General features: G+C 36.1%; 5 protein-coding genes and 4 pseudogenes across 5 annotated transcripts; 2 read left to right on the top strand and 7 right to left on the bottom strand.

The window, feature by feature from the left end:
* Window positions 1–15,253: 15,253 nt before the first annotated feature.
* On the bottom strand, window positions 15,254–15,766 carry LOC112820770 (keratin-associated protein 13-1-like). The gene has a single exon (XM_025867745.2). The coding sequence runs from the start codon at window positions 15,764–15,766 to the stop codon at window positions 15,254–15,256; it is 513 nt and encodes a 170-aa protein (XP_025723530.1).
* A 5,246-nt stretch (window positions 15,767–21,012) lies between these two features.
* Window positions 21,013–21,537, top strand: LOC112820761 (keratin-associated protein 13-1-like). Its single transcript, XM_025867732.2, has one exon. The coding sequence runs from the start codon at window positions 21,013–21,015 to the stop codon at window positions 21,535–21,537; it is 525 nt and encodes a 174-aa protein (XP_025723517.1).
* A 6,944-nt stretch (window positions 21,538–28,481) lies between these two features.
* On the bottom strand, window positions 28,482–49,747 carry LOC112820753 (keratin-associated protein 14-like). Its single transcript, XM_025867723.2, has 2 exons — window positions 49,710–49,747; window positions 28,482–29,001 (listed from the first exon to the last, which is right to left on the bottom strand). The coding sequence occupies exon 2, from the start codon at window positions 28,983–28,985 to the stop codon at window positions 28,482–28,484; it is 504 nt and encodes a 167-aa protein (XP_025723508.1). The 5' UTR covers window positions 28,986–29,001; window positions 49,710–49,747.
* On the top strand, window positions 32,461–32,913 carry KRTAP15-1 (keratin associated protein 15-1). Its single transcript, XM_025867710.2, has one exon. The coding sequence runs from the start codon at window positions 32,461–32,463 to the stop codon at window positions 32,911–32,913; it is 453 nt and encodes a 150-aa protein (XP_025723495.1).
* Window positions 49,748–64,376: 14,629 nt separating the features above from the next.
* LOC112833841 (keratin-associated protein 19-7-like) lies at window positions 64,377–64,569 on the bottom strand (annotated as a pseudogene).
* A 3,218-nt stretch (window positions 64,570–67,787) lies between these two features.
* LOC112820739 (NADH dehydrogenase [ubiquinone] iron-sulfur protein 4, mitochondrial pseudogene) lies at window positions 67,788–68,421 on the bottom strand (annotated as a pseudogene).
* A 1,863-nt stretch (window positions 68,422–70,284) lies between these two features.
* LOC112822332 (keratin-associated protein 19-4-like) lies at window positions 70,285–70,470 on the bottom strand (annotated as a pseudogene).
* A 6,442-nt stretch (window positions 70,471–76,912) lies between these two features.
* LOC112833835 (keratin-associated protein 19-7-like) lies at window positions 76,913–77,104 on the bottom strand (annotated as a pseudogene).
* A 10,930-nt stretch (window positions 77,105–88,034) lies between these two features.
* LOC112823399 (keratin-associated protein 19-7-like) lies at window positions 88,035–88,226 on the bottom strand. The gene has a single exon (XM_025871131.1). It carries the CDS (start codon window positions 88,224–88,226, stop codon window positions 88,035–88,037), a length of 192 nt encoding a protein of 63 aa, XP_025726916.1.
* Between the last annotated feature and the right edge of the window lie 13,671 nt (window positions 88,227–101,897).

The following is a 101,897-nucleotide window of genomic DNA, read 5'->3' as shown; positions in this document are numbered from 1 at the left end:
TATCCTGGCATCAACATATGTTGTTTTTATTATTATTTATTACGTATTTATTGAGTAGGAATTTCTTTTAGTGTTATTGGGTATATTAATTAATATATAAAAATATATACATAATATATGTATGTAAAGATTAATGTAAGATTAATTTGCTTCACAAAGTAAGCTTTGAAATCATAGAATTTGGAGAATTTGAAATAAAATTTTCATCTTTAGATTTTTTCCTTTTTATATGAACCTTGTATAAATAAATATCTCAAGAACTAGGAAAGCCTAATCCTTTAAACCATGTGAGTCCTTGTATCTCTTTTCATAGGAGAAGGAAAAGTACAAAATTTGGTGTATACATATGAAATGTAGAGAGAAAGAATAAAATTTAGATATATTGGCAGGTTTGCACATGAAACAAAAATTAAATATAAATCTAACTTGTGGCTTCATATTTTCAGAAAATACTAAATATAAAGCTTGAATAACTTCCATTAAACTCATCCAATGTTGGTTGGGAAAAGTATTGAAATCTTTGAATCCCAGAAATCAATGGAATTCATTTATTTATGGTAATATAAGAAGGAAGCCAGTTATGCTTGATGTAAAGATTTTTGGTTCAGGATATGTATTTGCCTCTACGTTTTCCAATAACTCAAATGACATATGGCTGAGAATCACAGCCTTTATGTCAGCAAAAAGTGGAGATCCATTATTTTTATTTTTTATAGATATGTGCTAATCTTTTAAAGGCCATGTATTCCAGAAAACAATATGTTGCTATTTGAGACACAGTTTGATAAAGAGACAAATCTAATAATAAAAAAGAATTATCTTTGGTGTGCCTGGGTGGCTCAGTAGTTGGGTGGCTGCCTTTAGCTCGGGTTGTGGTCCTGTGGTTCTGGGATAGAGCCCCGCATCAGGCTCCCTGCTCAGCAGGGGCCTGCTTCTCCCCCTCCCACTCTCCCTGCTTGTGTTCCCTTTCTTGCTGTGTCTCTCTCTGTCAAATAAATAAAAATAAAATCTTTAAAAAAAAAAGAATTATCTTTGTGTTGAGCTAAATAAATGTTCAAATAGATTTTCAAGTCATTATTTCTTTAGAATCTTAAGCAGCACTCTGAGGGGGAGATGTATTTTATGTGCTAAATTTCTTTTAAACATGAGGCAGTGGAAGCTCAAAGTGAGTCAAAGTCTGGCCAAAGATCCCAGTTTTATAGAGAAATCAATGTTCACAATTTCCTGATAGAGGCTACTATGAAAAACAAAAACAGAAATCGTATAGGATGGAATATAGGAAGTTTGGGAAGATAAAATGGAATGAACAAAGCAGAAAGTTAGCTGGTATGGTTAGGGAACGTTTGGGTAGTTAATTTACAACGAATGGAGGGTTTATTTGGCAAGTAGTGCTAGTTATTAATAATGGCTGCACATTACCCCACCATTTTAAAGTGTGAGTTTTGAATGATTTCATATTCACCTATTAAATTTATTGGAACAGATTTCTAGTGATAATCCTCCAGGTTTCTTGTCTGTTCTAAATAATTTTGCATTTATCACAGAATAAATATTCTTACCAACCATCCTCATATATAGAAACTTAACATGCGGGGCGCCTGGGTGGCTCAGTTGGTAAAGCAGCTGCCTTCAGCTCAGGTCATGATCCCAGGGTCCTGGGACTCTAGCCCCACATCGGGCTCCTTGCTCCACAGGAAGCCTGCTTCTCCCTCTCCCACTCCCCCTGCTTGTGTTCCCTCTCTTGCTGTGTCTCTCTCCATCAAATAAATAAATAAAATCTTTAAAAAAAAACATGATATTTTATATCAAATATAACTTTTGACAGCATCAGACTGGATAGTTTAAATCACTCTTATGAATAAGAACCTTAGCAAACCTTGATAAAATAATCTATGCACAAACTCTGGAGCACTGTCAGCTAAGAACTGCTAAATCAAACTTAGGACAAGTTTTAAGTAAAAATAAATGTTGGTATTTGGGCTACTTTCTTCCTGAGTTTTCCACTGATTCCAAAAATGTTAATGGGTTCCTGGTACAAATGAATAGAATCAGATTCCAGGGCCTTTTTTTTTTTAGGATCTTGGAGTACAGGTGAACATTCTAGGCTTTAAAGACTCTATTAGAATTTTATGAAGAAGCAAACATAGAATATGTTTCATAGGAACTGAAGTCAACCTCTGAATTGTATAATTCTTCATATTGAAAGTGTTAGTAATCTTACCTCAGCTTGGTACAACCAAAGTAAATTCCTCTGCAAATAGATTCATTCAGAGACTAAATTGCCTATGGTAATTGATTAAAATTACCAATGCTACCAAAAGGCAAAACCAAACCAAACCAAGAGACAACACAGAGCACAAACAAACCTACAGGATATCCAGATAATGTACATATTGGAAATGTTCAGAAAAATAATTGTGGTTATTATTCTTAAGAAATTAAAGACAAAGTTCAAGAATTTTAACAAGAGTACTAGAACACATAAAAGTGAACATGAAAATACTAAAACTGTAAAATACAATAACTAAAATGAAGGAACCTCATTTGAATTGAAGACAAACTAAAAGAGTCTAAGACTATGGGCTAGCCTCCCCCTCAACTGAAATATAGAATATACTAATGAGTTCAGATCAGAGTGACAATATACCTGATGGGAGTATAGGCAACGTGGTGATGCATTCAAGCTGATTTAAACTGGGGAAGGACAGTCTGCTTAACTCAGTTCTTTCAGGAATCTTACTGTTAAGCTCTTTGCCTTTCTAACATGCAGAAGGAAGTATTTACGTTCTCTGGAAAATGATAAATCAATATATTTGCATACATATATTTTTGTGTGTATATGTGTATTGATCATATAATCATAAGTTTACAAATACAATTGTAACTCTATATAAATATAAATATTTATATTTCAAAATCCACTAGTCTTTTATTTACACTATCTATAATGCAATAAAACATTATAAAATATTTCAAAGAGCATGTAGATGTTACTCAATCAAAACAATCAATAGAAGCAAATTTACATTTATTACAAATATTAGAATTAGTTGGCACAGACTTTAAAGGGACTATGATGAACATGTGAATAATTTCAGAAAAAGATGGATATAATTAATAAGTATGTGGGGAATTTTAAGAGATGGAAATAATTGGAAAAAAAACTAGTGGATATCCTTAAACAGAAAGTTAAAGAATTAAAATTAAGTTAAAGACTTAAAATTAAAATTAGGTTAAGAGAATATTTGACAAAACAGAAGCAAAGATAAGTGAACTTGAAAATAGATGTTTTTTAAATATTTTATTTATTTATTTGACAGAGAGAGACACAGCGAGAACAGGAACACAAGCAGGGGGAGTGGGAGAGGGAGAAGCTGGCTTCCCGCAGAGCAGGGAGCCTTATGTGGGGCTCGATTCCAGGACTCTGGGATCATGACTTGAGTCGCAGGCAGATGCTTAATGACTGAGCCACCCAGGTGCCCCTTGAAAATAGATTTTTAAGAAAATATATCACCCAATTCAAAGTAGTCGGAGAAATAATGACTGAAAAAAGAGACAGAGTAAAGATTTGGAAACTTGTTGAAAAACATCAAGCAATTTAAAAACAACGTAAGAAAAGTCCCAGAAAAAAAAAACTGAGCAGAAAAGAAAAAAACTTGCATTTGATTAACAACAAAAAGCCAAGATTAAACAAATCAATAAAACCTCCAACTCAAAAATCCAAGAATCTTAGGATACTTGAATCAGAAGAAATCCACATTTAGGCACATTGTAGTGAATTGATTAAAAGCAAAGATAAAAAGAAAATCTTAATTGATTAAAAACAAAGTTAAAAAGAAAATCTTAAAGTAGCTAGAGGAAAAAAGAGACATAACGTATGGGAAACAGTAATAAGAAATACAGCTAATGTTCTTAACACCAGAAGAAAACAGAACGATATATTTAAAAGGCTGAAAAGAAAAAAAAAATATTCAGCCTCCTAGAATTTTATATCAGTTCAAAATACCCTTCAAAAAAGAAATAAAAATGAAAATATGTTCAGAAAATTTTTATCCTCAAAAAATTATCTACAAAATCATTAGTTCGACCCTGGCTGATTTGATAAAAAATTTCTAGAAGTATGTGCATTTGAAAAGTAAGTACTAAAATCTATGGATGACACTGCTCAGATCAGAAACAACTGAACCCATATCTCAAGAATGCAGATCCACAAACAAAAAATGTAAGTCAGTATTTCCATAGTAAAGAGCACACGTATTTTGAAACTGTCTAGATGTATAATGTTGACAAATAATTTAAGGTTTTTTTTTTTCTTTTTTAAAAAAACTACCCTTGGAGACCTAGAGTGTTCAGTCCTGACCAATATACAAGTTTGAGCTGGGCAGACCAGGATCTGAGCGAATGGGAAGTCTCCTTCAAGTAGACTCCCATCATTCACCATTATACAAATGTAGAATTAGAGATGAGAATTTGCTGGAAGAGAATGAGGTCATAAACCTCTTTGGTGCAGAGGATATGAATTAGGTTTTCGTACTCTTTGAAAACGTATTTATTAACTTTCCGTTTTGTCTAAGAGTGGTTCTGCAGCCTGTTCATCTTGTTCGTGACTTCTGAGTTTGTCATGGCTATTTTGAAAAAGTATTTGTAAGACAAAGACACCATACTTGCTGGAGGAAATGAAGGACAGATGAATTCTGCTTTGGAATATACGAAAATAAATATTTTTCCAAATGATTATATAAATTTTCTGAAGCTATTGGTCACCTATTTTCCTGTATGATTTTTTTAAATGAAATAATTGATTTTATTGATTTTCACAAAGTCTGAAGTTTGTGACCTTGTTGGTTTTCTCTGTTTTGTGTTTGATTTCTATTCCATTTATTTCTATTTTTATCTTTATAATTTCCTACCCTAAAATTCCTTTTGGTTTAAACTGCTCTTCCTTTCTTAAGCTTCCTCATATAGAGAAATAAAACTTTTATTTCGAGCTTTCTTGGATTTTCATATATACATTAAAATTTAAACATTTCCTTCCAAACAGCTGCATCTCCCTGATTTTACTGAGTTGTATCATCATTATTATGCATTTCAAAATATTTCCCAATTTCCATTGGGGCTTTCTTTTCTTTGATATTTGGATAATAATGAACGGTATTGATTAATTTATAATCATATGAGGTTTTTTAATATTTTATTATTTTACTTATTTATTTGAGAGAGAGAGTGAGTGAGAGAGCAGGAACCGGAGAGGGAAGGGGAGGCAGAAGAGGACTCCCCACTGAGCACGGAGCTTGACATGGGGCTCAATCCCAGGACTCCAGGATCATGACCTGAGCCAAAGGCAGACACTTAACTGACTGAGCCACCCAGGAGCCCTGCTATGAGTTTTTTTTTTTTTTTTAAGTTAAAATTTTGTAATTTGTCTCTATCTTATATCTACTGATGTTTTATTTTTAAAATACATATTGCCAGCACTGAACTGAATAGCCCAAATTTAAAGTCTAATGCTGGCCTTTGTGATAGAATTTATTTCAATAGATTTTCTCCTCAAAATGAAATTCACATGATTTAAATGTAATAAGCTCCTTTTTAAAAAATATTTTATTTATTTGAGAGAGAGAGCAGGAGAAAGAGAGAGAAAGAGAGCACATGCAGGGGAAGGGTAGAGGGAGAGGGAGAAGCAGACCCCCACTAAGCAGGAATCCCAACATGGGACTCAATCCCAGGACCTTGGGATCATGGCCTGAGCTGAATGCAGATGGTTAACCGACTGAGCCACCCAGGTGCCCCTCTAATAAGCTCCTTAATCCAAAAATAATGTAGTGGTTTGTTATGTTTATTTTTTACTCTTGGTTTGTTATATATTTGTGAAATTAAAATGAAAGATTATATTTTTCTGTGAATGGGCTTTGAAAGCTTGTGTGTGCAAGGTCTTAACAAATATCTTTAAAGTTTTAATTCTCTTAGAGCGGTAATTTCTTGGAAGTTCATAGTTTGAAGGTGCAAGTATCTCTGATGATAAGTCTCAGGGGAAGAGCAGAGTGGAATTCACTCAGTGAACAATGGACCATGTGTCTGTGCTGACAGAATGAGGGAATGAAGAAGTTGACACATATACCAGGAATATAGAAAGCAAGGAAATAAGTTAGTTTATATGGTTTGGTCCATTAAAAAAAGAAAGTAAATAGAAAACTACTATGTGTTTGTAAAATTAAGAGAAGAATGCCTGTATGTTTAACTAGAATTAAATATACCTCATTTTGGTTAAAAATGTCTAAATTTTGCATTCCAACAACCAGTTTCTAGCCTGATTCATTTCTCTGTGTATAAGGAGGTAATCACTGAAGCTAGGTGGGAAGGGTCCAGGTTCAGAAGGCATGGGTTCCATCTTGGTGCCTTCCCGAATGAGCTTTTAAAGCAGCCTATATATCTGTTTCAATTGTATCAATATGAAATTGGATATTCTTTAATTTTTTTAAAGATTTTATTTATTTATTTGACAGAGACAGCGAGAGAGAGAACACAAGCAGGGAGAGTGGGAGAGGGAGAAGCAGGCTTCCCGCTGAGCAGGGAACCTGATGGGGGGCTCGATTCCAGGACCCTGGGATCATGACCTGAGCTGAAGGCAGACACTTAACGACTGAGCCACCCAGGCGCCCCTTCTTTGATTTTTTTTATGGTTCCTTTCTAAACTTTTATAAATACAATATTTCAGGAAATGATAAGCTGCTAAAAATAGGACTTATTGAAAATGAGCCAAACACCAAAATCAAAGGATACCTTTGTGTAAAGTCAGGGAATACTTAAATTTTCTATGCATTGTTTCATCATACTCACAAGCATACCAGTGTGGAATTCACTCATTACACTCTAAGGTCCTTTTAGCATATGAGAAAATAGAAGCTCAAAGAGAATCACAGATTTTCCAAAGGTGCCATTTCTTTAAGGAAATAAAAATATCCCACTCACTTCCTGAATGCATTAAATATGAGAGACATAAATGACTGTATAGATCACCAAGTTAAACTTAACTTATTGTATAGGCATGGATCTTGAGACCTAGAAGAGTTACTTTCTAGGTCTCAGAGAGAGTTAATGGTAAAGCTAAGGATAGACTCCTGGTTCCTAGTTTCATTTTAATGCAATTTCAATTGTGCCATATGATCTCATCTTCTCTCTCCTTCAGTCATCCATCTTCTTTCTGCTCCCCATTACCATCACGAGTTTCTGGGTCTTAATCTCCTCTTATGAGGATACCAGCCATGTTGGATTAGAGCCCACCCATATAACCTCATTTTACCTTAATTACCTCTTTAAACATCCCATCTCCAAATTCAGTCACATTCTGAGGTATTGGGGCTAGGACTCCAACTTAAGAATGTTGGGGTGGGCAGCACAAGTCAGCTCACCCATTTTGGTCAATGTTGTGATCATTCAAGACCATAAGGCAACAAACACAAGACTCAAAGTCATCATGTTGAGGAAAGTGGAGTAGAAGAGTTGAAAAACTCATCATCATCACCACTAGATTGCTTGAGAAATTATCATGATTTCTAGATTGTTACCGGGAAATCTAAAGGCGATTGAAAGTATGAGAGAAAATACAGATATTTCATTTGGCTTTCACTGACAGAAATAGAAATGGCAATGCTCAGTACTCCTCTGAACTTATTCTTATTTTGTTCATAATTTCCATGATTTTTGAAAATAGAATAACACAAATGATCCCCACATGCACATTTCCATGTGTGGGCCAGTCGTCTTAGAGATCTGGAACATAGACAAAATAGCATTAAAATTGAAAAATACTCTTTGGCTAAATCGGAGCTATCTCTGATGATTAAAAGAGATATCTGATTAAAAATGTAAAAATGGTCCTCTGGCCCCAGGAAATACTGTAGTTAAAAAAGCAAACAACCTTCTAAAGACAAATCAGGGATTGATTCAATAGTCATTACACCACAATGTAAAGAAATACAATTCCCAATTACAATGTTGGAGATAGTAAATTTGTAATATCACAACTGATACTTACATTACATGCAATGTCTTGTTTAAGGATATCAGCATTAAAGCATAAAAGCTATCATTACATCTCAAGAAATTGTCTCAATCCCATAGAAAATCTGCTCTAGAAACAGGCAACACATAACCCCCAAGTCTTTAGCAACATTCTGAGTTTACCAGGATCAAGGTAAATTTCCCTCTATATTCCAGCAACAGTGATTCTGGGTCTTGTTTCCTACAAAGGCAGCCCTGCTCTCTACCAGATTCCTACTAGATCTCCCATAGGTCCTGTCCCTACCAGACTTCTAACTTTGTCACGCTGTTTTTCTTGCCCTTCTGTTACACTCACTGGCTCTGTAAATTTTGAACTCAGGAATTCAGTTCCCAAGCTCCTGCTGCCTAAGCAACTCTATTTCCAGGAGTTGCCAGTCATCTTTTTACCAGCCAGCATGTGGTTCTGATTTCTAGGGATTGGTGTATTCAGTTTCCCAGGAAACTCATCATGAGTCATTTCTATGCAATTGATTTCACCAATTCCTATTTATTTATTCTTGTCACATTCGTGATTACAGATAACAGCTTTGTTCCCCTTCAACCTTGACTCCCATATTTTTTATTAGTCATGCCTCATAGTATGTTGTCAAACATCTTGTCGATACTAGTCAGTTCTCAAAATAATATTCATTCGGCTCTGCTCATAGGGAATGCATGATGAACAAATGTTCTATGATATTTTTTTCAAAGAAAATGCATTCATTCATCTGCTACTATATAGTGAGAAAATTTAAAAACAATATTTAAAAATGTGGTTCCTCTTTCTTACCATCTAGCAAGGTTAACCAAATAATTAATTAATTGCAGCAGTGATTAAAGCTGCAAATAAGCAAATCCTCAACATATAAGTATGTTTAACAATGAGATCTTAACAGTCTTAGAAGTCAACAAAGCTTCCCAGAGAAAGTAATTTACAAGCTACAGCTGGAGAATGAGCAAATAAGCTTGATCAAGGTAGAAGCTGGAGCAAGGACAACTGATTAAAAGATGATTACACTAATTTGAGTGAGAATGAAAAAATCTGTGATAATGAGGTCCAATAGTCAGCATATCCACATGTACACATCCTGTCTTGCTCTTTTTTTTTTTAAATCTGTCTCCCAATTTCTACATAAACCCTCCTTTTACTGTAAACGAATGGAACCTCAATTCTTTCCTGAACACACAGTATGTATTTTTCCACTCTGCTTTGGTCATTTCAGGTCATCTTCCTATACTTCCCCTTATCTCTTCTCATAATTCTCATGTCTTTGATATTTAAGAACATCCCAGCTTTTAGATTCATTTTTAAATGCCATTTCATTTATATTGCTTCCCTCATCAAATAAAGGTTATCTTACAATCTTCTGAAATTGGGCTAAACTGTATTATAATGAAATTTAAAGAGGGAGGTGATAGGAATGGGATGGTATAGTGAGTATGCCGATCTTGCACTAGAAGAAATTCAGTTAGTAAATTGCTATGTGTAAAGTTCCCATTTCCCGATCTGAGGGGTTTGAAAACAAGAGTTCCCAGGAGCACTGGGAATGAGAAAGCAAGGATTTTGTTGCAAATGTCCTCTAAATTAATTCAGTTAATAATCAATTTCTCCCCATTTCCATGGTTGCATATAATGTGATACCATACACAACGAGTTCTTAAAACTAAAAAGATGTAGGGCGCCTGGGTGGCTCAGTCGTTAAGCGTCTGCCTTCGGCTCAGGTCATGATCCCAGGGTCCTGGGATCGAGTCTCACATCGGGCTCCTTGCTCGTGGGAAGCACGTGGGAAGCCTGCTTCTCCTTCTCCCACTCCCCCTGCTTCTGTTCCCTCTCTGGCTGTGTCTCTCTCTGTCGAATAAATAAATAAAATCTTAAAAAAATTGTTTTTTAATTAAAAATATACATATCTGTTAATGTGAGCAGAGAAGGTAGGTAGCTCACTACACACTCATACATATGCACATAAAATCAACCACATTAACATATCCCCACATTTCTAGTCATCATTGCACTATAGGTTTTAGCCAGAGAAATAGCCAATAAAAACAAATAAAAGGCATAAGTATGAGCAAGGGAACAGAAGAGATTTCTGTATTCACAGGTAGAATGACATAAAAAATCCAATGAAGTATAAAACTTCTATTAAAAAATCTATTTCATTCCTATGTAATAATGAAAAATATGTGAAAAATCAAATCTAAACTATAAGAACAACAAAACATATAACCTAAGGAATATATTTCAAGATTCCCATATTTAATACTATAAAATATTGCAGAATATCTTTTCAACACATGGCATTTGAATTAATGGATACATGTAAAGAACTTAAAAATATATATGTGTTGATACATGTCATAGACCTATATGTAAAAGCTGAAATTTTAAAGTTTCTAGGACAAAAATAAGAGAATATCTTTCCAACCTAGTGGGAGACAAAACTTTTCTTGGAGAATACAAAAAAGTACAACAAAAGAAAAATAACTGATATTTGATTTCATCAAGATGAAAGTTTGCTTATCCAATGTCATCATTAAGATAAGGAGGCAAGTCACAAATATAAAATTACTAGCAATACATAAATCTAACAATGGACTTATTTCCAGAGTAGATAAAGAATTCCAACATATTAGCAAAAAAAATTTAATGTAGAAAAACATGAATAAACACTGCACAAAAGAAGTCAAGAGAATAACCAATGAGCACAAGAAGAGCTGCTCAAAATCATTATTCACCAAGTAAATGAAACTTAAAGTCACACACAAAAAAAGAAACTTAAAATCACAATGAGATACCACTCTCCTCCAGTAAATGGTTAAGAGAAAGATGATGTCAATGTTGATGAGAATGTGGTCTCTAGAAATCTAGGGCATTACTGGTGGTAGAGTAAAATGATAAAACCAACTTTGAAAATTTCAGCGATTTCTAATGAAGTTAAGCTTATGCTCACTCTCTGACCCAGAAATTCCATTTGAAGGTTTTTCTCAAAAAACAAACAAACAAACAAACACAAAAACACCGACAACATATGTCCACAAAAAGACTGGAACAGTCAATGTCCAATTGCAGATTTATTGATTAAAAAAAGTTTTCTTTAATCTTGAAACAATTCAATAACCATCCACAGGTGAAGGAATAAACACATTGTCATCTATTCCCACAAGGGACCACGGCACAGAAATAAAATGAATAAAACATAAGCACCATGGAGAATCTCAAGAACATTATGTTGAACAAGAAAAGCTGGATACAACTAAGAACATACTGTATGGTCTAATTTTTATGAAATTCTCGAGGCAAAATCATTTTACGATGATAGAAATCATTACAGTAGTTGGCTCCAGTTGGCAGAGATTAAGGGAGGATGAGGGTACTTTCTGAGGAGGAAAAATGTTCTGTATCTTGATCAGGTAGTTGTAACATAGGTGCATATATTTGTCAAAAACGTCAAACTCTACCCTTAAAATCTGTTCATTTCATTTTGTATAAATATTAACTGAATAACAAAGATTATTTTAAAAACTAACAAAGCAGACAATCTTATACCTCTGCCCAAAACCATTCAATGGCCCTCATTGCTATCAGAAGAAAGTACGATTCTGAGCCAGACCACTGAAGACCTGCAAAGAATGGCCCCCCAAATCTTTCTGACCTAATTTCAAGTCATTTTTTTTTTCATTTTCCCTCACTGACAAGACAAAAATCCCTTTCAGTTATGTAATGCACATCTCAAGACTTGGGTCCTAAAAATACTTCTTCTCCAAGGCCTACCAATCCATCCTCTACTTACTCTTCCAACCTATTTCAAAAGCTATTCCTCTGGGAAACTTTTCTTGATCTCTAAGATTTGGTGAGTTTCTCTTGATGTTATTTTAGCATCAAAAACTCATTCATAGCTCATTATTTTGTAATTAAATAATTATTTATTTAGTATTTGCTTTCTCTCTTTGACTTTCAGACCGGTTAGAACAGAGACCCCATACATTTCCTTAATATATTTTAAATTATGGAGTAATACACAAATATAATCTTATTTTAAAAAATATATTCAATAACACATTTCCATTCCATGGATTCTGACTTGTGGTAAAGGCTCAGTGAAAATGTCATGAAAACTAATGGTACTAACAAAATGTTTGACAATGTGTTCTGAGGTATGACTAATTAGAAAAAAACAAACATGAGGGCAGGGGGTTGGCAAGGATAAACCTGCTCTCTATAATCACCAATGAGATAAACATTAATAAATAGAAATTGTTCAGATCAAGTGCCTAGGAATGATTCATGGGAGTATTTCCTGGGAAACTGGTTACACTTATTCTTGAAAGTCAGAATTGGGAACCAGTTGGCAGACAGATGATCAGCAGCTTCTGGAATTATAGTTGTGGGGTGGCAGAAGCTTGGGACCTAAACCCCTAGGTTCAAAATCCGAGGTGTTAGGCGTCTGTCAAACAATACGGCAGGAGGAAGCCAGACAAGTACCAGCTGGTTTCCTGCTCGTGTAGAGTGGGGTCAATTTGGTGAAAACTGGAAGATCACAATTCACTATACTAAAATATAGAAAGAAGAAAGTCTATACTCTGGGAAATTTAGGATGTGCCAGAGATATGGAATGGATGAAGGGGCAGTTTCTTAAATGAACATGGCAAGACATCAGCTCAGGAGTTACGTTTCTTGTAAAATATTACAGTATTCTTATCTTGACTATCAACATGAAATGGGATATTGTAACTTCAGGTGCAGCTGTGGTATTGCAAGTTTGCTGTCCTCACTATTGAATTTTGCTTTGTTTGTGAGCACTTCATCACATGGCTATCTATTTACAGTGAATCAGTTGTTGAGGTTTTTTTGTTTGGTTTGGTTTGGGCTTTTTGTTTGTTTTTTAGTAAATTTGTTTGTTTACTAGTGTTGGTAGGCAGAATAATGGTTCCTCAAACATATCCATATCCTAAACCTCAGAATTTATGAATACATTACTTTCTGTTGAAAGGGTTATTAAGGTAGCAGATGGAATTAAAGTTGTGAATCAGTTGACCTTAAAATAGGGAGATTAGCAGGGGGACACAACATAATCTTAAGCATCCTTAAGAAGAGGCAGAAGAGTAGGTCAAAGTGATACAGAGTAAGATCGACTTGACCCACCACTGCTGGCTCTGAAGGTAGAGGAAGCGGAGCATGGGCTAAGAAATGCAGCTGGCCTCCAGAAACTAAAAAAGGCAAGAAAACAGATTTTCCCCTAGAGCCTCTGGAAAGGAATATAGCCCTGTCAGCATGTTGCTTTTAGCCCAATGAGACTGTATCTGAGTTTTTACCTATTGAACCGTAAGATAATAAATTTGTATTGTTTAAACTACTGATTTTGATGTAATTTATTTTAGCAATAATAGGAAAACTAAGACACTGGTATATTTCTGAAAGCCAGAAAATTTTCCACTCTGACATCTAAAATCTGGAGACAGTAACAGACGAAGCCTCAGCTTGGCCAAAAAGCTCCAGGTGCTCCTCATGACTGCTCTGTCATTGCTTATGTTTTGGGGTACAAAATTGGATTCTTTCTCTTGGTTGAAGATAATGGGCATGAAACCAACTTGGATCATTAAAATTCATGAGCAGGACTGTTTACAGAGGAGTTTACTATTTTAAATTTTATAGCACAATAGCTGATGAAATTTTCCCCAAATCTCCTTTCATTATTCCTTTATGCTTTCCTCTAGCTATGTAAGTGTCATGACTATTTTCTAAACATAGTGAAGGAGGAGGAGGAGGGAATGAAAGATGAGGAAGAAAGGGAGCATATGAAGGAAGAGAGAGGTTGGCGAGAATGCACGGAATAAAGTAATTCTACTAATAACTCTATAATAACTTGCTGTGTAATCTTGTAAAATTCTATCTAGCTCTTCTATCTTTCAGTTTCCACCTCTGTGGAGTAAGTAGATTGAATTAATGGCCCCTACCACTCTTTTTATATTTCAGATTTAGACGGGGTTTTTTCCAACCTTCAAGTACTCTGCATTCCATTTCCTAATTTCAGGGATGTTTGAGGATCTTACAAAATAAAGACTAGGGGAAAAATATTTAAACACCACTTGCTCTATATGAACATCACGTCTCCGGTTGTTATCATGCTATGTTAGTATGTTATGATATCTGTATTATCTACTACATGGTTAGTTTCTATGTTACCTGTTAGTACCTTACATTTATAACACTTGGATGTAGGAGAGAAGAATGGTGTAAATAAAAAATATCCAATTTTATTTCAATATACAGCAGAAACAGTAATTTTCAATGATATTAAAGGTTTCTTGTTTAGATTAGATTCTCATTCAGTTAGATTCAGTGTATATGTTGGCAAAGAACCCAGGTGCAACTTCACACCTGCTGAGCCTAGTTCCTTCCCAGCTAAGTTTGTTCTCATCTAAGCTGTTCTTGTACAAATGGGGATAATTTGAGCAAATTGAAAATAGTAATCGGAGTACAGGGACTTAGTCAATTAGAAAAAAATATGTGGCATCCCTTCACTGTGATTAGCTGAAGCTCATAGGTGCTCTTTTTCTAGAACGTTGCACCCACACACCAGTCTTCCATTTGAATAACCTGCATGCACAGGCCTCATCATGTAAATCTAAACTTTGTTCCTACACTCCTCAAATATCCTTAATACAAAATGTCTTTATTATGTCTTTGTGTGCATAGGCTATATTCATTCTGTAAACAAGAATCTTATTCAAACCCCTGAGATTTCGTTGAGAAAAAGGCTGTACCTAGAAACTGTGGGCCTCCAAGGAACTGCTTAAACAGGGGGAAATACTCAAACCCAACCAAAATTAGCGCACAGGCATTAAAATCTGAACTTTCCAAAGCCCATTAACTAAAGCACTGATAACACAAATCCGAGTTGACACATTACTAATAAATAACAACATATTTGGAGAGCAGAATGAAGATTTTATTAAAATAAAATCATTTGACTTTCCGCCTATTTTTTGGGAGAAACGCAAACCATAAATTCTATCAACAGTGCAATTTGAATTACTCGTTAATCTTGTAGTTTGACAGAGTTCTTCTATCAGCCAGTGTTTGAGGGCTGGTGAGGTAGTTACCAGTGATCAGGGAATATTAGATACTTTTTAATGGAAGAAATTAAGATAATAAATAATCTCAGGACAGAATCTACATTTCTCGAATGGATTTTGCTCTTCAACACGCTAATCAGTAGAAGTCAGATCTACAGTGTGGCCAGTAACAAGATGAATGGAAACTCCTGGAAGGGAAATAGATTGGGTGACAGAAACTGGATCCATAACACAGGGAAGGGAAGCCATAGACTCTAAAACCCAGGGGTCTGAAGCCCTGGGATCCACAGCCCAGTGAGTAGCAGCTTCTGGATCCATAGCCCAGGGAGCAACAGCTGCTGGACCCAATGCCCATAGACCCAGGGTAAGCAGTCCAGCAGGGACTGCAGAGTGTGGAGGTCCTCCAGCGGTAGCAGGACGTCTGGCGGGGGCTGGACACCACACGGGATGTCGGGCAGCTCTTGGGCTCACAGCAGGTCTCCTGACAGCCACTGGGGAGGGAGGAGCCCAGCTGGCAGGTGCTGGGAGAGCAGAGGTGAGTGCGGCAGACCAGGTTGCTGGGGTAAGAGCCACAGGAGGAGCCTGGGTAGTGCAGGTAGCCCCCACGGGAACAGGAGGAGAAGTTTCCAGAGCAGCAGCTGTAGCACATGTTGGCAGGAGGTGTGAGTTTGGCTGAGTGACAGCGAGAAGATTCTGAGGTTGAATTTCATCTCTGGGCTGGGGTGTTTATATACTCGCAGCAATAGGTGTGGTAACCTGCACGGTCATCCTTGACATATCTGTGTGCCCTCATTTACATATGGGTAACTCAGTAATCTCTGTAATTGCAGTTGAATAATTTCCCACATTTGGATTTATGGATGCTATAATTTTGGTGTTACAACCAAAGCCAATGAACTGCTCCTCTGTCAGAAATACCGTGACTGTTTGACATTAATGTTCATCCATCTCAGCCGGGAAAGCACTTCCTTTGCTCTTGCCATAACCTTCATGTGTTTTATTCCTGGCAATAATGGGCACATACTTTTCCTAAATGGCAGGAAATGAGATATAACTATTTTTCTGCTTTGTCAATTGATCAGAGATATAGTTTTGGCTTTAATAGGAACAGACTAAATACTGACCTTACTTGTCACCATGTTTTCTCATTTTCCAAAATTATTATCCATCTATATCCACATTCTATTACACAGTATGTCTCAGATGCAATGGAAAGGGGGGGAAATGGGGGTCTTAGGAGGAGAATCAAAGAGCTAAGCAATATTGAAATGAGGGAAGAAATGGTTGGGTTTTAGGTTCAGTGTGTCTGATATGAGTCCTGTAATCCTAACAGTTTCTCATCCATATGCATATCAACGCTGAGACTTTCCTTCTCAGATCTTCAACTGCAGGAGGCTGAGTTGGCCAAGGGCCCCATGTGCTGCGGTGCAGCAGAGATACTAGATAAGCTCTGTCCTGGGACACATGGGACTTCTTTGATGGCCGATGACTGAGGATTCTCCAATGGCCTCAAGCAGTTATGCCTAGTCTGTGCGGCTGCCTCAGGCACTGTGGTCAGACTTGTGCCGGGTCTGACAGCCCTCCTCTCCTTCTTCACCCCTCCTCCAACTCTTCTCTCAAAGACATTTCCCAAATGAAATCTGTGTGCCTTTAATTCCATCTCAGTGTCAAGCCAGCTCTAGTCATGCCCTTCATCATTTTTAGTAAATTCTCAACCATATTCTCTTCAAATATCGTTTGTCTCATTTTCATCTCCCTTTTTCTGAGATTCTAATTATAAGCAAAATACACTATTAAACTATGTTACATATGCCTTTTATACTCTTTTCTTTTTCATGCTTTTCGTTCTTTTTATCTCTTTATACTTAACTTTGGGAATTTCTTTCTATCCCATCTCCCAATTCATTAATTGTCTGTTTATCTTTGTTTCATCTCCTGATAAAACACATCAATTAAGTTTTACAGATCAGTTAGTATATTGCAAATTTCCGAAATTTCAATGATGTTCTGTTACATGGCTTTTAGTTTTCTGCCAAAATTCTCAATCATATCTTTACTTCTTTAAATATAATAATTCCTTGATAATATCTTCCAATTTCCTAATGTTAAATTCTTCACATTGATAACTTAATGTCTGATTTTGGCACATGCACTATGTATTTCAGATTCTATATTCTGGTGTTCTCTTTTGTTTTAGTCTTTTCTTCTCATATTCCTACTATATATGTGTATATATATATATATATATGAAATACACACATACACATCCCAGAATAATTTACCTTCCTCCAGAAAGAATTTACTTATGTTTCAGGCAGGCTGCTAGGATAAGGTCACCAGCATCCTAGATCATTTTATCCAATCAGGGATTGAGATAATTCAAACCTGGGCTTCACTCCTTATGAAGAGCTATTTATTAGCACTTCAACTTTACTTCTAGGATTTGGCTCTCTAAGGTCTGGGATATTTGCCATGATCTCAATTCCAATAGACACTGAATTCCAATTTTATTTTTTAAGCCCAGTGAGTTTGTGGAATTCTCTTAGCCTCTCAGTTACTACTTTCAAAATCAACATATAATTTTTTTCTTTTTAAAAATTTTTATTGTTAGGTTAATCACCATACATTACATCATTAGTTTTTGATGTAGTGTTCCATGATTCATTATTTGCGTATAACACCCAGTGCTCCACGCAGAACGTGCCCTCTTTAATACCCATCACCAGGCTAACCCATCCCCCCACCCTCTTCCCTCTAGAACCCTCAGTTTGTTATTCAGAGTCCATCATCTCATGGTTCGTCTCCCCCTCCGATTTCCCCCCTTCATTCTTCCCCTGTTGTTATCTGCTTTTTTTTTTTTAACATATATTGCATTATTTGTTTCAGAGGTACAGGTCTGTGATTCAACAGTCTTGCACAATTCACAGTGCTCACCATAGCACCTACCCTCCCTAATGTCTGTCACCCAGCCACCCCATCCCTCCCACCCCCCACCACTCCAGCAACGCTCAGTTTGTGTCCTGAGATTAAGAATTCCTCATATCAGTGAGGTCATATGATACATGCCTTTCTCTGGTTGACTTATTTCACTCAGCATAACACCCTCCAGTTCCATCCACGTCAAAATCAACATATCATTTTAAGAGAATAGCAACTCCAGACGTAGGCTTATTTTATTTATTTATTTATTTATTACTTCAGTTCTGGCCCATATAGTACCTCTGGGACTCTGGAATACTTAGGTATTTCTCTGAAGTTTTCAAACAGAGATGATGATGATGATGATGATGTATTTTCACAGATTTTCTATTCTCATTGAGAAGAAGGGTTCAGTGTTTTAAGCAATGTTAACTTGCTAATTTTACATAATTTTGAACAACTTACTTATTTTTAAAATACAAGGGAATGCTTCAAATAAGTGAGGATCTACAGAGAAGGTGGCCATTTAAAAGTCATTATAGTAGTTGCACTGGTAATAGATGACACCTACCAAATTTCAGGAAATTCAAATGCTACAGTTGTGGGTATTCAGCCTTTCTTTCCAACCCTGTCTCCCATTTTCACACTATATATGCTTTACTTTGTGTCGCAATATGATCTGAATTTACCATGTGACTTCACACCCTCTGCTTTTCTTATCCCATTTTATCCTTCCAGATCTTATCTTATTCTTTTCCATATTTACGGTATCTCTGCTTTTCTAGTGACACCTCATTCCCAACAGAAGCTCTCACACCCTGCCTACATCCCCTGGATAATCATCTTTAAACTCTGAAGTGTACGATTACTGGGGGTATCTATAAAACTCTGCCCAAGGACTTTTTCACTCCACAAGAACTTGCTGAGCCCTGTGTGGGGAATTCTCCACTAGGATTGGGTTTCAGTTGTCCACAGTGGTGCCTGGCTTAGTAACGCACCCCACATTGCCTTCCTTCCATTGTCTGCCACATTTCTCATACTCCCCTGCAGGTAATTACTGGTATCCTCTCCAAAATAAACAACTTGCATTTGAGCTCATGTTCTCAACCACTGTTCTTGGATAATTTATAGAAAAAAATACATACTTGGATACCTCACTGATATGTTTATTGAGAAATCTTCAATGTTTCTCCACCTTATAAAATTTAAATGAAATGATCCCTAGGGAGAAATGCCAAGAATATATTACAGAGACAAATGTGCTTTAATATTGCATGTAGCACATTTTTAAATACTTTTAATATTATTGTTGTGAGTTTATTACAGTTTTATTAGTAAAATTAAACTTTGCCATCAACCATGATAGTACATTCTCTTGGGCTTAGAATATCATTTAACTGATTTTACTTAATTAATTAATTTATTTATTTTTAGAGAGAGAGAGTGGGTGGGAGGGTGGGACAGAGGGCGAAGGAGAGAGAGAATCTTAGGCAGTCTCCATGCCTACGGTGGAGCCTGACATGGGGCTCAATCCCAAGACCCTGAGATCATGACCTGAGCTGAAACCAAGAGTCAGATGCTTAACCAACTGCGCCATCCTTGCCCCCCTATTTTATTTATTTTTTAACTGATTTTATTTTAACATTGAACTTAGAAAGCAGCCAGTTATAGTCTAAGAATATGATAAATTATCAAACTTTTTAAAAATTTGAATCTATAGTTAAGCGATGGCAAAAAATAACAAAACAAGAAAAACAGAGAAAACCAAACTTAAACACAGAAAAAAAAAAACAAGAATGAAAAATGGTGCGGGGACAGATAGAGTTGGGGAGAGAGAAAGAGAAGGAGAGAGGAGAGAGATTGATTCATGTATTTCCAGAGGAAAAGGGACTTGGAAAAGAAACATTTAGGCAGGAGAATGCAGGGTGGTACCAGGCTGTGCAAGTGCCAGAAAATCATTCAAAACCTGTGAAGTGAAAAGCTAAGTAAGATATTCTAAGACATTAGAAGCCCTGGATTTTTTTAAATGTAGATGATAAAATGGATAATACATCAACTTTCATAAAATATACTAAATTTGAATGGTTCTAATTCTAAAGACATTGGGATGGAACAGATCATCTTTTAAGAGTGCACTAGAAAAAAGGCTGAAGTCTCTGAGCTTTCTCTGTTCCTCCTTCAGCTGCCCTCATCAGACTAGTGTTTTCCCCTTGACTGCCTAGAGATGGGCCTAGATTGATCTTCCTTGGGATTGCTTCAGCTGAGCCCTTGTGTTGTCACCTTATCTTTAGATATGTGGCAAGGTGTCTGTCAGTGTCTAGCCATCTCTGTCTTTGTTTTATCTATTTTTGGTCTCTGTTCATTGGACAAGAGACCCACTGGGTAACCACTACTCGATGCATTCTTTCTCTATTGCTGGCATAACAAATTACCACCAAGTAATTCTGGAGCATGTGGAGTACAGTGACAAGGTGGATCATTCCTGGAAGGCTCCATCCAGGTAGAAACACTGCCTCTGATCCATTGTACCAGGAAAAAAAAATGATGTGATTTCATTCCCTACTCTTAGGAGGAAAGCATCCACCAGAAAAACCATATGTTGATACACAGGAAGCAGATGTAGGTAGCATAAGCCCAAGGAAAAGCTGTCCTGGCTGTGGTGTTTTCCTCCTCATGATGGGATGAACATAAACGTCAAACATTCGTGGCATTTCTGACAGAGGAGCAGTTCATTGGCTTTGGTTGTAACACCAAGATTATAGCATCCATAAATCCAAATGTGGGAAATTATTCAACTGCAATTACAGAGATTACTGAGTTACCCATATGTAAATGAGGGCACACAGATATGTCAAGGATGACCGTGCAGGTTACCACACCTATTGCTGCGAGTATATAAACACCCCAGCCCAGAGATGAAATTCAACCTCAGAATCTTCTCGCTGTCACTCAGCCAAACTCACACCTCCTGCCAACATGTGCTACAGCTGCTGCTCTGGAAACTTCTCCTCCTGTTCCCGTGGGGGCTACCTGCACTACCCAGGCTCCTCCTGTGGCTCTTACCCCAGCAACCTGGTCTGCCGCACTCACCTCTGCTCTCCCAGCACCTGCCAGCTGGGCTCCTCCCTCCCCAGTGGCTGTCAGGAGACCTGCTGTGAGCCCAAGAGCTGCCCGACATCCCGTGTGGTGTCCAGCCCCCGCCAGACGTCCTGCTACCGCTGGAGGACCTCCACACTCTGCAGTCCCTGCTGGACTGCTTACCCTGGGTCTATGGGCATTGGCTCCAGCAGCTGTTGCTCCCTGGGCTATGGATCCAGAAGCTGCTACTCACTGGGCTGTGGATCCCAGGGCTTCAGACCCCTGGGTTTTAGAGTCTATGGTTTTCCTTCTCTGAGCTGTGGATCCAGATTCTGCCACCCATCCTACTTCACCTCTAAGAGCTACCGGTCATTGTGTTACAGGCCACCCTGTGGATCTGGCTTCTATAGAGCAACTTGTTGAGGTTCAGATGCTTTTGAGTATTGATGTTAGTCTCTACTCAGTACAGCCATTGTTTTCATTTCCACCAATTACTACTATTCTTTTATTCCTAAATCATCAGTTTCTTGTAGCACCTACTTTTGGCCAACTGAACTTAATGAGTAATCTCAAATGAAGTCCCAAATTCTGTACTATTGATAGAATATATGCTATTGGATTTCTATTGAAAAGCAATTGAAAATGAAAATTTTAATCTAATAAATTTTTGTAATCTGGCACTCAAATATATTGTCCATCTTCTTTTTATTATAATTATTTTCCTGTAGTTTTTGTATTTTATGGATTTGGGAGATTTTGATAAAGATCAATAAGACTCTGAGACTGGGTTTGGGCACATACAATATGATAGATTTGAGCAAGTTTCTGTTGATATTGGCTATGTTTCCTGTCGGGAGTGTTCATTTCCTGGAGGTCCATATTTTGCATGTTTCAATGTCAATGACACTTGGCTGAGAATAGGGTCATGAATTTTTGCTGATAAAGAAAAACAAAGAAATTGGTACATAAACTAGAAATGCAGACAAGAATATAATATAATTTATAAGGTGAGGTTATACATCAATAGACACATACCTCAAAGTCTAGCATCTGAGTGTGGATTTTCAGCAGAAAAAGGGCTTTAACTCCCAGGACAGATGCTATGTATGCTCTTTGTCAGTTAGCCTAAGTGCCATGATCCTTGCCTACCACAGGTGTTGTGTTCCTGAGCCTTACCTATAAACACATGTGAGTTTCAAAATGATCTTAGGTAGGGAGTAACTGGGTTAAGGAAGTGTGAATAACCTCCTGGTGCTTCTCCAGGGTTCAACATTTCAAGCTAAGAGCAACACACCTGAGCTGAGCAGTGTTGACAACATTTATGTTCATTAGTCTTAGCCTCTATCTCCATCTCCCCCAAATAGAACTGAAGACAAGAACTTGGGTGCAGAAGGTTTACTTGGTACAAGATCCCAGGGATCAAGTTTCGGAGATCATGGAAGGTTAAAAAATCAGAGAGGAAAATCTCATCAAGGACATATTTTTTAGTTAATATTACAGTGGGCAATGGGAACTCAATCCTTCTGGGTCTTTTTAGGAACTTATAGAATGACTCTTAGAATTATTTACCCCAGAATCTGATCAACAGGCAGAAGCATTTATCCATCAGCTTTTACCAGCATTTATCCACCTCTCTCATTGGTTCAATGTTGTCCCAGATGTATGTTAACTTCCTGGAACTTCATTCAGTGTGCAAAGGAGGATTATCATGGACTCCATTTGTTTTCCTGGCTGTGACCTAAGAGAAGCTCAGGTAGAGAGTGAAAGAAATGCTGTGTCTTGGAGGAGAAAAAACTGTCTGTGCAAAGAGAGTTGAAGTCTGCATGAAATTGTTCATCATAGCTGTGCCTGGGATCTGCTGAGAGAATGAGGATATAAGGGAGGGCACAAGAGGTGTCAGATATACCACTTTCAGGGCATCTGGGTGGCTCAGTCCTTAAGCGTCTGCCTTCGGCTCAGGTCATGATCTCAGGGTCCTGGAATCGAGCCCCGCGTCGGGCTCCCTGCCAAGTGGGGAGCCTGCTTCTCCCTCTCCCACTCCCCCTGCTTGTGTTCCCTCTCTCGCTGTGTCTCTCTCAGTCAAATAAATAAATGAAATCTTAGAAAAAAAAAGATATATCACTTTCATTTAATGCTCAAACATCCCTGTGAGAAAGATAAACATTATGTCCTATAGACCTTTCCAGACATAAGGGAATAAAAACTCAAAAGGTTTAGAAGCTTGTCAAACTTTATAAATCAAAGATCTTGTAGAATCTGACCTCTTGAATCTATCTTTTATTGTTCTTTCTGGATTTTTTTAATATGCAACTCATTGTTTAACCAAAGAGTACCTGACTACCTCTGGTACTACCAAAATTCCTTTATATGAATAGGCTTCAACTCCTATGGGATCTCATTTCATTAGCCTCATGAATAGTATCTAGAATAAAGAGTAGAAATGAAAAAAAAATAGACTTTAGGAGAAAAACATGAAGGAAGGGTGAGCTAATTTCATTTGAAAATATTTGTATTAACTATAGTACCTAATAAAAGACTGAGAGAAATATTTGACTACCTCTCAGGAAGACATCCCTGGAAATCCTGAGTCCTATGACAAATCTTATATTCTTCACTTTAATTATTATTATTAGTGTCACATCATGATGTTCCCTTCCTCAATACCTAACACTATGAACAAAAATAACTTAAAAAAAAAAGCCCTCTCACATCTTACTTGGTATATTCAAGTTCAATATCAGCAACCAAAAATTAGAGATGATCAGCTTCTTGTTAAAATTAAAAAAAAATAAACTAAATAAGAAGATAAAGATGATTCTTACGTAACTTGACAGATTTCTTAATTTCCCTTCAGATGCGCCAACAAACACTGTTGCTCCTAGAAGCTTTTCTCTGAAAATTAAAAAAAAAAAAAAAAAAGGGAAATTGCCAAAATCTTGTGACATCTCCCAGAAACTGTAAGCTGCATTCCCATCTTGGTGAGTCAGGTTGACGGAGTGGAGGCAATCTGAGTAAAATCATGGGAAAGTCCTCGAGTAGAGAAAAGGAGTACTTTTTGCTCAGAAGTAGCATAGGTGTGTGGGGCTGGGGCAGGGTGGAGGTGCGGGGGGGGGGGGGGATTTAGAATCCAGTTTGGCAGAATAGTAGCCCAAGCAAGAAACAGAAGAAAAGCTCTTGGGTGTGCTTTATTATGTAAAATAGCATACTAACAGCCTAAAAACCAGCAACACAAAGGCACAAGGATAATAATACAACAGAGGTGGTTGATGAGGTAAGGAAAAGCATTGATTACCAAACTAACTTACTGTGGGTATACATGACTGCTTTTAAAGTTTTAAAACTACTGCCTCCACTTTCATTAGCAGAATATTGCAGTTTGTTTGGATACAATTATGAGTTATTTATTTACAATACTTAAAAACTGTTATTTCTTCTCCATAGCAATCTTACTTGTCTTTACCAAGATGTTGTCCTTTACCAGATTTGCATTTTTTTATTATTACTGAGGCAACCAATAATTTTATCTTCAATGTTGACCTTTTTAAATAACTTTACATTAACATTGTCAATCAGAACATTATGAACTTTAGTTGGATTCTTCATCCTGTGCTGGGGAGAAGAACATTTTACTTCTACTCTTGAGGTTCTTTGGCTGGTCTAATAATTAAATTGATTTAAAACAGGAGTAAAACAAAAGTTTAATAACTTTATAACTCTAAGGTGGGGAGTAACCCCTTGAAATGGTCAAAGCCATCACCTTAAATACCATCTTCAGCTAAAGACAAAGGAAGATATTGGGGGTAGGGAGTCAGTTATGGAGGTGACCAGGAAAAGCTCAGTAAACAAGGCTGAAGTTATTATGCAGATTGAGGTCCTCACCTTCTCCACTGACAAGAGTTCTTAGACTGTTGAGTCCTTCCCCTTTTCCTGGCACGGGGTGGGAGACATCTTACAAACAGAGGTTTCCCTTATGAATATAAATGTATCTTATAAAAGGGTAACTTCTACTCAATTTTCAGATCTTCTTTTGTGCCTGCATTTTCTTAAAAATAACCAGCTTAAAATAATTGACAGGACAAGGAGGAATATTTTGAGGTGGCAGATTTTGCTCCCCTTCAAATGAATGAAGAGATCAAACCATTATTAGAATTTGTTCATTTTCTACGTGAAGCATTTGACAATACAGACATAAAGCTTCCTTCATCTATTCCTAAGTGAAGTTTTACTGCTGCTAATAGAAGAGCACACCAATAGCTATTGCTTTAGTGTGTGTGTTGTTTTGCATGCACAGGAAAACTTAGGGTTTAACGTGAGTAAAAATCATTTAGAATAGCTATTTGACCTCAATGAAAATGTATGCATCCCAGTGATCTATTAACACATCTTTTGCGACTGCTAACAATAAATCATCATCTTTGGAAGCAACTGGTGACACAAATTTCCCAGAAAGAGAACTCAAATACAGAAAGAAAATAGAGTCTTATTCGAGCCCCAGTTAGGACAGCCGCCCAGGAAACAGGATCTTCGGGAGAAAGAAAGTTCTCCAGAGAATGAACAGTCTTTACAGGATAATAGGCTTTTCTTCATCTTGGAAAAGCTCAAAAAAATTATAGATGAGCATATAGGCAGAAATCCCAAGTTTTAACATTAAGGAATTCGGGCAGTAGGAGCACTGATCAATTTCTCAAGGACAAGATGGTTTTCCTTTAGGCTACTCATTCACAGAGCAGATGTACAATACATGCATGGTGGGCCATAAGTCAGGCTTCTCGTTGAACAAAGTTTATGTACAGTCATGCAGACTTAGAAGTCTAAAACGGCTTCTTTTGTATATCAGATCTTTAGAGAGTATTTCTCTCATCATAATCATCTTAAAAAAACTTCTACTTTGCCAAAGCATGACTGGCTGAGTCGGAAGAGCATGTGACTCTTGATTTCCAGATCATGAGTTTGAGCCCCACACTGGGTGTAAAGATTACTTACGTACTCACTTACATAAATAAATAAATACACACACACACACACACACAAAAAAAAAAAAAAACCCTCACAAAACACTTCTATTTTCTTTTGAAGTAGTCATTGATGCTTCTTCAGCAAAATTGTCTCTAACTTTTCATGTGGTCAGTGACATTGCTGACCCCCATGGGGGATAGTAAATGGCATCAAATTGTTATACAAATTAAATATTCACCATCAACTTGCTTTAGGAATAGAAATTCTGTATTCACTTTTTTCATTGAAGATGAACTTTCAATTTTAGCTCATTGCTCCTAAAAATATTTTTTTGCAAATTTAAAGAAGAAAGATGTTCTCAGACAAAAAGAATAGTTGCAGATTTAAACAATATATGGTCAAGCCACCCCAGCAAGAGCATGTAAATTATTCTTTATATGCTTTGTGGCATTCTCAATTTCACGCTGTATTTCATGTACAACCCATCGGTAATTCCCAACTTTCTCTTTATCTCCACCTACTGGTAACTTGGTGTATATTACTGTCTCCTGAGGCCTATAGAAAGAGCCATAGCAGTACTTACTGGCTAGGTTAGGAAAAAAAAAAAAAAAATGACTCTCCACAACGATTCGAATGTATGAGTGGTCCTACCGCGTGTATCTGAATTTAATTTGTCTTTCAGTGATCCCTCTGCACACTGTCTTTGAAAGAAAAGTGATAGTTCTCTTTTACTCAAAAAAGAATGAACAAAGGAAGGGATTGGAGAAGCCTTGTCTTCTTTCAGATTTAATGTTGATTAAAGTAAAAACTCTGCTCACTATGCATGCATCTTATACTTCACGAGCTAGAAGCATGACCAAAGTGGAAGTCTCCCAAACCAATCTCACTTATGCTAATTCAATTAACACTCATTATAAATAAAAAGTAAAAAAAAAAATCTAAGACCATTACCAAATGAGACTGGTCGCTGAGACAAACAGAATGAACCAAGACATATGGTTACCTGTGGGTAGGAATCTAGTTATATCTATGCCTTTAGTAATGTTGTCCTTGACTTAGTGGATAAAAGTCTGGGGCAGAAATGCTGATTCCCGGGTTATCGGCTGCCAGGATGTTTAGCTGAATGCTGTAACAAAAGAGCATTTGCCTTGGTCTTGAGTTTTGTTTTGTTGCTGTTGTTTTCAAACAAGTGTTAGTAACCGAACAACCGAAAAGCAGGAGCAAGTTGGGACTTTATCAGACCTACAGGACTGATGATATTGGGCCTACTTACTAATAAATATTGGAATGTATTAGATATTTCACTTAGAGACTTGATTTTTTTCATTATTATTATTTAGTTTTTATTTTAATTCCAGTGTAGGTAACATACAATGTTATATTAGTTTCAGGTGTACCATATAGTGATTCAACACTTGAGACTTGGTTTCTTATGTCAGTTGAGTGTGGTGACTGGACTGGTACGTCTAACTTCCCACTGGAGAGTTTAACTCCACTTTTGCATGTACTTTAGGATATATTTTATTAGAGTAACCTCCTTCCCAAAATTATGTAGTGTATTTAATATCCATTACAATTTGTAGTTATTTTATATAAAAACACTGAAATTTCTGACTCCATAGATAACAAAAGGCCACAATGGTTTGCAGTCTTAAAAATGTGTTTCTAAGTTTTATCATATGAAGGTATGGAGTGCACATTAAAGACGAAATAATTTCTTTCAAACCAAAAAGACAGTTGATGATTTTATTTTTTAAGGTAAAAGAAAATATATATATATATGTATTTATTTATTTTAGAGAGAGAGAGAGAGCACGAGTGGGGAGGAGCAGAGGGAGAAGAAGAAGCCGACTCTGTGCTGAGCACAGAGCCCGATGTGGGGCTCAATCCCACAACCCTGAGATCATGACCTGAACTGAAATCAAGAGCTAGATGCTCAACCGACTGAGCCACCCACGCACCCCTTAAGTAAAAAATTTTTGAATGATAAATACAAATACAGAAATATCCAGTCAGATAGTTAGAAGTAGTTTTGAAGACACAGAGTGAACAGATCATATAAAAACATATATGTGAATGCCATGTAACATTTTTATTTACACTTACATTTTTCCATTTTGTAAAATTTTAAATAAATGCACTAGGAGATATTAAGAAAGATATTAAGAAAGAAATATGTTTCAATATTGCATGTTTATATAACTACAAGAAAGCTGTTCTGACATCTTTCTTCAATGAATGTGTTTTCCGATTACCAGAATTCAAATTATTTCTAAACCATATTAGGTAACAATACAAGTCAAATTTGTAAGCTAATGTTAGGACAGAGATCAATAGATAGCATGGATCTTGACATAGCTGGTATTATGGTAAATTTCTAGACATAGTAGGTATTATGCTCAAACATAAGATTAGTAGAAGCCAGATCCACAAGTTGGTTGGTAGAAAGCAGACTGGCAGCTTCTAGAAGAGTAGAGTGGACGGTAAAAGCTGGATCTACACCCCAGGGATGAAAAAGCACTGGGACCATAGCCCACTGATTGGAAAGCACCCAATCCAAAGCCCAGAGAGGGAGAGCCACAACCCAAAGATTGAAAGCCGCTGGAGCCAAAGCCCAGAGACCCGGTGTAAGTCGTCTGGCAGGGACTGAAGAGTGTGGAGGTTCTCGACGGGTAGCAGGACATCTGGCAGGGACTAGACACCAGGTAGGATGTCTGGCAGCTGGTGGGCTCACAGCCGGTCTCCTGACAGCCACTGGAGAGGGAGGAACCCAGCTGACAGGTGCTGGGAGAGTGGAGGTTGGTGCTGCAGAACAGGTTGCTGGGGTAGGATGAGCCACAGAAAGATCCTGGGTAGCGCAGGTGTCGCCCAAGGGACTGGGAGGGGAAGTTTCCAGAGCAGCAGTTGTAGGACATGGTGAGAGGAGATGTGCTGTACAAAGAGAAGGTTCTGAGTTTGAATGCCACTTCTTGGACTAGGGCATTTATATACCCTTATCATTGGGTGTGCCAGCCACATGACACATAAAAACAGGTTACCTTCTGCTTTTAATTGAATTGAAAAGATCATCATAATCAAACATATGTAGTGTTTGTGGTTTTACAACTGGAAAATGCAGTAATGTTTGTGCCTTGGAATTCAGATAATAGTGTTGAATCTTCAAAGCTATTAGTCATCTCCTTTTGCCAGAGGTCACCCAGCAGATCACTCAGAGAACTGCTTCAGAGGTAGACAGTGTCTGGGATGAAGAAAGCTGGCTTAATTAAAAATAATTGATACCCCTTTCACAATCTGTCTCAAAATTGTTGCCATCTGGATAGCAAAGTTGCTAACTAACTGATCTATTCATAGTCATTTCTTTTAAACAAAAACACACATTGATTGTTGTCAAGCAAGTTTACTTAATGAATAGTGTCCTCAGGAAGCAGCAGGGGTAATATGCAAGATGTATGAGGATTTTTTTTTTAATCAGATCTCAATTTGAACAGCTTCAGTGAAATATTAACTGAGGTTCCCTTATTTCCCATGTTCCTGCTTAAACTGTGTGCAGACCAATAGGAGTCGATCTTAGTTTTTCTTTCTTTTGTGTGTGTGTTTATGGTGGCATAAGTTAAATATTAAAATCGCTTTATATGATTTTGGAGTGCTGGAGGTGATTCATCTAAGATGCTGAAAAAGCATTGAAAATCACAAAAAGGTGGCAAAAACACCCCCACGTATTTCTATCTCTAATCAGAGGCAGTGTTTATCACTAAAAAAGTTCCCCAGAACCTGGAAAATGTTCTTGTTCTAAAAAAAGTTTATAAGGTAATTGCCTTGAAGTTTTAGACCAAAGGAACCATCTTAAGGAGATTCTTCCTTGCCTCAGAAAGCAACATACATCACTTTGACTTAAATTGTTTTCAGGTGTTTCTGACAAGTATTACAAAATTTCTAAAATAATGGTCATTTTTTTCTTGTTCTATGACTTGTATTCCACCTCTATGTAGTAGACTAATGAAGATTGATACCTTGAGGAAGAGGAAAGATTGAGAAGGTTTATCTTGCTGTGGCTTCTGTGATGTTTGATTCGTTCCTTTCACAGTAAAGCATTTCCCTTCCACTCCTGAACAAAAGGGTTGGAATGTAAAGTCCTCCATTTGGTTGAGAAAAGAATGTTCAAAAATTACCAAATACCTGACTCAGAGAATATTCTTTCATAGAAATAGCTGATCTAAGAGTGGATGACATTGAAGCAAGCAAGCAAATTCAATTTAGGTGAGTTGAATACCTATATGTATGTTTTAATGTTCAATATTTTATTCACAAGTAAAATGGGAAGGTTTGGGATCTAGGAGAATGCTTTTTGCTATTTATAATTAAGAAGCCTAATAAATAAGAATCGTTTACTTTACAAACAGAAGACAAACTATATTTAGGTCATAAATGAAACATGCTTGAAAACCAATTTGTCTACTCAAAATGTTCAGACCCATAAAGTTTACAATTTGGGAGTTTAGCAATTATCTCCAGTCCCCTACCAGACTGGAATCCCATTTATAATATCCTGACAAGGTATTCCCAGTGCCCTCAAGATGGACATCTCATTACCTACAAAAGTGGCTTGTCTTAGATTTTTAGCTGAATCTTCCCTTAAAACTTCCACCTAGTAATCTCAGTTCTTTCTAGAATAAGTTTCAGCTCATTTCCATTGGACAACATATCAATTTTTGAAGATGGGTGTCTTATGAGGTTTGCCCATTCCCACAGGTTATTTTAAGCCATTTCCTGCCCCCATGCACTACTCTACTTGTGGTCGTCAATGATGCTCTTGATGAGAGAGTCTAGAAAAATACTTACGATACTAGTCCTCTAGGCAGAATATATATGTTACTTGATACATGTGTCATATCAGAGGTCCCAATGGCATTCATTCTTTATTTCACATTACCATCTGTTCTTATTCCCTCCCATCCCATATCAACTTATAAAGATCATTTGTAACTATGAATTCTTCCAACACTTGATCGTTCCTTGAAGTCTATGTGGAGTAGACACTTTCTTGATTATATTTACCTTCTGCAGTAAAATTCCTACCCTATGAATGGAAACTAAGAGAACAAAGGCCCATTTTTTATGTGCAGTGCTTACTCTTTTGTTCTCAAAACATCAACCCTACCAAAAATTTACTTAAACTTTATGGGGATTAAGCTTGATAATTTATCAATGTCTTCTATCAAAAAGCAAGTCAACTTCAGGGCAAGGATTCCTTGACTTCAGTATTTTTACAATGTAATCTTCAATGTACTCCTGCAAATATTGGTCCCTTTCTTCTTTTTTTTTTAAGATTTTATTTATTTGAGAGAGAGCGAGAGCATGAGCAGGTAAGGAGGAGGGGCAGGGGGAGAGGGAGAAGCAGACTCACCACTGAGCAGGGAGCTCCACACAGGACTCTATCCCAGGAACCGAGATCACAGCCTGATCAGAAGGCAGACGCTTGATTGACTGAGCCACCCAGGCACCCCTGGACCCTTCTTTTTTTTTAATTTTATTTATTTATTTCAGAGAAAGAATGCACAAACGAGAGAGCAGAAGCAGGGAGAGCAGCAGAGGGAGAGGGAGAAGCAAACTCCCTGCAGAGCAGGGAGCCCCACGCAGGGGCTCGATCCCAGGACTCTGGGATCATGACCTGAGCTGAAGGCAGATGCTTAACTGACTGAACATGCAGGCACCCCTGGACCCTTCACTCTTAAATCAAAAACTTACACACACAAAAGCAGCTTGGGTACTTGTGCTGTAAGAAAACCAAAATCCAAATATGTAGGACACTCACTTAACTTTTCTACCAATTAAGAGTTCTTAGTGGGTTATTTCTTCTATAAGGTCCACAAGATGTGGGAGATGAAACAGATATTAAGGAGTGTGGTTGTTTTTTTTTTTTCTGTTCTCAACTGGGTTCTTAAACTTGGAACAAAATAAATATGCCCTCCAGACAACAGAGTATTTTTTTAGAACTTTAAACGGAGCAAAATTCTCACTGTATTATCCATTCAGATACAGTATCTTGAGGAATAGGATGAATAAAACACCAATCTTATAGGGACAATTACCATACAATTATATTCATCTACCCAAGCTAGTTGAATGAGAGATGACATCTTTACTCATAAACAATTGCTTTGAAAACCTAATGAAATTCTTTCATTTAAAAGTTTTCTTTCGTAAAAAAAAAAAAAAAAAAAAAGGCCTTTGAAGGTTAATGTATTTCATTTTGACTGGAGACTAATTAAGCATTCTTATTAAGTTGGGCACATGCTACTAACTCATTGCTAAGGTATATAAGCGTCCAGTAGAAGGTAACAGTCACACTCACCAAACCTCTCTGCCACTCAGCTGAACTCAGAACTTGACATGCATTACAATTGCAGCCCTGGAAACCTCTCCTCCTGCTCTCTCGGAGGTTACCTGGGGTACCCAGGTTCTCCCTATGATTCTTTCTACCCCAGCAATGAATTCTACTCTCCCAGCACCTGCCAGCTGGGTTCCTCTGTCTTTGATGGCTATCAGGAGACCTGCTGTGAACGCACCAGCTGCGGGACATCCTGTGCTGGGGCCAGACCCTACCAGACATCCTGCTTCCGCCCAAAGAATTCCTTCTTCTTCAGTCCCTGCCAAACAAATTACATGGGGTCTCTGGGATGTGGAAATATTGGCCTTGGGTCTTTCGGTTGTGGAAGCACTGGTTTCCAATCTCTGGGCTGTGGGTCCAGCTTCAGTCGTCCAACTTACTTTTCTTCTAGGAGTTGCCAGTCAACTTGTTACCAACCAGCTTTTAGCTCTTGCTTTTTTGGATCAACTTGCTGAATATTCCCCATTATCTCACCATTATGTCTGTGCCTTATGAAACCTTAACATGTAGCCTGTCCAATATCTGCGATTACTGATGATCTGCATCACCAAGACTCGCCATCACCATCTCTCCCAGAAGTATGTGATTCATTGTGGACAAAGTAACCTTGGCCTGTGACCTTTTCTAAATCAGACATATGAGATAAGCCTTGAATGTTCATTTTTATGTCAATGCTCAGAGTCCCTTTCATTACTCTCTAAGATTTTTCTCTTATTTTTCTCCTAGGATTCTTTCACTTAAGTGTATTTCAAATAGAATTGACATTCAAAATAAACTTTTCTCTACCATGAATTATGGCATTCCATTTTTCTTATTCATACAATACATTTGTTGAATGTATCCAATACCTTCAACAGTCTTCACTAGGTAAGCACCTTTTTGTTTTGTTTTGTTTGTTTCATAGGTTTTATTAATATGTTACTGAATAGAAAACAAGGAATTTAAAGGATAATTAAAAATGTGATATATCTTGTGCTCACTTTGGCAGCACGTATACTAAAAAAATGTGATATATCTTACAGGTTAAGGATTTATGTACACTGATAGATGAATTTGTTTATTTAATTGCCTTAGAAAATTTTGTTTTTAGTTAGGCATTCACTGCAAAATATTTATTGAGGTTTTTTTATGATTTTATTTATTTATTTGTCAGAGAGAGGGGGAGAGAAAGACAGAGAGCAAGCACAAGCAGGGGGAGTTGCAGGCAGAGGGAGAAGCAGACTCCCCACGTAGCAAGGAGCCCGATGAGGGACTCAGTCTTAGAACCCTGGGATCATGACCTGAGCCAAAGGCAGCCGCTTAACCTACTGAGCCACCCAGGCGTCCCTACTGAGTTTTGATTATAGACAAGGCATTGTGCTGAACAAAGGCATAAATTCCCTGCCTTCATGAAGCTCACACACGTACAATTCTAACGTATCATCATGCAGCAAGCACAATAATGGGGACAAAAAATTAAGGTTCAATAGGAATACAAAGAACAGGGACTTCAAAAAAAGTGTGGGGGGAAAAAGTGTGAGGAAATCACATAAAACTCATTACTGACAATCCAAAGAATTACCATTTCATATTTAAAAAAAAATAACTCTCGTCGATCTAATGTGTTAGTTGTAGTCCTTCAAGAAATAGCTACCAAACAGGGTTTGACCTAAAAGAAATTTATTGGAGAAAATGCCTGTCAGGGAAAATGGAGAGGTAGCTGGAGAATTCTGGGAGGGTCATCAGACCACGATGCAGATCTGAATTCAGTGAAGGAAAGAGAGAAGCAAAGAAGGAATGTTGGGTTGGAATAACCTTCTTCAGGGCAGTTCCAAGTTACCCATCAAAGGAGTTCAGTGTCTCACAGAGATGGGCCTGCCTTAGTATCCCTGCCAAGTTCAGTAACTGGCCAAGAAGAGGGCATGTTATGACGTCGACATGAACGTGGTGGTAGATTCAGAGACTGGCAGCTGGAGATGTCAGTCAATCATGTTCCCTGCAGAGGGAGGTGTGAGAGCTATGTTTTCATAGCTTCCATGATGTTCATTCTGATTTACAATAAATGGTGAAATGATAAATGAAAAGATGGATTTTTTCATGAATTACGTTCATTATCTCTTTTTTACTTAGTTTGATCAAAAAATTAATTACTGTAACAAACCTTATCTAGGACTCAGTGAGTGAAACTCTAACTCTACAGCTTAATATAAGAAGGAATTGAGAATTATTGGATGGTCATCTTTGATTTTAAATATAACTAATGTGTTAAACACGCTAGACCCAGTAGGGCATAATTAGGAAATTGCTTCATCTTTCTCCTGCTATTGAATTTCACACTTGACCTGAGGGCTCTAACTAGCCTGGATCTCTGAACAATTCCATGGGCAGATCTATGATCACATTAAGATATTAAGAAACATCTTTATCTCACATTAGTAGTTAATTCTAATCCAGTAGAAATTAAAAACCAGCCTTACAGCTACATCAAGTCTTTTCCCTTCTCCCTTAATTTAAACCTGTCATGTGATTTGGCAGGCCACTGGTGGCATGATCATTTGATTTAAGCTCCTTGCTCTACCTTGTCTTCCATCAAAGTGCTGCTCCCAACTTCTCCTGTTCAAACCAGAGAGAAAGGACGGGAGGAAAGAAAGTGAGAACTCAGGTCATCTGTCTCAGTATGGTTTAGACGCCCTGTGTCAATGTGACTTCTTTGTTTCAGGAAACTTTCCCTAGGAAAAGACGAGATTAAACCAAGGAATCATTTCACTGTATGCTTGAGGAAACTCCTATGGACTAGCTTTTTGGAGAAAATGGTCTGTAGACATGGAAAAACAGAGACCAAAGTGAGCAACCATTTGCTTATCGAGAGGCTTGTTATCAGTATGTTCTCTTTGCTGTGCTCACTAGTCCTAAAGTATCATGTAATAAGTTTGCCCAGTCCCAATCAATTTCCTACCTTGACACCATTTGAACCCAGAATCTCACTTCTAACACCTCTCTTTGGAATCACAGCTAAAACTCTCCTGGTGTCTGCCCCTCACTGCAAGAAGTTCGGCTATGCTTCATTTTGCTTAAGTAACAGATTGGTGATACTCTAAGGTGTTCAGAGGGACATAAAAGTCTTCACTTAGCTAGTGCTACTTGTGATTCTGCCTTTGCTGCTGAATATCCTCAGTTTTCACAGGTGTCTGAGTACCGGCTCTTTCCCTAGTGGAGAAACCATCTTGTTATAACCCCACCCAACTCCCTGGAATCTCCTGCACTGAACCATTCACCGGACAGCACACTCTTCCACAACTTCTCGTTAGCTTCTCACCCTCAGTTCCTACCCATCATCAGGGCTACACCCCATCCAGCTTTCTTCTGCTGGCATCCATTTGCTCTAGAGATAGACCTCTTGGTCCAGAGGAAACACAAACACTAGCCGTCTATCCATGGAAGCAGAGTTTGCTCCTAGAGCAGCTTCCTTTCACTCAGCCAATGCTAATGACTCACTGCAGCTTTTTAAGAGAGAAACAGCGAATACTAGTTACCCTAACTCACAGCCTCCAAGAAACATAGTTAATTTTCTGCATTGTCCTCTCAGTGGCTCTAGACCACAAAATCCCACAGATATCCCATTCCTTTTATTAACATGACACATTTAGTGAATGCATCCCGTACTTCAAAAGTCTTCACTGGGTCAACACTCTTTGTTTTCTTTGTTTCATATATTTTACTATTTTTTTTCTGGACAAAAAGAAGAAAGGTTAAATAAGAATTGAAATATATGACATAGTTCATGTTTGAGAGATTTATATTCTCTCAGAAGTGCATTTATTCATCTAATTGCTTCAAAAATTTTTGTTTTCAGTTAGGCATTCTTTGAACAAATATTTGTTGAGCTCCTATTATATAAAATGTTCCTATTGTATAGGATAAGATTACTGTCGCCACTTCTGGCCAGCCACCACACTGTCCGTGCATGGTCCTCATGAGCTTCTCTTGCTTCACAAGAAAGGAGAAGCACTGTGTGTGTGTGTGTGTGTGTGTGTGTGTGCGTGTGCGTGTGCGTGTGCGTGTGTGTGTGTGTGTGTGTGTGTTGTGAAGAGGGTGGGGGTTGATACCCTTCTACCAGAATGAACTCTTTGAGAGTAAACTTCTCCCCCTTATGAATGTCTAAGCTTCTCTTGATGGTTGGAACATTCTTAAAAACTATAAAACGGTGTGGCCACATCTTCTCTTCATGATGTGACTAGAGAAAGAGAGATACAGATGGACAAAGAGAGAGACACACACAGACAGCGATTTAAGGAATTGGCTCACATGACTGTGAGGTCTGGCAAGTCCAAAACTCCCAGGGCAGTCCAGGAGGCTGAAAACTGAGGCAGGGTTTCTTTCTTTCTTTCTTTCTTTTTTTTTTTACCCTTTTTTTTATTATGTTATGTTAATCACATACATTACATCATTAGTTTTTGATGTAGTGTTCCATGATTCATTGCTTGCGTATAACACCCAGTGCTCCATGCAGAACGTGCCCTCCTTAATACCCAACACCAAGCTAACGCATCCCCACCCCCTCCCCTCTAGAACCCTCAGCTTGTTTCTCAGAGTCCATAGTCTCTCATGGTTCGTCTCCCCCTCCAATTCCCCCCCCTTCATTCTTCCCCTCTTGCTCTCTTTACCATCTTGAGGCAGAATTTCTTCCTCTAGGAGAAACCTTTGTTCTTGCTCTTAAAGCCTTAACTGATTGGACAAGACCTACCCACAATTATCTAGACAATCTCTTTAAAAGTAAACTGATTGTAAATGATAATTAAATCTACAAAATGTCTTCACAACAACACAAAACTAGTATTTGACCAAACAACTGGGCACCATAACCTAGTCCAGTTGACACATAATAATTATCTACCACAATCTCCGTTCTCTTGAAAATCTGGGCTGAGGGTATCTATTTCATAACATATACAGTATGAATTAGTGCATAAGACTTTAAGCAAGAGTAAATTAAAATTTTACTTGTAAGTAATCTTACTCTCAGTTCATAAAATTATTTTCATACTTCTTTTTTTTAAAGATCATTTTTCATATTCTTAAGTCTAATTTGTAAGGGAGATTTCTAGCAGTTTCATAATTGCTCACTGGGATATGGAAACCTCTTAATACGTGTCTATGTGTGTTCATAAGAACAATTTCTTTTCTGCTAATGATCTCTCCAGTGCAGTCCTGCTAGGAACACAACTCTGGCCTAGCTGGGCACGAGACATATTAGGGCAGAGGGCAATGTTCAGGGAATTTGTTTCCAAGAAAATTTCCTTTTAAAGATTCATTTATTTTAGAGAGAGAGAGAGCACGTGAGCGGGGGTGGGGGTATGGAGGGGAGGGAGAGAGAGAATCTCCAGCAGACTCCCCATTGAGCATGAAGCCCAATGAGGGGCTCCATTCCACAACCCTGAGATCATGACCTGAGTCAAAACCAAGAGTTAGCCACTTAACTAACTGAGTCACCCAGGCACCCGACCCCCACCCCCGAGATAATTTTTAATCTATTTGCCCATCTTATGCTATTTCTGATCATCATATTTCTCATGTTTGCTTCATTCATTAGCTTTTGTCATACTCCACCCATTTTTATCATGACTTTCCTTTATCATTCTCTACCTTTCTGCTTTGTTTCCTGTACTTTAACCAAGTGTTCATTCTCTTCATAGTTTCCACAGCTCTTGGAACTATTATCATTTGCATTGGGTACTTCTTTGTCAGGATATGGGTGTCTTGTGCATTGTTAGATGTTTAGCAGCTTCCCTGGCCCCTTCTACTAGATGCCAGTAGCACTGCCACCCTCCCCCCACATACACACACCCTATCCCCCTTGTGACAATCACATATGTTGCCAGACATTACCAATTGTCCGCCAGAGGCACAATTATTCTTTGTTTAGAACCACTGATTTAGATGGGTATCTGGGGAATGAGCTGCTTAGGATAGTTCTTAACTGAGAACACCGGACCTATCCCCTATTTGGGATGGAGATAGGACAGTGAAAATAAAATATTGTATTACTCCAAGCATGCAAAAGGTATTATAAGTGATAACTACTGAATAAATGCATGGATATTTCATAAATCTAAAATAATGTTGAGCTACTTATTGGTAAATATTATTCCACTCTTGCACATGAATGTAGTAATTGTGATGATATTCATAATTGTAATGACCTGTTCAACTGCAATTAGAGGGAAAAAAATGACATTTTTTGTGACCAGTTTCTCAGTAGCAGAACATCTAAGTTGTCTATTGGGATCATACTCACTCTTCGATCATCCCAGACCAAGGAGAAATAGCAAGACTTAGATTATCTTCTCACTATATTTCAGATAATTAAGACCAACTGAGACCAATTTCTGGTTTATGGACTCTGCTTTAATATCTTTGGGTATTCTTAGGGCTTCCTTCAATTTGTCTGACTCATTCTGTGTACTCCACGAGAAAAGACTTCAACTCTTAGTATCGACCGGCAGTGATGGAGCTGATCATAAACTACATTTCTTCATTTTGAAGCTTTGAAGCTGATATCACGGGTTTCACTCTCTAAGTATCTCAACACCACATTTCAATGTATCATATGAGCACTTCACTGACTATGAACTTCTTCAGTTGTGTCTACCAAATATTTCATGTTAACAAGCATCTGCTCAAAGGGATTCATATTTCAAATACAAGAAAACAAGTTCATTAAACAAATATTTATTTGTCCCTGCTACATGACAGGGTTTATGTTAAGTCCTGGAGGATGCAAGTTTAAGCAACAATGTAATGGAATTGACACACAGCTATCAACATTATGAACTAACTATAACTTTAGTTAGACTGGCAGAATCTCACGAGAAAAGAAATGAAGATTGGAGGAGTTTTTCCAGAAGAAGTAAAGCTCCAGTTAGGACCTTGAGGATAATGTATTTGGACAGGCAGAGTAAAGTTACAGGAAAGGAAGTAGGACAAGTACAGTGTGCAAAACACCTGTTTGAGGAAGGGCAAGGACCCTCCCTTTCCCTTTGCATTTGGAAAAGAGCTTGAATTAGAAAGGCTATTTGGCCATGGATATCATGCTAACAAATTTTGATTATATTATGAAAGGAACTGGAGAACAGTGGAAATTTCTGAGTAGTAATTCTAGAATTTCCTTCTGTCACCTAAATTTAATATGCTTTTGGGAGACATATTTTTAAATAAGAACTTTTATTTGATTGTTTTAGTCAATATTTCATTTACAATAATATTTCTATTTGATTGTTTTGTCATTGGAACCCTGGCCAGAGGTACTGGAAATATTTTTGTGGTTATGGGCTATATCCTACTTTCCAAATCTTGCCTGCTTATCTGAAAGGAACCCTTAACACAGGACTGTGATCTTCTGCATAATTTGTTACTTTCAGAGTATCATTTAATAAAATGTTAGCAACTGATTCATCATTATACCTAAAAATAAAAATTAATTGTGAAAATTGAGATCATCAGTCTATTCACTTTTATGTTATTTTTAAAAGCAGTTGTCAAAATTTTGTGGGCTTTTATTTTTAACTATACATGCTATAGCAGTGTATTTTTATAATCGATAGAGCAGTACAAAGAGTTGGGTTGTGTATTTGGTTTCATTTGTTTGTTTTTTTAATAAGACATCTCAGGTACGGAGAAGGTTATTTGTCCAAAATCACACAGCTAGTCAGTATTATATTATAAACTCAGTTCTACTTTTAAAACTCTATTTTTAAAAAAATCATATAATCCTACACAATGAGTAAAAATAAATAAATAAATAGATAAATAAATAAATAAATAAATAAACAAGAGAGCACTGTCACAATATTCTAGGTAATAAAATGTCTATTTGACTTAATAACATTTCCAAGCATTTGATATCAAGGAAATAGTGAGCATTACTTTTTTTCAAAGATCTTGGATAATGTCGAATTTATTTATTAGGAGTCTGTGCCGTTAACGAATTGCATTTCCACAAATTTATTTTATGAATCTCTGCAAAAGGTAAATGAATGCTAAAAAAAATTCTAAATAGATATGGCAGGACATATGATGAAATATTTAAGAATATTTGTTTGAGCAAGTGCAGTGCAAATTGAAGAATGACAATATGAAATAGTCTAGAGAATTGGATGGTATTACATACAGTTGGAGAACGGTCCTCCCTAGATTTACATATCTGCACAAAAACGGGAGTGTTCATGCAGAAGACCTAAGTAAAGAGCAGGCTTTCTGGTATAAGATACAGTACATTCCCAATAAAACCACTGGCTACTAAATTCTCTTAACTACTAAATTAGCGATTTCTAACTATTATGATATTGACTTAAGTAATTGGATTTTACATAATTATAGAGGGAACACAAAAAGAACCAGCAAGAAAATTAAGACTTTGGAACATTTTAATTTTGTTCTTTCATATGTCATGCTCAGAATATTTTTGCTGCATATTGAAACAAAGTAATGAAAGTCTATAATGATAAATTCTAAATTGCTCAAGCTCGTAGTACCAGGCTACTGTGAAGCTGTGGTCAATTAATTGTAAATCCATTCTATTTCCTTAAAAATCACAAAATATGCCAATTTTGTACAGATTCTTTTATGAGAAATAAGGATTTATTTAGTTTGTCCATTGTTCCCTGTAACCTCCAAAGATTCCCTGTATTTCAATGGGTATGCATAACTATTGAATATGTATTTATATTTTTTATTCTGTTGCATATATAACCATTTTATGTACACAACCATGTTGTATTTGCTATATAAAATGGGCTCTATTAAGAATAAAACTTGACATGAGCTCCATTTTTTTAAAAGATTTTATTTATTTGAGAGAGAGAGAGCGAGAGCACAAATAGGCGGAGTGGCAGGCAGAGGGAGAGGGAGAAGCAGACTCCCCACTGAGCAGAGAGACTGACATGGCGCTGGATCCCAGGACCCTGGGATCATGACCTGAGCTGAAGGCAGACGCTTAACCCACTAAGCCACCCAGGCACCCCGACATGAGCTCTATTAAGAATGAAAATGTTTCCCTTTTTTAAAAGTGTCTTCCAAAACCAATAAAGTGGGGCGCCTGGGTGGCTCAGTTTGTTTAGCGCCTGACTCTTGATTTCAGCTCGGGTCATGATCTCAGGTTGTGAGATCCAGCCTCTTGCTGGGCTCCATGCTCAGTGTGGAGTCTACTTGAGATTCTCTCTCCCTCTTCCCCTCCTCTCCCTCCTCTCCCATCCCCAACTCACTCTCTCTCTCTCACATAAATAAATAAATCTTTAAAAAAAATAAATTCAATAAGACTAAGTAACCAAAGAGAGAGAGATAGAGACAGAGACAGAGAGAGTGAGAGAGAGGTATTTATTGATAGGCTAAGAGCCTGAGTGTCCTCTGAGTTGGAATGTGGTAGAAAGATGACTTAAGATTCCATCACTTAGTTTCCATGCATTCTTGAGAAATCTACTTAAGCTTTTTTTTTTAAAGCTTAGTTTAAGTTTTTTTCTGGCCCGTGAGCTGATAACTTTGGGTGACTCACATCCTAGCCTCAATTTCTCAATTTCTTCATTTTTACAATTGGATAAAATCATCTATATGGTAGGATTAGTCTAAGGATTTAAAGGAGACATTACATAAAAAAAAAAACACTTGTTATGTAATGGAAGGCAGCTGATAAATCTGATAAATGTTAGATTCTATCCGCTATTATTTTACTAGTTTTAATTTACATGTCCTCAACCATGGTGATTTCTTCAGTGGATAGTTAATAAACATTTACAGAATGTCAACTGTGTGGCGGTCACTTCACTGTCCTTGGGTTTACAAAGATGAGAAGATAGTTCTTACCCTCAAACAACCTACAGGGCAGTTAAAAAAGAAAAAAAAGTAGTATAAAGAAAATCCCCATGTGTATTTAAGTGCATTAGAAACAATTTTTATTTCTTCTTTATCTAGCTAAAGAAGAAAATTGTTTTCAAATACTATACAATTCAAACGGACACTTGCTGTAGGAATTTTATTACTTCTTCCTCTATGTATGTGAGTCTTTAAAACTCTATCCAGAGCAGCTCTACTGCAGAGTGTCCACACCATAGGGATGGGTGCCAAGGAAGATTCTTATAGAGCAGAGGCTTTAAAATTTGTGTGACCCTGACCCATACTGAGAAACATGTTTTACTTTGGAACTTATTTGTCTCTCTCCTTTCTCTCTCTGTATTTCTCTCTCTCTCTTACTCTTTCCTAAGAACCAAACTTTCAGAAAAAAAAAAAAATGTGTAAGATGACTCTACCATTTTCTATCCTCTCTCATCCCACCCCACCCCATTCTATTAGTTATCATTAAAAGAAGTACTGATCACCATCAATAAATAGATTTTGTGACCCACTAATGATACAAGATTCAGATATTGAAAACTTTTGGTATTGAGATTACCCACATGGGAGTTATTAAAGCAGCTAATTCTGTGTCTTCCTGCTTGAAATGATCTCAAAAAGTTTCCATTCCTTTATATAACTGCCCACTGTCTCTCCTCCCAGTAAGTGGAACAAAATTCCTAGTAAACTGTGGTTCAACCACAGGTCACTAGACATCCACTGAAGAAATTTTAGATTTCTGGACACTTTTTAATTAGATGAAATTGCAAACCTTGGATTGAAAGATAGTTAAGACAAAATCAGAGCCTTTACCCTAAAAGGGATAAGTAACAATTGGAAAGTATATTGATACAAGTTTAAATCAATGTTTTTAAAAATAACCCACGTATATCTCTGCTTATATTAGTGATCCAAGAAAGATATTAAGTAGATATTCAAGTTTGAATTCTTTTAAGTAATACTCAACAAAGTTTAATGTTTGTATAGTTTTACAGTTTATATGGACTTTAATACACATGCATTATCTCATGAACACCATCTATTGTATTATTGAAGTTATTTATTACTTTCACAAAGATATTGCATTGCAATTTCCTCAAAATGGAGACTTTGCAGGTTACTAATATTCATTAACTAGAAGACTTCTCGAAAGATGGCCAGGACATTGATTGAGAATTCCTGCAAATTCAGTGGTAGGTCCTGGATGCTTCTGAGTCAGTCACAGGTGACCAGTTTCTCCACATGGTGAGATATCACAGGTGTTAATAACTCAATGATGGAAACCCCAGGGATCCTCTGCCCAGATGGTAGAACCTCCTCCTAGAATCCCAAGATCTGTTATAAGTTCTTTGTCAAGGATGGGAGAAGGAGAAAGTCTGGGCTGGAAATACAGGGACTGACCACAACACTGGTAGCCAGTGGCACTGTGGAAAGAATCATGGCAGTCACTGTGGAGTTGGGAACTATCTTGAAAGGTACTAGGAAGACAGTAGATAAAGTGGCTTGGATAGGAAGACTGCCGGAGAGAAGCTAAAGGGAGCCCTCAACGACCTGGCTGAAGTTTCCAGAATAACAGATGATAGTCGTTTTTAGACTATCTTTAGATGCTGAATATCTTTAGACTATCAACAGATGCTGAATTCGTTTTTAGACAGTGGTCTGAGATAGAGTGTATCACCTGGTACTCTAACCCATAAAGGGTTATTAGTGGGTGTGACATCTAAATATGATGAATTGGATCAATCTATCACATTAATGAAATTGCTGGCAGGAATATGTCACATGCATTAATATTTAGTTGAATTTCCTACAAGTTGGTGGTGAGGAAAACCTATTTATATGTTATAAATCTTATAAAATACTTTAATTTTGCAAATCTTTTATCTTTTTAAAGAAATTGTTTAACATAATTTTAGCCATTAGTTCTCAAACATTGAATTGGAGTCTTTTCCATGGCTAAGCATCTAGTACAACCAGAAGTAACTGGATGCCTGAAAAGTAGGCCTTTAAAAATATTCTGATAATACAGCTTTATCAGATGAAAAGCTGTAATTTAAACTAATTGCAGCCCACCTTTCTTGAGAACTTTTAAAACTATCACATGTATTCAAAGGAACTGTGGGAAACCAAAAGAATTAAAAGTCAACACCTCCCACAATTAAGATATTTAGAATCCAATTAAGGAAATACAGTGCGAGTAGAACCCTAGAGCAGGTGAGTCAGAAAGGACTTCTGCATCAATGAGCCAATCAGTCAACACCCTTTAACTGATTATGTCAGGCAAGTGCTGGGTACAGAGTGGTGAATGAGGCCGAGAAGATTCCTGACCCCAAAGACCTTACATTCCAGTGGCATTACCAAGTTAAGTCATTAAATCAATAATAATCCAAGACATTCGTGCCAGTGCTGATTTTAGCATAGAGACTAATCCATTACTGGTTTGCCCTCGGCAAAGTAATGCCAGGTGTCTGTCCCCTTCTTACCTTTGGTTTTGTCTAACCCCTCCCATCACTCATTAAAGGTTAACTAAAAAGAGCATGAGCTGTGGGGAGAGGCAGAAGGAGAAGGAGAGAATCCTCAAGCAGACTCCCCACTGAGCACAAAGCCCACATCATGACTTGAGCCAAAATCAAGAGTCCGATGCTTAACCAACGGAGGCACCCACATGCCCCAAGAGAGGGCTGTATGTTTTAAAAAAATACAAAAGAGCATATTTCCTTGTGAAAGAAGACTGTGTCTACATACTGAATACACTAACCAAGTGTGTCTATGTGAACACAAAACAAACCAAATGTGACCTACGATAGCATTTGAGATAAGATGTCCTGAATCCTTTCTCATGGCTCTCTCATACCCATTGACATAAACTGTGGGGCTCTCATTACTGGGTGCTTATAGAGTCTGGTCTTTGCATGAAGTATCTTACTTAATTCTCACAACTCTTTGTGGTAGGTACCCAAGATAGGAGAAAAGAAATAACGTGCCCAAGGATACATGCTTAATGGTTTTTGAAACCAGGACTTAGCTCTGTCTGCTTTTCATTCAGCACAGTTCTTTCACAGAAGAGTCTTTGATTTGGTCCCAAACTGCTTTTGCAGATTCACTTCTTACCACACTCCAAGTTGTTCATTAATTTCCTCTTAATGCCAAGCTTTGATATACCTTTGCTTTTGTTTGGGACATTGCTCTGTGTTTTTATGTTGAAATGCTAGACTCTCAGCCTCTTCATACTTTCACCCTCTCGGAAGAGTCCCTCTGCTTGATGAGATGGTACTTACCATTTTTCTCCTGGTATCATGGCCACTCATGCATGTTTATTTCCCACCATTTGAGTATTACCTTCGTTAAAAATCTAATACAATATCTAGCCCAGTTTTTTTCAATCATATAGTAGATATTTCATTAATATTTATTGCATTGCATTTGTAATTAGAAAAGGCTCCCCAGTCAGTGTTTTAAATAATGATCCCTGAAATATTACTCTCTTTGCCAACTTTATAACCATTAAGTAATATGGAAATACTCTGATATAGTGATCATTTTCCTTGTAATTTTCTACTTCTTCAAGAGATAGTGGATGATGTTCTGGTGGAGTGAGGGGTAGACATCACACTGAAGTACATGCTTAGTTTGTAACAGATGTCCAATAAAATGTGAATTATTGCATAAGGAAATAAATATTGGAACTTCATATGTAAGCGTCACTAGTTCAGCATTGATAGTGGGGTCAAAAAGGAATTAGTCCTCTACCTAATTTTCCCACCCTTTCACTAAAGGAATAGGAATATGGTATCCTCAGTGATGACTTTCTAAAAGGTTCAAAAATTGGCTTTTCTTTATGAAAACCATGTTGCTAGGCAACACTTGTGCATTGGTATATTTCTTTCCAAAACCTTCTATCATGAGAACAGTCCACGATTTTTTCACTTGTAATTATCAGAGTCTCTTGAGAAATAAGCCACAATCCAGCCACTAAGCTTTGCTTTGTAGTTTGCATTGCATTTAAGAGGAGATGAGTACTCCACTTGACCTCTGAAAACAGAGGTGACTACCAGCAGAGACATTTCCAGAGTGCAAATGGAGTGTGATTGATGACATGCCTCAGAAACTACGTCATTCGCCTCTCGGTATGTTCCCTAATTCCGATCTGTAAGAGGTACTTGCCTTACAAAGGCTATGCTCTACAAGAAACATAGGAAATCATGTTTTCTGTTATTGAGATGCAAACTCTGTGTTAAGTGTTAAAAATCAACTGGCTGACAAAGCTCTTTCTCTAGAGTATTGGTGTCCAACACGCTAAAACTCTGAAATGTTTCTTCAAGAAAGTATAAGAATAGCTTTTTTTGTATTCAATTTTACATTTGCCATGTGTCCTGAAATTATAATAAACTATATATATTATGATATATAAACCATATATAGAAATAAACTATATATAATATTCATAAATTTATATACATAAAAGCTTATGTATATAAACTATATCTATTGCAATAAAATACATATTTTATCTCTATATCTTATCATTGTATTATATGATATATTTCATATATCATATATACATCATTTTATTTTTGTTGACTAGTACTTTCTGTACAACATAGGTTACAATAGTTTCAAAAATCTATACTCTTTAATAGGTAAAAAGAAAGAAGTTTTGTTAATAATTTTTCTTTAGGAGTCATTAAACAACATTTTAGGACATTTGTGTCCTAATCTGGCGTTGATTTTTAATGAGAATAGTTCTACGTAAAGTCCAGAAGATCCTCAGCAAGCTAGCATTGGAGGACAACCACGCAAAACATAAGTTATTGAAAACTAAATCATGCTCACCGGTTTCTGCCTCAGAAGAAATATCAGGCTTCATAGAACAAAGAATTTAGGCTTGGAAATAAAGAATGGAAAGTCTGAAAAGTTTTATTCCAATCTTAAAATGGCTCTTAGTTGGCCTATAAATGATACTTAAAGTAGAAACTTCCAGCCTACATCAGGTCTTTGGCCTCCAGAAAAATATTAGAAGAGACAAGGGTAGTCTTGAAGTCTTGAAAGATATTCATATGATCAATGAGATGATGAGGTACAGAAGGAGTGAATGAAAGAGTTCTGAAAATTATTTAGAAATCTCAAAATGTGGTGAACAGTGAACAATTGTAATACGCCCCCTGGTGTACAAGGGCACCACTGCAGCCATTTTGCTTGACTCAAGTTACAGAAGTCGTCTGTACCAGGGATTTCTATAGAATCTTGAATTGTGAGAAAATCGTACTGATTCTCTTCCCAATTGTGATTTTTTTTTACTTTAAAATGTTGTTTTCTTTATAATCCTATCTAATGAGCACCTCATTTACATTACCTCTGCTGTTCAAACCATCTGCCCTCTAGTAAAGTCCAATCACCTTTAGCATAGAAAAGCTAAACTTTATGTGTTAAGCAATATTGTAAATTAGGAAAATGCTCTGTGAAGGAGAGACTCCTTCCTTTTTTCAGAACTTTCTGTCCTTCTGGGTAATCCTTTTAAATTTCCTCTTTCCAAACACTTAGCCTATCTCCCGTAAAATGCCTTGTTTTTCCTGGAGCATTTTTGCAAAATCCTTATCTTCCTTAAAAGGTATCAGATAGAGTTTAAGCCATCATATTTTCCATGGTGAAAGGGAGAAGGACAAGAGGAGAATGAAGAAAGATTAGCATTGTCTGCTTTTCCTTCACCACGTCCCACTAGACTGAATCCCACTGTTGCAGTCCTGAGCCTAGAGAGTTTTTCTCTAATAAGGTGACATTTCTGTCCATTCTCTATTTAGAATTATGGCTCTTGTTCAACAGCCCTACACAAAGTATTATTGATATCTATTCAATGTATCTAAAATCAGGTTTGCTAAAACAGAATACTATAGAGAACTGTTTACATTTGGCTTACGTTAGAGTCTCGTGCATTCTACCCAGATATGCTCCAATCAAAAACTTGTGATCTTAGGCAAGACTCATTTTCTCTCTTTATTTTATTCTTGTTTCTACAACTCAATTGAGTTTTGCCAATTTATGCTCAATCTAAATTGACCAATGATGACTACAAAGTCAATCTCTCATATTCCACGATGAGAGTTTATTTTAATATCACTACTAATATCACTACTGATCTTTGTTCTCTGACAAGAGCAGGATGTAGTAAAAAGAACAAACATGAGTTTTGGATCCAAATTCAAATCCTAACTTTATCACCTACTAGCTGTGTGGTCTTGAGTTAAGTCACTTAAATTTCCTGATTCAATTTCTTTATCTTTGCAATTGGAGATTATAATGTTTTCAGAGGTTATGTAAGGTAGTCAAAGTTTTTGGCTTAAATTAGGTAATGAGTAAGTGATGGTTATACTATTTTGGTGTATTATGTATCTATTATTATGCTTACAAATTCTAAGATTCTTGGTATCTTTAATGCTAGCTAATCTCATTTCTATTCTCTGCAACCACACTTTTCTCCTTATTAATTTTCTTGTATAAGGTCATTGCCTTATAAGGCCACCCTTGGAAACGTCAATACATTTCACTCGAAGGGGAAACAACAATATCTGCTCTTCCATATTTGCTAAGCATTATTCACAATAGCCAAGACATAGAGGCAGACTAAGTATTTATTGACAGACAAATGGATTAAAAAATGTGGTATACACAAACAATGGAATATTATTCAGCCTTGGAAAAGAAGGAAATACTGCATTTGTGACAACATGAGTGAACCTGGAGGACATTATGCTAAGTGAAATAAACCAGACCCGCAAAAGGACAAATACTACTTGATACACTTACATGAGGACTCTAGCACAGTCAAAATCATAGAAGCAAAGAGTAGAATGGTAATTGCCAGGGACTGGGGGAAAAGGGAAAATGAAGAGGTATTAGTTAAAGGGTACAAAGTTTTAGCTATGGAAGATGATAATACCAGAGATCTACTGTGCAGCATAGTGCCTATAGATAATAATGTTGTAGTGTTCACTTAAAAATTTTCTAAGATGATAGATCCTATATTAAGTGTTTTCATTACCATCATATCATCAAGAGGATGGGAGGAAACTTTTGGAAGTCAGGATATATTTATGGCATAGATTGTGGTGATGGTTTCATAGATATATTCTTATCTCCAAACTCATCAAATTGTATGCATTAAATATATACAGCTTTTTGTATGTCACGCATACCTCAATAAAGTAGGCTTTGAAAAACACAAAAAGAGAAAGAAACAGCAAAGCAAGGAAGTATTGCACCAAATAAGGACTGACAGAGATGTATAAAATTTTTCTTAGGTCTAGAAATGTATGTAAATTTTCAAACGCTAGTCATGGTATCTTGCAGTTTCAGAAGAACATTGCTTGTATAAACAGGAGTTTATTAAACTTACCAGAAGCTGTTTTTTAACCACTAGATGAAAGATAAATGTTGTGATTAATTCCTGGTGCGCAATCAGGTACATATGAGAAACAAGCACACTCCTTCCAACTATGATACCGTTTCCCAACCTTTGTGTAACAAGAGTAAAAGCAATTTAGGAAAACATTTCTATTTTCTCTGCAATTCTCATTTTGATTTCTGAAGATTCAATTCTTTTCCTTCAGAGGCTTTAAAAAAAGACATAGAAGGGGATGAATCTAAAATTATGTCTTCATAGTTTCAGCGACACTAGCCGATGAACACTCAAGCTAAAACCATCAACTTTAATACTTTATCAACTCATACAAAAAGTGCTTTCTTTTTTTTATTTTTTTTCTTGCTCTTAGGTTAGATTCTCAAAAAACTTTCAGCCATCCAAAATTGAATATATTCCTAATATTGATTCAGATGAGGATTAATACAGATTTCACAGGTAAGTAGTCTGCAAGGGGTGGTCCTCACATATAGGAAGCTCAAAAAATCAAATATAAACATACATATGTATTTATTCAAATGCAAGCACATTCTTGATATTTACCAAAAATGGAGTTATCTTTGATACTTGTGGTTTCTGTCTAATGTGTCAAGAAATGTATTAGCTGATTCCTTGTATTTTTGTATCACTTTAATTTAGGGATATAACATATTGTAGGAAAAATTTAAGGAGGCAAACACGTTGGAAAGGAATTCTTTTCCATCTGTTTCAGTAAACAAAATGCTTACTGGAAATATTTATGGGAAAAAATAGGAAATTCGGACCTAGGTGATAAGATAAAGTGATGTAAAGAAGGTATAATGAAGAAAGGAATCAAACAAATAAAAGAAAGTTGGTGAACCCAAGAGCATTTTTGACAACTGTTGCCTTGTTATGAAGGGGATTAAAAACTCTAATGAGCTTTATAAGCAGAGGGGCCTTTTGGCTGCCCCTTCCCTGTCTACATGTATGATGACGATAAAAAGTTAAGTGTAAAATTGCATATTTAGATGGTGGATTTTTTTTTCCAGCTTTATTGAGGCATAATGAACAAATAAACATTGTATATGTTTAAGGTACACAACATGATGTTTAATGTATATCTACATTGTGAAATGATTACTACAATCAACCTAACCAACATATCCATCGCCTCCCATTGTTACCTTCTTTTTTGTGGTGAGAACAGTTGCTATTTAGTCTCTTAGCAAATTTCATGTATACAATACATTATTATTAACTATAATCATCATGCTGTGCATTAGGTCTCCAGAACTTTCATCTTTTAACTGCAAGTTTGTATCCTTTGACCAATGTTTCTCCATTTCCCCCACTCCCAGCCCCTGGTAAACCACCATTTTATTCTCGGTTATTATAATTTTGATGTTCTTAGTTTCCACATATAAGTGATATAATGCAGCATTTGTCTTTCTGTGTCTGGCTTATTTCATTTGACATGATGTCCTCAAGTTCATCATGTTGCAAATTATTCAACTTTAAATGGTAGGTTTTTTATTAAATCCAAATGAATTGATCTCAGGTGATTAAAGTTGAAGCCAGCCAGACTAACTAAGTGCTAAACTAAGAGTTTGAGCACCATAACTCAAACTCATCGAAATGCATATGTTTGCTTGTTTTATTTTTATCAATAAGCATCAATTTATGAAGCAAAAGAAAATGTCTTGAAAATAAAAATCAGTTAACCCAAGTTATTTCAAGTCATGAATTTAAATCCTCACTAGATTCTTCAGTAAACACTGAAGAGCAGTTATTTTTTTTACAGCTTTGTACTTTAGGTAAAACTGGAAACATATATCTGGTTTGAAAGGTGTAGCATTTTCCTTAAGATATTACAGGCTACCTAATAGATAATCAGATAGCCAATTGAGACAGGCAATCAACATTTCAGGAAATTCTGTTACAATAAAATAAAAAAAAAAAACAGAAAAACATATATTATGTAATAATGTGGTAGTAATAAGAATTCTTAGCCATTTGTCTTAAACCAAAAGGACATGTCTAATTTTAAAGATTTTTGAAATTTTAGTATTCAAAAAGAAACTGCTCAGTAGCAACAGTAAAAACAGGAATCACAGAATGTCAAAAACTTGGTCATGAAACTAGAGGAATAGATGTGGAGAGTGCAGCTGGGTGAGCTATGGAAGCAGTATACGGATGTGAGCACGGTGTATAAATGATGTATGATGTTTGTATTGTGCCACTCTTTGGAATAAAAGTTGAAAAAATTAACTCCACAGGTAAAGTCACACTTTAAGTTACCACGGACTACTTACTGCTGTTTCTAAAAGGAAAGAAGAGATGTGTTTTTGTTAAGAGTTAAAAGATTATTATATCAGCTACATCATTTAAATTGGCTTTGAAAAACACTTGGGTCTACCTAGTCATTTTAATCAGGTGTCTATGGGAACAACGCATACTATCTCTAAAAATAAGAAATCATTGCTCATTTAGAAGACCCAATCAACACCAAAGAAACGTGATACTCAGAAATCACTGCTTTTTTATAACAATAATAAGTAGATTCCAGCTAAAAATACAAGGAGAAAACTGATACCTCACACAATCATTGTGAAAGATATAAACTGAATATTTGGGATCAAGGTCAGCAAATATTACAAAGTGACTGCACAAATACAACCACCAAGTTAAAAGCTGTGGGTAAAACTGACTTTCTAAATGGAAGAACTGGTACAAAAATGGGTCAAGTAGGTTGTATGCAATGCCATAATGTTCTTTATTATTAAATCTTCACTGAGATTAGGATGCCATATCCTACAAGTCTTTTGTCATATAGGTTTTTTTCCCCCAGTGACTAAATATTTAATGCATCAAATATATTAAAGAAAAATAAGTAACAGTATTGCTCAACACGTTGCAAAACCAGCTTGTTTGATTATTTCCTTGGATTGATTTCTGAGGTACAAATTAAGCAGCCTGGAATACTGCAATGTGATTTGTAAGATATCAAAGTTGAGACAGAGTCTATGACAAATACTGGAAATAAAATACAATTAAATAGTCACTCAATGAAATCATTTGGCAGACAAATGTCATGCTTTAAAGATCCCAGTCTTCAAGTGATCAAAATAGCTCCCAGCAATGGGACAAAGATGGTATTAATTCAATGAATACAGAATGTTAACATCTTATTAATGAATGTTGAATTGATTGCTGAGAATATATACCTTCCATGACCAGACAGAGGCCAGAATATTATTTTCACCCTGTCCTCCAGAGTCTTCATCTCCAAGTCCAAATGAGAGTGGTAACTAAGACCCTGAGGTCACAATACCCATTATAAAGTTTGTGTGGAAGCTTGGATTGTCAATGACTTCAGCTTACTCTCTATTACAGGAATGAATTTAGTTGGGTAGTAAAAGCTGAGTTACTTGAGCTTAAATGTCACTCTCTGCACAGGGACTTGACAAATCCTCAGAAGTGAAGCTGGGAAAGCCTGCAGCCTCTACAGTTCAAATGGCATCTGAACCCCCCCAAACTCTTTAATATCCCCTTGATTCTAGCATGTGAACATGTTTTAATTTAGTATTCCTTTAATCAACTTTGTGCCTATTAGAGGTAATTTTTCCATCCTCAAAGCCTTAGCTTTTATCCTACCTTGGTTTAGATTCCCATAAACTCACTCCATGACATGAGGTAATACTGTGTTTCAAAAGATTATTTGGGTCCACTAATTATATATGCCTGCTTCTGACACTCTCTGTAAGAACATATCTTATGTAAATGTCATGATCTGTCCAACCATTCTTCAAAACAAACCTCTGCTGAAGGGTTAATGACTTCAACTGAGTCCCTGAGACAGACACGTCTCTCACCTTGGTAGTAATAATAGTGAGAATATGAATATTAAGTGTTTATTCATACTTATTTTGTGCCAGGAACTTAAGATGTACACTTAATACGATCATCCTGTGAGGTAGATACTAGTATCACCCTCAATTCAGAGAATTTAAGTAATAACATATGCAAGGACATCACAGCTATTTAGCACACAGTTGGATATAAACCTAGGTGAGCCTTCGACTCAAGAGCCTATGTGTTTTTCACTTGCCTGCACCGCTGATTTAGAAAGCCCTCCAGAAGGGGAGTAATATAGACACTTGATGGTGTTATCAACAACACATTTAGATCGATAAAAGCTTGGGCCATAATTTTTGTAGAGATAGTTGATCTTCGACTCCTTCTCCATTTCCTTTTGGTGTCTGCCCCGCCCCGTTGTCACATCTCTTCTTACAGCTCACTCCCCACAGGCTCTCCCTTGGGGTCCAGGTCTCTCACTGTGGCATTCCACATGAGCCTGTTCCCTTGATACTACATCTCTTGCTGCGGTTTGTCTCTTCATTTTCTCCTTCTCCTCTTTGCTTTTCCTCCCCAGATTTTTGTGTTTAGTGTCTAGGGACAGGTTGGGAGCAATGTATAGTTGGTCTTCCTCTCAACCCCAAATGAAATTCCAGTTCTAACCATGATCACATGTCATAACGTTAAGTGCTAATTTTGATTTAGGGAGAGTTTTCATCAACTATGGAAAACTGGAGGAGTGGTTTGGGAGGTGTATCAGAGTCTCCAGATAAATTGAATCAATACTGGGTGTGTCTCTGTGTGTGTATGCTATTTTAGTATATACATTTATTCTTGTATATAGTACATACTACTCTATATTGTATATACTACGGTATAAATATATATATATATATATATATATATATATGGAGATACATATATAGTGTGTGTATATATGTGTGAGTGATCTCATATAATTAGATGAAGAGATCTATTTTAAGGAACCAGTTCACATGATTGTGGTGGCTGGCAAATCATGCAGGCTGGAAGTTCAGGCAGGAGTTGATACTGCTCTCTTGAGGCAGAATACCTTCTTTGGGAAACATCAGTTTGCTTTTAAGGCCTCCAATTCATTGGATTAGATCTACCTGCATTATCCAGAGTAATCTCCTTTACTTAAAGTCAACTGATTATAGATGTTAACCACATCTTCAAAATACTGTCACAGTGTAGTAAACCCTGACAGATGTTTGTTGTCGTTTTCCTTTTTGTACTGCAAGTACCTGAGTTAAGCTTTGATTGCCACCACTTCAAAGAGGCATCCACTTCAAAGATGGTGATCCTTAATGAACACATCTCCAGCCACACACCGGATAAATCTCCAGGCCACCTCCCCACACTGCAGCTTCTTGGTTTTAGAGATATATAACTTGATTTCAGTAACTGACCATTTGGGCCATTTGTTTTTTTTTTTCTTCCTAGCTTTAAATTCTCTCTCATGTTTTAAGTTCACCAACAGCAAAACCCTAGGCTCCCACCCTTGACCCTAATAAAAGCAGAACCCCAGGCCCATGTTCTTTCTCTCTCTCTCTTACTCCTTCTCTTTCTCTCCCCCCAATGACCTCACTGTGTGGTCCCAGATGTGTTGTGTAATTTCTACATCTTATAAGTAAATTTCCTTTATTTTTTTTAAAGTTTCACCATGGTTATTGCTAAAGGGCATCTCACAATCTTAATAAGAACTGCAAAGTCTTGTCCAACCATAACATTGGTTATTGGTAGGCTAAGACCAGCATACAAAAACAGTGACACCTAGATTACTGTTTGATAAATCACTGAGTACCATAGCCCGGTCAAACTGACACATAAAACAAACCATCACAGGAGCTAAGAGGACCATGTACTTATTTTCTGGGCTGAATCTGGTATGGAAGAAAACATCTAATGTGGATTCATTTCAGCTCTGTGTCATTGACATTGCTTTTTGGGGAGGGCGAAGGGGTTACTCAGTAGCTAAGCTTTGTTCCAGAATGAAGAAGTGTTGTAATTCCCAATACAGACCCTGAGGAGGACGAGACAATTCCTTTTACTATTCCTAATAGTGATATCTTGTATGCATGAATTAGGAACTAGGATATCACCTGGTCTTGGATCTTAGACGAAGTGATACAAAGACAAAAGAATAATTCAAAATTCATCCAGAGTTGTGGTGTCCAGTAGTGGCTAAAAGCATCTGTGACGGTAATGGAAGAAGTGGTAGCGTAACAAAACCGTTGCTGCAGTGTTAGCTTGGTCGCTATTCCAGCAGTCTCTATATCCCTGGGCCCTATATATCTTGTCAACTTCATCTCCCCACTTACCCACAGGTTCTTTGATTTACCCACATTCTCAAAGTTTCTTTTTTAGGGGGCCTGGTTGGCTCAGTTAGTTAAGCGACTGCCTTCGGCTCAGGTCATGATCCTGGAGTCCAGGGATCGAGTCCCGCATCGGGCTCCCTGCTCAGCAGGGAGTCTGCTTCTCCCTCTGATCCTCTTCCCTCTTATGCTCTCTATCTCTCATTCTCTCTCTCTCAAATAAATAAATAAAATCTTTTTAAAAAAAAGTTTATTTTTTTTAAATGATTTCCATCTCTTTCAATGAAGAACCGTCTCAGATAAATTGTCTTTCTCTTCAGTCCTATTTCTGGAAGAAAAGTACACAGTGAAGACAATGATATAGTCCTGGTATCTTTCCTTTAATTACTTCCTTGTTAATTTAATAGCACTGCGCTAGGACCTCTGAACAGAGCCTTGGAGTAGACTGGTGGGGAGAACTTGAGTTTGGGTGTCTTCATATGGTACAAATGACTGTTGGAATGGAGGTTCTAATAATTTATTGTAATTGCCTTGTGCATTTACTGTCTGCCCAGAAGCAATCCGCTGTTCTATATGGGCTGTTTAAACTTTTTAGCAAATTATTTCAGTTACCATTTCTACATAAAAATATAGCATGAAAGAAACTCAACTTACAATAGGATCATATCAAGTTTAATAACCATCTAGTATTATAGCCAGGAGTGAAATAAGAAAGTAAGACATTTTACTACATGAGTCTGTAATGAATTTCAATGCAGATGCATTAAAGCTGAGTAAATTCAGCTTTCAATGAACAAGCTCACTATTGAGAGGGGGAGAAAGATAAGCAAACATCACATTGTATAATAAAGTTTGTTGTGGAAAAAAGAAAATAGGTGAAAAGAATATCATTGAGGCTAGGCTTTCCCCCTCCTCTGGAATTTTTATATTCTAGTCCTTACAGGATGAGGAGGTGTTTCCTATGGAATGAAATACAGGGAAAAAAAAGGTATTATAATGAGATAAAAGAATTAAGGTAAAAATAATAGCTATAGCTAATATTGTTTAATCTGGGCTTGGCCATTCCTCTGTGCTTTACGAACCTTAGCTCATTTAATCCTCTCCACATTACAGGGAAAACCATGAAATCATCTTCTATATGCAGATAACAAAAGTGAGACTTAATGAAGTAAAATAAATTGCCCAAGGTCTTGGAGTTAATCAACATAGATATTGATACCCAAGCAGTCTGACTTCGAAGTTTGGGTTTCTAACCAATAAGATGGCCATGAAGAAGAATAGCCCCTTAAGATGTGAACGGGATAAAAAAGGATTTAGGATGACACTTAAGAGAGAATATTGGGATTATGTTATGGAGGGACTTGAAATAAGAAAGGAGAACTGGTGATGAAGAAGATGGGACCTCTTCAAGCAAGATCTATTTTATTTTATTTTTTAAATGTATTTATTTATTTGAGAGAGAGAGAGAGAGTGTGCTTGCATGGGTGGGGGAGGGGCAGACAGAGAGGGAGAGGGAGAGGGAGAGAATCTTAAGCAGACTCTGAGCTGAGCCCCCAGGTGGAATCACGACCTGAGTCAAAACCAAGAGTTGACACTTACCCAAGCACACCCTCTTTCAGTAAGATTTAAATGGAGAATTAAAGAGAATTCATAATCAGTGAATGAAGAGAGGAGGGAAATTGAGAATTACTTTCATTACTGATTTTTCAGTCTTGGAGTACCAGGTTGTAGAAATGCTGAAATGGAAGGCCTGGGGCAGAAAGGGTAACGTGTGAGAGAATAATGTATTGGTCAGGACATGTTGAGTTTCAGTTGCCTATATAGATACACATTTGGAAACACTCTTCAAGCAGAAAAACATCAGAAGAGAGGCCAGATTGGGAGGGACACCATATTGTGCAAATGAAAACACAAAGTGCCAATTACATTTCAATTTCAGAAAAATGACTTCTTTTTACTACATGTTCCATGTGATTTTTTTAAAACACATTTTTTTTGTTGTTTATCAGAAATTCAAACTTCACAGGTTGTCCTACATTTTATCTGGCATCCCCACACACTAGAGTTACATATTTGAGAGTCATCAGCTTGCAGAGAGGAGACCATGGATTGCTTTGAGTAGATGACATTACCTAAGAAATAGAATTGCTCAAAGGAGAGGGTAGATTGTGGGGTCTATGATAGAAGGCAAAACATTGCCCCTCTCTCATTTACTCTGCCTTATGACTTTGTAGTGTTCTCCCACTCTGCTTCCTGGCTCAGCCATATAATGTGCTTTGACCAATAACATGAGACAGAATTAATAGTGTGTCCATTCTGGGTATAGGTGTCCAATATCTTTGCAGGTGTCTATTTTGCTGTCATACTCCTGCCATCTTCATGAGAACACATCTGGTCATCCGTTGGAGAAAAAGAGACATGTGGAGCAGAGCCAGGTCACCCACTTCCCCACACAAACAGTCAGCCAACCCCTAGTTGTGTTAGTGAACCCAGCTCTCAGATGGATAAGTATCAAACTTATGGTTATATAATATTGAGGTTTGGGCGCCTGGGTGGCTCAGTTGGTTAAGCGACTGCTTTCGGCTCAGGTCATGATCCTGGAGTCTCAGGATCGAGTCCCGCATCAGGATCCCTGCTCAGCAGGGAGTCTGCTTCTCCCTCTGACCCTTCCCCCTCTCATGTGCTCTCTCTCTCTCTCATTCTCTCTCTCTCAAATAAATAAATAAATAAAATTAAAAAAAAACAACATTGAGGTTTGTGGTTGTTATGCAGCAATGTTGTGGTAGCAAGCAAGTAGCATTCTTTCTTTTTTTTTTTTTTTTTAGGATTTTATTTATTTGTTTGACAGAGAGAGACACAGTGAGAGAGGGAACACAAGCAGGGGGAGTGGGAGAGGGAGAAGCAGGCTTCCCGCCGAGCAGGGAGCCCGATGCAGGGCTCGATGCCAGGACCCTGGGATCACGACCTGAGTTGAAGGCAGACGCTTAACGACTAAGCCACCCAGGAGCCCTGGCAAGTAGCTTTCTTATAAACATCTTTACTACATGTGCTCAGGTACACAAGCTCGTGCTGAGGTTGAAAACCCTCTATTTTTTAATTTATCATTGGTTATTCTTAACTCAAAACTCACTATCGTATGATATAGAATAAGTAATTTAAACTCTCCAAATTACAATTTTCTCACCTATTCCAATGGAATAGCAATAACTATCTCTTAAATTCTGAAGTTTAGTTGTAATAATGTCAGACCAAGTAAGTACACAGTGAATATAAGTTATCATTATTAGTTATATTGACATTGGCTTGTGGCTATACCTTTGTACCAAGGAGAGTGCCTAGCATATGTATCTATGGAAATGATGAATAAAGTATGAAGTTTAAAATAAAAATAAAAGCTTGTGTTTTTTTATCAATAGGTTCATATCATTATAATAAGAGGACTCTTAATGTAATGGATAATTTGGCATATATATAGAGAGAGATATAATTAATAGGCTGGTACTATCACATATTTATTCAGTACATATTTTATGAAATACTGTTTGTGTATCAGGCATTGCTCTAGGCACTGAGGATTCAGCAGTGAATAAAACAGAATGTCCTTGCCCTTATAGATTTTGCTTTCCCTGGGGAAGACACAAAATATGTGAGGAAACAAGCCAGTATATACACCCACTGGTGATAAGTATTATGAGGAAAGGGCTATATAAAGGACTAGAGGTCAGTAGGGTAGTCAGGAAGTGACATGATGCTATCATAAATGATGCTACCAGGTTATCTCGGGCAATTAGGGGAGACATTCCAACAGAGATAAAAATTAGGTTGATTTTTAAAGATGAGTAGGAATTCATGATGCAAAGTGAAGAGCATACCACCTGAGGTGATGCAGGAGCTAGGATAAAGGCAAATAAGTTGAGAACGATTATGGGTTATTTAGGAAATAACACATATTAATATAGCTAATGTTTACTGAACTATATGTCTGATGGACCAGTTCTCTGGTCCATGCTTTTTTGCAAATTGATTTTTAACTGAATTGTCTTAGATTTCCTTCCATTCCAGCACACTGAGAGCTGCATGTTTTCTTCATAATAGATTTACGTGCCATCCCAAGACAACATAAAGAGACATTTTAAACAAAGGGCTTTTAATAAAGGGACTAAAAGGTGAAGGGAGGCTTTGCATCTTGGAAACCAATAGATGAGAAGGTATAACCACAGTCCTAGGGACAAATGATGACCATGGACTTTAGAAAATGAGTAAAATGAAATACGTACATTAAGGAGGTAGGACAGCAGTTACCAGTCGCTTGCAGAGATGAGAGAAGAGATATAGGAAGCCTCCACAAATTCTGACTTGAGTGGCTGTATGGATCATGGTGCCACTGTCAACCAACTGAACTATAAAACCTAGATGGTTCCTATAGCCCATAACAACGTGCTTGGCAGAAACATAACTAAATCTATAACAATATTAAGCCTCAAAATCTCCAAGTTCATAGCTAGAGCCATAGATCGATGCATAGCTTCACCCTAGTCCTCCACGTTTTGGAGACCAGCAATTTTATTTGTTGAATATAAACATAAAAAAAAAACCTTTTATTCAGACTTGGAAAATCAATCGGTTATATTAAGTTTTTATTCTATTCAGATATATGATAAAATATCTACTAAACTGCCCTTTCCTATTAATAGAGCAACTTTTTTTTTTTTAAAGATTTTATTTATTCATCTGAGAGACAGAGAGAATGAGAGACAGAGAGCACGAGAGGGAAGAGGGTCAGAGGGAGAAGCAGACTCCCTGCTGAGCAGGGAGCCCGATGCGGGACTCGATCCCGGGACTCCAGGATCATGACCTGAGCCGAAGGCAGTCGCTTAACCAACTGAGCCACCCAGGCGCCCCAATAGAGCAACTTTTATTGGTTAAAGAGTTTTTATATTGATTTTTACCATTAGATTGCCTATAACCAATTTGAAGTCAGTAATGAGATGTGATTATGATTATTATGTCTCTAAAACTATTTTCAGTGGAGGTAATACATTTTACTTTTTGCATCTGGGTTTCAAGAAATTATTCTCCCTCTCACTCTATCCTTTAACATTAATCCCGGATCCTAAATTATGTAATCTCTATTCCTTAGCCCACAAGCGGTTCACCTAACGCTGTCATGCCTTCTTCAAAATTAGGACCTTTATCTTTAATCAGGATATTTTCCCCCTACTTACATTCAGAAGAATGTAACATCTTACTGATGTAAGAGATATAAACAAAATTTCTCCCAACAGAACTATTTAGTGACTGCAATTTAGAAACGCGTTTCATGTTCCCAGCTTCCAAGTGTCCAAGAGTGTAACCAAGAACATCAACATAGCTTTTGCAATATGCTTCTAAAAGCCATGACATTCAGGAGAATCACTAATTATGTTTGGCCCCAAATCAAATTTAATAGCATCTGGACAGTGCAGATCAAAAATAAAAAAGACCTTCAAATAAGGGCAACATTTAAATCTAATATGCATGATATGCAAGGTCATATTCAGTACAGTGTACTGTCTGTCCAGAGGTAATTATGTTGAACAATCACATACTCTGTATTCCAAGTAATGGTTCTTTTAAAAGGCCTGTAATTCCTTATATACGTTTGTCAGGGCAAACTTTATATGTACTTACACCTCTTATAGAGCACATGTAAGTGTGCAAACTAGTTCGCATATTGTTACATTTTAGACAGTGGAAAATGAACAACCAAAGTTACAAATCGCATAGAAAAATAGCTACAGTTATCATTATCATTAATCTACAGGGATCATTGCACTGTACTGTTTGGTTAGAACAAAAACTAATGACCTGAAGAATTCTATTTTATCATAGGGATTTAGAACACACTAAGCTTTATGTACGAACATACTAAGCTTTATGCATTACTAGCGAGATTAAATGAATGCAGAAGGGATCTTTTGGAGAACCTTTGAATTGACACCTTCCAGTTTATTAGCACTTGGGCAGGTAATCACCACTCTTGTTCTCATGTCAACCTCACAAAAATATGGAAGGCATATTCTATGTAAGTCACCAGGCAGGCCTGTTCTATGAATTCTTCTCTTTCATTTTTTTTCTCTTATTTCTTGTTTGGTTTTCTGATTTAAAATCTAAACTGCAGTGCAGGTAAAAAGTTAACCATTCTTGCTGTGGCAAATTGTTCTTCCAGTAATGTTTTTCCTTTCAGTTACAGAAGGATAAAAAGAATTTCTCAAGACATAAGTCATATGGATCCAAGTATGAATTTGAGTGGATTCAGACATGTCCAATCATGTCAGACAAACTGGTGAAACAGGCTGTTCTGGTCACTTTAAAAGTTGGTTAAGAAACCTTCTAAAAGAGAATTCAATCTGTGCTCACTGTTGATGTTCCAAGAGGCTTGTTCCAAAGGGTGAACTGATGGGATAAGCCTAAAAGAAAGTTCCTCATGAGAGATTGAGGAATTTTTTTGGGAGAGAGTAAATTCTGAAAAAAGAAAAAGCCAGGTTGTTTGACTCTGACTGAGCAATGAGGCCAGAGTTTCCAGCCATGGGAGATTCTTATCAGTAAAGCAACTGGTATGTGCCTGAGGTTTGACTTTGTACCACTGTTTATTCATAAGAAGATCTATAGAATATTATGAGCCTTCTAACAGAGTGTAAAAAGAAATCAGAAAAGAACACCCCATACACCTTTGTTTTCCATAGAACTCTGTAGCATTGAGTTCCAGTGCACCATGGCCTTATATGGGACGATAGCCCTCAGTAGATGCCAACTATAGAAGTATAGTTCCTGCTCAGGAAATGAATGATGCTTTCCAAACTCCTCCCCTGCTCAAAGACAAAGTTTATAGGAAAGCAAAGGCATGTCTGGCCAGACCAGTGGTACTAAGAAGACATTCGGCAAGGGAAGGGATGGATAGAAAGACCATAAGAGATATTTAGGGATTAAGGATTACACTTAATGTGATGAATCACTACATTGTACACCTGAAACTAGTATTACAAATCACAGTAACTAACTGAAATTTAAGTAAAAACTTTAAAAAAGAAGATATTTAGAACAGTAAAAATGTTCTGTATAATATTATAATGATAGATTCATGTCATTGTATATTTGTCCAAACCTATAGAATGTACTACACCAAGAATTGACCCTAATGTGTGGGCTAGGTGATGATAATGTGTCAATGCAGATTTATTAGCTATAACCAATGTACCAGTCTGATAGGGCATATTGATATTGGGGGATGTTGTGCAGGTGTGGGAGCAGAGGGAATGTAGGAACGCTCAGTACCTTCCTCTTGATTATGCTGTGAAACTAAAACAAAGCCTTAAAAAGAAAGAAAATATTTAGCTGGTAGCAAAGTCACACAGAAACATGTACTTGAATGGAAATATGAGAATGACACACTCCTTAGTAGTTCCAGGAACACTTTTTTTTTTAAAAGATTTTATTTATTTATTTGACAGAGAGAGAGAGCACAGCAAGGGGAGTGGGAGAGGGAGAAGCAGGCTCCCCGCTGAGCAGGAAGCCCAATGCGGGACTTGATCCCAGGACCCCGAGACCATGAACTGAGCCTAAGGCAGATACTTAACTGAGCCACCCAGGTGCCCTGTTCCAGGAACACTTAAGGGACATTTGAGAGGACTGATACATACATACATACATATATATATATATATATGTATATATATATATATATATATATAATGTAGCAGACAGGGCAAATCATTTTCATTAACTGTTAGTATTACTCCCTATGTGTTCTCAAGCTTGCATAATGTGGTGAACTAGAAACTGTTGTATCATACTCTACATATCAATAGCCACAGAACTTACTGCTTCATAAGCCAATTTTTTATATTAGTTGCAAAAGATGTTAAAATAATAAAAATTAAAACATCAAACAAAACCAGAGTATTTAGATTTTGAGAAATCATTTTATTGGACAAAAGCAAAATACAAATTTTCTTTAAGATCTAGAAAGATAACATTTTGGTAATGGTGGCAAGAGAAGTAAACTAAACTGAGGAGAGCAAACTAGGACAGTTTTACATATTGAATATTCACTTAAAGTGATGGGTCCTAGGGGCTCCCGGGTGGCTCAGTCAGTTAAGCATCTGCCTTCGGCTCAGGTCATGATCCTGGGGTCCTGAGAATGAGCCCCGTGTCTGGCTCCCTGCTCCCTGCTCCGTGGGGAGCCTGCTTTTCCTTCTCCCTCTGCCTGCCGCACTCCCTGCTTGTGCTCTCTCTCTCTGTCAAATAAATAAATAAAATCTTTAAAAAAAAAAAAGATGATGGGTTCTGGAGGTAAAAAGCATCAAATATTTGTAGAAGCAGTTTAACCATTGATAAATAGCTATCAGTTGGTCCTGGAGAATATAAGATAGATGTTTTGGGAGTCAAAGTACAAAAATAGGACCAAATAAATTTGGAGGCTTTCCCTTTGCATCCAATTTCAAAAATACTTTTAGTAGAAGGTAGAGAATCCATATCCTCCATAGCACAGTGGGCAGCAGCTGTCATATCTTCGGGCTCCCCAGCCCCAGCCCCAGCCGTGTGGGGAAGCTGCCACATCCCGAGCCACTGCCACAGCCCAGGCCACTGAAGCCTCCACAGCCATAGCCCAGGCCTCCGTAGTAGTTGCCGTAGTAGTAGCTCATGGTGTCAAGGGTGGTGAGTTGGTTTGCGGTTCAATGCAAGAGTCAGAGTGTGAATGTCGATATCTTTACAAGGAGGCTTATGTACTCTGATCAGAAAATGTGACAAAACATATGCCTTTCCTTTGGTGTCATTCCATGAATTATATTTGCCTGACACATCTTATTAATCTGTGGACCCCCGACCACAGGCATAAAGAATGTTAGGCATCTGCCTTCAGCTCAGGTCATGGTCCCAGGGTCCTGGGATCGAGCCTGGCGTCGGGCTCCCTGTTCAGCAGGAAGCCTGCTTCTCCCTCTCCTACTCCCCCTGCTTGTGTTCGCTATCTCGTTGTCTCTCTCTCTGTCAAATAAATGAAATCTTTAAAAAAAAAAAATCTTTAAACAAAAAAGAATGTCTGCACCTGCTTGGCTACATAGGATGTAGAGCAGAGCTTGCTGCTATAATCTTCTTGGAATGAATTGCTATTTCTTCAAAGTATTGACATACCAAAGCCTAAATAGAATACGTGATTGCCAGTCACTTGACATCAGTTACATTAAATATTGTTGAATTTCTAATTAAATATCTTCTCATCACCAGCATTTGAGAGTTACTGTAATTGGTTCTACAAAATAGCAAAAAATAATTAAGATCAAGGCTCTTAAGTTTACCAATTTCTTTAAAAGGCACATGTATTTTGTATCATGAGAAGCAAATGATGCACCTCTCTTTAGAATATAAAAGAACACTTTATGTCAAGACAGATTTGGTTCACTTGCCATGTATACCAGAAAACAACCACAAAAGCTCACCTGATTTCTAGAGTTTTAAAATTTTGGCAATGTACAACTAATAGTTTTATTTTTGGCTTTAAATGCCAGCATACTTGTTCGGTTTAAATACATAGCAGAATTGGAATCACTAGTGGAAAGACTATCACAGTGATCAAAAATCCATCTTGTGGGAAGTCTTCCCACAGTACATTTTTTTTTTAATATCCTGGGCCCTTTCTCCAGAATATGTTCTAGTCTCTCTGCTACCACAAATGCAGATTATATTTGCCCCCCTACACCATGTCCCCCTCTTTCTCTGCCCTTCATCATTTATCCATGTATCTTAGATCTTCTTCAAATCTTACGCCAAACATCACCCAACTTCCTTCCTCCATGATTCATTGCTGCATCCAGGTATGAGTGTGAAGTGAGAAAAATGGTTTTGGCTCTAAGTCTATATTTAAAAGAACACAGCATCCTTCTACCTAGATCTCCAGAGTCAATATTATATATCTGCCCCTGTCTTCTCTTTGCTTAGTCTGTGCCCATTTTTTGTCTGTAGGTAATTTCTAGCTTGTCTTTCCTAAGATATCAACAAAACCTTTCTAAGATATTGACAATGTTGTTAAAACTCCTAAAATCATCTTAAATTTTAAAAGACCTTGTACAACCTAGAAGATGTAAGAAATTTCCTTCATGTGTAGCATACTTTTAAAAAAGGACAAGAAGGGTGCCTGGGGAGCTAAGTTGGTTGGGCGTCTGCCTTCAGCTCAGTTCATGATCTCAGGGTCCTGGGATTGAGCCTTATGTTGGAGGTGTGGGGGGGGGGTCCCCGCTCAGTAGGGAGTCTGCCTCTCCCTCTCCCTCTGCCTCTCCCACCCCTCCACTTGTGCTCTCTCTCTCTCTCAAATAAGTAAATAAAAATTTTAAAATAATAATAAAAAAATAAGAAAATAAAGAAGGACAAGAAATAAAGAAGCACTCTTTGGAAGCAGTTGGCCTGATATTCACAGAGTTCCTCACCTCAGCCCAGAGAGTTAATCATTGATACCTAAAGCTCTATGCAAATGTGCCCATCCCTTGACACTTGGGACTCAAGAAACTTGTTTTCTATGACAATAACCATTTTGCTAAGATTTTGTTGAGATTTCTAAGTAATATGACATCGTTTTTGGATGGGTCTGTTCACTGACCTGACCTAGTATCTAAACGAAACCTAGCATTTAGTTGGCACTCAATATTTTTTTTAAAGCAAGGACAATGCATATCATAACCTAAGCAACTGATCTGCTGTTCTAGGAAATGTTTTATGGCTGACATGAGTTCCAACAGGCTTTCTGGTTTCAGAGTGGCACTAACCCCAATATTAGCCTTTAATCTCCATGCTATTCTAACCCAAATCCATTCCATTTTTATTCCTCATTTCAGAAATCAGCCAATTGATAGAATGAATATTTTCATTTTTAATGAATCATTTAGAAGTATGAATAAATTGCATAGCATTAAGGATTCCATAGTCTCTTTGTGTAGCTCTGTCAGAGCATGTAACTATGATTAAAGGCTTTTAATTATTTTTTTAACGTCTAAGACTATCTCTGCTTTATAGATGGAAACAATATGGGACACAAATGAAAAATTTCACTAGCAATAAACACTAAATGTGTTTTCAAAGAAGAAAACACATGACTTTGGTATTCATCACTTATAAATGTCCATCCATTGTAAACAAAAAAAAAGAATTTGAAAAATACAAAACAAATGTTTTTTCCCATATGCATAAGTGAAAATTTTACATTGGAAATTTCTTTCGGGGTTATTATTTTTCTGCCCATTTAGTGGATCAAAGGCAAATGTGGATCATTGTTATTATTATTTTTTTAAGTTTTCACTCATGACCCAAGTTGCTATTGATGCTGATGGATGGAGGAGTGAAAAATGTTCTTACATTTTCCCTAGCAGTGAAGAAGTCTTTTGTTATAAATTCCAAACATTTTCTCTCACCTTAGATGCAGATTCATATAATCTAAACAAAACAAAATTATGATAATATTGATTATACTAAGAATGTCAACAGCAGTAATAATTATATTGATTACTGCTTGTCAGGCCCAAAGTGCCTGTCCTTGGAGATACTAACCAAATGAAAGGATCAAACTCCACAGTGTGATCCTTCAATAGGGTAAATGACTTGGCCCTACTTCCCTTGCTCAGCCCATACAACCCCTAGATGGCACAGACTGAAAGAAGAGGTCATCATGGGTCTTTTTCATTTGTTTTGTTACCTAAAGTTGAATTTAACATGAGCAAGTTTAACATTGCTCATTATTTAATTATATCCAAAGGCAGATAACCTACAAATTGACAGGTGCAGTTCTCTATATCAGAACAATAAAAATGTTAAAGAAACATAGGTCTTAATCTAAGTAAAGGGATCAATCTCCATAAAAATCAGCTTTTTGTTGTGGTTAAAGGTCAAATTTATTAGGAAATTAAGAGATGTATTATACATGGACTATAAATACTGCACAGCTGACTTTATTCACTGTCAAGTGCAGAGATATAGTCAGTGCCAACCTATTTTGTGGATACTCTTGTTCTTTTGTTCCAAGAAAAAATTTGCACCATAAGACTTGGACTTGGGTTTTGGAAACTTCCCATCTTCAATGTCATAGCTCCACCCATTTTTTTCTGCAAAGGCAGCTGCATCTTCTTTAGTACTGAAGGTTAGAACCATGTTGGACAAGGGATCAGCTGTTGATGCCCAACCCATCAAAGGATTTTCCCATCGCTTCCTGGTATCAAACTCCATCTTCCATTTCTTTGTGTTATTTATTCCAGACTGCATGTTATTGCGAGCAGGAACAAAGATCCTGACTTTTCTAGTTTTGATATGCTCTTCTGGAACACCAAAGTAGTGATAACCAATTTTTCATCAACTGTTATGAGTTGCGTGTCCCAAGCTTGGTCCTGTGCCAGCCTCCATGTGGAAGTGCTTAACCACCTGATAGGAACCCTGGAAACAGAAATGGCAGCTACAGCCACTGCTCTTTTCTCCCACAACATTTGCCTCAGCCCCTCTGACATTGAGACCGCCGCCATCTTGCTGCATCTAAGCTTTCCTTATAAGCATCACCAGAACTTTCAAAATGGTTTATGTGACAACGTTCAAGGAGAAAATAGATAAAGAGAGAGGCAGCATAGTATAATCGAATACTCTAGTCTTAAAATGGCTTATTCTGAGGTTCCCTGCCTGCAAGACTATGGGACAACATTACAGAGTTTATTGTCCCTTTCAGATCTTTAATTCTGTGATTTCATTTTGTCCTTTTTTTATTACATTGGCCCAGCTTATAGCAAATATCAATAGATTCATACCATTACCTGAAGATGCCATTCAGTTTTAGGAAAAATTTAGAAATTCTGATATTTTACCTATTTTATTCCTTATTTCTTATATGGTATTCCCCCCTTATTCACAGGGGATATGTCCCAAGATTCTCAGTGGATGCCTGAAACCACAGATAGTACCGAACTCTATGTACGCCATGTTTGCTCCTATACATACATCCCCGTGATAAAGTTTAACTTATAAATTAGGCACAGAAAAGATTAACAATAATAACTAATAATTAAGTAGAACAACTGTAACAATATACTGTAATAAAAGTGATGTGAATGTGCTCTCTCTGTCAAAATACCTTTATTGTACTCATCCTTCTTCTTGAGATAATAAAATGTTTACAAAGTGAGATGACATGAGGTGAGTGACATAGGCATTGTGAGGTAGCGTGAAGCTGCTTTTGATCTTCTGACAACATTCCTGAAGGAGGATCATTTGCTTCTCACCTATGGCTGACCTCAGGTAACTGAAACCACAGAAAATAAAACCACTGATAAGGGGGGGACTACTGTCCTGTCGATAAAATAGTCATTCTTGAAGGGATGAATGGGGTCTAATTTTTTTTTAATTATTGAATGGTATTTTTGGTTAGTTGAAACCATACAACATTTTGCTTCACAATGATATTTCTGTTTGTATATTATTCTTACTGGATTACAGATACTTCAGTGTGACAAGGATGATGATGAGGGAGATGAATGACTCCAGTTCACATTTGATTATCCAGGTTAACAATAACTTTTATGTCTGTCTTATTTTATGTGCATAATAAATAGATGAAAACAGACTATGAATAATGGAAGATAATATATATTTCAAAGATTCACAGGAAAACAGCTTATTTTCTATGAAAATTTAGCAATATGGATTATGAGATTTGTGGAAAGTTTGCTCTGATTGTAGTTGTAAGGATGTGGTTGTCTAGCAACTACAAATATGTAGATGTAACACCACCTGTTTTTATAAAACAAAATAAAGGGAGACAATAGAGGTGGAAGATTAGTTGCAAATTTTGAACTCCATTAAGAAATAGAAATAGATAAATATGAAATATGTAAAACAACTATATTTTTTAAAACGTAGGAAGACTTAAAACTCCATAGTTGATTTTTTGCTGCTAAATTCAATTCTGAAAGTTATATAACTAAAATAAAGAAGAAAAGTAACATTCTATTGTTCCAAATTACTAATTTTCAAACCAGAGTTCTTTTTTATACATTAATATGTACACACACATATGTAATTGTGTATTCTGTATTTCTAATTGTAAATAGTAACACTTACATATAAGTATGTGCATATAACTGAATTAATCAAACCTCCCCAAAACCGTATTTTCTTTTTCAAGTTAGGTCATTTATTGGCATTCAACATAAATCATCTGTTAGTGCCCAAACTCGGGATGCCAGAGGACATAATGCAGATACCTTAAAATAATAAATTCTCTTAAATTCTTAGATTTCTCTTGGCAAATAAGCCTAGGGTAATCCCACTGCATTGACTGAAGAATGTTATGGCAAATCCGCTCATGGTAACAGATTTTGGGTTATTATAGCAGTACTTTAGTAGATGCTAGAGAATCCATATCCTCCATAGCATGATGGGTGGTGGCAACCGTATCTGTGGCTTCCCTAGCCCCAGCCCGGTCTGTGAAAGTTGCCACATCTCCAGCCACAGTCACAGCCCAGACCACAGAATCCCCCACAACCAAAGCCCAGGCTTCCATAGTAGCTGCCATAGTAAATCATGGTGTCAGGGATGGTGAGTTGGTTTGCTGTTCAAAGCAAAATCCTGAGTGTGAATGTCATACAGCTGTGCTTATATCCTCTGAGCAGAAAGTGCGATAAAACATGGGGCCATTCCTTTGTATCATTCCAAATTACTCATTCACTTGAGGCAACTCATTAATCTGTTTGCTGACACAAGGAGAGGTTCACACTCATTAAAATTTCTGAGCTTGCTTAGCTGCCTCGTTAGAACACCCTTGAACTCATTACATTCTTTCTGTTTTAATGAGAAAAGAAATCTGTCTTCAAAGTCACAAAATAAAAATTCCTTACATAGAATTCTTCATCACTAAACATATTGCATCATTCATATTCGATGGTAGTTTTCTCATTAAGTATTTTCTCATTTCCCATTTTCATATAATTCTCCGGGTACTTGTATCTTACTTCCATCTAGATTAAAATATACTGATCACATTTAAAATTCTTAAATCTATCAAATTCTCCAAATGTCAAATTTATTTCTCAAGTTGAATACACACACAAACACACACACACAAAAGAAAACTATTTTGACTTTATACATCAGCTTGTAAACATCCTTTTGTTTAATCAACATAGTAAAATTTATTTCAGAAACTGAGAGACCAAACTCACTTCTATAATCAATCTGTAAGCTCTTCAAAAATATTCTCTTTACACATTATTCATTTTTCCAGACCAGGCCATCCCCAAAGTATTAGCTAAAAATGCAGATGACCTTGGCTTTATGCTTTACAGTTATTTTTTTTCTTCTTTACTTTTCTTCATAATCCATATGTCATATCTCTTATCAAACCTCTCTTTAAATCTCATTCTACATTCATCCCCAATACATACTTGCACTAGCTAGGTCTTTTGTTCTTATGCATTTTTTCCACTCAGTAGTTCAACTCTCTATTCATATCCCTAATTTCATCATAGTATCTTTGTTCTTATGTTTTCTTTACCAATTCTGTGTGTCCCAGCCCTTTATTTTCTCTCAGGCAATCAGCAAACATTTTTTTGTACGCTATTACTTATTTAATAAGGCTTTAGTTTATTTTAATATATACTCTTAAAATCATGTAATATTTTTAACAGAGTCTCTTAAAATCCTGATGCCTTGAAAATCTCCAAGAATGAATGTGCAGTCATGAAATGACTGAGTCAGGAAACAAGGAAGCCAGTGCTCACAGTCTGCTCAGCTCACTCTATGAAGACAGTAAACCAAACCCAAAGTTTAAACCCCAGTGGAGTGTGATCATATCTTGGACTTGGGTCTTTAACAGCATGTTTACTTTACAGGACCTTAGACATGTTACAGAAGTTTTGTTTTGTTATTGTTGTATTGTATTGTTTTGTTTTGAAATGTGTAAGTAACATTTTATTTATTGAAATATAATTGACATATAATATTATTCATATTTCAGGTGTACAACATAACGATTCAATATTTGTATGTATTGTGAAATGATCACCACCATAAGTCTAGATAACATCCATCACCATAGACAGTTACAATTTTTTTCTTGTGATGAGAACCTTTAAGATCTACTCTTTTATGGGGTGCCTAAGTGGCTCAGTCAGTTAAGTGGCTGCCTTCAGCTCAGGTCATGATCTCAGAGTACTGGGATCAAGCCCCGCATCAGGCTCCATGCTCAGCGGGAAGCTTGCTTCTCCTTCTCCCACTCCGCCTACTTGTGTTCCCTCTCTATCTGTCAAATAAATAAATAAAATCTTAAAAAAAAATCTACTCTCTTAGAGATTTTCAAATATGCAATACTGAACTGATAAATTATTGAACATTATATCAAAAACCAGTGATGTACTATATGTTGGCTAATTGAATTTAAATAAAAAAATAGATGATAGGTATTGAGAAGTGCACTTGTGGTGAACACTGACTGATACATGGAAGTGTTCAATCACTACATTGTACACCTGAAACTAATATTACACTGTGTGTTAACTAACCTGAATTTAAATAAAAACTTTAAAAAAATGGAATACAGTAGTATTAGCTATAGTCACTGTGCTGTATATTACATCTTTATGACTTATTTATTTTTTAACTGGTTTATACCTTTTGACCCCCTTCACCCATTTTTCCTACTCCATCCCCATCCCCTGCTTCTAGCAACCACCAATCTGTTTTCTGTATCTATGAGCTCAGTTTTTGGTTTTTGTTTTTTTAGATTCCACATATATGTGAGATCATACGGTGTATGTCTTTCTCTGACTTACTTCACTTTAGCAAATGTCCTCAAGGTCCATCCATGTTTTTGTAAATGGCAAGATTCCCTTCTTTTTTATGGATAAATAATATTCCATTCTATATGCACATGCATGTGTGTGTGTTATTCTTTCTTTATCCATTTGTCTGTCGATGGACACAGGTTGCTTACATATGTTGACTACTGTAAATAATGCTGCAGTGAACATGCAGTGCATATAACTTCCTGACTTAGTGTTTTTGTAACATTTTTTAAATATCTTATTTATTTATTTGAGAGAAAGAGAGAACAAATGAGAGAGAGCATGAGCAGGGGGAGGGGCAGAGGAAGAGAGAGAAGAATACTCCCCACTGAGTAGGGAGCCCAAAGCAGGGATCATCCCAGAACCCTGGGATCATGACTTGGGCTGAAGGCAGACACTTAACTGTGCCACCCAGGCACCCCAATAACATTTTTGATAATTCATTCTCCCAACTGGATTTGTTCATTGTTCTTACAAACAAAAATATTTGTTGAATTAATTAAGAGTGAATTTTACCTGCCATAACTTGTAGTAATTCTCGAAGATGGAATATGGATTAAAATGGCTTTCAAGTTTTAAAGGAATATTTAACCCAGTATTTGCCTTGGCTGTTAAATCCTTTTTCCTTTTAATCAAAATTTATTCCATTTCTACTTTTCACTGTGAAAAAAAGTTGGAAAAATTTTTAATTCTCAAGGAGTCATTTTGAAGTCAATCACAAATAAAGCTAACAAGTTTAAGAATCCCACAAATAAATCTAACAAGTTTAAGATTTTGAGTAAATCTGCTAGATTGTTTGACTGTGATGACTAATTTATGTTCATATTTCTGATGCAAATAACTATGTCCATATGAGATAAAAATCAATATATTTTGCAAATTTTTAAAAAAGTTCAACGGTGAAATGTACCCTTATTTATGTATTTTCAAAGAAGAAAAGTGGTATATGATTAAAAACAAATAATACATTATATGTTAAAAAAAGAGAGAATATAGTAGGAAGGGAAAAACGAAGGGGAAGAATCGGCGGGGGAGACGAACCATGAGAGACTATAGACTCTCAGAAACAAACTGAGGGTTCCAGAGGGGAGGGGGGGTGGGGGAATGGGTTAGCCTGGTGATGGGTATTAAAGAGGGCATGTACTGAATGGAGCACTGGGTGTTACACACAAACAATGAATCATGGAACACTACATCAAAAACTAATGATGTAATGTATGGTGATTAACATAACATAATAAAATAAAATAAAATAATTGTGAATACTGTCAAATATATGAACTAAATATTTTTTATTGTTTTTCTTTTCCCTGAGTTAAAAAATGGAAAAATGGTAATATCCTTTGGATATGAATTATCTTTGAAAACTGGGAAATGTATATGTCTTTAGAGTTTTTGTCTGTTTTTCTCTTAATTCAGTGGCCTCAAAAACTTAGACAATTCTTTGTCATTCTGTTTTCGGGAACTTTCTACAACAAGACAATGACTTGATGTGAAACTCAGATCCTGTATTGTTGTACAAAATGTCGAAAATATATTCTTCCATTGGTCAGATTATAGCTTTTATTTGGAAGTTAAGGGCACTTCTGTTATAAATTCAAAATATTTTTCCTTCACGTGTGTCATAGACAGTGTTTCTCAATCTAATGACATGGATGGCTGTGTTTTTGCTTTGTTTTTGTTTTTGTTTTGTTTTGTTTTGTTTTTTGCCCTATAGGGCATGTTTATAGACTGTGGAACTATTACTTGATCAAGTGTGAAACAATGGAGCTATACAACTGTATCTCATTTGCTATGTACACTGAGAGTCTACAACACCCAGATTGGATTGACTAAAAAGCTGGGTGATAACTGATGGCCAAGCAAAGTTATTTTTAGGTAGACTGAATAAGTCTGTGCCTTTGAAGAAAGACTTTTGATAGATAGATAGAGATAGAGATAGAGATAGAGATAGAGATAGAGATAGAGATGATAGAGATAGAGAAGATAGATATGATAGAGATGAGATGATAGAGATAATAGAGATAGAGATGATAGAGATAGAGATGATAGAGATGATAGAGATGAGATGAGAGATGAGATGATAGAGATAGAGATGATAGAGAGATGATAGAGAGAGATGATAGAGAGAGGTGATAGAGATGATAGAGAGAGAGATGATAGAGATGAGATGATAGGATGATAGAGAGAGAGATGGTAGAGATAGAGATGATAGAGATAGAAATGATAGAGAGAGATGATAGAGTTGATAGAGAAGAGATGATAGAGATGATAGAGATAGAGATGATAGAGATGATAGAGAGAGATGATAGAGATAGAGATGATAGAGATAGAGATGATAGAGAGAGATGATAGAGATAGAGATGATAGAGATGATAGAGATAGAGATGATAGAGATGTGTATACATATAGGTGAAACCTGGATAAAACTAATATTGAAAGTAAGTTTTTAATTCTCTATGTCATAACAACAAAATGTTATAGAAATGCTTTTTCTACTTAAGAAATGTAATCTTTCACATCCTCATAAATACACCTGTGTTCATGGACACTTCCATGAAGGGAGAATATACAGAGCAAAGGAGGTTACACTGTTGCACCTAGTTTCAGAAAACGTTGGCCTTGATCCTGATTCTGTTACCAGTGCTTACATAATTCTACAAAAGCCAATTACTTTTCTGAGGGGTGTGTGTGTCTGTGTCTGTGTCTGTGTATTTTTTTACCTGCAAGATAAGAGGCATGGCCCTGCTGCCATTTAATGTCTGGTTTTGGCAAGTTTATGACACTACTATTTAATTGAATCAAACATATTTTACCTATTTTGACACGTTTGAATAAAATATCTTAATTTTATACTGTTACCTGAATATATCATTTGATTTTAGGAAAAAACATTCATATTTCCTTATATCTTTTTTCTTATTTCATCAATAAAATGTCCCCTCCTGCCAATTTTTATCAGGGAAAATTCAGATCTATAAGAAGGCTCTGTGGGTTCAGCTGTGTTTAGCATCAGTTTAAGCTAAAAATTAAATTAGTTTGAAATTATGTCTGGTTGTTTCTTTCCCTTATTGGGCTGAGAAATTTCTTCAATATAAGAATGGTGGTAAAGAAGAATGCCATGTCTAGTCGTGAAAATGCAATAAGAATATAAGAGAGCTAACTAAAAAATTTTAGTTAAAATGCTTTGAGTAAAATGATCTCACAGGAAAAAATTTACCCCAATTCATTACTGACTTAAAGGTCAGCTGCTTGATGCAAATGTCAAATATTTGAAATAATGTGCAGAAGAGTATGATACACAGGATGAAATTATTCAAATTCAAAAATTCTTGGAAAGGTGGTTTACTTTATAATTAGACTAGGGATAAGGTTTGATCTATTATCATTTGATTGTGCTTAAAATAAAAAAAGCCAAATAAATTTTGAATAAATGAAAAGATTTATTATGCATTGTACTGAATTGAAAAATGTGATTCAACTTATATAAAACACATAAATTTGATAAATAAATACATAGATATATTAAAGTGCCATTGCTTTTTGTTGACTTAAATCTAAACATTATCTAAATAAAAGCAAAAAATTGAAAAATATTAAATTACTAACCAATTGAAACTTTTTTTTCATTTCGGTCTAGAATTATTAGTTTTTACAACTAGTCGTATGCATATTTGTGAGGTATATGAAAAAAAATAATTCTAAGCCAGAGAGATTGCTTCCCTTATTGACAATTGAGTAGAATTGTCCCTTCAGTCAATCTCATCTGGGTCTTTTAGAGTCTCAGTGTACAGAGCAGGTAAAATAACTATTGTGTGGCTCTATCACTTCATACTTAATCAGGTAATAGTTCTAAAATCTGTGGATGTGTCCTATAGGGCTAAAAATAAAAAGAGTGTATCACTTCCACACAACTGAGTTCCATGAACAAAACAAAAACCATATTTTGTTTTCAAAGTTAACATTTTATTAGAAGGGGAACAGATAATCTAAATAGGTATAAAAGCAAAAGAAGAGGATTCTAGAGTTATGATGAAGATGTAGGAATATATTGAAAACTCCAAAATTCTGAGAAGTTAAGTACTTTTGTGGAAATAAACCCAGCATGATATTGAATGTTCAGACACTGAACTCACTTTTGGGAAGTCCCTTATAATTTTAGATGTTGGGTTACTGGCACAGCAGTTTAGTTGAAGCCAGAGAATCCACATCCACTGTAGCACAGAGGGCAGCAGCAGCCATATCCGTGGCCCCTCCAGCCACAGCCATAGCCCAGTCTGGGGAAGCTGTCCCATCCCCAGCCATATCCACAGTCCAGGCCACCAAATCCTCCACAGCCATAGCCTAGGCCTCCTTAGTAGTTGCTGCAATGGCTCATGGTGTCAGGGGTGGTGAGTTGTTTTTCTGTTCAAAGCAAGATATTGAGTATCAATGGCAACATGTGTAGAATGATGCTTATATTCCCTGAGCAGATCATGTGGTAAAATACATACCACCTATTTTTGTGTCATTCTATGTGTTACCCCTGTCTGACACAATCCTGACATATGAAGAGGCCCTCAAGCTCATTAAAGTGTTTGCGCTTGCGTTGTTGCCTAGTCATGGTGTCCCTTAAATATATTGCATCCTTTTTATGAGAAAGAATTGCTGTATTTTCCAAGTCTGGACACTCCCAGACAAAATAAAATTCCTCATAGCCAGGCATATTGCATAACACATTTGCTAGTGTTATGTTTTAAAATTAAATATTGCATCATCTCTGACTTACCTTGACTTGTTATTTTTCACTTAAGATTAAATGAAAGAAATTGGTTAAATTCAAGGTGCTAAAATCTACTATATCCATTCAAAGGCACCTAATACTTCATAGTAGTCTTTTTGCAAAGCTAAAGAAACATTTGAAAGTCTGGGGGCATCATCTCACCTGCTGTGAACACCAGTATAGAACTTCAGGAAAAAATAAAGTTGAAATAGAGCTATCTTTTCTCTGTTATTTTATAACAGCCATCATAAAAATATTCTCTTTTCTGATTTTGCCTACTAGTTTGGAAAATGAACATTTGGATTAACAACATGCAGTAATATTGTTCAAATATTAAAGGCAAATCAGAGTAATCAAAAATCTATTTCATAAGCAACATTAAAAATTGTTCAAAATTCCTTTTTTCACATCCCGACTCCCTTTCTGGCATATCATCTATCCAAAAATAGATTACATCTGTCTCCTGCCATATAGACACCTTTTCCTCCCTTTCCTCTACTCTAATCAGTTTTCAAATATCACTGTCTTAGTTCCTCTCAATCCCCACTAGGGTCAGGGAAATAGGTGAAATAATGAAATAGATACAACATATAGAATTTATCTTTGGCTTCCCTCCATTTTTTATCCAATTCATACTTAAATTCTTCCACATATATTTTCACTCTTACCATAATATTTTTTGCCTTTGTATTCTCTTTGCCTATTGTTTTTTTATCTTATTTTATTTAAATTCAATTAATTAACATATAGTGTAGCATTAGTTTCAGATGTAGAGTTCAGTTATTCATCAATTCCATATAACACCCAGTGCTCATTACGTCTCTTTGCCTATTGTGTGTGGGGTTTTTTTTCTGTTTCAGAAAGTAGCTAATAGCTTAGTGTCTGCTAAGGTATGAGATGCTTATTAAGATCTTAGATGCTGAGAAAACAAAATGCCTAATACCCTGTGAAGTCAGTAAGAGGTTGTTAACATTGGAAATGTCTTCAGAATCTCCAAAAATGTAAGTATAATGTAAAAAGACAGGGTGGAAAAAGACATATTGAAGACAAAAAGTCCTGCAGCTTACTCCAAGAAGTTAATCACCTATACCCAAGGCTGACCTAAATCTTGGTTGAGCCCCATCAGATATGCTCTTAACTTGAATGGAACATCTAAATTCTTTTTAAACTTTCATGGCTTCAAATATACTGTCCAGATCTTTTGAGCTTATAAGCAATTATCAAATGATGTTTTTTCCCGGCTGGACTTGTTGACTGCTGAACAACTACTAGCATGCAGCAGAAAATCAATAAGGAAGAGTTGAATGGGTGAATACACTCTAAGGTTCTTACAGGTAAAGGTCACATCTTCCGTAGACATGGATATCTCTATAAATGCATCTGAGGATTTAAAGGATGAACTGGCTCAAATAGTTTTCCTGCTTTAGAGAAACATAAAGCCATCATTTCATTTGATTTTGTTGTTGTTGTTTAAAGCATATTATAAAATACCCAAGTCCTAAGTGTACAAGTTAATGATATTTTGCTTTTATTCACAGACCACCTATATTGATCACACCCAAGCTCTCCAGATTTTCTCTTGACCCTACCAGTTGGTATTACTCCCTAGAATTTTGCCTGATCTGGACATCACATGAATGGCATCAGATGGTATACCAGCAACTTTTCTCTCCTGAATGATTTTGTACATCACTGTCTCTGTGAGACACATCATTGTTGTTGCATGTAACATTAGTTTTGTTGTTTTCATTACTGCAAAGTAGCCCATTACTCCAAAGTAGCCCTAAAGCACAATTTATTTACTGTTTTGCTCTGGTAAATCTGTATTTGTGTAGTTTCCTTTCTTTCTTCCTTTATTCCTTCCTCCTTTCTCTCCCTCCCTTCCCTCCCTCCTTCCTCCCTTCCTTCCTTCCCTCCTTCCTCCCTTCCCTCCTTCCTTCCTTCCTTCCTAATATGAATAAAGCTGCTATGTACCTTTTACTAGAGATTCTTTTTTTAGACCTAGACATTCTTTTACTTTGGATATACATAGGAGACACATTGCTAATTCATACTATATATATTTAGCTTCAGTAGATTCTACTAAATAATTTTCCAATACAGTTGCTAAATTTACAATACCACCAGCAGTCTATGAGAGTTCTAGTTGTTCCACATCCTTACCCACATTGGTCATTTCAGCATCTTAATCTGATCATCTTTAAGGTACATAGTGATATCTGAATATTGTTTTAATTTGGTTTTCCTGATCAATGATGATGTTGGGAATTTTACATATGCTTCTAAGCCACTTAGATATCCTCTCTTTTGAAATGCCTGTTCCAGTAGTTTGTCCATTTTTAAGTGGGCTTGTTTAATATTAATCAATTAATCAATATTTTATAATTGATTAGCAGGAACTCTTTAGATTTTGGGGTATTGGCATTTTGTCAGATTTATGTATTAAAATTATTTTCACCTAGTGTGTGGTTTGGTATTTTTCCACTTTAAATTCTGTCTGTATATGAACATAATGTTGTAATATAATAATTCATCTTTTTCTTTTATGTTTAATGTCTTTGGTTCTAATTAAATTTTTGACTACCTCACACAGTGTTACTTAATTCTTTTTGTCTCTTTTCTTCAGAACTTTTTTCATTTTCATTGATCATTCTAAAAATAAAAAGCAGTCAATAATTTGAATATTTCATTCTCATTCAGTCAAGCTGAAGCCATAAAATTACAAATAAGTCAAACAGGTTTCATTCATTGTCACACTCTTCCTATTTGACTACCAGATATGCATCAGTTTTGGGGTTGGTGACCTTGCTGTGATGTGTTCTCCCTAACATAAGTAATAGCTTTTCCCTGGAAATAAAGATATGCTGGAGCATTTCTCCAAATCCAGCAGAGATCCATAAAAACAGTCATTTCAAATTCTAATAATATAATATTATACTAGAAATGTCAAACGTCTGCTCCAAGTGGTGGTATTGATTATTCTTCTTTATAGCTACAGAAGGCCTTTCTCCAAATTCTGGAGAAATATTATTAACCATTAAGAAAATAGAATAGTGAACCATGAGAGACTATGGACTTTGAGAAACAAATTGAGGGTTCTAGAGGGGAGGGGGGTGGGGGGATGGGTTGGCCTGGTGATGGGTATTAAGGAGGGCACGTATTGAATGGAGCACTGGGAGTTATACGCAAACAATGAATCCTGGAACACATCAAAAATTAATGATGTAATGTATGGTGATTCACATAACATAATAAAATTTTTAAAAATGGATAAAAAATACAAAGAAAAAAAGAAAATAGAATAGCTATTGTTGTACTCTGTCAAGCTAAATAGTATAGTCATCCAGGGAAGTCATCAAGCTATTACTTTCTCTGATCTAGCCAGTGTAAAGCTAATATACTACAAGTAGTTTGACTAAAAGGGTAGGTCTTACTATCTAGCTAAACAAATCTATTTTTATATTTAGTAAACAAGTCTGAGTCTTTCAAATCCATCTTAAATATTTTAAATAACATTTGAACTTAGCATTGCTTGCTAGTTATTTTTTCATATCCAGCTAAACTAGAGATTAATAGAATTAATAGAATAGAAAAACTCTGTGTTTATATTGTTATGATAATTGCAGGGACATGTAACTAGAACTTCAGGACTATTTGTTTGAAAGGACACAAGAAGAGAAATGCACTGTGAAAGAGAAAGTCAGAATTCAGTTAAATAAATAAATAATATAAGCCATATGTTCCATTTTAAATTAGGATAATTTATTGCAAAGGGAACTGAGAAATTCCACAGTTATGAAAGTGCATATGGGGGATACCAGGAGACATGAAGCAGGCAAACAGAAAATAATAAATATTCCTAGAATCTAAGATGCTAAATACTTTTCACTTGGCTTGGTCCCCACTGATATTGCTTGGTTCAAGTTTTGGTTAATTTGAGTTAATCACCTGATGTCCTCAGATGTTGAACTTCCAGGGCAGGATTTCAGTAGAAGTTAGAGAATCCATATCTTCCATAGCACAGTGGGCGAAAGCAGCCGTATCCATAGCCTCCCCAGCCCCAGCCCAGTTGGGGGTAGCTGCCACATCCCCAGCCACTGCCACAGCCCAGACCACCATAGTAGTTGCCGTAGTAGCTCATGGTGTCAAGAGTGTTGAGTTTGGTTTGCTTCAAGGAAAGATCTTGAGTGTGAATGTCTGCATGTGTAAAGGGTTGCTTATATACCTTGGTTAGAGCATGTAATAAATCACGTGTATACCCTCCTTTTGTGTCATTTCTTAATTACCTACTTGATACAACTCATTCATTCATTGTCCCCTGACACAGGGAGAGGCCCTCACACTCATTAAAATGTTTGAGATTGCTTTGGTGCCTAGTTAGGGTGGCCTCTAAAAGTTATTGCATTGCTTTGTAAGAAGGAATGCAGTATCTTCAAAGGCTGCATAGAACATACCAGACCCCAGAGAGAATTCTTCATAGCTAGGCATGCCAATCATATCTGGTGGTGTTGTGTTTCTTAATGAAATATTTCTTCATCTTGTTTGGTTTTTTTTGGATTGCTGTGCTTCATTTACAAATTAAATCAAAGAAATGGGTCAAAATCAAAGCTCTATCATCTATCATATCCTTTTAAAGTATCTTATTCCTCAGTCTAAAAAGTGAGTTATTTACCTCTTTCAGAGATAAGGAATTGGATACATTTGAGAGCCAAGAAGAATTCAGAAGGAATTCTAGAAAATAAATAAATAAAGGATCTATGTTTTCTTTGATTTTAGAACATTGGCCACATAACCGACATACTTTTCACATTACTTTCAAAAATAAAAACCATTTTTGCTTGTTATAATTGATGAACCAATATTGGTATATAATTATTAACTAAAATCCATAGTTTACATTTCATTCTTTGTGTCGTACAGTTCCATGGGCTTTGACAAGCATGGGATAAAATTGTTCACAAACTGAAGGCAAGTCACAGCAACCAAAAATTTATTTCAGAGTATCTTTAAAAGCTGACTAAAAGTTATCCTCCCAAATCCTAACTCTCTTCTCTGGTATAAAATCTATCCAAGTTACTTCCCAAAATGCAGATTATGGGGCACCTGGGTGGCTCAGTTAGTTAAGCATCTGCCTTCGGCTCACGTCATGATCCCAGGGTCCTGGGATCAAGCCTCACATTGGGGTCCCTGCTTGGTGGGGAGCATGCTTCTCCCTCTCCCTCTACCGCTTCCCCTGCTTGTGCTTGCTCTATCTCTCTCTCTCTGTCAAATAAATAAATATATATTTTTTAAATGCAGAATATATCTCCTCTTTATTTTTACATTCACTATTTCCTCTCATTTCATCACCCATATATCTAACATCATATTCAATCTCTCTTTTTAAATTAATAGACCATTTTTAGTACACTTTTAAGTTTACAGAAAAATTGAGTAAAAAATACAGTTTCTATACCCTCCACACACACACACACACACACACACACACACACACACACACTTCCCCTTATTATTAAACATTTGAGTTAGTATGGTATATTAGTTACAATTAATGAACCAATATTTGTATGTTGTTATTAGTTAAAGTTTATAGTTTAGGGTTCTTATTCTATGGGTTTTAACAAATGCATAATTTCATGTAACCACCATTAAACCCCCCAAAAATCCTCTGTGCTCCACCCACTCTTCCCTCCCCACAAACTCTTGCAACCACTAATCTTGCTGTCTTCATAGTTTCACCTTTGCCAGAATGTCATAGTTGGAATTACACAGTATGTAGCTTTTTCACACTGACTTCTTCCATTTAGCAATAAGCTTTCGTGATTCCCCCACATCCTTTGCGGCTTGATAGCTCATTTCTTTCTATCACTGGATAATATTCCATTGTCTGGAGGTGCCACAATGTGTTTATCCATTCTCCTATTGTTTCTTGATTGTTTCCAAGTTTGGGCAATAAAGAATAAAACTTCTATAGACGTCCGTGTTCACGTCTTTGTGTGGACATGTTTTCAACTCATTTGGGTAAAACAAGGGAGAGTTATTGCTGGATCTTATGCATAAGACTATGTTTAGCTTTGTACAAAACTGGCAGACTGTCTTCCAAAGTGGCTGTACCATTTTGCATTTGATCAGCAATAAATGAGAGTTGCTGTTGCTCCACAACCATGTGAGCATTTGTTGTTGTCAGTGTTTTGAATTTTAGCCATTTTAATAGGTATGTTACAACTTCTTTTAGAATATCATTGAGCCTCTGTCACCCACTAACCATTAGGCTATGGCAGCTAGAGCAAATGGTAAAGTACGTAAAGTTTCTCTTTGCCACCCGTCAATTTTCATTCAGTCCATAGTCAATCCATTTTCTTCCTTCCTCTTGTACCTTTCCTTTTAAAACAACAGTTTTCCACTTGTATTCCTTTTGCTTATTCTGTGCTCTTTTTTTTTTTCTTTTCTTCTCAGGAAATACCATCCTACTCTCTACTAACAAATATGTGTTGTTAAGTTCTCAGTGTCAAAAAGATAATACAAATCCAAGGGCTCTGTCAAATTCAGTAAGATTTCATTATATGTTGGAAATGCTTCAGAATCTCCAAAATGTGAATTATAATGTTAAAAGATAAAGAGTGGGGGAAAAAAATTGAAGGCAAAAGTCACTCAGCTAATTCTAAGAAGTTAGCCACTTATTGTCAAAGCTGACCCAAACCTGGTTAAGTTCTTCCAATGCTGCCCTTAATTTTAAGCTTGAATCTTTAAGTTCTTTAGAATTTTATATGACCTCAAATACAGTGTTCAGGTTTTCTTCGTTTTTTTTAATTTAATTTTATTTATTTATGTGTCAGAGAGAGAGAGAGAGAGCACAAGCAGGGGGAGAAGCAAGCAGAGGGAGAAGCAAGCTCCCCGCTGAACAGGGACCCCCGATGTGGGGCTCGATCCCAGGACCCTGGGATCATGACCTGAGCCAAAGGCAGATGTTTAACCAACTGAGCCACCCAGGCATCTCAGGTTTTCTCTGTTTTATAAGTAATTTTCAAACAGTGCAATTTCCAGTTAGATTTCATTACTTTCTAAAATATCTACCATCTAATAGAAACACAAATAATAAGTGCTGAAAGGACGAATGGACTCTAAGGTCTGTAAAAATAAGCACCATGTTTCTCACAGGTATGGATAACAATTCTGGCTGCATGTAAACAATAAGGATTTAAAAGAGGAATAAGCTCAAAAGGCTTTCTGACTTTAGAGGAATGTATAACCATCATATAATTTGGGTTGGTTCTTTTTTTTTCAAGCATAATAATGAAGTCTATCTTATATATAAATTTAGTTATAAAATTTGATGAATTCTTGCAAATATGCATGCACTGCCTATACCAAGCATACCTTAATGCCTAAAATGTCTTTATTGTTCCTTTTTGGTCAACATCACCCTATAGAAATAACCATCCTTCTAGATTTTGACAACAGCTTCAGTAGGCCTTCTCAATAATTTTCCAAAATGGGGGCGGTGTGTGCCTGGATGGCTCAGTCAGTTGAGTGGCCAGCTCTTCGTTTTAGCTCAGGTTGTGATCTCATGGGTTATATGATCTCATGGGTTATGAGATGGAGCCTGGCTTGATTGTAGGGCCCCATGCTCAGCAGGGAGTCTGCTTGAATATTCTCTCCCTCTGCAACTCCCCCTGTGCATGCTCTTTCTCTCTCTCAACTAAATAAATAAATCTTTAAAAAATATATTAACAATTTTCCAAAATGGTTGTTAGATATGCAGTCCCACCAGCAATGTAAGAGTTTTGGTTGCTCTACATCTTTGACAATACTTGTTATTTTCAGACTATTTAATTTGATCATTCTTATGGACATGTGATAATATTGGAGTATTGTTTTAATTTGTTTTTTACCTGAGAAGTAATGATATTGGGCTCCATTATATATATGCCTATTGATCAATTAGATATCCTCTTTTTTGAAGTGTCTTTTCAAGTATTTTGTTCATTTTTAGTTCAATTTTTAATATTTTAGTATTGATTTGTAGGAGCTCTTTATATACTTGAATACTGGTGTTTTGTCAGATATGTGTTTTGGAAATATTTTCTTCCTGTATATGCCTTATTTTTTTTTCACTTTAAATGGTGTCTATATATGAGCAGAACTTCTTAATATAATGAATGGGCCTGTTTCATTAATTTAGAAAAAATTTTATGTTTAATGCTTTTTCTTTTTTTTTAAGATTTTATTTGTTTATTTGAGAGAGAGAATGAGATAGAGAGAGCATGGGGGGGGAGGGTCAGAGGGAGAAGCAGACTCCCTGCTGAGCAGGGAGCCTGATGTGGGACTCAATCTGAGGACTCCAGGATCATGACCTGAGCTGAAGGCAGTCACTTAACCAACTGAGCCACCCAGGTGCATGTTTAATACTTTTTTTTATCTTAATTAAGACATTCTTGGCTGCCTCACATCTTATTCCTTAATTTCCTTGTCTGCTCTCTTCAGAATTTGCTCCATTTTTATTGTTCATCCTAAATTAAAAAAACAGTTGTTAATTTGAATATTTCATTCTCATTAAGTCAACAGGAAGCCATAAAAACACCAATAAATCAAACAGGTTTAATGATGTCACACTCAGTCTATTTAACTCTGACAGATCCTCTCTCAGTTGTGCAGCTGATGATCTTATGATGGATATTCTCTGAACTAGGTGACTGCTTTTCCTGGAAGGAAATGTGTTCTTGGAGCTCTTCTCTTAATTCCAACATGAATCAATACAAACTAACAATAAGAGGTATACTAACATGCTAAAACTGCATTATACTAAGACTGCTAGTTTCTCTAATTAGTTATATTGATTATTTTCTTTAGATATATAAAGTTTTTCCTCAGACTATGATGCTATTTTCCAGTTAGGGAGTAAAATAGTTTTATGTGAAATTATGTTTTACTCATTGAAACGAAAGAGTACCGTCCTCTAATGGTAATACTAAAATGTCTTTACCTTGATCCATTCACGGTGAAGCTACGACACTTCTCCTGAATTGACTGAAAGCACACAATCTGGCTGAGCAAATTCATCCATGCAATCAGTAAACAAGTCTGAGATTTCAAATGCATTATAAGTTTTTAAAGTAGAGTTTAGATTTAGCCCTATTATTAGTTATTTTTACTCAGATACAGCTAAATTAGGTATTAGTAGTTCAAGGTTCTACATCAGGATATTTACAAATCAAAATAAATAGATGTGGTCAATCAGCTGTGATAATTAAGCTCTTCAAAGATGCATGATGAGAGCAAGATGTTTTATTTGAGAGCACTCAAGAAGGGAAGTATGAAATCAGTGTGGTAGTAGGCATGGTGAAGTAGATGCCTGGTCTTCAGTAAAACCTGTTCCAGTCTTAGGCTCTATTTCTTATGCCCTTCTTGAGCCTTAGCAATTCATTTCACTTTTTGGAGTCCTTTCCCAGCCAAGATGGCAATACTGTAAGCTTTACAGGACCCCTGCCAGCTTCATAATTCTACTGGTTTTATTGAATTTGGTTTAACTCAAACAGAACATATTCACTTTTGTTTTACTACCTAAATATATAAAACTGGGGGGGAGCGAATGATGATATTTTATTCTGTATTTTTCATAGGCAAATACTTATTTGAAGTACTAACAGGAAATGCTCACTCTTTGAAGGCCAGCATTACAAGACACTTGTTATAATGTATAAAGCTCCAGGTCAGCCATAGCCTTAATACAGATTACTTCACAAGTGATGACAGTGATTTTTAAATTTCCATGATGAATAGCAAAATATTTCAGTGTGCTGACAATATTGAAGAACTATGCCATGTCCCATCACAGAGGACCATGGGGGAAATATGATAGGGTTTCACACACACACACAAAAATGTTTATTTTCACTATATATTTAGAGATATATTTTATTCTATCACTATTTTTTCTTATTACTAAAATGGCTAAATAAAAATAAATTTTGAACAAAACAGAAAAGTACTTAACTCTTCATGTCAGACTCATTTCAGATATGAAAATATGTAAAGTTAGTTCATTACTAAATTATATAACAATGTTATTTAACTAAAAGCATTGAATAAGATTTTTCTGGTGTTCAGAGGAAAAAATCTTCATTTCAACTGAAGGTTATGGTTTACATATATCTTTCTAGCCATATGGGTGTGTGTTTATATCTCTCCTATGACTTTGGCTTTTCGTGGAGCAATTTATTTTCTTCATTGCCAGTTGGGTGCAGTTACAAATAATCACTTTGATATTTTGAGTTTCATAAAAAAATGAAAACCATGTATGCTGTTTTAACTTAGGATAATTTATTGCAAAAGGAACAGAGAAATCCCACAGTTATAAAAGCAGAAATAAAAGACACCAGGAGACATGAAAGAGACCATTATAAAATGGTAAATATTCTTAAAGTCTTAGATGCCAAATGTTTTCGATCTTGGCTTGGCCCTGGACGATCTTGTTTGGTTTAGTTATCGTAGTCAAATTTAGATAATCCTTTTGTGGCCTCAGACGTTGGACGTCTGGGGCAGGATTTCAGTAGAAGCCACAGAATCCATATCTTCCATAACAAGATGGGTGGCAGCAGCCATATCTGTAGCCTCCCCAACCCCAGCCACAGCCCTGTCTGTGGAAGCTGCCACATCCCCAACCACAGCCACAGCCCAGGCCACCAAAACCTCCACAGCCGTAGCCCAGGCCTCCGTCGTAGTTGCTGTAGTAGCTCATGGTGTCAGGTGTGATGAGTTTGGTTGCTGTTGAAGGCAAGGTCCTGAGTGTGAATGTCAGTATGTGTAGAGGGATGCTCATATACCCTGGGCAGAACATATGATAATCACACGTAACTCTTCCTTTGTGTCATGCTGCATATTACCTGTAATGTTATAACTCATTATTCTCCTGTCTCCTGACACAGGGAGAGGCCCTCATTCCCATTAAAATACCTCGGTTTACTTACCTTCTTATTTAGAATGTCCTTGAACCTGTTGTTTGGCTTTCATGGGAAGAAATGGCTGCCCCTTTAAATTTTGTACATTCCAAACCCTAAATTGAATTGCTTATTACCAAATATATTAATCATTTACATTTGATGACATTCTTTTTATATTTAAACATTTTCTCTGTTCAGTCGTCTCCCAAGTGGATAATTCCATACCTAGCTAAATTCACAGATATTTGTCCAATTTACAGCTGTTAAATCAATATTTTTCAAAAAGCAAATTCATTTATGAAGGTGAAGACTGAAGAAAGTGCCTCTGTTCAGAAAACATTTTTAAAAAGAAAGTGCAGTTGATTTTTAGAATTTTAATTACAATCCCTTTATAATATTTTTGGCTTTAAACACTAGCTTCAGAACCTTTTGGTTGCAAAACATGGAATAATTAATTTCAGAAATTGCATAAAATCCATCTCAAAGACAGGCTTATCAGAGTAGAAATTCAATTTCCATTTCAAATCCTAAAAACCTCCTCCATAACGATTCTCTTCGAAGTTTTACAAAAATTGCAGATTGCATCTGCCCCATGTTTTTGTACATGCCATTCTCTTCCTTTCTTTACCCTTCTTTAGTAATCCATATAAGACTTCTATTGTCATTCTCGTCCTGGCTTTTATTCTTCTTCCCTTCCTCTCAAAACCTACTAGGAACTACCAGGTAAAATTTTCAAGTTGACAATGTTTCCCCTCACCCCTTCTATTGGCTTATTCTAGCAAATACTTCTTTCTATCTCCTCTTTATATCTACTGTAATATGTTTCCTTTTGTTTATATAATCTATTCTTTATCCATTTATTCTTAGGCAATTTCTAACTATTCTCTACTACCTTGTTAATTGCTCAGTAAGGTCTCATTTAAAAAAAACATACAATAACTCAGGGTTTTCAGAATTTTAAAAGTATCTTAAAATTAGGGGTATCCTCAAAGTTTTCAAAATGAAGACACGATAGTGAAATGACAGAACCAAGGAATGTGTGAGAACATCTGGCTTGGACTTCATAGAATCCCTCCATTAACTTGGTTGAGTTAGTCAACTATGTCCAAGGTTGGCTCAAGTTTCTTGACTTGGGTCACTAAAAAATTTAATTTACATGATTTTTTAAAAAGGTTTATTTATTTATTTGAGAGAGAGGGAGAGAGCATGGGGGGAGGAGCAAAGGGAGAGGGAGAGAATACCAAGCAGACTCCCACAGAGTATGGAGCCCAACTCAGGGCTCAGTCACAGAACCCTGAGATCATGACTTAAACCAAAATCAAGAGTCAGCCACTCAACAAACTGAGCCATGCAGGAGCCCCTTAATTTACGTGATTTTGAATATACAGTTGAGTTTTTATGAGATTCCCAAGTATTTTATCAAAGGTAAATTTCCTCAAATGTTTTAATCTTAAACAGCAGAATAGGGAATTAAACACTGTTTATAGAACTAATGAAGAAATTATAAGTAAACTAACAGTAGCTATCATGGCTACCACAATCTGTGCAACTCGCTGACTCCACCTTAGCAAGCTATCTTTTTAAAGCCAAAATATGGTTCGATATGTCATAACCCAACATATCCCAAGTTTCTTTTATCCTAATATTATTTCATTATTTCTCACCCTAAACTAGAAATAATTGATAAGCTGAATTTTTCATTCTCAGTAAGTCCTTTCAAATACAGAGAACCATAAATAACTCAGACTGGAATAAGGAATAATTTGTCCATATAACGCAGCCACATCATGTGAGAGTGATTAATGGCTAATTTTCATTTGTTTGGATTTGAAAGAGATGTATCCACCTGAGATAGAGCACTAAACAACAAAAATGAAAAACCTCAATAGTCAAATAAATAAAAATAGTTTCAAGGAATAAAATGTGATAGTTTTACACAAAACCAATTTTATTGCTAATGAGCAGCAAAATATCAACAGTAAAGTATTATAAAATACATAGAAAAAATATGTCTTTTTTTCTCTAAGTGAAAAACTTATCAAAATGAAAGTATCCATTAGAAAATGAAGAATATATATTTTTTGTAGAAGTATTTTTTATGTTCAGTTGCTGGACCCAAAGTAGATTATTTTATTCTTCTTTTCACTTTTAGGAAGTTTCCTTTGAAATACATGTTAAATAACACTATGATAATGGGTAGGAAAGAAGAAAATGTGGTTTCACTTGGGATAAATAATAGTCTTTACATATCAATAAAGGAAACTTTTGTTACAAATTCCAAAAGTTGTCCTGTAACTCAGACACAAATCAATAAAATATGAAGTTGTAGGTCACAAAAATATACTATATTATCCTAGGAATGTCACATATGTTCTTTTTCTCATTCTAATTATATTGATAATTCTTTTTCTTTGTAACTTTGTAACACCTTCCTCAGGCTGCAAAGGTACTGACATGTGTGAGAATAGAATAATTTCAAATGAAATTTAGTTATAGGAGTCAAAGTTCTTTAAAAACTTGACCAAACTGTATCCCCAATGTCCTCACCTGTGAAAGTACAACATTTGATAGGACAAGTGACAGGAGTTGGCTGATTTTTTTTTTCTATCTTCAGGTTGTATAAACAAATCCAAATCTTTGTAATAAAAAACCATGATGAGGATTGAGTTTTAACACTATTCATTCTTCATTTGCCTTGAAGTACAACTAAATTAGAAATTGAGAAGAGATTATATACAATAAAATAAAATTTTCACAGTAAAAATGTAAAAGAAAACACAATAAAAGGTAGTTAATCTAACAGAGGGAACTATTCCCCATAAACTCAGCTATAAAATTGTAACTACTCATGGAAATAAGACAAGAACTTTACAGAGAGTATCAAATTTGTAAATATATAATGAAAAAGAATTGGCATGATGGTGTAGATCACCAGGTTTCAGTGAACTGGTTTCTGATCTTGGTTCTGACACTTGTGGTATTTGTGACTCCAGGCATCACTTAACCATCTGGAGTTTCTGCACCTGTATGATATAAGGGGCAGCACAGTACAATCTTTAATTCTAGGTCAGCTCTCACTTCTGCTGTGGTCCTTGTATTATTGGATTTCACCAACTCAAACAGCAACAAAAACTTTATTTTGTTCCATTACCTGAATATGCCATTCAAATTTTAAAAAGGCAATATATTTTTGTTACATCTTTTACATACTCTATTATGTAAAATACCAACAATAACGTGCTTGCTTTTGATGAGTGGTAATTGATTGGAAAACTACTTAAAAATCCTTTGGATGAATGATGATTCTCATTAAGTAAATTTACAGAGTGATATATTTCCTGGTTGTATCTAGGTGTTTACATTTCATTTACAGTTGCAAAAGCCTTGAATGCCATGAAGATCATGATGATGAAAGTAAAAAAGAAGAATATCAGGGCACCTGAGTGGCTCAGTCAGCTGAGCATCTAACTCTTGATTTCAGCTCAGGTCATGATCTCAGGGTCATGGGATTGAGTCCCACGTTTGTCTCCATGAGATGCTGTCTCTCCTTCCCTCTGCTCCTCCCTACACTTGCACTCTGTGTAAATAAATAAAATCTTAAAAAAAAGAATATCACTGCATGCTACAGAGGAACAGTGATATGATAAAAATCTAAACCAATTATATCCTTAATACTACCTATATTTTAATTAACTAATTTGAAGTATTTTAATATATTTATAAAATAATTATTTTCATGAGAATGCCAAGTAGAAGAAATAGAGAAAAATATTATATATAATCAAGAAATTCATTTAAAAAAACACTTTCCTTTCCTAGAAGTTCAGAGAAATATTTTGATCTATCACTCTTTTTTTTCTTACTGTGAAAGAACTAAGGAAGGACACATTTTGAAAGAAGGATGAATTATTTTTTGTTTTGGACTGCATTGGTAAATGGAATTGTATAAAATGTTAAACATGTAAATTATTTTTATTTGTTGCCATAAATACATCAAAATTGTTAGACTTCATTTTTTATTCTTGTTTAATTTAAATCTAAGCATTATCTGATTAAAATAAAGGAAAAATCAATAGGTATTTGAGAAGTTATTATTCATTTCAGTCTAAATTTATTGTTCTTTTTTATGTCTTTATCTGTTTGGTAAATAAATATTTAATACACAAGAAAGCATATTGGAGTCTTCATTGAAAGTTGAGTAATATCTATTTTTAGTTACATAATTGATAATAAAGAATTAAACAAAAGCTACGCTTTCAAATTAAGAAACTTTATTAAAGAAATCAAGGAGACATGATAGATACAAAACTGTGTAACTATAAATGTACTGGGAGCTTTAGGTGCTAATTATTTTGGTAAATGGACCCAGCAAAATCTTGGTTGACCCAGAGGTTGAAATCGGATTGTGCAAGTCCACTCATAGAAGCAGATATTAGACTCATAAAGAAGAATTTTAATGGAAGACAGAATCCATATCCTCTATAGCAAGATGGGCGACAGCAGTTATATCTGTAGCCTCCCCAGCCACAGCCACAACCCCATCTGTGGGAGCTGCCACATCCCAGGTCTCCATAGTAGGTGCTGTAGTAGCCCTTTGGGTCAGGGGTGGAAGGTTTGGTTTGCTATGGAAGGTGTGTTTCCTGAGCATGAATCTCAAAATCTGCACAGAGGTTTTTACACCCTAAGGTATGGATGTGGTAAATCATCCCAAATATACCTCATTTTCCTTCCTCAGAAGAAATTTCATGAAACAGGTATTTTTGGTTTTTTTGTTTAATATGCATGGAGTGATCTTCCACTGAAGTAAAAATTTTAAGTTAATCTTAAGCTCAGTTAGCTCACTTCCTTTTATTAAATTTTGTTTATAATGAGAAATATTTATTTACAACTTCAAAGACTATTCTTACATCAAGATTCACATAAACTCCACCTTATTTTGGTTTCTGAGGATCTCTACAGCTCAGTCAAGTGCCTGTCTGACGACATCATCAAGATGACACCACTTTACCGCATACGCTCTCTCTTTATTTTTTCATGGAGAGGACTACTTCTTATTATTTGAGGTAAGCAGGGCACTAATGTTATTCTTAAATCCACACCCAATTAGAAACTATAACCCCTGGGGCTCCTGGGTGACTCAGTTGGTTAAGCAACTGCCTTTGGCTCAGGTCATGATCCCAGGGTCATGGAATCGAGCCCTGCACAGGGCTCCCTGCTTGGCGGGAAGCCTGCTTCTCCTTCTCCCACTCCCCCTGCTTGTGTTCCCTCTCTCGCTGTCTCTCTCTCTCTCTCTCTCTGTCAATTAAATAAATAAATAAAATTTAAAAAAAAAGAAACTATAACAACTTAGATGTCAAATATCTAAACATATTGAGATACAAACAAATTTTACTTGACTTTTGTGCAGTACAAGACCAACACAGAACAAGTTACGTTTACAGTGTCTCATTAGGCTTATTTCTTAATCTTTGACACAAAATATTTAAAATCCTGATGCCTCCTTAAAGAAGGCACTTCCAAACTTGAGAAAAAACAGAGGGAAGAAGAGAGGGAGAAAGAACAAAACAAATAAATATTCTTTGTTCCCCATATTTAATCCTAGTCAAAACTGATGGTGCCTCAGTTAAATAAATGTCAATAATCCTTTGCAATTATGACCTGAAAGAGGTCAAGAGGGCATCCTGGCAATTTAGGACTTCTTTATGGGATCCAGGATCATGGTATTATGCCAGAAGAAATAAATAGCTTTATTGATCTTCTTGTGCAGGAATTGGGAAGAGAAACAAAAACATAGACAAATGTGAGTCATAGTGATTTCTCTCAGAGATAAATCTAAGGATATCTTTAATATTGTGTATGTGTGTGTTAATTTGGATACTCACATTAAATCCATCACCCCAAAGGATGAGAAAATTAAAGAAATATTTGTTAAGGGTTTACACTTAATATTAATGGGGTATTTGATATTCTACTACCTGATATCCATGTGTTTCATTTTTTTTAATTTTTTTTTAATTTAAAAATGACAAGGAGCATATTTAAAGTTCTTTTGAGGAGAGATTACCACATGACTCTAAGATAATTATGTTGATTTAAAAAGTCACAAAATACTTAATACCATTGCTTTATTCAACAATTCAATTTTGAATTCTGTTGAGCTATATCAATATTATAGTTGTATGTATATTGATCAGTAAATCACAGCATTAGTACTGGTTCCACCCCAGGCAGGACTAATACATTAGAATATAAACTAACCTGATTTTCCAAAGACCTTAATATCAAATGAGATAGAAATCAAATGCTCAGTTTTGATTTCTGTACTGAAATATACTTGTACTGCATAAAACTCAACAATTTCTCAAATAAAAAGTTTACTAAAACTGACACAAGAAGAAGCAAAAACCTTAATGAGTATATTTCTTAGGGAAATAAAGTTTGTATTAAAAAGAAAAAAACAGACTTCTAACAAAGAAAACTGCAGGTTCACATTGCTTTAGTGGTGAATTTTAGCAACTACTTATTTATATAATAATACTAATTATTGCAAGAAATAGTATTAATTTTACACTAATTATTTCAGAAAATAAGCTCAATGTACAAATCCAGGATTCAATTATATATGAAAAATTAGAAAATAAAATGCAAGAATATCATTAACAATATCAGAAAAATAAAATAACAATAATTTAAAGAAATGTGCAAGACTTAGTTTTTGATAGTTACAAATTAATGCTGGAAGAAATTAATAAAGATATATATGGAGAGAGAGACATATATAAAATGTTCATATATTGATCATGGGTAGAATACCTCCCAAATTATATATTAAATAAAATCATTAATTGAAATGACAGTATGATGTATATATTTACAAAAGATTCTAAAGTGTATAAGGAAATCCAAAAAACCTAAATTATCCAATGCAATATTTAAAAAGGAAAAAAACTCTACATTAACTGATTTTAACACTTATTAAACTCGAATAATCAAGAAAATTTGTTATTGGTGTGAGGATACACAAATAAGTCAATGAAAAATATTAGGGAGTCTAGAATTAGGCTTTTTTTCCCTACAAAGATTCCAAAATAAACAAAAGACTTTTCATCAAATGGTACTGAAACAATGGGATATTTATTGGGACAAGAAGAAAATGACCTTCGTTTCTTCATAGTCTACACAAAAAATTACTTCAAATGTATGACAGAACAAAGCATAAAAACTAAAACTTTAAGGCTTCTAGAAGGTTTTTTGTTTGTTTTGTTTTAAGACACAGAAAGCACTGACTGTAAAATAAAACATTGTGCAGTGAAATTCATCAACAGCAAGCCACAGATCAGAAAAAAAACAGTATAGCTATAGAAATAGAGGGCAGATGATGCAGACAGGTATGGATATAGATCAGAGATAGAGAATAGAGATGATGGAGATAGAGACATCCATCATACGTAAAGATCTCCTACAACTCAAATGTGTAAAGACAAATATACCCCCAAAACCTGAGAACATTGAGAGGAAGATATACAATAAGCAAATAAATTGTGTGACATGATTAGTTATCAGAGTTATCAGGGAAACACAAATTAAAACCACAGTTACATCACACTACTCAACCACTAGAAGTGCTAAGATTAAAAAAAAATTTGTTTTCCTTACTCAATAACTATGACTTAGATTAACTTACATAAAATTTGAGTTGATTTAAAAATGTTTCTAATTTTTATTAATGTGACTTCTAATACAATTTCCAATCTAATATCTCCATTGGAATTATCATCTTGTGATAGATTCCCAAGAGAGTTTAAGCCTAAAGTTTTGGCACACAGTACCATACTTCAAAAAATTCTGCTAACATGTTTAATTTAAAGCAATTTTCAATTGTGGAAATAACAAATACTTGGGGGAAAAACATCAGGCCCAAAAAGTTCTGGCTGATGAGCAGATTAAGTAGTCCTCACCCTACAAACAACTCAAGAGGCAGCTAGTGAAAAGAGAATGAGTAACAGGGTCTGTGGGGTAGGATTGTTAGACTCCTTGGTCTAGCAGTTCACTACAAAGCTCTCACACAGCTCCTTGGTATCAATTTCTCTTCTCTGAAGAATCAATATTCTTCAGAATACTGTGGATAGAACCAGGGGCTAACTGGCCAAATAAATTAAAGTTATATGAAGACTATAACCAGAATCTTAGTGGAGGGATTTTAGCACTCCAAATCAATGCCATAAATTGGAGTTTGCTCAAATATAAATTTTGATTAAGAATTCAAAAAACCAACTAAGGCATATTTCCTATTTAATAAGTACCTTCAGTGATCACTGACAAGACTACTTGGGACTGGAAGTCAGGATCCTGACTCACAAATACAGAAGAGGGAAGAAAAATAGCAAGCTGGAAAAGACCAGCAACCTCTCCCTCTCAAGCTAAATCTGTATTTGTTTTTCACTGATTTAATAATGTAAATAAATGATATCCTCAGGAAGAGAAACAGTTGCCTTCATTTGAAATATCATAAAACAAAGGAAAATTATTAAGATAAATGACTAAAGTTAAGACCATATTGTAATGCCACATTAAACACATTTAGTGGAAAATGATTATAGAGATTTCTCCCAGTATAAAACACACTAAAGACATTTCCGATGAAAAATGAGTGTCTTGAGAGTGAAAGGAGACTAATGGCTGTGATAAAATATCCAATATTTATAGAATAAGTTTGAATTGCTCTTGAACAGCTGTATATACAGGGACAACTCTTAAATCTTATGCCAACAAGTTGGTGAGCCTGCAATTCGTCTTCTCTGGCTGATATAAGCTGGAAATAGATTTGATAAAATTAAACATTTGAGAAGTTAAATCTTATTGTTGGATCATTCTCCCAAGAATCTTAGATCTTAAAACTTAGTAGAAACCAAGTGTCCAGCATCTTCCACAACAAATTGGATGGCAGCATTTATATCCACCACCGCCATACCTTGTTTTCAAAAGCTGTCACATCCAAGGTCATTGCAATAGCCCTGATCATGGAAGCTGGCATCCAGGCATCCCAGGTAGTTGCCAGTTAGCTCACTGTGTAGAGTTGATGGTCAAAGACATTTAAGTGTGACAGTCTTAGCTACTCTCTATATAATATTTATACCAAAGGACATATGGAAGAAAACCTCAGTAATCTGCTTTCTCATGAAAAAAGGGGGCCTCACATCTATTAAAACTAGACTTGCTTTGGTGGATCAGATCAATCAATATTTTCCAATTAGTGTTATTAGGTTTTAATTATGTTTGCCACATATTCACCTTCAGTATAAATTTATTTTATTATGCCTTCAAGCAAGAATACCAGGCTGCTGATAATCCTGAATTTAGATATTGGGGAGATTTAGTGCTTGCCCCATGAATGATATTATCATTTTGTTTTTAGGGAAAAAAAATCTATAGATCCCTTTAAACACCCATTTCAAACTTTGTCTCTATCTCTCTTCTACCATTGACTATATCATGTTTTGTTGTAGATATTTGATGACAGTTCAACCTCTACAACTTATCTGTAAGCACCAGATAAGATCTGTTAATTCTATATAGGTTTATCTTTTTATCTGTTGAATGCCTACCACATAAAGTCTGTGTTCAATAAGTCTTATCGAGTGAATGTACCTTCATTTGATTCTACTATATACACAAATCTCAATCACCATGACACTGTATTTGGCACTCATAGAAGCAATAAGTTTCTGCTTTTCACCCAGAAGTTCACTCATGCCCACTTTGGAAAAGTCAAAGTTCCTTTTTCTGGCATTGCAAGGATAGCAGGTCTTCATCCAAACTTGAGGGGCTCTCCTTTTTCCTACTCTTTAAACGTCAAACTAATTTATTAGAGAAAAAAATTCCTGAAAGAATGCTTCCTTGAATCTGTTAAGAGTATACCAAAAATGGAATTCTTTTAGTGCCACAATTTGCCCATTTACCCTTATTTTACACTGGGGCGGGGCAGGGGGGAGGAAGCCTCACCTGAAACCTAAGATGCATTTGGAAGAGAGTCAATATTACTATGACTTTTATCTGAAGACATGAAAATGTTAACACTCTTAACTTGTAGCTCTTTTAAAAAATTAAGCACCATCAGTTAAGCAAGTCACAATATTCCTTGGAATACGTTGGCTCAGTCACCTAAGTGGGTCATGGATAAGGAAACAACCATGAGGGGAAAAATCCCACTCTAAAAAGGAAGTTCATTTTCCTGATTGGATATGTTCTTTATTTTTAATCAGTTGGGGGTAGGGAAAGAAGAGGAGAATTTGTGGTGTCACTAAAGCTTTATTGAAAAATTACTACAGAAATGGAAGCAATGATGATATATGAGTAGTTGAATGGTTTAGAGATGAATCCATGATTGGTTTCAACCCTGGATTCCAGTCTTGCTGGTGATGCTGTTGCCACTCCTTGTTCTTGTGGAAGGTCCCACCAGGGTTATGAAAGCTTTTTATAGAATCCAAGAGGAACATATTAGAAAACTCTTTGGAGTAAAGGATCTGAAAGTCAAGCTTTCTGTTTCTGGGGTGCAGAAACATCAATAGATTTTTCAGTAGAAGTTCAAATCCACATCTTCTAAGGCCAGAGCCAGGACCAAGACCTCCATAGCTAGAGCCTAAGCCATAGATCGGACCATGGGAGCTTTTGCAAAGCACAACCAGAACCAGAATCCAGACCACTGTTGTCAAAGCTCAGGCCTCCATAACAGCTGCTAGTGTGAGGACTTGTGGGTTTGGTTGAGGGTTGTCCAAGTTCCTCCATGTGTGAACTAGCACCTGCAGAGAGGCTCATCTACTACCTCAGCAGTCCATGTGGCAAACCATGCTGATTTACTTCAAGCGTATTCAAAACCAAGACTGTTTGACTATAGAAATCCAATTAAACTTTTCTTTTCTTAATTAGAAAAGACCCAATTAAGGAAACTTACATTTTTAATTTGATTTTCCTGCTGAGTTTGCATTTCACGAAACCTATTGCACATAAAGAGAAGAGTTCATGGGCCCTGCAAGGCCAACCATGATTTAATCCTCCACGAAGTCAACTATAGGCCAGGCTTGGAGGCCTCAGGCAGCCCTCTGATGATGTCACCTGAAATAGTATCTCCTTATTCAGTCCATTTCCTTGGCCACTTATTTTTCACCAAATTTAATTGTATACATTATTTTTATCTATTCACTGTTAAGATACTTGTTAGATCTATTGCTGACTGAAGTTGCAATACTATATAAAATTGGAATTAATTGAACATGACAAGAGGACAACCATGTAGTATCAAATATGTATTTTTAAAACTTTTTCCCATTCAAGTTTTGTGAACTAGCTCATGTTACATTTTAACATTTGTTTCCTGAAACATGTTTTAATCTTTGGTAACACAAAAGTATTTTAGAGGTGAAGATTTTGAGTTTGGCATTTTAGTAGGCAATCAATGAGGCCACTATTTAATATTTATAATTTATGTTACAATAATAGAAAGAAATAATACATCTTCATATTCTTCTGTCAGTATTACTCTCATTCCTTATAGCAAAAAGGAGTAATGAATAATTAGTGTTTCTGCCAAAATCTTTCTTTACATTTTGCAAGGTCAAACAATTTTATATTTTTTACTATAAATCTTATTTGGTTATTAAAATGGAAATTGTATTTCATTTATAGTCCATTTACATAGAGATAACCCTTCCTTTCTTTCTTCCTTCTTCCTTCTTGCTTTCCACTCTTGCTCTTAACTGAATTCTAATGCCATATATATATACACACACACACACACACACACACATATTTTCCCCTCAATGTTTGGAAACTATACAATATTTTAGGATAATAAAACATGAATAATAACTTACTGTTACAGAATTTATTATTATGGAAAATAAATAGAAAAAAGTATATGTGTTATAATTTAATATTGACATAGTTGTGGTAAAATCTAAAATCTTAAAATTTGGAATATTAAATTTAAATATTTAAGAGATCTGAAGATAAAATGGCAGGGTGGCCAACTGGCCTGGTTTTCATGGATGGTGTCAGTTTGGGCATTAAATATACCAAGTGCTGGGAAAACTCTCAGTCATGAGTAAACTAGGTTGGTTGGTCACCTAGAAGTAATTCATATCTAAGAGGGTCAAACCAGCAAACTTTCTCTAGACATGAATGCATATATATTAGATCTTTCAGAAAATGTAAATAAGAATTTAACAGGTGGAACAAAAGGAAAAATAAACTTTTATTCTGAAGGAACTTTAAGTGGCATAGTACATAGCGTATACATCGAATAGAGTTAAATAACCCTAAAATAAAAAGAGCAAGGAAGGGATTGGTGTAAAATGAGACAAAAAGAAGTCTACATTTCTAAAAAAAATCTTATATGCCCATTAAAGTATTTTTATTTTATCTTCCAGTTCTGAGATCAGCAAACTGCCGTCCCTGGGGTCAAATCCTGCCAGTACTTGTAATTATAAATAAAGTTTTATTGAACAAGCACACTCTTCATTTATGTATTGTCTGTGACTGATTTCCTACTACTACAATGAATTGAGTAGTTGTGCTAGAGAATAATTGACCAGAAAACCTAAAATGTTTACTATTTGCCACTAATTCCTACTGTAGGTATTGGAAAGCTCACAGAGGTATCCAAGAAGTGGAGGGATGTGATTGATCTTATTCAGTCCTTTTATTTAAGCAAAGAGGCTGCTAATATTTCAGGAGGTTATTGACCTAAGAGATATTTAAGCAGCTCATGGATTAGATAGTTGTCTTTTTATCTTTTAACTGAGAGCTATCCTAGCAATAACTTATCCTATCTAAACCACCATTCAATTTTTAAACTTATTCCATACTACTTTGAAATGCACAAAAGTGAGATCAGAGTTGGTGAAGAATAGGAGAAATAAGTCTTTTTGAGATATTAGAAGTTTAACAATGTTTGCTTGTTTAAGCCTACAGGAAAAAGAAGTAATTTAATAATGTAACCCAAGCCTATCATTTAGAATCAACAAGAATGAAGGAAACTAATTTGAAAAAAGGCAATTTGGAGAGGAAAGCATATAAAAAGTTTTTTCTAAGTTAATTGCTGTGGAAAAAAGGTATGGGAAAACAGCTGAGTTAACCTGTATAAAGGGAAAACAGCTGAGTTAACCTGTATACAATAACCCAATCATAGGGTAAAGAACGTAGTTTCTTATGATTAACAATAGATTTTTCTTACCAGTTTTTTGGTGTTTTGTTTTGTTTTAACCAAGCTGAGGAAGTTCTCCTCTATTCTTAGTTGGAGTTGAATTTTTAACATAATAGGGAGTTGGGTGTTTAAGGCTTTCCCTGCATCTAGTGATATGATCATATGATTTTTTTTAGCCTATTGATAAGGGTATATTACATTACCTGATTTGCAAATGTTAAACCAGTTTTCTTTAAAAAAAAAAAAGATTTTATTTATTTATTTGACA

Source organism: Callorhinus ursinus, unplaced genomic scaffold, assembly GCF_003265705.2.
Source record: "Callorhinus ursinus isolate GAN/ISIS: 27379988/994484 unplaced genomic scaffold, GSC_fseal_2.0 scaffold1, whole genome shotgun sequence".
NCBI lineage: Eukaryota > Metazoa > Chordata > Mammalia > Carnivora > Otariidae > Callorhinus > Callorhinus ursinus.
Note: the sequence above shows the minus strand (reverse complement) of the source record. Positions and strands in the feature narration are given on the sequence as shown.

What these genes read in the sequence shown, in the direction of transcription:
- LOC112820770 (XM_025867745.2), bottom strand. Translation starts at nt 15,766, where the DNA reads ATGTGCTACAGCTGCTGCTCTGGAAACTTCTCCTCCTGTTCCCGTGGG.
- LOC112820761 (XM_025867732.2), top strand. Translation starts at nt 21,013, where the DNA reads ATGTGCTACAGCTGCTGCTCTGGAAACTTCTCCTCCTGTTCCCGTGGG.
- LOC112820753 (XM_025867723.2), bottom strand. Translation starts at nt 28,985, where the DNA reads ATGTCCTACAACTGCTGCTCTGGAAACTTCCCCTCCCAGTCCCTTGGG.
- KRTAP15-1 (XM_025867710.2), top strand. Translation starts at nt 32,461, where the DNA reads ATGCATTACAATTGCAGCCCTGGAAACCTCTCCTCCTGCTCTCTCGGA.
- LOC112823399 (XM_025871131.1), bottom strand. Translation starts at nt 88,226, where the DNA reads ATGAGCTACTACAGCAACTACGACGGAGGCCTGGGCTACGGCTGTGGA.